Below are 144,179 nucleotides of genomic sequence, written 5' to 3'. Positions count from 1 at the left end.
TGTAATGTAATGTAATGCTGTAATGTTCCAGAAAAAACTCCGATGGTGAAGTCACCTGAACAAGGGTGAAGGCTGGAGAAAGGCTGATCTTTGACTCTCGGTCGTGAAAGCATCAAGAAGGCCAGTGTAACTCAAACATAATTAAAACTTTAATGCAAAATAAACATCCAAATGCACAAAGCATCACAAAATACTGATCACAAATACCCAAAAGTGTTGAAGAAGTTAGTAAAATCCCTTATGAAGCACCATGTGTTATGTGCATCCATCGATCATCCCTGTTACACACAACTGCAATATTTGCTTTTCCAGTGACAGAACTCCTCAAAGCAGAAACTAAGGAAACAAGGGAATATAGACAAAGCAAGTATATTCAGTGTGGGAGTTTTCAAGGGGACATGAACCAAAAAGAGGAACAGTGGAATCTGAGTGTACCTGAAATCTGGTGATCTCAAAAGGTCTAAGCTGTGACGGCAAATGGCCAAAGCGAACTACTCTGGTAAAAATAATCCATCTAGGAAGGATGGATACTGACAAATCAGATTAGATGAAGAATGATATTAACTGTGCACTTTTAGTACACCCCAGGGCAGAAACAAATTGTGCTGCCTACCTTCTGGAATAAGGTCAGCTGGTGAAGTGTTTCAGCAAAAGAACGATACCTTACAGGCATCCAGAAAATAACCGTTGGCATAGTACTAATGGCATCAATTCCAGTGAAGGACTTACTGGTGCTGAAGAAAGCGATGACAAGGGACCATGCAGAAAATACTGTGCTCCATCCAGATGTGATCGAGTTCAGGAGAATGCAAGTCAATGACTTTGGACATACATATTTTCATTAAGAAAACAAACAAAAGGTCAGTAAAGCTTAAACCACAGCACACATGAAAGCTTTGCAGGACAAAACAGAGAACAAAATACTGCAGAGTCCTTCTGGAGTATTTCTGGGTGATTTCTCCTTCCAGATGATACACCTCTGCTTGCTGCCCTGCAGTTGGAAATAGTAAGTGGTCATTGCCAAAGGAAATAACCAGATGCTGCAATAAATATCAGTTCGCTCTACTATCCTGGGTCAAATTACCACGTCCTAGCAAGTAAGACGTGATTAAACACATACATTCAAAGACAGTCACAGATTTTCGCCACTAAAAAAATGTCACATGCTGCATTGAGCAGCTACCATGCAGTGTAACACAGAAGCTGATGATCAGTGCAAAGCCTAACTTTAAGTGGTAACTTGCTAAACATACTGAAAGAAAAATGTTCTTTTATATAGGCATTACACAAGCTGTTGGTAGGAGCCAACCAGGAAGAAGAAAAGAAATGAATTTCAGGCTGAAAAAAACCAAATTATGTCTATGACACTTTAAGTTTTCCCTCTGCATTGGGTGGTTTGCATTTATTATTGTATTTTTAAGAAAGTACCAGGGCTCTCTAATGCCTCCTTTTCTTAGAATTCTTCCAAGATATTTTTACCTAACGATTTTTCAATCCTATTGATGTCTGACTTTGAGACTTGTATCAGAATTTAATACAGAAATGGATGAGTCCAGTATTTAGGATTAATCAGAGTTTCTGGAATAGTCTGCTCAGGCTGCAGGCCTGATGGGAAGATGCTTTTGAGATGTTGGCTAGTTGCAGAAAAGTGAAAGAATGGGCATTTGTGATGCATATCGTTATGAAGGCAGTGAGGGACTTCTTCAAAATAAGCAGCATCTGTCTCAGGCGCTGTAAGGCACTCTCAAAAGCTTTTGCTCTTCTCTATTTCTAATGAAGAGATGGAGTATAAACTTTATATTCTTGCTCATTCCAGGTTCCTGATGAACAGAGTACGAAGCACTTAGAAAGCACAGCAGAAATGTAGCAAATTTTAACAACTCTCCACGTCTTTAAGTTGTTCACCAAAGGAAGTTGCCTGGAGAAATGACAAAAATGTTGTGTGACAGTTCAGGCAGAAGAAAGACACGAGTCCCAGCTTCTGAGGCAGATGTCACAAACATTTAAACAGCTGTCAGAACCAGTTCAGGTTGTCATCAGCCTTGACCTTAAACCCAGTTTAGTTTTTAAATGTGAGGGGGGGGGGGAAAGTGAAAAAAAAAAAGAAATCCAATACAGTAAAGTTACACAGCTGCCTTGAAATATTAAATAAAAAGACTGAACATCTGTTCACTTGCTTTTCAAACTTTAATGGCTTGGAGAGATATTCTGTTGTCTTAGATCTTTAAGAACATCTGAGACCCATGCAGCTTCTGCACCTGTGAAAAATCCCCTCTCAAAACACACATACACTTCAAAGCTTATTACTCCTGTTCTTTGCCAAACATATGTTGCCAAACACCACAACAAATTATTAATAATATTTAGGTTGTATTTGACTTTTGTGGAGTGGTTTTCCTGAGTGAGCATCAAAATATTACTTAAACATCAACAAACTTGCAATGCAAGAAGTCAGAAAGGACAACGCACAGAGAAATAACTGGAGAATGGTTTAGGAGGAAGTAAGCAAAGCACAAGGCTAATTCTTTTTGGTTTGCATTTGTTTTGGGGTTTGTAGTTACTCTTTCTTTTTCTTTTCAATTTTTAAACTAATTATACGATTACCAGAATCAAGCACAGTGAGTAACGAACTTATAAACTCCCTGACTCAAGATACTATTGACACAGTTAAAGTATTACGAGTTGGTACAGGAGGGAAGTATTAGGCATTCATAGGAATAAGAATAGCTTCTGCAGTTAAACTACATGGTTTATATTGACCATCAATCATTGTGCTGCAGGACATAGGATGTAAAATGCAGAGTAAAAATCTGTAGTATAAACATCATTGTAATTTCAAAACTAGATGCTTTCAGTGTGCTTCTGGGACTCACTCTGTAGTGCAAAATTGTACTTTGCATATTTTTGCAATACCAGATTTTTAGAGGAGGCAGAAGGTGAACAGAAAAAGCTGATCAGCAAGATTTCTGTTTACATTTCTGTTTTCATTTCTAATGGGTTTCCACTGGAGGCATTTATTATTGCTCTGCAGGGTATCTTTTGGTCACCCCAACTTATAGGCTCAAACGAGTGAAATTTCAGCATGCAATATAAGATTACAAACTTTAACTCACTCCATTTTCCATATTTGGAATATTAGTTTCCATGTAAATAAGATCTAAATTTAGGTGACGTATCTTTCCATATGTAACTTCAAAAACAGAAAGGAGAAGGCCCTAGAGATACGCCAGCTATAAGTGAAGCTATGTAGCTTTCTGGCCTTTCATGCATTGCATGTATTTTTAATGTTTTATAAGTTTATGATTCAAATGAAAGAATATATAGCAGCAGAAATAAACAGGCGGAATTAATAATAACGACAATGATAGCATCATTAATAATGCACATCCCATATAAGTTTCTTCAAATTCTATGAAAGATAAAATGCAATTTCTAAAAAAAACCCTAAAATTATTAATAAATCTTCATTAAAAATTAAAACATCGGAATCTAAGCATGCAGGAGGGAAAAAGGTATTGGGCAAAAAGTAATTAATCAGATGAAGGGGGAGTTATTTTCAAAATAAACACAGACTGAGAAGAAGGTTTGAGGGCCCAGGGAATTTAAGATGAAAGAGTTGATATGACTAAAACCTGTGGAGGAATGTTATACGTCACTAGGAATCCAGTATTTTTACTGACTGAAGGAAAAGAATTCTTGGGTATTTCTATAAAGGAAGTATCATCATCAGGTGCCATTATTTACAAAATGAAAACTGAAAACTGCATAGTGAATAGAAGGCTAACTATTTCCGCTAGCTAACTTTTTTTTTTTTTTTTGAATTGCAGCACTCCGCATGCAGTCATACAGTCATATATACTCTTCGCATTACAGAGTACTCACACAGACTGAAAATTGTAAAGAGTTATAATTTCCTACATGAGGCTAATTTACAAACAAAAATCAGAAAGCATGTTTTAATAATAAGGTGCTAGATACGCGGTGTGAAAATAATCCAGCAAAGGTGCAAATTGAATTAGAGGAAATACATTTTGAAAGTAATCCAAAGAGCTCAGACTTAGGGGCAGTGAACTTAAAATGTTAGAAATATTTTGCCCTCCTACAGGTACACAGCTATGAAACTGTGGATAGCATGCCCTGATTACAAATATAGGCTCTATAATGGCCATTTATTGAGCTGTGCAGTTTTAGATGCCACTCTGCATTTAACAGGAGTGATGGAAGACCTCTATGATATTCATTCCAACACTGACACCCTCAAGTCGTCTTTCTTCTCTTGTCATAAAGCATTTATTCTTATCAGCAGGTTGTCATTCAAGTGTATTAAAAAAACTGGGGAAATGGACAGTTGTGGAGCCCCTATGTCAACCATGAAGATAATGTCTCTCAATTTAGTGCCGCTATTTGGTTATTATATATTCGTAAATAATCAAATATCAATTCAAAGACTCCGGGCTTCAGAACTGAGATGAGGGACTGAAAGCATAGGTGGTATTGAATTTTTCACTTACTCTCACAAAACAAGTCATCCTGTTAATAATCTGGCTCTCATCCCAGCCAGATATAACACATTTTGAAGTCATCTTTCTCCCTGGCTGTGTCAGAATTGGCAGCTATATTCACAACTAAAAAGTTTCCAAGTAGTCAGACAGGTTTCTTTTGTTTTTTGTTTTTTCCCCCACCACTCTAAAAATGTTTTTTCAGTGCTGGATGGAAGAACAGAACAAAAGCAACAGGCCTATCTGCAATCGCAAATTGTCTTGGTATCGCTTGAACGTGAACATATAAGGAAGTAAGTTGAAAAGAGGTGGACAATTTTAATGATGTAGGAGATCTGTAAGTATGAATCAGTGATTCCTAAAATAATAAAGGCTTGTCTGATTTGTATAAACAGTTTGAAGCAGGAAACAGTTAGAAGCTGCTAGCTGTTAGTAAGACAGGAAAAAAAAACACTCTTGTCATTCCACATTATATTAAGAGAAGTAAAAATAAAAATAGGAAGGGCAGTTAAGGTCCACCTCTTTTCAAGGACAGAGCCATGATTCGTCGCAGCACCGACTCAGCACCTCATCAGCCACATAACAAATTGATACCTCTTTATACCTCTTTAGCAAGACAGTTGTGCTGGAGCTCCTTATCTAGGAGGGCATTTACCGGTGTCGTCAGGCCGCAGCCGTCAGGGGCCGTGGTGGGGGATAGTCCATAGCTCTGCCTTCTGAACCAAGGCTCCCGTGCCTCAGCCCCGTGTGCACATCTCCGTGCGCACACCTTCACCGCCTCGCGCATCAGCCTCCGCCAGCTAGTCAGGCACGCCTGAAAGCAGAGTCACTGATGTCAGTCAGCACCCCACCTTCCGCACTACCGCAAATCTGCTTTCAAACCCGCAGCCGGTTCACCAGGCTTCACCCAGTTTTATTGACAGCTGAAGCCAAAATTTAGCCTTAGCGGTATCATACATATGCCTGGAAGGCTGAAGATAAGGGCTTTATCTGAAGAGGAATGCACCCTCTACATATAATAAATGCACCATAAATGTGGCAAATCGGTAGGTACCTCCCAAAACATGGTATATGGATTTATGATGCACTGTAACTCCTGTCCCATTCTATGAAGAATACCTAATTTTATCTGCTTCAGTAGACTTTCTGCATAATGTGCCTTTGCTTGGCAGATTGATTATATGAGCACTTTTCATATCTTGGAAGTTACAATCTATTCACTTTTAAGCTTTAATCTTTCCTCATAAAATGTGTGACAATATATGCTGGATAGTTGGAGGATGCTTGATGTGACAGATCACATAGTCTCATTAAAATCAGACACAGTCACTGAAAACTCTGAGTGTATAAAACATGCACAGTATAGTCCCGTGCTTACATAAAGGCTCAGATGCTGAAAGAGCTTTCAGACTGTGGTTTCTATGGCAAAACTAGCTGTTGTTAAGCCTTCTAATGAACTGCTTTCTCATCCTGAGAGCTGAGGTTTGAAAATGCCATATAATGCCATGGAGGGCCCATGAGTTTCTGCTTCTGTGGTGCCTGGGCCTTGCTCGCAGCTCATCTTCAGGTCTGCAAACCAGGCCCTACTCTGCCTTGTTTCACCCCAAAGTCTCTAATCAACAGTGAGTGAACAAACCTGTGGAGTAGCCCATGGTGGCCACCAATGGCCTTCATAAGGCCACTGAGAAGAGATCCATGGACAGGTCTCCTTCTTCCAGGCTGGGGGCTGCTTCAGGCGGGAGCACCAACCTCCCTCCATTGACACTCTCCCAAATCATAGGAAGAAAAGTTAAAGAGGGAAAGTAGGAGAGTGGTAAAATAGTCTTTCCCCTTGGATAACTTCTGTGGCTCCCAGTCTGCCATGCAAAATTTTGAAAATACTATCTCAGGACACTTATCTTTTTCCAGGCCCTGTTTAGGAGCTGTAAGTATTTTATTCACAGAGAATTGGTGCTTTGATGATGAAAGCCATAGTACTTCAATTTTTTTCAGACTACTTGCCTTCAAAGTAGCAACGTGCAAGAACCTCCTAATTAAAAAATTTCTGTCAGCCTCCCTTTAAAATCCCTCCCCCCGCCCCCCCCAGATGGCTTCTTCTTTGTCACACCCCAAATATACTGTGCCTACAGTTTTCTTTCCATAGAAAATCCTGAAGTATCCCATAATATACATACATACACCAAGACTCTAGTATTTGTTTAGCACAGCTCTCAACTATGCAGTACAACAGACATTTACAGTGCTGTAAAATTAAGCTAATGTGTTTGGTAAATCTGTTTCTGGAAAGGTTGCAGAATGTGCTGCTTTTATCAGTACAGGTGAAGCATGTCTTCTATGCATTTGACATTTTCGAGTGTTTTTTCATAGATCCTAAAAGGTCTTTTTATCATATAATTGCCTAAAACTTGTTCCCTTAGGAGACCTGAAAATGAGGAGCTTCTCTGTTCACATGCATCATTTTGCTTGCATACAATATTGATCCTCACGGGGCTTTTCTTGCTCTGCAGCCCACTAGAAGAACTCATTAGGTTTCTGTAGTTTTTATGTATTTATGGAGGTGTGAACATGATCTTTTCCTGCCTTGTAAAGGTGATGAGGAGGATTGCAAATTACTGTATTTCAATTTACTTTGAAATGTAAACTTTTGTGAATGCATTTGTATTTCTTTCCCAATGTATCGTAATGCTATAAGAGTTTCAAAGATACCATTCATATTTTACTTCTGTCTTTCTGGAAATGTCAGGGGCAAGTAATATCATGCACTGCAGTCTGAATATGTATTTATATGGGTAATTTTACATTCCGGTACAAATAAACTGGTATGCATCACTTCTTTGAGAAACAAGCTTTGATCATTACTGTTGCTAACAATATTAATACTAATGCTCAATATTCTTAACAAAGCAAATCATGGGCATTTTGCAATTCAAATACAATTAGAAAGCAACATCAAATAAATATTTGATTTTGATTTAAAATGTAAGAGAGATTCAGCTCTCTAAATATGAACCAAATTAAGAATATCAGGAAATAAATACCTAGGGCTTTATTGTCCTGTGTGAGATGACTCAGAAGAGAGCAGGGCTTTCTACAAACTGCAGGATACTGAGGTTCTTCCTGACCTGCAAAATAAGGTTGGAGCCAACACATTAACTCAATGCATCTTGGTGCCCCTTAATGCTTGCATTGCTACCTGTTCTGCTTCATAATACCCAGAAGTTTGTTTCCACTGGTGCTTCTGAATCACAACACAGTTTTCTGAGTCCACCAGCTCCATCCTGAAGAAAATGGCTGTTGGCGATGAGATTTCACTAACAGTAAAGGCTTTTTCTGATGACAGAATTTTTCAAGTGCATCTGAAGATCACAAAACATCTTCAAAAATCTTAGTGCTACTGTAGGAGAAAGCATGAACCCAGCCTGAATATCATGATCCAGCGCGAGCATGAGAAGCTCTTACAAAGGAATGAGAAGCTCTTACAAAGGACCGCTAACATTTATTTACAAACTGAGCAAATTTATGCAGAAACTCACTGCAAGGCACCGAAACACATAACACCATTGTTTTCTGAGTATCACTACAATTTGAAATCTCATATTGGTTTGCCAATGTTACAAATATTTTTCCTGCTTCCTTAATACACACATACATGCAGAAATACAGTTTTCTTGATTTTATTATTTGACTCTCCTTTTCCAGAGGGTCAGCCTGAAGTGTCTCCACTTAGGACATCTATTTTCTTTTTTAAAATCAACACTGCTCTTTCAAAGTGAAATGAAGGCTTCAGAATGTAATATATTTCAGATGAAAAATTTACAGCTGACTGTACAGCTTCATCTTAGCTGATAAATTACACATTATGACACGCTATAACCCCTCCTGGTAGTACTCCAAATATTGTATATTAGTTTTGCATATCATCTTCTCTTGGGAAGAATGCTTTTTCGCTTGTGAGCTTAGTCACTGCCTCCAGCAGAAGTAATACAACAGTAGAAGAATACTAGAAAAGGAAAAAATCTAAAGAAATCATTGTATGCTGGAAGAAATGAACACAGCGAACTTACCCACGAGCCCAGATTTGCCCGGCAGCCTCACACAAAGCTCTTCACTAATTCTGTGCCCAGGGCGCTGTTGAACCCACGGTGCGATATTGGCGAGCGGGAGGGATAATGTCACTTCTGGGAGCTGCCGAGCTCCCCGGCGCTCTGCAAACCCCACTCCCAGCTTCCTGGCGACCCGTCTGCCAAGAAACAGACGAAATACATTACACAGAAACAGAATAAATCCGTTACAGAAAACGTCTAGTTATGAGGAAGCCTCTTTAGTTAAATGAAGAGACACTGAATGCATTAAAACATATCCTATGTCTTGGGCGAAGCATTTCTGGGATCTCTGTGTCCAAATACTGGCACCACTTTGTTAGCGTCGTTCTGATCTCGTGTTTTCAATTTCTCATTCCACCCGGGACGGGTGCCCTTATGTTTAGTTTGTGCAGGCTGGGTGCTTGTTCAGGACTGGTGAAATTCCCACAGCAATAAGTAAAACGTCCAAGGAAGCCATGCATGCTTCTTTAACAGAGCTTGTCATACTGCATAAAAATATGCAATAATACAAAGGAAGGTTTGGGATTGTTTTATTCAATTATCTCCTTGCCTTTTTCAGGCGGGACTTACACTTCCAAACACAGATAAAACGTGCCTGATGGAAGGGAGAGGACTCTGTTAGCTCATCAGGGGTACAAGGGAGATGTAACTTCTCTAGCACCTGAAAACTATTCTTCCAAAGTTGTTGCTTTGCCCTAATCTCATCACAATTACACATATTTATTCATGTTTCCAGAATGACGTGTTTCCAAGCCACTACTAGGAGAAAGACACTACTATTTGGTAAACTATTAGTATTTGGGAATTAATACTTTAATATTTGGCATTTAACCAGCTCCAATGCCTAGAAATGTTAATGGCTTGATGACCTGCTCTGCTGTATTTGGAGGTCCAGCATTGTTGAGTGGCTCTGCTATTCTGTATTTTATTGCTTAAGGAAAGCATCCCTCTTTTAGGAGTAGGTTAAAAATAGTTTCCACCTTACTCACATAGAAATATTTATTCTAAAACAATATCAATGATTGTTTTGGTTTTGTTTTGTTTCATATATTATATCTGAGCACTAGGTAAACCTATTAGCTGAAGCAAGTGAAACCCCATATCCCAGCCTCTCAAAAGCTGGCATCTGCTCAGGAAAATCTTAACAGGTTTGGCAAAAGATTCAATACTGTTTTATCTGGGCAGTCTTTACAGCACAAACCTGATACATTTAGCAAAAATAGAAACCAAAACACTACAAGCAAAGGGAAGAAAATTAATTTTAAAAACATACGTAAAATATAACTGGCATGATATAAATTTTCTCAGAAAAAAAATTTGTGAGTATCTATGCTTACTGACACTCTTCTGATCTGTATCTAATTAGTCTAGCCAAGGAAAATAGTGAATTAATGCTATCCCTAGTTCAACACTGCAACAACATAAAAATACAGTTGCAGTTCAATAAGTGAGAGGGGGAACTTCTAGCTGCTCCTCTCAGTAAGTACAGTAGTCATAGGCCCAACAGAAGGCTTCTGGCAACAGCAGAAGTGCAGTCTGCGGAATCCTATTTTTGGCAAACTGTTGGCAAGCTTCATCAAGAACCCATCGTTATCACCAGTAGTACCACACTTTTCACCCTGATTTTTTGTAGTGCTTCTACAAACTCAGAGTTGGCCACTGTTTCCATCTGTTTTAAGAAAAAGGGGGTGCAAAAATTATTAGACAAGAATGATTTTATACTAGGTAACATGTTAGACTTGCCTTCTTTCTCTCTCCCCAGGACCAGTGCGAATGATATCAGCAAACACAAACTTTCCTCTCTGCCACTGGTTTTGTGAACCAAGGGTCATAGCTTGTCTCAAAATATTAAGTCATTGGACATGACATAGGCCATGTGATTTTTTTATTTCTTTTTTTTAAACTAAATAATGACCCTGAGGTTGGTTTGTTTTCTTTACAGGAGACAGTCCCTTGGTGAATCTTTGATACAACAATATTGGTGAGCAGGTGTATTAATGATACAAAGCCTTAACAGGATGCATTAAGTCACAGCTCATGGGGATGAAGAAGAGAAGATCTGCTTACAAGTCCATCTAAAAATGCCACATTAAAGTACTAGGGATATTCTTTTTTCACCTTGAAGAGGGAGGAGAAATCCAAAATTTCTGTGAAAAGACTAGTAAGTATTGCAGCTTTTGAAACACCCACTGCTACATGGAAGCTACTGCAAATCAGTCAGTCATGCTTCTCCTGCAATAAGGTCACTAAATTGTAATCTGTGGAGATCGTAGTTGGTGCTACCACGCCACACAGCATGTGCAGGTACGCTGAAAGATTCTCCATTCCATTTCACTGATTTTGGAAAACATGCTATTTCTAACCACTTTGGAACAATTTTGGAATTCGGAATTTTTTGGAACTAAAAATACTGTAAGTCTTCTCCTCCATCAAGCAAGCAAAACAAAGTTCTGCGGCTTTTTCTCAAGACTATTTCACCAACCTAATGGTGCACTTTCTTCCCACTCTACCTATTACTTCAAACAACCAAAGAGTAGAAAAAATGTCTATTCCTTCCTTTATACAGGGATATTTTTTCCCCTTATGACGAACATGGACTGGCACTGAACAACGCTCAGTAAAATTTTTTCTTTCAGAATACCTTTTTTTGGTCTTTAGCACACTGCATGCCTGGTAGTGGACAAGGTAGTCAAAACCAGAAAGAGATACATTTTTCATAATACATCACTACATTTCCAGGGGGTCGATACATCTTGAGCCTTGCAGATACAAATAATACCAATTGCTGTTTTAGACAATATTAACCTATATTCTACTGAAACTGATTCTAGCATCAGTGAAATTAGTATGCTGGAAAGAAATGGCGGAGAAGCAAATCGGGCATAATTTGAGCAAAACCAGCTGTAGGGATATTAACTTCAAAAAGCATCTCTGGAGAGCCACAAAATGCACAGAGATAACTTGATTAAGATCACAACAGATAGGAAATGCTGCCTGCCACTTCTATGTGCTTCCGACCTACTACCAATATATAACCGAAACCATTACTTACTGACAAGATCTTGTACTGTTCCAAAAGTCGTTAGAAGATACATTTTTACAACCACCACATCTATATTAAATCATCAGTGACAATCTATTTCAATTTCTTTTTCACCTTCAGCTGTTTGACCACAGACCATACAGCCATGATTTAGACATCTATCGGCTACTCCTCAGATCACAAGAGCCGGACTAGTCCCCAGCTAGCATAAATAATAGAGACTTCAAGAACAGCCTAATTTTGCTCATTAACACATTAGGCTCTCCCTGCTGTATTTTCTCTTCCATTTTACATAAATAAAAATGTTACAAATACAAAATTTGGACAAATTTTCTTTGCATCATAAAGGGACTTTTCCGCTCTTCCAAACTCGGTTTATTCATTGAAAGAGATGAAAAACTGTATTAAAAAAACGTCATCTCCCCCACCCCAGGCCACCAAACAAAAATAAAGCATTCGCTTCTAGCAGTGTTAAATGGTGTTTGATGCTCCAGAGAGCCTTCAACATTCATTACAGAGTCAAACAGAGCTTCATTAAATGCCAGTCTAGCATTTGTATACGTGGTACTGCGCGCTGGCCTCGGGAGCTCCCTCAGGTGATGTTCTATACGTTCCTTTCATCTGTCATTTTGCTTTGACTTGAAGCGATTATCACTTTTATCACTGACAATAGAAAACTCATTCCTGTGTGCATTTCATTTTCATTATTCCTTGCCCCGTGAGGATGACTGACACACACAGATTCTTTTTCATCTTTTAAAGTATTGTAATTAATCATTTTGAATTCTCGCCTTGGAGTGTTCTTTTATTAGCATTGTTGAACGAAATCAAATTAAAAATGTGTATTTGTATGAAGAAAACTTGTTGGGTTATTCTGGCCTAGTAGGAAAAGACTAGCTCTCATATATTTTACACTGGTTTAAGTTAGCTGCCATGGATATAGTCTATACTGATTTTCATTAACGTGAGCAGGGTGGGAATATGGGCTAGGAAGCGCCTAATGTTTTGAATCATCAAATACAAAAATCTGAAACAACAGCCTTTTTTCTCTGTGGGAACATCGCTCTGTATGTTAGTGCAGGCAGTTACGAAACAATTTTGAAAATGAGGAAGAAAGATCTCATGCTTGCAGTGCTGGTCAGAGACCTGGGTTACTCCTGCTGCCTGGGACTTCACGAGCTATCTTGAACAAACGACAAACCCTATTCTTGTTTTCCACCTGCAAAATTAAGATACGAGCGCTTCTCTTCCCTCTTTGCTTCATTTATTTAGGTTGTGAGTTCTTTGGTACAGAAGCAGCCTCTTATAATTGGCAAGAACTGTGTCTACCCCAATCTCACTTAAACACTAATGTCATACGCATAATAATTGTGTGCTACTGCTATAATAGTTACTATGTGAATATTATATTATCTGAGAGCGGCAGCACTGACAAAAACACAGAAGTCTTACTCCTGCAGGAGTGGTGCTGTTCCTACCTTCTCCACATACAAGAGCAAATTACCATAGTAACGAACACAAGATCCCAAGCGGTACTAGAACCTCACTGGAATTTAGGGGTAAAAGCAATTTGAACATAATAATAGCAATACTGTAATGCTGTTGTTTTTTTTTTCCCTGCAATCTGTGTTTACTTCAGAAAGTGTAAAACTGACCTGAAAAAGTAAAATACAGAAAGAGACTATTAGATCTAAGTTTCAGAAGTAATATTTGGTATTCTGCTAAAATGTTTTGAAACTTTTTAAGCTTTTGGTTTTTATTTACATTTTTTTTTAACCAGTGCCCATGCCAGATTGCATTGGTTTATTCTAGCACCAATTTTTTAAGAATATGTATAACACACAAATCATTTATGTTCTTCTAAGAGAATCTGCAACACAATGGCAGAGAAGAGACATTTTAGTATTAAGACAACCTTCTTCTCTTTGTAATTTCTGTGGTAATGCTGAGACACTAAGGTTGCTAGTATATCACAGCCTTTCTTGCATTTTGGGGGAAGCCTTATCCTTTACACCTTTCCCATAACATATTTACCTTGGCTGTCTTCTGCACGTCAAGGATTGCCAAGAACTCCTTAGCACGTCGTCTGCAGCCCTCTCCATCGGAGGCTGATGTGGGGAGATATCCCTTGAGGGGCCTTCATGGGTTCTCTCAAATGTGCAACAGGGAAGAATGACGGCCAGCCCTTCCTGTGGCTCCAGCAACAGCATTTCTAGGCAAAGTGCTATTTCTTTGCAACAGCATTTCTAGGTAAAGTGCTATTTCTTTGCAACAGTTTCAACAGGAAGTGAATGCCCTGCTGTAGGTAAAAAATTAAATAAATTCCAAAGAGTTTTCCTTCACACTATTTACATGATCAAAATATATATGTTATTGTTATTGCTGACATTTCTGCATCAGAATGTACAAGTTACTATATATAATGGGAAGATATCATCCCGTCCACTGTCCCTTTTTGCTTTAAAGAGCAAAACCTTCATCCTTAAAAAGACCCAATGACAGCTATCCAGGCATCACTCTTGAAATACCAAACTACATTAATGTCTACAGTTATATGTCTGAGAATATGGAACCTTGGACCTCTACTAAGACTGATTTGGGATCTTTATTTGAAATTATTCTTGATTGTACTCAGAATATAATTGGTCAAAATTATTATGCCACCCATTTTTAAGTAGCTTATGTTACATCTCCATTGTCCTTATTATAAATTAACACAGATAACTCAGGGCCATAGATCAAACTACAAAGATCGCCATTTAGGGCCTACTTCATGTCACTTACTCATGTTCAGTAGAGATGCGTTACATTGTAGAATGCTTGACAAAAAAAAATAAAATTTGAATTCTTAAATTTCTGTAATAACTAGAAGGGCAGTAGAATTCAGAAGAAATCCAGCAAGAAAGGTAAAATATTTTAAAAAGTCATTTGTCATTTAAGAAATTGTTTCCTTGACAAGAAGAGAGACCGTTTGTAAAGCACTTTGCTTCACCAAGTGTTACATTAAGTACAATACTTTTCTAGTATGAAAATATTTCTGGTTTTGGTACCCCAGCTCACTTGGACTATCAAGTAATATTGAATGAATGAGCTATTGAAAGATTTTCACTGTCTATAGTTTTCAGAGAGGTGATTGGACAAATTTTATTCAAGGAAAGTCTCACTTTTGGAGATCTGTGAAGCCAGATGGTGCCCCATGAAGCTGCCTTAGAGTAAAATATTTCTCTATAATTTGAGAAATGCCCAATTTTTGTAGTTACATACGGAATTCTCCTTGCTTTAAGGTTAGCACTTGGCACACATAGTGCTCAGTGTCTATTCAATAATCCCCTTTGCTGAAATTATTTCTACAAGTCATCAAAACTAGAATCAGTAAGGAAAGTGCCAAAGAACCATTATTTCCATTAGCTAAGAAAAGACTCTGTTAAATAAATTGGCCACTAAAAATCAGATTTTATTTTAAATTTTAGATAATATAACCTGTACAATGGCCCATAGCACATTTCAGTGGCCGTAAGCAAGTTTTTGAATAAACCAAGGAAACTACAAGTCTTTATTCCATTTGTTTGCACTACGTACGAGCAGGTTCAGGTGCGTACACAACGAAGGACCCTTTCCCTGGAGCCCTCGCACCATCCGTACTTCTGTGGATACACGAACCTTGGGGAGAAGAGACCAGGGAAACTTCTGATGGCTTGTGATCTTGGCCTGGTGCCTTGAAAACACCTCCTGTTGTATTTAAACAGGTCAGCACTGACAGACTTATTATGTAATTAATGTTGATTAAATACACGCACGCAGGACTAGGAGAACAGGAAATAACAATAGCTTTGAAAGTATTTTGTATATGACATAGGTAATCAAGACATACAGAACTGTAAATGTCTTACAGACAGCCAGATCATGACTCAACCCTGACTGAATTTCACTGTGCTGTTTCAGGAGTTAAACACTTTCACTATAAAGGTTTTTTTTCCTAATTAAGTGTGGCTGATACTGGTAACAGTCATTAACTGAAAATTAACTGTTTTATAAATAAGACCTGTTAAATGAATACAAGAAAAGTTCCTAATTTGAAAGACTATGTATAATCAACTTAGTATGGAGTAAGAAAAATAAGCCCTCATCTCAGCCCAAGCACGAAATTAAATACAGATCGATATATAGGATAAATGTACTTTGAAACATATTCTGAAAGCAAATCTAGTCAAATGCAAGATTAATGCTACTGAAACAGATTTCTTTTAGGTAGTTCTACAGCGCAAAAACCCACGTAGTAGACTAATTTCCAGCAGGGCTGGGATTTGTGCAATACGGGAACCTCAAACAGAGGAAGCTCAGAGGGCACGCTGTATAACCCTATCTTCCTGGAAAAAAAAGCTCATAAATCGGTACAGTTTTGCTCTCATGCACATCCTGTTGCGCTAGCACCCAAAGTCCACAGCACTGCGAGTCCACCGGGCTCACGCTCCCCTGCTGCCGCACCTCGCTCGTATTCTGCATCTCCCGCAAAGCGGGATGAAGATTTACGAAGGTGCGGAGAGAACTGCCAACTGAGACGACCCAGGCAGAGCAACGTTCACTGAAATCAGAATCACAATTAAACACACCGACTTCAAATCCGCGAAGGGTGCTTGGCGGGCTTACCAGGTGCTCGCAGCTTTGCTAGCTCAGGTTTAAAAAACCTCTGTGTTAAGTCAGTTGTGGCTGAATCCCATGGACTGATCTGGAGGTGAGCTCGTTTCATTTGCAGCCCAAAGAGCAGACACTTATTGGATTTATTTTCCATTATTTACAATGGAAATGAGCTCATCACTATTCTATTTAACATTTCTTATTAATCAATTCATTTTTCTAGCTTGCAATCAGTTTATTAGTTTCAATAAGTGCTTCATGAATTGTTAATGATAACACAAAACAACAAAATCCAGAATCTGGTTTAAAATGATACCCTTTGAACACTTTGGCCTGGTGCAAAGCAGGACGCCCAGCACATTCAGCGCACTTATTTGTGGGGGTCAGCTTGGCAACTCGTATTCTAGCTTCAGGATATGTAAAATACGTATACATTCAATATACGAGAAAATATCTATAACCTCCTGAAGGATACCAGTGCTTTAATAATCTAGAAATGCTTGGCAAAGTCTATATTTTCTTCCATTTATCTATCAGAGGTGTTAAAGGGAGCTACTGTAAGTTCTTGTGACCTTAATTGAGGCCTCAAACTGAAAAGAATATGATATTTCAACTATAAGCACATCCAAAGTGGCATGAATATATATTTTAAATAGTGTGAGAACAGAATAATATAGCTATATGACTTTCTATACAATCTATATGTATTTCAGTAATTATTTAAATTATAATTCAAATTTTAAAATATTAATTATTTGCAATGTTTAGGACATATTAACATCCTCCAAGGTCCCATTTGCATGCAAACATAAAATATTGTTCAGCAATCAAAATGCTTATTTTAGAATGACTTCTGGAGTTGTTCTCTATACAGTTGTGATATTATTATATTTATGTGATAAATTTATGACAATATCCCAACAGTACTGTGGATTTTAATACACATTTAGACAAGAAATACATTTTAAAGAGGATGCTCTCCAGATTGAGGGCCAAAGTTAGCACAGATGTGCAAATATTTTGTGAAACTTCCCAGCTGGAAAAAAAAAAACTTGAAAGTTTATCCCAAAACCTCTGTTCCAACTGCTACTTCTCCATTCAAAAGAGCATATTTTCAAGTCATCACACTGGGAACAGCCTCCAAAAAACAAACAAATACTTGGACACCATGACTTTAAGAGAAATGGCTAAGAAAATTAGAAAATATTCAAATGATATATTTTATATCTCTTTTGTTGTGGCTGTTGTTAAACAAAAGCAGAAGAGTATAGTTTTAATAAAGTCCACTGGGGTCATCCAAACACATTTAGTTCTTAGTTAATAAGTCATTAACAAAGGGATGAACTCAAGCAAGATATTAGTTAGTTAAACTGACTAACATCCAGGCAAATAATAACATGCAGTAACGTAATTAATGTGCACATGACAAGACAAAACGACCACAAATTTGTCATGACAGCTAATAAATCTCACTTATTATCTCTCACTCAGTCAAGAGGGAGTACAACTATTTTAAAAATCTTAATTTATAAGCAAGCTATTTGCTGTATGTTCTTTCTTCCACACTTTCATACACGTCTATAGGCACTGCCATTTTTTCTGAGATGTTAGTTAAAATGACTAGGAAAACCATAAAGGCATGTGACTGAGCTGACCAGTCAAGAGAAACACATGGTATCTCCTGTGAGCAACATGCAAAAATATCTTAGGGAAGACACATCACCTCTAATAAGTTGAGGAAAACTCTCTGCAATAATTAACAACAGATAAGTAGATAGGAAAAGAGCAATTTGATTATAGTTTACAATGAAACAAAGAAAAAGCCAAATCTATAGCGACAGCAGCAGGATAAGTTAGTAGTTCTTTATTTTTGGCAACTATTGCGTCTCTATAAGCTATTTTTCTTCCCAATTACAAAAAGAGAATGAAATCTATGTTTCCTAATTGATTGTACTGGGGGCAGGGTTTCATTCAAACTCTTCAGACCTGGTAGTTACCATGAAAACTATCAATTTACAGGGCCCAAACCAACCTTATTTTGAAGAGAAACAGAATCAATGAGCTGCAAAGGAAGCACTCGTGTTTCCCGGGGTGAGTATTATGTCGTGAATCACCCTAAGACGCCATCCGCCATCGCTAACGATTGCAACGCACAGCCAAAACACAGGCTGACTGCTAATGGGTAAGAGCAGGACTTCAGTTTCTGCGCGAGATCTTCTCAGTATGAATCACTTGCACCTAGCAGTCATAATTCCATGTTTTTCTAAATAATTGAGGCGGTATGGCAAGACAAAGGAGGCAACGGAAATAAACAGCAAAGAAAGAAATGATTTTACGCTCCTGAATTTAGAGTACATTTTAGGGTTGACAGGCTGAAATTAGAAATGATAATGGTAGAGACCACAAGCAAGTATTTTATATTACCAAGTAAAGATGAAGGGGCAAGGTTCTTCTTCTGCCTGTCACCTGGAAAGAAAAGTGTTATGCATTTCTATATTGTAGCCAAAATTAACCTTTACTTTTCCAATTAAGAGGATTGTGTGAGAGGTTCAGACTCTCCTTGTGAAAAATGCTGAACTTAATTTCACAGAGGGATACTACATTCACTTTTTATCTGAATTATTTAATATTTATAATAGTATAACTAAAGAATTTGCACCTACTTTTATTATACCAGTTTATCTCACATGTTGTTGGTTGTAAAGGGTATTTTGTGCAATAGGCGCACTTCATAGTGCATGGGTACAACATTTCTGGCATTCAAAATGCCACAAAAACAATCTTTCAGAAGGAGGACTTTTTGTTAATATTTTCCTTAAAGATAACTTAAAACCCTTTTGCACAAAAAAAGTAGTCTTTACACCATATGGCTTTTTTTCCCCTTTTTTCTGGAAGCTTCAGCCTCCTAATTTTGACAGCAAAAACTGTTATGGTTAAAAAAAAAAAAAAAAGCTTTTTCTGAACAGTCTTGTTAAATTTTCTAGCCTTCATTCTTTATTGGTTATGATGACACTCAGACTCTGAAGCACATTAGGCTTATTTGGCTAGCATCAGAGTAATAAATTCTGCTTGAAAAAGCCTTAAGTGTTTCACTAATTTTGTGCTTGCTTAGAAAGGCTTTAAAAGTACAAAATCGACTTTAAAATGTCAGCGCGGTTTCAGATCAAATACTCTGATGTAATTACCATGCATTGTTGAAGTAAAACCTTCCCAACAAAACTGTGTATTTAATGCTAAAAATCAGGTTTGCTCCTCCTTTTTGATCTGAAATTAGTGCAAACGCAGCAGTTAACTGACTATACCCATGCAGAGGTATCCAGCTTAAGGCATAAGAGAAATAGATCCTTATTTAGGGTAGGAGATTGGATAGAGTGGCAGGTTTTCTACATGGACCGTGCCAAAGAGGTGCCAACAGGCTGAAGGAATGAGATATTTTCCACCCGAGGCTGACAGCACCAGCCCTGGCTCCTTGGTCTGTCTCTCTTCCCTAGCAAAAGTGAGACCAGTAAACCAGAATAACCCAGATGCTCTCATCCTTCCCAGTGGGTGCCAGCCGCACCTAGGAGTGACCCGCTGGTCCCTTCCTGGTGCTGCGAGCAGCCCCAAAACACCTTCCCAACTCTTTGATATTGTTTGACAAACTTAAACAAATGATAAAGAGAATGGTGGTCTTGATCTCAAATATTAGTGGTGCTTTACATTTGCATTAGCCTGGAAAGTAACAGTAACCTAACCAAGGCAGCATGAACATTCACATGAAGTGTGTAACTTTTCAAACATAAAATAGTTCTTTTCCGAACAGTCTCAGTCCACAGCGCAAATGAACATTGCATGCATAAATTCTAGTCATTGAGCACAAAAATGATATGGCACAAAAACTATGTTTACAACGGCTGTCAGACATATAGCTGCGTACGAGGCCAAAGCTAGTCTGAAGTCACTCATAAAATTTGGCAGTTAAAATACATACTTTAGGCTGCATTCATTACCATATGTTGAGAGCTGTCCCTCTCTATTTATCTGCGGCTATTGTGTGTTTGGAACTGTCCGCCCCTATTTATTTGCAACCCTTAATTAGGCATAATGGCTCAGCTACTAAAAGATATTAACATATTCTTGCAGATTGAAAGGGGAACAACAGCATATGTAATTAGAGGTTGAGGGGAGACTGAACCGAGTCAAAAGATCAAGTTTACATCAAGTCACACAGCGTCGAAGAGGATGATAACCACCACCAGCCCCTGTTCTGGGAAGAGACGTGCTCTATGCCAAGACTGTTTCAGCCTTTACCCTAAATTTGTTCTCAAAAGTAAGCGTACATTGAAATAATAGTTATAAAATGATTACCGAAACAAACTGCAAAAGTTTAATTTAAAAAAGACTAGTTCGGACCCCCTTGAAGCGTTCCTGAGCGGACTGTGGATCTGACTTCTGTCTAGCACGCGTCGGGTTTAGCCAGCCAGGACAAACCCACCTTTTTTGCAGCACAGCCCTGAGCCTGCAACCTGAAAGCAGCGCTTTAAGCGACATACGGCTGCTAAAAGTTTGCTGAGCTTCCAAGTGACTGCTAAGACTCTGTGCTGTGCCTATAATTTCCCAGCAGCAAGGCTGCAGGGGAAGGAAATTCAAGAGACAAAAGCTGACAGGCACATGCAACATTCACATTTCTTTTTTCTTTTCGTTTGTTCTCCTACTGTGCAAGTTTGTTTTGTTTTAAAACAAATAGGACCGAACATCAGTAGTAAAAACAACACTTCAAAAAAAAATCTATATAGACTGTATCTCTTTCTTTTCTGCAAAGAACTGTTAATGCTTACTACAAAGTCTGTTCAAACTATAGTTTCACCTTATAATATACTTGAAAGCTTAAGGAAAAAGGATGATAGAAACCATCCAAAAAAAAAAAAAAAAAAAAAAAGAAAAGAAAATCTTTTTAAATTAAGTGTAAGTTATTTGATTGCTTTCTGTCTTGCTTTAAAGACAGACTAGGTTGACATTACTAGGTTAGAGTGCTTCTAACAGTGGTTGTTATCAGGAGAGAAAGCCAGCCATAGCTACATACCAAGCTCTTTTGAACTACACCATTGATTTAACAGCCAAAACATCTCTCTTCAGTTAGCTAGCTGGTCCCTACTATCATAATTTCTTAACAGCTTGTGCTCTTTCTTGATGGATTTATTCTCATGAAGCTCCTGAGCAAGGGGAGAGCTTTATATGTCATCAGTTAGCTGAACGATTTAGGCACCCTACAGGCAAAGAGAAAGAAGAACTCAAGTGCCAGAGTCTACAGACTTGATTCCCAAATATCCCTGTGTGGGCACTTAGCTAGCGATAGGCTCTCCCTTCTTTCTGCTTCCATACAAGCCTTTATTTTCACCAGTTCAGCATCTCGTATTTTTAACTGGGATCTTGAAACCAAGCTCCTAACAGGACTAATGCTGCAGGTGAGACGGGAGCACATCTAATGAAAATCTGGGAGCATCACATACGCTGGATGGAGGAGCTAGTGCCAGTTATCATAGCGGTAAGCCAAAGAGCAAGTCAGGTTTTGCTCTGTATCCTTCATACCCATTCACAGAGCAGCCATCAGTCAATGCATCGAGGGATGCATGCTTTTGCTGGAAATGTGTGCCTGGCTCTGATTCGATATTTATAGCAGGTCTGAACTTCCCTCCATCTACTCCTCTGAACCTGTGAGGAAAGAAGCAAGCCCTTTTTTTCCTCTCAGTTTTGTATTACTCTGTTAGCTCTTTTTCCCCCTTCCATCATACCTTCTCCACGTCATCCAAGATTATTTCACGTATTGCCCTGTAAATACCCATTCTGCTGGGGGAAAAAGTTTAAACGTTTGCAGCAAAATGAATTAGAGATGTGCAGATAGGCCTGTCTTTTTTGAAGTTTCCGTAGTAGAGTCTGTCTGTCTTTTATTCTCAAATAAGAGTCTTTTCTAAACCTTTTCAAACACATTTCATAACAAGTCCTTCTGCCAGAAGTACTCATTTACCCAGCTCTGATCAGCAGGATTGTGAAATGAGTGTCTTCCACGCAGCCTCTGGCAAGGATTAGGAAGAAATCAAATCTGAGGTTTGCTGTTAATTATGAATATCTAAAAGGAAATGTGGAAACTGCAGAGAAGGTAGGGGATCATTCTACGGTTTTTAAATAGGATCGTTGTAACCACATGTCTAGAGGCTCAGACTGAGGTATCCTGTAAGCAGTCACGGAAAAATTTCCTGTGAGGTAATATATTTTATATCTTACATTTTCATTTTCTTGAAGAGATGAGCAGAGGAAATAGCACATTGATGTATCTCAGGAGAAAACCTTTAAAAGAAATGTTAAAATTCAGCACTAAGCTGTATAACCTAAAAAATTCCATTTGAGTAGGTTATTTTATTGTCCCGTTAGAAAAATAAAGTTTCTTCTCCCCTCACAGAAGAATTCAAAGATTCCAAAGTCAAATATATGAATGATGTTAACTATGAAATATATTATTCTTCTGTAATGTTGAAATATAAATTATTAAGGAACTCCATAAACTTTGCATGGCATTAATGACTTGGCTATTGCCCTGGGAATGTGCAAATATGTATACTGAATAGAGAAGACATTGCAGAAAACATGTTTTTAGCATTTGGTGTGGTACATGGTGCAAAGGAAAATGCTTGCTATGGACTAGGAATGGTGAGATCCAAATGATGGGAATCTCTTGGCCAAATTTGTTAATCTGTGAATTCTCAAAAGCTTTCTCTCTGTAAGTTTATGTTTTAAAATAGCTTTGCTGTGTCAATGGCCTGAACTTCCAGGGTTGGTGACATGTTAGAGACAAGTAAATAGAGACTTATGTGGATCAGTGTTAATCATCTGCTCCCAGAAAGATTTTAAACATCCTACAACAAGGACACAACTGAAACCAATGCAGAAAGAGTGCTGTCTGGGACCGGGACTGTGGCTGGCTCACTGATGTCTACTAATAAAGGCTATAGGACAGGAGCAATCTGAACATATAAATCAATTCCTAAATCATTTTAAATAACCTTGTACTTTCTTCCAGTGGAAGTGCCTTTTCAAAACCAAGAGAAGTGTACACAATCTGGTGCAACTGTAGGCTTATTTTTTACAAGTGCTTACCACAGAAGCATGTTCTGCAGTTAAGTTTTCACATGCAGATGCCTGAGGACATTTATTGTTAAAATAATTATGCAATTACATGCATTTGTTCATTTACAAAATAGGCATAGCTACTCCTCAGTCTAACTACAGACCACGGTAATTGTTCTGCCCTGAGCTCTAGATACTTTGCAAAGCAGGTTCTCAAGGTCTAATTTCAATATACCCAGAGTGTGTCACCTCCTGTATATGAAATTTACACTTGACACTGACTTTTAAGTGAGTCCACTTGGCAGCTTTTTCTAATACAGCTCTATGTTTTTCAACTAAAGAGATACTTTTTCTTTCCAGAGTAGATCTGATGCAAAGGTCTGCAGGGAAACCCGTAGTTTCTGTCAAAACAGAAGCCGGGGAATTATTTGACTCTTGATTTCATCTGACACTGCTGGCCTCAATCTGAGGCTTGAAATATATTGATTTACAATAAACAAATAGAGTTATAGAACTGAGACAATGAATATACACTACACTGCATCTCGTTGTGGAATACTAAAGATAGCCCAGGGTAATGAATGCATCCAGAATGAATGTGTTCAGATTAGCAATTCAATGAAAACGGCATGCAGATCTTGCTCAAGTATATGAATCAAAGCTAGAATAGGAGAGAATATGGATAAGAGCAACTGTTCTATGGATTGGACATGTAGGTTGGAAGTATAACATTCTTATAAGAAAACGTAAAAAATAGATACACTGTGACACATTAGCATTTAAAGTAAATGTATAGTAATGTTATAAATTAAGTCTTGTTTTCACAATGATTGCAGTTTATAAGATGTGTGTCAGGTGTGAATGGTTTGTTAGTACAGTTTGGTAGCAGTATGCTGGAAATGTTTTAAATTGAATTAAATTAAAAGAGGTTTTCTTAGTTAACATCTAGTTGTAGGGACTAGCAATCAAGATCATTTTTTAATATGGCACAGATAAGAGATATTTCTCTACCGTGCATATTGGAAGAATTACTTTTATTATGAGTATTCAGGAAGCTTAATATATTAATGACTCGAAAATTTAAAAAGTGCCTTAGGTTTAGGAACTACACCATTCCACCTCTCTCTTTTTCCTATTCAAGAAAAAAGAATGTACAGTTGAAACTTCTGACCTTTAGAATTACAACTTACTCTTCCTATTTGCTTTACATCTTTTCTTCTTATTTCCTATATAGGATAAAACAGCTGGAATAAACATTCTGATTGTTGTTGCATCTAGTAACATTCACTCTTGTCATATTTTGCACACTACATTAAACAAAAAATATAACAGGCGGTTATTACTGAGCCTGCTTTCTATTACTGTGAATCTTTGTTAGGCAGGGGCAGAGGAGCAAGAAAAACGAGCAAGGGGTGGAAAAAAACAACCAAACAAACAAAACCCCCAAACAAAACAGAGCAATTATATTGCACCACGTTAGGAATGGTGATGAGGCTGCCAGAACCACAATGTACTCGTTATAAAAGGTACATTAAATGTAACAGTACAGCAAAACAAAAGAAAAAAAAAACTCTAAAGAAAGTAAACACAAAGTGTTGCTATCAAACCAGCAATCTAATCATGGGAATAGAACAGCAGAGGGTAGAGATTTCGCGTGCCAAGACACACGGTAACACTGTATTGCTGCAGTGGGGGCACTACGAAGTATAACGAGGAGTAAGGTGAAGCACTTACGTCTCCCAAAGCATTTTACATATATTCCTATAGTCATCTGTAATATCCTCGGTCTTTTTTTTTTTTTTTTTTTTTTTTTTTTTCTCTTTTGCTCAGTACGTACTGAACCACCGTGGCTCGCGGGCGGTAAAGGCTGCCCCCGGTCAGCAACCCCAGCGTCATTCAACTCCTGTCGCAAAACTCGGCGCCACATCCGCAGGAGGAGCGGACAGCACGCTCTGCAAAAGAGGTAACTGCGATTTCTGCCAAGCATACCACTTCCTGCTCCTTCCCCCTTCTTTTTCGGCTTCCTTTTTCCCCTCTAGGTCCCCTTCCCCAGTCTATGAATAGGGTTTGGCAAAATCCGGCTATATTTGTGACTGGTTTGGGGATGATGGAACCTTCATTTTTGTAAATGCGTTGGCTGGGAAATTAAAATTCACTCTGGTCTCACCTTACCTCCAGTTATCCAAATGTCTCTCATGGAATTTAGCATTTTGCTCTTTTGAGTTGGTGCCAGTCTGGAAAGTCAATGCATGGGCTGGTATCAAGGGTTATTATGGCAATGTGAGTTGGCAGAGAGACTGCAAATCCAATGAAATGTTTTTGAAAAGATAGGAGTAAACTAATATATCATCCTCTCATGCAAGAAATAAGCGATACTGTTACAGGGCTACTCCCATTTAAGCAGATGGGCAATCTACAGCAAATCTACAGCTGAGAAGCTCTTACTGCTCATCAGAACATATACATATTTTCTTTGAGAATCATATATTCCAAATTATAGAGTTATTATTCATTTATACATATTTAAATCTTGTTGCAGATCTTTTGAAAGTTACGCCTTAACCGAGGAAAATGCGCATTCAGTTGATATAAAAAAATAAATCTAAGTCTAAAGCACAGTGAATATACTGGGAATATTTCCAGCGACTTAATTTTGATTTTATACTGTGCCTTTGAAAGACAAATACCTTAAGAAACAGTAGTGAAAGATTAAAAATACATGCACGTACATATATTTATATATATGTTGACTTGCCCTATTCATATTCCAGTGGAAGAAAATGTTAAAAGCTAGAAATCACGATTGCCTTCAAAGTATACAAGAGATAACAAATTAAATCAATGGACCTTATCTCTGTAGACTATTGAAATTTCCAGGAATACAAAGAATTTCTCGGCATCTGTTTGCACAAGAATCTAATACGAATGTTATTTATATTCCCACAAAGGTAGACAGTTATAGCACTTTCTTTAATCATATCTTTCTTGCTGATAAGAGTGTGTTTGGGGAGCCAGAGAAACCTAATTTTTTTCTAGGTATAAAACAAAATGTCTGAAAAAGACTGTCCCGCTTCATTACAGAAAATGCTAGCAAATATCAGCAGTGTCACCTGTTCTCGTTAGCAAAAAAATCATACAGGTACATGCATAAACAAAAATTGTTTCTGAGCATTTCTGTTATGAATAGTTTACTGCTAGCCAAATTATAGGTTAATATTTAATCTGCAGAGAGCAAGGTACAAAAATTATATGTATAAACGGAAACATTGGACCATACCCATCTAAATCAGCTTTGCTGGAGAGAGCTCTAAGAAAGAGAACACCTACCTAGTGCTATTGTTTCTTTTTTCTTGCCTGGAACTAGAACTCATGTAGGAATTTATTCTGTCATGGGTATTTTTAAAAATATTTATTTGGCTTTCTCCTGCCATTTAATTAATTTCATGGTGCTTCTTAACTAAGCTTATTTTAGTCATTATTTTCTTTTTGAAAGAGAGCTTGTCTTTAGCCAAACCCCAGGCAAAATTATAACGTTTCAATACTAGAATCATTTTTTGCCTTAAATCATTTTTTTTCCTCTAACTATAATGATAAATTAAAAATAAGACTTATACCAGTAATTGACTTATCATAGCTCTAAATCCATATACTCTGAATTCTGTAAGAAAATAGGGTACTTCCAGGTTCCTTGAATTCAGTGCTTAGACAGTATCATGCAAATCTGATGCTGACCATTGCAATAACTTAATGGAGTCCAAAGAGCTTCTGTAGCTAAGACCAAAACCACCCAGGACTTCAGATACAAGTACTTGAAACTCTCCCATTAGCTGACATCCAGAGCAAATTTTAGAGTATAAATAATTTAGAGATATGTTAATTTCTGGTAAAGGAATCAAAAAAATATATTTCTTTGGAGTCTATTACATAATAGTCTTCAGTACTACAGATTCATTATTTAGAAGTCAGTGTAGTTTTTGTTCCCAAGAAGAAGCGTTTAGATTTGCTTTAATTTTATTATTGAGGGAAGTGTAAATTCAAAACATCAAGAAGTACAGTTTCAATATGTAACAGATCATAAAATTCAGCTATATCAGAAACATGGAGTTAATTTCTTGTGTATATTTTCTTTTTTCTTGGAAAAACATTCTGAATTAATAACCTTCCTATGCTATCACTTCCCACAGGTGAAGAAACTTACGCACATTTAAGTAAAGGTACTACAGAACAGAAATGAAAAGCCTTTTCTTACTTTTTGCATAGCATTTTGCTAAGGGGGGAAACTGCGAGGGAAGATGAACTGTGGAAGCACTGACGGGGTAAGAGGGAAAAACTGTTATTCCTTCTGTCATCTTAGAGTTCCCCACAAGAAGACTTTTAAAGCACAGAGTTCTCTTTCCGTGAGGATGCTCAACCTTTAAGCAAAGAGTGTGGGTGATAATGTATGGAGGAGGCGTATAGAGGGAAGAGCCCTGGAGAAAAGATGGGCGATGTGGGAAGACAGAACAGATACAGAAAGGAAGCATGCATAAAATTAAGTTAAAGAAGACAGAGTGAAAAAAGTGAGTCATGGGCTTAAAAAAGATACAGGAAATAAAAGACACAAAATTCTCATATAGCTATTCATGCATGCTGTCTATGGGTAGTTCTCCAGCATTTATATTAAGTTATGGACGGAAATTCTTGTTTCCTGTTCATTAGATTAAGAGAGATTTTCATTTCATTTTTTTTTAATGTACCAAAAAAGAATACAGCAATTTTTCTTTCAGAAAAGAGATACAAACTTCAAGATGAAAGGAAAGAGTATTTAGTTAATTTAAATCACTATCATGAGAAGTTTGCAGACCCTACATCTCTGTCAGGTTCAGTCATCACTATTATGATTAAGATAGTCACTAAAAAGGCACTTAAGAAATTTTAAGACAATGTTTGAGGAAAACTATCACGGAGATTAATCCGGATTCCTCATGAACAAATCTACCGAATCTTCCCAAGTATTCGATCTGCGAAACATCTCTCTGAACTCTGGATAGGATCTAGCACATTAGGCTAATTTTGTGTGACGACAGCAAAGCTTTCCTCACCGACAGAGGTTGACGTACAGTAGGACGATCACAGAAAAAACACTAAGTTTCTTATCAGGAACAAAGTGTTTCTGCATGAAGCCAGTACCTGCTGTCGTTGCAGGGAGCAAGCAGTCAGCTCTGAGCACATTTGCGGCAGATTCTTTTTGAGCGTGTCACATCATTAAATCAAAATTGCCTAGTGGTTGCCAAATGGAAGCTTATTAAACCGAAGAAATTACTAAGTAACTCAGAAAAGAAAATAAGCTCAGAAAAGCATATATGAATACGACAACATCTACAGTCCTAGTTAAATGTAGGACGGTACAGCAGCAGTAGTTCTGTTTGTTCTGCCTTGGACAACGTTTTCAGTATGAGAGTATTCAAGGAAGCCCGGGATGCTGTTTTCTTACCTACTGCAGATGTTTCTACAAGCAAAGGCTTGCGACACTGGCAACAAGGTAAGATTTTGCCTAGAACCAATTAATGAAGCCTGGCTAACTGTACATACTAAGGGGAACATGTATCCACATGTGAAAATTGAGTTTTCAGTAATCAGTGTGCCTAGGGAAGCCTTTCGAGGTGCTCTGACCAAACATAAGCAATTTCAAGTGCAGTATGTATCTGGAACTGCCACATTAATATTATCCCTCGGGGGTGTCTGATTACCTTCACTTCTTGATTTAATTCAACAAGAACAATGCAGTTTATTTTGGGAAATCAAAAAACTTGGACAAAATATTGCTCCAGATTAGGAACCAGGAAGGTAAAAGACACAACAGGCAGGGAGAAGGAGAGAGAGAAAGTGACTCCATGAAGTGCACAACACACGTCTGCTCCCTTGTTTTTCTTTCTTTTTCTTAAACAACCTTCTGGAAAAAAGCGGTTTATCTGCTAATACTGTACCAAAAAATATGCTATAACATCACTTTATTTTATTGAGTGAACAAGTAGTAACCATCAAGCAGATTTACAGTTTGGGGAATCATTTTATTGCATGTCTCTGTGGAAATTTCTGTCTTCTAGCTAAAGCTGCACTCCAGCTACACAAGGAATATAGAAGGAAATTGTTATAAAGGAGGCATTTAGTACATGCTCTGTGTTTAGATTTGCACAAGTGAAATCATCTGAGATAGCACTACAGCTATTACTGAAATCAGCTTTTGACCGAACTCCTGGTGTTCTGGAAACAGCTGCGGTTTCCTGTAGTGATGAGGAACCACCACCTGACGTTTCGGACAGTAGGATATGAATTTTGGGCATTAATTTAGTGCACTTCTCTGGATTCAGCCAAAAGCGACTGGGGCACAATCACTAGACTGGCACAGCTTTTAGAAAGCCTAGGGTAGAGACAGAAGTGGTGAGTACAAGGAAAGAGGAGAGTATGGGAATTTGTTTTTTGAGAGCTTGTTTATAGATCATGAGAGCAGTTAAAAAGCTAATTTGTCTTCAGTGCAACTAATATTCAGTGCAGCAAGAAGGAACTGTGTGTTCTTGGCTCTCATATAACTGGCTTGATAATCAGTGAATTTGGACTAAGGCAGTAATTGACCAAATTTAATCACAATACTTAAAAAAAAGTCACCCTTGTAAGGCAAGGTCTTGTCTTCAAAGTTCATCTTCGAACACTTCTTAAGGAATACCAGATGTAATTTTTCCAGCTAGGTGAGCGTAAATCCAAAGAAATCTACAGAGAGCTTGACCGCTGGAGCAGCCTCTTTCTGTCTTTGTTAGTTATAAAGCAACTAGGATTCAGCAGTTTTGCAGGAAGGTGGCTCCAGCTACGGATACAGGCAAATCCAGGGTTTTGTAGGCTGGAAGGCTTAAATCAGGCTCTAGCAGAGGAAAGAGCTTGGTCACGAGCTCATGTCCTACCAAGCACAAGTTCAAGCGCCCGGAGAGCCAGCTCCGGCCGCCAGTCGGTGCAGAGCCCAAGCTCGCTTAGGAGTTTTAGGCTCACATCATGAGATGACGTGTCAATATATCTGCTTCCTTCTAGCTTGCCCCTAGTTGCAGCCTCAGAAAGTAGAGCAAGGTAAATAAGGTCCTGGCTGTATGCAGAGCCAAAAGATTACTCAAATCTTGTAAACATGCACGTTCTTCCCAGATGTGGTATAAATCAAAGGTTTTAAACATATCCACGATCATTTTTTCCCTCTTTTCCTCCCTGAATGCATTTCTTTCCCGTCTGGAGTACTTCAGAAATGGCCAGTTATACTGAATTTTTTGAGCCGCCAGACAAACCAAACTGTCATAGCAGCACAGGCAGAATGGCTAACTGGGAAAAAAAACAAGGTAGTTTAAGGCATATGACACCTCCTTTTAGCCCAGGATGCACCATGTCATCATCTCGGCAAGTAATCTGCCGCATGCCAATCTGAGGAGTTCAATTCCTATTTAAGCACATGAAAAGTCCTTCCTAAGCGTCTTGGTCATCGGCAGAGCTGCTTTACATGTGACTGCCCAGATGTCTAAGTCTTTGCCTGCCCTGTGATTGCTGTCTGTCCAAATAATCCCTGATAACTGACTCTGGCAACCCCTTCCTTTCTGTGAGTTTAGATACCGTCAGCTACATCTAAATGTGCATGTACATTACATGCACATTTGCTAAGTGTTTACAATGCTAAATTAACATATACTTTTGATTCATTTCTAAATTAATATATATTTTTGATTAATTCAGATTCACTTTGATCAATTTAGTTATCATACTGTATCCAGATACAGTGAAATACCATCAGTGGTGGCTGTTGAACAAAGGACTCAAGTATTTCCAAATCTATTCTGGGATTTTTCGTGGAAATAAAACATTTCTACTAGTGATATTATTTAAAAGATTCTACTATCTTGTGTAGAATCAATATATCTACTACCTTTGCCAAGATAGTAGAAAATTGATAATAGTTACTTTTAATATGTTCATGCCACCTATGTATTTGCATTCTGGCAAATTAGCTTAGTAGCAGAAATATTTGCTGAAATGAATGAATTTAATGTGGAGAGTTATTTACAAGGTGACAAGTTAAATTCATAGTTATGAATGTTAACACAGGAAAAATTATTTTAAAAGTAATTCTCATCCAATCACGAACAGAATACTTACATAAGTAGTCAAAACACCTAGAACATAAACCTGTTCAGTGAATGCCTTGCAAGTTTGCTACTAATCAGTACATTTTTGCAATACTTGAATTTTAAAAGGAGAAAATCACAATCAGAGCACAAGTAGCTTTGAACACAGAAAAGACAACATGCACAGAATAATGAATCACTCACCATTTTCTGGGAAATAATGTTTTTCTGGTATTCCTGTCCCTCAAGTTTTAGATCAAGCGTTCTGGATACACAAATGAACACAACTTGTGTCCTCCCTGATGAATGCCACAGTATTATATGCTAGAGCTTCCTTGCAGCACACAGGTGGTTGTGTACTTACGAAGAAGGGCAGCTGAGATGCTCTCTCCAGCTGATAACGGTAAGGCATTCTGGCAATCGGATGAAATGTTGTAGGACCAATGGAAGTGGCTGGCGATAACTTTCTTTTCAGAGATTGATGCTTTTTCATTATATTTCTGGCTGAGTGCAGGTGTACAAAATAATAGCCCATGGCAGTGAACAGGAAGAAGAAACTCAATAAAAACTGGAGAAAGAAAATTCATTTTCAGTTTGTGTTAGTTGTTGCTACTGCAAACACAATGACACGCTTTTATCACACAGAAGCAAAGAAAGTCAACATGTAACATTTGTTCATTAATCCTCTCTCTGCTGTATGCAATATGGGAAGTATAAAGTTTCCTCATGTACGTACATGTGTGCATGTACACATACGTGTGTGCGTGAAGGAACAACCGCTCCAGGCACCCTCGCACACTCTGCTAGTCGGCCTCATGTGAAGTGAAGAGACAGAAATTTAAGTTTGCTTGGTTTAGGCTCAATACTTGGGCCATATTTATATTGCTGAACCTAATAAAGCTCTTATCTCCTTAAGAACCAATAGTTTCAATACAAAAAAAAGAAAAAAAAAAAAGAAAAGGAGAAAATTCTGCAGTAGAAAGGAGTCCTTGATGTTTGAAAGCCAAAATTTCCCCATCGTGGTTCACTGTGAAAGAACCTGAACACAAGATTGCAACGCAAGATTGTTTGATCCGACAGAAGCTCACCTTTTCATGTCTCTCCAGACTGTATTTTCTTTTATTAGAAGCATGTATTATTCCAAAAAGAATGAAGTTGTCTGTCCCAAAAGCAACTCTGGAACATTCTTTTGCACTACTAAGTACAGATAACTTTGTCAGAGCAGATTTTCCGTAGGCCTGGATGTGGATTTGATTTATATTTAAACACAATGACCTTCCTGGTCACAGATTTTATGATCCGTATCCATGTGGGAGGGAAGACAAAAACTGATATGCAAATTTAAAGTCTTCCTAGAATCTACACTTTCTTTCTCCCAGTTTATGGAATCAAAAGATAACATTGCTTTTAAAAAAAGAAAAATATCTCTCCCTCCCTGTATATTAATAAAGTACCTGAAATTCTTCTGTCTTATTATCATGGCAATAGATAATTAATATAATCTTTTTAAAAATTGAGATAGCTGTTGATTTTATCTCTTGAATGTAATTATGCAGAATAACAATTTCCACGAGGAATGCATAACAAGTTTTTTTTTTAAATACCCCCTTATTTTAGTGTATTGCTCTAGCTATAACACATCAATACCATACTTCGTACATGTTAACTTACAAGCAGAATAAAAGACAGTTGTGTATTGCAGACTGAATAATTACATGCCTACCCTCATTTTTTTCTCATTCTGCAAGCAGTGCAATGTGCAAAGGTAGAAGAGATTTGTGATTTTTCAACCATACAAAGAAATTTGTTTAGTTACTAATTTTTCATTATTTCATCTTGTCTGTTCCTTTTCCATGTATTTAAGAAGTAAGAAGTCCTAAGAACAAGGCCTTATTATTACCCACAGAAAGGAATAGTGCTGTGTCCAACAAGAAATAAAAGCAGATTTATATAATATTGTTGAAAGATATTCTTCTGAGTAAGAACTTTTGCAGTATTTTACTAAGAGATTAGCAGGCAGAAAAATTAGATTTTTAATACAAATAACAACATAAAATTATAAGAATTGGTAGACATGGCAACATTTTTGTGATTTTAGCTTTAAACTCAATAATCATAATTTCTGAGGATATATTTTGTCACTCAAAGTGTTCTGTGAAGCATTAGAAAGTTGCTGCCTAATATCGCTATGGTAGGGTTTGAGAATCAGCAAGCCACCGTTACCAGCTACTGTAAACAAATAATACAGAGAGGGTAAATAAATAACATGCATTATGAAAAATACATTTTAATTTGCTTTTAGTTTCAGAATCAAGAGACTGTATAATATTGTACAGCTATTGGGTGCAAGTGTACATTTACAGGCACACATGCACATACCCTCAGCTGTATAAACAGTGTATTTTTTTGACAGTCTTTTAAATGTGTTTTTCTACCTTAACTCACATTTAGACACTTTTGACTGTGCAACCAGGCTGAATAATGGCTCAGAACTATCTAAACATGCTGGGAGCAATATGCTTCATTTTGAGCCTCTATTTGCACCTGAATCATATCATTATATTCAACAATATCACACAGTGTACAAAATTTTCTATGTTTAAAAATGTGGATGTCATTTGGAAATAACGGGTAAGCAGGAAGAGTTCAATAAAAGGTGAAGGAATGGAACAACAATAAAGACACCAACATTTTTTTTAGAAAAAACTGCTCTCACATATTAAAGGCATAGCATATTATTATATTTAAAGCTGACATAGAGGTTTGGAATAAAAAAGGGGAACAGGCATTAATTCATGTAGCAGATAGTGATAATAGAAGCTTAAATCATGAAAACTAGCCATTGTCTATGTAGACCATCTGGTGGGTGCATAGATCTCCTCCAGGCCTCAGTGAAGCCAAAGGGGAGCTGGTGGTGTGGAAGGGAGATGCAGAATTAAGTAGCGAAGGAACTGAATGAAAAGAAATAGGCCCTGTAACACATCGGCAGGATTTCAGTCCTGTAGAGGATCTCCTATCAGGTTGCTTCTGGAGGGATTCAGACACTTGCCTGGCCCTAGCTGCCGCTTCGATGGGGTGAGGATCTGCACTAGGTCCCATGGAGATATCTCACATAAGCCATAGTATCTAAAATGGTACCAGGCACCTGTTTTTTTGGCGTGTGAAATCCTGTGATGCACTTTCTGCACCAGTATTATCCTAAATATTTATTAGTCATCTAGAAGACAGCATTAAAATGTTACTGAAGAAGATAGTAGCTGACATAAAGCTGGAGAGACGTATCATTAAGAGACTGGTGAGCAATGGAAAGAAAGACGAAGATGCAGATCAGCTACCTCAACTTTGGGCACAATAATTTAGTTCAAATAAAACAAAGATCATCAGCCATATGTACTAGACAAGTGACTCTATTTTGGAAAACTAGTAAAAAAGAATCTGGGAATCATGAGAAATAATAAGCATAAGGTATTGGTTTTGCAGCCAACACTACTATACTTGGATTATAAACTAGGCACCTGTACAGTAAATAGAGGGGTTATGTTACCTCTCTCGAGATCACCCTTGTGTATGCTTTTCTCCTGTTGCATTTACTAGACCTTCTTTCTAGGGGAGGCTGAAAAGCCACCCTACCTCTTACTAGCAAGGGCCTCTGCAGCCCCCGATGTCATCACGACTCTAATCTGTGAGTAACAAAACACACCAAGTATTTCTGGGTTGTTGCAGATATGTTCATAGTGATAAGACTGTTTCTCATTTGCCAAGAAAATTCTACTCTTTGCCCTCGGAATATTTATTAAGAAATAGGACAGAAATAAGGTCAGCCAAGGCTTGGGGCTGATAGTGGGTAGAACGTAGCCCCTGACTAGATTCTTTTTTTATGTCTGCTTCCATTTTTTCGGAATAGCTCAAACGAAATCTCAAGATCCAAATACATCAGTGTATGTAGGTTTCAAGATCAACGTCAGAATCTGAGCTGTTCCTAAAACTCTATGCAGATTCTTCCCTCATTTCTATTAAATCACCTCTGTGAATATGAACAGGCTGTAGGATTAGAAAAAGTCAATTCATCAGACATCTCAGGCTGGAACAGAGACTCCACTTGTCTGAAAGGTGCAAGGAAAGCTCAGTAATGAACTAAACCAATATTTTGTTTGTTATTAGAACCAAATATTGCTCATCTGTATCTCTATCGAAATATTCAACATAATGTTATCAAATCTAAAATTTTCAAGGCAAAAAATTTTGCTGAGCATGATTAACTGATCTCAGAACTTAAGAAATCCTTGTAGCACAAAACCTATGTAGAAGACTCTGAGAAATGTTATGACTTCCTACTGTTAATATCAATAACCCAAGGCTCTTCTCAGGACACAGCTGAATGAGCTCCATGTTCAGCTGTTTCCCAAGACTGCAGACATGAAAGATTTCCTTCTCTGCAATGGCAATGTTCAGATGAGCACAGCTCCAATGCATATCCATTTTGGGGGCATGATTAGAGCCACTTTCTCATTGCCAATTAAGCAATACAACCATTCTAATTCTGAAACAAATCCATTGAAACACATCTAAGCCTTCTTCTCTCATTGATGACCGTTTTTTCAGTAGTGCGCAGACTCAGAGGACTGCTCTGCCCAAAAATGCAGCAAGCATTTTCCTGCCTTAAAGCTGCTACTGAAATGAGTTGCCATCGACATCTTTTGAGAAGGTGTCAGAAATGACGACACTGGCAGGCAGTCACTGGACAGCCACTGAACACTCCTTCTGGGGCATCGTTTGGGCAGCTGGGCTGGAAAGACCGTCAAGCAGCTGGTGGGGGACAGTGACAACCCCAGCTGAGGGGATATCCAATGGCTCTGGGGCAGCAAAACCAGGAGGCTGACAAAATCACTAAGGTCTTACCATCGCGTTGCTGTTCATTTATGCAAAGAGCTTGTGATTGTCTTTATCGTACCAGAGCTACCAACTGCTCTCCCGCTTGGCTGCCCAGGATTGCTGCACAAGGTGCTGCCAGAGAAGAGAAGTGTGGGATGGATGCAGTCCTGGATGGTTTTTCCACTACCCATCCCTTCCCATGCAGTTACATGCCCTTGCTCCTGGCACTGGAGGATGTGCCACAGCTACGCAGGAATCATCTCCAGAGCAACTCATATTCATCTGTTTTCTCTTGTAGGCTACGTTGCAGGGAATGCATACCATCAATAAAAGGGACTTAAAAGCAAGCAATTCATAATATAGCTCCTAGTCAGATTAAATAATGTAAATATAGAAAGTAAAACATGATAGATAAAAGAGTATTTAAATGTCTCTGTGTGCATATGTGTGTGTGCACACGTGTGTATGTGCACGGATGTACTCGAACACTGATCCAGAGAATTTGCAGGAGAGAATCTGAAAAGAAACAAGGAATCAGTGATGTGGAAGTGCAGGTTAAAAATGAAAAGCTTTAAAACAAACTTAGTAAAGAAAACTCTCTTTCTTAGGGAAAGACTTGACAGACTCAAGAATAGATCACAGGACAACAGAACATACTAGAAAACCCTTATATGGTAGATGGGCTCCCACACTGAAGAATTATTGGAAAAAAATGATAACAAAACTGAAGTCCTCAGGACAAAACTTAGATGATTATTTCTTCACTACACCCCACAGACCTCTAAGGCATATTACGCAGGCAGATGCCGGAACGAGCAGAACACCCCAGTCTCCTGCAGTCCTCCTTTAGCTACCATGTTCCCTACACTTTGGGAAGCTGCTTCTGTGCAGGATGCTTCAGGAGGGCAATACAGCGATACTGAAGAACACTTCCCTTCACCACCTGAACCACAGAACCAATTCTGGATACAAATTCTTTGACTAGCCTGTGATTATATTTAGATCTCTTAGTAGAGATTATGATGTATTTTCAGTTTGGAGACTGGAATTTTTGCCCGAGTGCTCTGCGCTCTTAAGAGAACAGGTTAATAATTCCCAGAAAAAGTTGGGTCAGTCTTTCCTTTGAATAAGTACAAGTAATGTTTAACAAGTTTTTGACAGCAGTGAGAAATGCTTAGCTTTCCTAATAATTTTAAGAACCATTTTTTTTTTTTAAGTATTCCTTTAAAGAAAAGAGTCAATCCAAGATTGTTTCCCTTGGTGTTTTCTCCCAGAAGTGGGAGCTATCAAAAGGAACTTCAGGTTAAAGATTTTTTTTATCAGTGCTTTGATAGCTGCATGTTTCATTTAAAATAAGAATACTTTTTTTTATTTTTCAAGGACAGGAAGAAGAAAAGGTCTCAAGAGGCTGTAAGAAGGTGGAATAGCTTACCTTTCACACCTTCAGCAGTTTGGATGCTACAATCATTGTCATGATTTTCAGGCATGTAAACAAATAGGTTTTACAAAGGAATCAGGGAAGAGCTCTTCCCTTCTCTCTACTCCCTGCAGCTCTGTAATATAAAACCAGTATGGCTGAATACTTACAGCATTATTTAGCTGTATTTGTACCACAGTAGTAGTATGTGTATAATGTGAGTATAATAACAACAGGGAAACATACCTTTTTACAGGAAAATACCATACATGCTTTTGTAAAAGTATTTTCTGGAATGTTTTTTCCTGACTATCAGCAGTGCTGTTTTTCTCAGCTATCTGCATAAGTTTTGTTTCCTGTAACTTTTCACTAAATTTGTATGTTTGCTACACAGGTAAGTGGGAAAATTTCATTGTCCTTTTTAAACTAAACGAAGATGAGCAAATCTAATCATTAAAGTGAACTGAGTCCATTTCAATACACAGTATCTATCCTAGAAAATTGGGGAATACTGTGAAAAAACCCTTAACACTTGATATACTTGCCATCATGCAACAGAGACCGTGGCTCTAATTACAAACATTCCCTATTGGGTATTACAGGAATAAAGTTTACAGAACTAATGGATCTAGGTGGAACAAGATCTTAGGCAAGTATAATACCTTTTTACAGATGCTGTGTTTGTTTAATTCAGTAGATGCTCAAAGCCTTGCTCATAACACAGACTGCATTTGGCCCATCGAACGACACGGGCAGAAACTGCCATGATGGGCGTTCATGGGGTACATTCACGATGTATCCATGACCTTTGTGGGAAATACAGGTCTCTAAAGGTAGAAACTAGAAATAGAGAGAAGTAAATAATTTTTTTAATACATTTGAAAGATGTTTCAATTTTCTTCCACACGTGATTTTTGAAACCTGCCATTGTCAAACTGCAGACTGAAAGGATTCCTCGTCTTTAGTGCAGTTCTCAGAGTATGTCAGCTGTCAGCCTTATAGTCTGGTGGAAACACACAGAACTAGACTCTGGGTTTTCCTTTTACTAACGGCCTCCAAAAAAATCACTCACGCTCCTAACGAGTAACTAGATCCTCATTTTTCTGAAGCTCCTAGGAATTTGCATGCCATTTTCCTGCTTCCTGAAAATGAAAGCTATAATCAGAGCACTTAAACAACTTGACTGCCAGGGTCTTCCTTGGACATAAAGTCTAAAACATACTGCAGCAACAGCCTGCTAATCCACCTGCAAGTTCACATTAGCTTCTTACCGCTACTTTCAATAAGCAAAAGTCACGGCGCAGGCACCATAAAAATCAGATTTATGCAAGTTTAATAAGCCTCATTGCAAGTTATTTCTCAGATTTTCATGGTCTGCTTATCTTGGAAAGCATGTAAAAAAGAAAACAAAAACCCTCCCAAACCCAGCATTCTTCCAGCAGCACAGAAAACAAAGGCAAAACAGTAATTTCCTCTTCTGTGCCGTAGAGAGGAGTCAACATTTTGATCAGCGCAATGCTGTGAAAGCTCTCATAGTGGGAAACACTTCTTTGTCATAGAGAAGCTCGAAGTTATATTAAGAGATAAGCTTTTAATTAAATTGGACTTCCTGAGAAGCTGCTAAAGACTATCTCACCGCTATCCTGCTGCACAGACCATCAACCGTGGCACTGACAGCAAGTGGCTATAGCTCAGAGCCATGAAGTATTTTCCATCTTCCTAGCATTCATTTCACAATCAAAACATGAACTCAGTTGTATTATATTTAAGCTTATTGCTCAATGACTAAAATATGTTTGATCCATTCCCTGAACGAGGCCACACAATTCATGTTAAAATCAGCGGAACGATACAGCTAAAACCAACACTCATAACGTCCTAGCCCAGAAGGGCGGAATTAGACGTTATAACTGTTTAATATGATCAACTTTTTCCTTCCTTCTCCATCTAGTTAGTAAGTGGAAACTGTCGATGCAGAGGCTGCTATCAAGTGTCTAGAAGTTGTAATAGCCTTGACTAGCAAGCGTAACTGATAAAGAGCTGGAAAGATCATGGAGAGGTGGTAGAAAAGCTGTAGCTTGATCCTGCTTGGGAAGCTGCACTGCTGTAAATATTGAGATGTCTTGAGATTGGAAATCAATGACCAGTGTGGTACAGGTCTAAACCTGCAAGAAAACAGATACCAGACATCCAAACAGAAAACAGTTCCAATGAGCCGTTCAGACTGGATTTGCAATTGTTCTGTGTTTCTTGTTGTATTTGCATTCCATCCAGAATTTATTTAGTAATTACCCTGCAGCATCCAAGCATCTCAAGTTTAAATGTATTATTTAAAATATTTTGTCAATGGGCAAATTATTATATGAAACTATGGGGAATTACATTAAAATGTTCACCGAATGCACAATATAAGTTGTTTTTCTTCTCAGAGCCTACACAATTCTTTTGTTTCCCTTTGTTTACCACTCCTATTTGCTGCTTCTGGTTTTGTTTTGGATTAAAATTTCTTTAAAGAACAGATAGCATTGCTGTCTATATTTCTTTTTTACTCTAACAATACCAATAGAATAAAATAAAAAGTTATCCCATGTTAATATAAAAAGATTTTTGATGCTTATTTATTTTTCCTTTAAACGAAATTCGTGACTTTTCAATACTTGAAAATAAGTAATTTGGGATTTTTCATTTCCTGATGCTTGTTTTAATACACTTTCTCCTCCAGTCCTAGGCAGACAGATGTCTGGACTTCTCTCTCTGTTGACAGCAGTCAGAAGTGTGTGATCCAAGGTGCAAACAGCCCCCACTTGACGAGGCAGCCTGCAGCTCCCTGCTGTGCTGTACCTAAGTGACCACTTCCAGCACAGATTCATATTTTTTTCTGCCCTCATAGGAACTAGATGGAGAAGTGCCTACCTTATTTACAACATGCTTTTCTAGTGAAACACCTCAGGAGATGATGAAGCGAGTATCTCCATTTTTCTTGCTGCAAACAAACCTTTGGCTGTTAAAAGCCTCAGTAAGTTCGAAGTATACATTCTACATTATTTTGTTTCTCTGGATTCATTTTATTATATTTATTCTTTCTGTACTGCCTCTTTCCATGACTAGTGCACAGGAAATATATTGCCTCCATTTTTACTCATAATGTTCTAATACCGCTATGGCCTTATTCAATTTTCTCCTTAAATAACCTTCAGAAGACCTGACTGTTGCTCCTTCTGTAGAAAAATGGATATTGTTGTACAAAACAGTGTATGACTCACCACGCACGATGACAGTCTGTTGACCGCGTAGGTTGTCAGGCATTCTTAGATAACAGATGGTTTAAATCGCTTCTTGCTCCTTTGACTTCAGAGAGCATGGCTGTCATGACACAAGCCGACTCCATAGCAAATGTTCTGAAAAAAAAGCCAAAGAAAAGAAGTAATATTTCCGATGTCATACAGGAAGCATCCACAAGGTAGTTCTCAGGTCTCCCAAGTCCAGGCCAATTTCTGAATCACTGACTCATTCCTCACACCACTAGCAGGTAGCTCAGAAAAAAAATACAGTAAAGAAAATGTAGAAGTCTTTTGAAATGTAAACAACTGGAGCCACAGTCAGTAAGTAGAAGCTGACATTCAAGCTTTTGCAAAGGGTCTTACCAAAAATATATTCTTCTTTTGAAGATATTTCGATCAGTGAAATTAGAATGTTTGGTGTTTTTCTTGCCTGAAATATTTAAATGCTGCATGTGCTGCATATATGAAGCATGCAAATAACGCTTGCACATACCGCATCCTTGTTAGTTTTGTTGTTGTTGCTGTTTCACAAATCAGGTGCAGTTATTCTCACTCATTTACTCTATTGAAATCAAGACTGAACAGTCATTTGGGGGAAGAACAATAGAGCAACAACAAATTCTATGGAAAATGCAGTGGTGGCATCACTGCACGGTCTCCAGCTAACTCCCATATGAGACAGTCCAGCTGCTTAGGGCATCTTTATAAGCACTGTCATATTCCAACGAACATATGTCATTACTGACCCCCTTCATTATAACCACCACCATCAGCACCAGAACAGCGCTGTTCAGAGTTGCTCTGAAGTCAGGAAGAATCTCATGTTTTTAGTACTTTCTTTCTTAAGATTCTACTCAATCACTAAGATGAATGTGAGAAAATTATTTTGAAAAAAATGCAGTTTAAAGTACTCAAAAGTGTTTAGATTTGAGCATGGAATCCAAAGATTGACACTAGAGAAGTATACTTTCAAAAATACAGTCTTCGACTTAATGCTGTGTATAGCTTTAAAAGGAAATAACATTAATGTGAGTTTTTGAAAAGTAATGAACAAATACTTCAGGCTTAGTAGCAGGTGTTTATTTGATTTTCAAAAGAGACAAATAATCAGTTTTTAGTGACACATAAGTGTTCAAGTGCTCAGTATTTTGAGAATCAGAAAGAAGTGCTTTTAAGAGCCTGTTTTACAATCTCGTGAGCCCAGGCAGGCAATCTCAGCAGTATGAAAAGGAGCATAAATAGGTTCTGCTAATAATTATAGACTTGGCAATAGTTTACAAGAAAACATGGCATATTCAATAGTGCAGTCAACAATGCAGTTTTAATTTATCTACCACTCACTATCAGTTTCCACTCACTTGGGTACATTTCTTTCCTCATTTTTAGGATGAATTTTGTCAAAATATCAAATGGCAAAAAAGAAAGCATGTTTTTATAGTACTATCAACAAATAACCACCAGTTGTCTTATAATCAGCCAAAAATTTAGTATTTTTACACATTCATTAATTTTAAGGTTTTTCTTAAACTTCATTTGCTTGTTTCTCCTATTTGAAAGGGACCAAATGATAAGATTACTTGTGCTTCTAGATTTTTCACACAGACGTAACTTCATATTTACACTCATTTCAGAATTAGGTAGTCTGTGAGTATTCTCATACTGCAATTGTACCCGTCGCAGATATTTCTGGTGTTTCAATCCCCTGCTCCAACTTGACCAAACAATCTGTGGTAAGGGTTTCCTAAAACATGGCACATAGAAATTGCTTAAACGAAAAAATACACCTGAGGCAATAGGTATTAACATGTGGTCATTTCCATCCCTTTTCTCTAGTCCCAGGATTGCAAGAAACAAACTTAGGATGATATTTTATTTTTCATAAAGTAATTTAATTTCATTTTACTCATATGTCTATAATAAATTCCTATAATTTTTCATTGTCGGTGTATTGCAACCATTCTGCCGTTGAAACAGTACCAAGTGGTTTCCAAATGTTTTATACCGCATTAATTTACAGATTTTTACTTTTACTGTACTCTTCTTGATTTCCAAACATAATTTTATTTCACAGTACATTAATTTCTATTATACACTTTCATACTTTATCATTAACACCCTTTCATTATTTCAATAAATGAAACTAAATGTAGTGTTGGCTGTTTGGCTCCATGCTTCAGTAATCTCACCATGCTTCAAACAGCTGTAGGACAATCAAATAAATGACTGCAACACACCATTGTTTTAATTATATTTATTGATTCAAGGGTGCTTAAATCCTTGCTTTTTTTTCTTGAACAATAGCGTATTTATGTCTATAAATTGATTAATGGATTGCCATCTTTATCATGCAATAACCAAATCTACAGCTGATTAAGTAATGTGTTTCTTGTACAAATTAGCTAAATTATACATGCCAAACACATCACATTCCCCATTTAACAGAAGAATTTGCTTGCCAGGAAATCTTTTTATCATTAGCTCTTCTCAAGTGTGATACAGCTGTTAATGAAAGAACAGGACACTTCAAACAAGCAACATTGCAAAATGCAGCTGCACATGCTGCATGGGTATCTTGTTCTGATGTACGCAGTGCCCTTTAAGGTACTGTACCATGTGCATTACTCCAGTTAGTGGAGAAATTCACAGTTTCTTTATTTTTCCTCAATACATAACCTATCAATGTAATTTGAAATAATGGAAATGTGATTTACAATGTATTAAAAGTGTATATATGCTTAGAGCCAAATTGTAACTCCATCGCTTGCTCTCACTAATTTCAGCTCCCAAGTGACTGCTCACCAGCGTTGGTGGATGCAAGAAATTTATCTTCTCCCCAACAGTGCAGCTCATAATGAGCTGCAGAAAACTTGCTCTGCCCACAGGAAAGAGGAGCATATTGAGCTCCCAAGCATGCAGAGGACACCCCTCTGCTTTGTAAATGAATCGTGCTCTTCAGTGGTCTCAGCTTCAACTCATCCACCTTTGCAGAGAGCAGCCCATCTGCCCTTACCATGCCTCAGGTATCTCCTGCAGAAGCAGAAGCAGACAAAAGAGCTTCTTCTTGAGTATGAGGAAATTAAAGTCATTATGGAGGCCACCTTATGACAGACAGCCTGGGTCGTGGGGTCCATGAGGTAATCTTTTTGTTAAAGGCAGCATTTTATACCTCAGATTCAGAGATCTTGCTGACACTCTAGCAACTTCTTGGCAGTCTTGAGCAAGCTGCAGGGGGACACTGATGGAGGCTCTGAGAATTTCTTTTCAAAAATAATGCATTTATGTCTATAAATCCATGGATTAACGTTTTTTATCATGCAATTACTGCATGCATAGCTGGTTAAGGAATGTATTTCTTGTACCAGTTAGTCAGTTGCTCATGCCTCAAACACAGGTTTGGTGACCAACACTCCAAAGCACAACACAGACTGAAATGTCTAATATATGTCCTATAGGGCAGTACAAATTGGTCCATAGTACCACATCTCTGAAGTTAACTCAAAATTGACATGCTATATTACGGTAGTAATTATATTACTGCATATACCACTATACTACATATACTGTTTCAGATTAGCACAAGTTCATACTATGGACAGAAAAGGTGTTATCTGAGGGAAAACTGTGAGAGAACAGCATTTTCATAAGACTAGTAATGAGACTACGTCTTTCACTGATATATTTACCGTGAAGTGTGAGGAACTATACTGAGCAAGGCAGCAGGTTAAAATAAACCATACCTTCAGGAAACACTTTCACCTCAGTCACCATCACCATCCACGTCAATATTTCATCAAGTTAGAATTTATAGTTGGTGTGGGGTTTTGTGTTTGTCTGTTTAACATGAGGGCTTCCTTAAAAAGATCTTCATTTGCATATATTTGGATAAGAAAATGCAACGCAACTCTCAGTTAGTTAGTTCTGACTCTATCAGTATGTAAGGAGGAATTCAGTTCTTAGTCTTATATCTGTATAGTTTGTTAGATGCACTACGATTGATTTCTACAAGTTGTGAGGTTTCATTGCTTTAGAAAGTTAAAGGGTAGCAAAGTCAACCTAAATAACTGCAAAATATTTTAAGCATTATATAGACCTAACACAAGACAAGTCAGACAAAGTCATGGGATGCTAGCTTGAGGATTTTGCTCATTCACAAAATGCCATTCTTTGAGCAACTCTCTTCTGCAATAAAAAAGCTGAGGAACAATCACCAATACTTAAACTGTGGGAGAGCATTTAGGAGAGTATAGACATTTCTTTGAAAAATAAGTGTTCCAGTTTCAATGTTTCAAAATAGTTCCTGCATACCCTCAAACAATAATTACTGAAATTCAGAAAAAGGAGCAACTCTGTTTTCCAAGGTCAATTGAAGAAAAAATTTAATTCTTATGACTCTTGGTTCTGACTTCTCAAAGTTCTCTTTAAAATCTTTCACCATGATTCTTTCTGAGCCAAATGATGCTGACCTGGGAGCACTAAGCAATATTTAAGCAATTAGGGAATGCAGTTATCGCAATGGTAGGCAATATTCAGTGAATGATGGGGGAAGAGATAAGCACAGAATCAGCCTCTCTGTGTCTCAGGTCATTGCTTTCCTCCTATCCTTAAGACATCTTATAATACTGCATGAGGATGGAAGAATAGCCACTAATGGTATTTAACTGGCTGTTCAGAACACACATCAGTGCCTTTTCTCCTTTTCTAGCTAAATTTCCACTAGATTTTTGAATGGCCAGATCACTTAGAAAACTCTTTTGTTTTCATTCATACAATTAAACTTTCAGGCTTTGATTTATTTTATCTTAGAAACCTCTTTCTTACTTTTTGTTTTAAAGTTAAAACACTTCACAGTCAAATCCATATTTGTCAGAGTAACTACATAAAATGCACAACTCTAATTTCAATATAATCTTTGTGAAAACAGCAACTTCAATAAACTTACCAGTGACTGAAATTATTGATTTTAGGGCATGTATATTTAACACCCGATCATGGCAACAAGCTCATGGAAGACTCCCAGTTAGTTTCTTCCATAATAATTCTTCTTAAGGGACTATGTACCATTACTATAAATGTGAAAAGAAAAATGAAAAAGGAAGAAAATCTGCTGATCCTTACAGATAAACAGCAAAAAGTAGCACAATACATGGCTGATATGTTTTCACCTATGTTTGGTGCATATGCACCTGCTATAAAAGTTTGTCTCAGTGGCTTGTAATGCTTCCAAATTCTTCTATCTTTTCTCAGTACATTATTCACATATAAACTAATTCTCCGCACACAGCCAGCAAGGTCTTGTAGCGTATTTCCTTCATAGATATTTTTAAACATGATGTTTAATATATGTTTTTAAAGATGAGTCACATGTATTCAAGTATTACCTGCCATTCTCTTCAAAAATAAAAATGTTAAGTACATCCCTTATGATAGCATTTCTGTCTGCCTTTGTAGCACACAAGAAAGTGTTTTGGCAATGCATCGGAAGAACCACACATGGCCTGTTGTATTTTTTGTTTCCCCCCTGAAACTATTATATCTACTTTATGTTCTTTTTTAAATACAGCAATGTATTCTGAAAAGTTTTTTTTCCCCCTACAGGCTCACTATAAATGCAAAAGTATGAATTGTATTTATACATCAACACTATGTGAAAAAGGCTCTTAAAAAGTTACAAGTTAATGTTCAGTTGCTGAAGTATAGGCTTTATGCTGAACTACAAAGTGCAATAACTAGATTGCTCCCACCTAGTCTAGAAACCAAACTTTTGAGAGCTGCTTCCAACAGCAAGAACAGCAGATTCGAACAAAGGTAGTAGTGTATTTTCGCATTATACAGTACAACATACCCAATTTAATATATTGTCTGCCTCTGAACCAGCTGAAGCTCACACTTTGTTTTTAATTAGACTTCCATAATATCCTACTTGTGGTAGTGTTAAATAATCTTTACCGTATCCTATTCTGACTGTAAACTGAACACAAATATGTTCCCTGCTAGGCATTAACCAGCATGGATTTTTCATAACACTTTTCTAAAGGGATATGGAAGGTCCATTATACAAGGATAGACAGACAAAAGCAGGAACAAACCAGGCTTTTTCAGATGTTGCAGAATACTGAATTTCAGTTTCCCAAAGCAACATGTACCCAGCCAGGACAACGGCAACCTGAGGTTCCCCCATGACAGCACCTGTGGGTCCAAGCTCCTTGATGTATGTGGATCCTGAAACGGCATGAGGGAATGATCTTTTCTGACGTGTGAGGAATAGGGGTGGTCTGACAGACCTGCAAACCCTGGTCAGACCCCTGCGAATATTCACAGCATCTCTACTTTTGATATAAGCATTATTATCAATATTTTCCTTTTACATTTCAATTGTCAGATTAAGCCTCAGGTTTGCAAGACAGATGGTGTTTTCTACCAACCTTTTTGCAGAAAGCCTCATGTTCAGACTGTATCTTTCACTTTACCAGTTTGAAAAGCAGATGCCAGATCAAGAGGAATATCCTCTTTAGGCTTTCAACTGATCACTACTGTCATACAGAAACATTTAAATTAAATCTCTTGGCACACATAGGCAGCATTTACCTATTTTACTCAGCCAGTTTAAAACCTACAGAAGTAGTAGCATCCAGTATTTCTGTCATGTCATATTTGTAGTAGAAAAGAGGGCAAGTGATGAGAGCAGGCTAATATGATATCCCCAGTGTGCTCTTCTTATTTCTTCTGATTCTTTCTTTGAATGGGATCTCTTTTTTCTGACTGGTTCTTCTGCAGATTTTAGTGTTCCTACATCCACTTTGAAACAAGAGCGATTTCAGCCCAACAATGAAACAGACACAGAAAAGAAAAGGTTGAATCACAAGGCACATAGATTTAATTTAGATTTTAATTTAGATAAGAGACTGATTATTTTCTCAGACACTGGGCTTCGTGATCCTCAGTCTGGGAGCAAAATACATGAACATTTACGGAGGTCCTAAACAAACAAATTCTGCAGATTTCCAGAGAGGTCTTACAAAGCCTCTCAGTGCTGTTATTCTCTCTTTCATGGCAATGTTGTTAAAAACAATCCTATTGACACAAAAATGTGCTAGGATTGAACAAAAAGATCTCTGCTTTCGTTGTCAGATAGAAGAGATGCCCTCCAGGCACTCCTTGTTTCGGAGGGGTGTACTGCAAGAACCACATGCTTTCCTCAGTAATAACAACAATATAAATATGAAATACTTACCATATCTTGTACATCCTTATTTTACAAGAATTTTTGCTTGGAACATGGTGGCAGTTAGTTCAACTCTTGGGACAGATTACAGATAACTCACTGTCAATTGCCCCATTTATCAGATCCCATCTTATCAGTTTTGTGGTGAGCTAGAAAATGGCTCTCCTTCTGCCACCATGAAAAGGGCTGCTGAAAGTAAAGTTCTCCAAAGCTCCTGAGGCCCTCAGAAGAGTGAGTTCCTAGTGTGGAGCCAGAGGATACAGTGAATGGACGAGGTCTCCTCCCCCCCAGATGCTTCAGGGATCTCAGAGCATCTTTGCAAGGAGCTATTCGTTTGAAAGGTCACAGAGACAGAGTAAAGTGACTACTTCAATATAGAGCGAGGTACGCCACGTCCTGCCCCTCCACAAGGTGAGTAGCTTAAGGAGTCGTGTTAATACAGAAAGCTCAATGGTGAGTTGAGCCACTGTGCCGCTAACTTGGGCATCTTTTCCCAATCCATCCCCAAACACTGGAGAGGGTATTTATGTGCCCAGAAGGGTGGTTATTATTTCAGTAACTTCCAGCAGCTATGGATAGGCTTTGGGTTGCCCAGTACATTAACATCTCAGTATTCTCTCCCTTGCTCTCCGTGCCCTAAACGACAGGCTTAAAATCTTCCTCCATCGGATCTGAGAATCTTATATTCCTTTTAAACCACTCCACTCCTTCAGGAGAAGAAGAAACCTGACAGGAATAACTGGAAACAGATACTTATTATTATTCAGAATAGTGCATCAAAGTATACCTGAATAACACCAATAACAGGAATAACAGAAACAGAAGAAACCATTAAGACTTGGACTCCACTGTAAACAATGTACCAAAGTGATAGGGAAGAAGCAGAAAAAAAAAACAAGAATATACTCTGCATCCATAACTCTTCCTATCTGATGATTCCATAAAGTCATATTGTATTGCATCAAGGCTGAATGTACCCTTTATACTACAAAATAGAGATCCTTTTGTGCCTTCAAAGCTGTTACACTCTGCTTCAGATGGGACAATGACCTAAAATCCATTCCCAATAGCTGAGCATGGTAAATATTTTTATAAATTGTTTACAGAGATTTCAAGAACATTCTTTGGGTTTCTGGGATGGATTTTTTTTTCAGGCAAAATCACCCTGTACAAGATTTAGTCATTTTTATATGAATGACTGCAAACAAGATATTGCTATGTCAACAGCATCATTCCAATCACAGATGAACGATCTATAATATATTTTTCTAAATGCTGGGTTTGATTTCTTCATTAATCACTACAGTATCATCTTTTTTTAAAGAGCTAAATCCCATTACCACAAACTTGCAATAGTTTATTAATGGATTCCAGTAATCTTAGCCTCATTATGTAGTGCTCTGCTTCTAAGCTATTCCATGAGGCCCTTAGGAGAACAGGAGGTCACAAAAAGCAGAGCATACTGAATACTGCCTTTGAGTTCAGTATAAACTGAACTGCCACACTAGCGACAAAATGCAAGACTGAGCCAAAGGAATATGAATTTGTGGTTTGGAATAATTTAACGGAATATTTTGCGATAATGATATTGTTAATGCAGTCATGAACACCTGAAGATACTAGCAAGACTACATGAGATAAAATCTTCCGTTGAAACAATTGGTGGAGGTGGAAAAGATGGAATTTCTAGTACTTAACTTTCTTATACCTGAAATGGAAGCCATAAATAAATACAAGATTGAGAATAAAACTAAGTTAATTATGTTAAACAACTAAGTGAGCAGCTTTTTGACATCTCACACACTTATCTGTTATTGTTGGCAAGTGTGATACAAATGCTGTAGATTAGACATCTAGAATTAACATTCTGAACTCATTTATACTTAATTTTCTAATTTTAATTGTTTTTTAAATAAAAATCCTCTTTCCAAATTGTTTTTATGACAATCACTATAGAAAATTAGTAAAACCATAACTTATTTTATAATAATCTGTGTGACAAAAATTACTAAAACTGTGGAGATACAAGTGTACAGTCATTCAGCTGCACAATCTTTTAGTGCACATATAATTTTTGGCAAGCCATCAGGTTATTGGTTTTTCTCTTTTGCAGGATAGGCTTATGATTTTTCCTAATGCCAAAAAGAAAGACAGTAAGAATAATTTTCTTGTGATGCCACAACTCTGTAAAACATAAAGAGAAAGAGAAAGTCACCTGAAACGACATCTGCCTATACAGTGTCTGCACTGTCTGCACTGTTTTAGCTGTCGGTACCTGGTGCTTCAAGTTAAGCAGCCAATATCCAAGATTTTCCTCTGCTCTTTGGGAAAATAGCATAACTTTCACACTTACAAAAACACAAAGGCTTTTATATGTCATTTCAAATTTCACAGGTATGAGCAGTGGCCTACGTGTAAATAGGGTGGGTGGGCAAAGTGTGGGGGGTTCCCGTCTCTCCCTCACCCTTTCCCAAATGTGGGGAAAGTAGTACAAAGAATGCCAAAAAGCAAGTGGTTTTAAAGTTAAACCTTGGAAGAAAAAAAGAAAAAAATCAAGACTATTATTTTTTTTGAAATAGGCATTAAAAATAGGCAGTCACATATAAAATATAGAAGCCTTGTCAATACTTATGTAAACTTGGGCTTCATTCAATAACCTCTATTATTTGCAGAACACAAATGTACATAAAAAGTGTGTTGTGGTGATAATGAATTGGAAGTGTTTGGTATTAGAACTTGAAAAAAAGGAAAAGCAAATATACATGTATATACTGAAATACTATATACATAGAAATGCTACATGTATATAGTGAAAAACCATCAAAACAGACAAGGCAGACAGGATTATCAGAAGAGAGAGATGCTGCTCCTTTATATTTGTCTTTTATGGTACTTTATCTCACTAGTGGTTGATTTCTGGATCAACAGCTACAGAAGAACCGCAAGCACACTTTGGCATGGTTCTTATAGTTTTCTATTAAGTAGATAACAAATTGATCCTATTTCAATTAACAGTGTTAAATCACACTTAGAGGTTTTCTCTTCTGGAATAAGCAGTAAGTCACCTTATAAATGTTTGAAGCAATGGGAAAGAAATACTGACGCAAACGGTTGCCGTAGCATTCCCTTGTGGGATGAAGGCATATTGTTCATTGCAAGGTCAACGCGGTGCGGTTCTGAGCACTTTCAGTTCCTGTTAAAGTCAGCGAGAACTGAAGTAGCTCACAGGATTAAAGATCAAGTACCGTATCACAGTTCTCAGTGGACCTGAGATGTAAAGATGAGATTGTCTGTTTTTTGCCTGGATTGTAACTTTTTTCAGTTTACAGTATTTGATTCTTGGGCTTCATATTGTGGCTATCACAGAGACAGGCTGAACCATGACAGATAGATCAGATTGGAAACTGCCTCAAAAGTGGGCAGCAGTTCAGAGGTGATATTCCAGTGTGAGGCCACCTCTAATTTCAGTTAATTTAGGAATTTAAAACAATTCCTGTTGAGGAGAGTAAAAAAAGAGCAAGACAGAGATGTACAGAATAGCTGACCCACAAAAATCATGCTTGAGTAATACCAGAAAAATGAATCGATGTTGGGGCTCGTGGTACCAAACTGAAAATACCGTTTGAATTGCTGATACAGCCCAGTGTGCTGCTTCCAGAGGTGACTTCAAAGCCAGACCAAAGCCAGAGGGACTTCAGCCATCTGAAAAGGGAGCGGGAAGCAGTAGTGGTACAAGCGTCAGTCCCAGTAACGACACTGCAATAGCACCAGTTCCCTGGGAACCAGGCTTGGAGGCCCGTTTCCACAGAGGCCTTGGATCTCCATCATGCCACAGAAACTCACAGACTATCAATTCCAGAAGCAGAATTAAAAAAAAAAAAAAAAAATGAATTCCACTCATTAAGTTCCTGACATCTCTCAAAAAGCAGACTAGGTTTCTTACTTGGGGATCAACCTAAAGCCCTTGCACCATCTTAAAAGAAAAGGAGTACTAGGCTTGCCCCTCCCCCCCAAGGCCAAATGAGCAATTTAGTAAATTAGCATGCACTAAATATTTTCAATATGCAAATTCAAATATAACACAGACACCTATCTCAGACCCATAGCATATGTCTGTGAGAGAAATAAATTCCAGCAAACATCTCTTCTGGAAATTCACCTTAGGCTTCCTCCAGTAAATGTTGTGGGAGTTACAAGTCTCATCTTGGGTTCTGCAAATTCCAGCTCACTATAGGGCAGCTCGGCCTTGTGGCCAAGTTTCTGAATGTGACTCCCGAAGCTGAACACTAGGTATCATTACGCTTACCATCATTCACCCACGGCCTGCTGTAGATAAAAGCGGTTTGTTCAAATATTGTTGCTTATCTCAGATATTCTCTATGTTCACACGGTGTTCTATGTAGGGAACATCTTCACAAGCATAACTTAACGGAAAAGAAGATCTCAAGAACAAAATCTGGAGAGATTTTTGGAGCCTTTCTGTTAAGGACTCCTCTCAGTTTTTGTTCTCTCTTTTTGATAGAACAATTAATATTAGAATATACAGGGGAAATTTTCTTTCCTTGTTTTTTTTTCCTCCTCTTTTATCCTCAAGAAGTAGTTTGGAGTTTACAAATCTTTGTTCTTTTCCTATCTTAAGGATTTAATTGCATATATGTTCAGAAAAGGTGACTGAGGAACAAAAATGAAAGATCAGCAATCCTATTCACTGTTCACTTTACACCATTCTCAGCTGAAGAAAGTTATTATCACCCCGGTAATATCTAAGATTAGTGTTAGGAAACATTTTAGGGTTGTAACCTCAATTCAGCTGTACCAAAGTTTTTAAAGCAAAAAGTGTATTTTCAAATAATTTGTGGGAAGCAAGTTCACTGTATAAAATGGAAACAAATCCTCACATTTCCATTAAGTTAGAGGTAATATACATCACATTTCTATCAAGATTTAACTTTCTTTTGTAAGTAAGTAAATACCTTCTGCCTATGGGTTTATATGAAGCAATGTTTGCTCATAAAGGGTAGGTGTTTACCTTATCCTACTTATGAAGTGAAGTAGAAAAAAATTGCCCTGAAGATCTCTCTGAAGCTCCTCATGATGTCTAGCCTGGGGTTTTGCAATCTGTTCTCCTGTTTAATATTTCAGTAAATATCACTTTGTTTCACCTAAAGCAAGACAAATTCCAGTCTCCACTGCAATTGATGGTTGCCAGGAGGCGTGTACAAAGCATCAGGTGTGAGAGAGTGTTAAATCATGAGCCTATGGAATTAGTGTCAACATCCAACTTTTCAGCAGATGGAAAATGTTGCGGTAAGGTTCCATATACTGTTTCTTTTCTTAAAGGTTCAGTCTGTTAATGGAATGACACGCTACTATAGTACTTCTAGATCAAGCAGGTAATGCCGTAATTGTGTAATCTTCACGATTAGTCTACTGCGTTTCACATCTAATGTTTCTTATTGCACTTCCATGATAAAGATACAGCTACTGACAATCTACATCAATATCTTACAGAAAGGACATTGGAAAATACTGTCATAAATATTGCCCTAATTTAACACCACCAAGAGCAATGACAAACTCTTAGAGCTTTATTGATTTCAGTGTTAATTTAAACCAAAACAGGATCTGGCATATTGACTTCAGTGGTGACCAGGTATTTCTAATTTCTCCCAAGAGCATCCTGATCCTTAGGACCTCCTCTGCTGGAACTGTAATTCTTAATTCCAGTCAATGCTGTGATATATCTAGTTGCTGACTCACTTTAATATTCCTGCTAAATGCATGTGAATGATAATTTAAGACTGATTCCTAAGAATGCTTGGACATATATCTTTGTTACATATTTTTTTAACAACATTTCCACCAGTGCAATGCCATCAGTGGATGTTCTTCAAAATTTATGTAACTGGGACAAACTCATATATGAGATAAAATACTCATATTTTTAATTTATGTGGGAAAAGCTTTTTTGAATCTTTCCAGGATTCAGAGCAGATGATCTAAGGCATTTTTTTTTCATTTTACTATTAAAAAGACTATGGCCAACCACAGACTTCTGGTCAGAGTTGCATCAAATTTTGTCCAAACCTTGAAGAAAGCACTTGGAACCAGAGTCTTCTTCCAGAGAAAACTTTAGTTGGACTCTCACTCTTTAGCAAGTTTATAATTTGCCTTTGTAAAGAAGCATGGTTAAGTGGGCAGCCTCAGCTTACTTCTGGAGGAGTCACTAATATTCACAGGACCGCTCTCCTCAGTCTGCTGGTAGCCTGGGATCTTTCTATCCAGCTGTTTCTACACCAAGTTGTTCAAAATCAGTCAAAGCTTTCATTCTCCCATGGAATTAACTCGCAACAAAGCAGTAAGTTCTTTGAGTTGTTACACTCAACATGTTATTATGGAAAAAAGGAAACTCACCACACATACAAAGCCAAGAATTTGCTGTTTGCCCAATTCATGTTTTAGCAGGCTAATCAAAATACAAAAGTTATTGTTAGTCCAGGCACAACAACATTGACATTCCGAGACCAAACTAATAAAGAAAAGCATTATTAATATTAGAATTAAAATTGGGATATGAGAAAACTTCCTGGCACCTAGTGGCCTTTTACTAGAAATGGTAACAAGTCTTATTTACTGGGCTGCACTCTTTGCCATAGAAGTCTCCTTTATTCACTTGATTGTCCTTATTTTGATTAATTTCTACTTGTTTAATTTGGCTTACTTGATGCTCTACTCTTTTGCAAACCAGTCGTGTCACATCTGCTCTGTATGTCTTTTTATCAGTATGAGTCACATTACCACCTTGCATACCAACACCTATTTAGGTCCTCCAGGGCTACTGAAAATGTTCAAGCCAAGTTTTCATGGATCTGTACACCTCCTCAGGTAACTGGGTAATGATAACTTTCCTTTATGTGCCAAAGCATTAGAAGAGGTAGGAAGGCATGTTCATTCAAAGCGACAGTACGGGTGAGCTACTGGGGACCTGAGTGGACAGGACAAGAGACAGCTGAACTATTTATTCCTGTGCCAGTCTTAGTTTTCTTCATTTTCCACAGTAGTGCAAATGTATACGTTTACCCTGGGATGAATAAATTATCTGACTCACAGTATATTACAATTGAAAGGGGAGTATCTAATTGCTGGAAAGCAGATGGCCTTTCCCTTTTGAGTATGCCTGACAAGAACAAAAAAAAATTACTGGCCTGCAGCCATATTCCCATAGGCTGCGATCTTGTCAGATTCCATCAGCTGGGGAAATTTGGAGCTGGTGACTGGTCAGTAATGGAATTTTTCAAGGCCAAAAAAAAAATCCTTTTTATTTTTTTATACCAGTCTAGCCACATCCGCACACCATGAAAGGAGAAAAAAATCTCATGCTGCCAGTCTGTCTTGCTTATGATACTACTTTATCTGCCACTGTGTTATTATCACTATTATTTCAACCTTCCTTCTTACATTTTTATTGCTAATGCTTTAATTGTATTATTTTTATGGATAAATAATTCATTGGTAATATAAGAAACCAACAGAGTCTGTTAATGAGAAGCTGGGCTATCCTACTTAATGAAAGCTAAAACATCAAAATATGCAAAGTCTTCTAGTATGTTTCTAAGGGTTATAATGATATATTATCTCCTTTGAAAAGCAACATCTCCAAACAAATAGCTTCAGAAAATGTTGTCCTTTTTATAGTTACGTTAAATCTTGGCATTGACATTGCATGGTATATCAACTGGTCAAATATTACAGAGGTGAATGATGGCAAATCAAATAATTGAATTTGTAATGTGGAACATAAACGGCTTAAAGTTTTAACCACAAAAAATTGTTGAAACAGAAAAAGCTGACATCATCTTTTTACAAGAAATTCACTTAAGAGAACACGATGCTATCAGCATAGGAACACCTTGGATAGGAGGCAGTCAGCAAAATAGCTTTACACAAAACAGGAAAGTTCTTTCCAAAAGACTTGGTAATTTATATAATATCTGACATAAAGGAGATTTTCTGTCTGTTTAGTATATATAGAAAGAATGATCCTGTTTTAGTTAACATGTATGGATCTAATTCAGATAAAGCAATCTTTTGCAGTAGAGGTTATTATTTAACAGCATGTCAAATGTTCTAGTAGATACATACTGCCTATGTCTGACCCTTCTGATAAGTCTACATACAAGTCTAAAGAAAAACATGAAAGATTATAAAACAATGGAAAACGATATATGCTTTAGATGAGTTTCTGGCAGAGTTCTCATCTCCAGGAAAATAGGTGATCATATTGCAATCAACACTTTTTTGTTGGCATTAAATCTTAAGCATAGGAATCAATCCCTTCCTGAGAGCTTCATGCCCCACTCAGCATGCTCATGCAAATAGTGGACTATAAAATGGGAATTTGTGACTCAGAATCTAATCTTGCTTTGCCCTTCCCTGCCTACCTCAAGGAAGTGCCTTCCCTATTGAAACTCTCCCTTTCCTCCAGATGGTACAGGAGATGTTACCGCAGCTGAATGCTCTGTTATCCAGTACACTGCGTCCCCTCATCTCTGTTTCATAGGTAACTCAAATGCAAATTTGCCTCCTGGAGGAATCTGATGGGAGAAAGTTGAAGACATTAGATGGAATATTACCTATCTGGGGTGTTAGTGGAGCACTAATGGCCTACAATCATCTCTAGGGGCTTAATATATGCTTAAAGGTATGCTTAAATGTATGGAAGAGAAAGAGAGACAAAAATGCTGGCCAGTGCTCTGCCAGCAAACGAACTGTTAATGGTCCTGATTCCTTGAAATTAATTTGATGGGAAGAACTGGAAACAACCCTGACAGATCTATCCTTCTGCAGTCTCAGGAAATATAGGAGTATGCTGTAGTAGTTTTTGCTGTCAAATATAGCTTATTTAAACAGGATCACTTCTGTATCCCTCACCTGTGTTATGCTGTACTCACTCAAATGCACAATCCTGCTCAAATCAAACATTCCCCTCCTGCAAAAAAAATCTTAAAACATTAATAGCAGTGGCAAAATGAAGGCCAATGTCAGACCAGAAGGTGTGTTATCTCCGGCATAATCTCTGCCATTTCAGGCCTGAGGAGGAAGTCCCTAGAGAAGCGTTTAGAGATTCACCCAAGCGAGTGGAGCAGGGGTGTCACTCTGCGCGAGCCAAATCCAGCCTCAGTGCCAAATCCTCCCGCGCTGGAGCGAGCCCGTTCCCGCGCGTCTCTCACCCTGCGCTGAGTTGCTCTGGTGCCCTTATTCAGCAGAATGCTGCCCAAACACAAAATTAACAAGAAGCAACTCAATTTTCTGCTGATTTAGTATTCCGAAATGGCACGTCACCGGGGAGCACAGACGACAGAGCCCGAACAAGACAAGGAGCACGAACCTGAGAGCAGAGCCAGGAGGGAGCGGATCGGGGCAGCCAGGAGCTCGAGCAGTTCAGGCAGTCACGCAGCCGCAGCTTCTGAAGATGTGCCAGGAAATCACAGACTGAGGGAGAAAAAAGCACAGCTTTCTGGTTCAGCATCTGCTTGCCCATAGCACAACTATATTTTTCTATTTGTATTATTTTTCTAAAGTGTTATCACAAACTACACAAAGAAATTACATACAAAATCTGCATGGTGAATAATTTATTATACTATAGTGAGCATAATACCATGAAATTTTGGGAAGCTAAAGTACAATAAATATCCATAAATTTCCATTTAATATTTTTAAAATGTCCTTGGTCATCAGTCCAATACAATTAATGTTCTTATATGCGCCTCCTTGTTGCATTTATTTTAATAGATTTTTTCTCTCCTTATTCAGAACAAGTAAGTATATACAGAGAATAAAGAAAATTACATATTTCTAAAGTAACCCAACCTTTTCTTATTCTCTGAATTACAAGTTAATTTACCTAAATAACTTTGCACAAATAATGCTAAGAGGAAGATCTCTAATTATGGCATTAGCTGATAGTAGGATTAGATTGCTGTACAGTGTCCTGGTAATATATCAGGAGTGATGACATTAATGGGCCATGATGCCCTTCAAATTCATTGTATAAATATTTCTAATGGCAGTGAGGCAATTGTACTGAGCCTTGGCTAATAAAATATTTCATTACTTCAAACTGTTACTGGTATTTTATTAGTTGGTCCAGTGAACAACTTCAGTTTTAAAAAATGTTGATCAGGAGCACTTTCAGCTAGTATCATCTTTTTCATGCCCATATAAGAGAGCAACTTCATTTTAAAGGGCGAAGGATCTGCCACAACTTTGTTAGACACTATACCTCCAATTCCAACACATCTTGCTTTTAAGCATCCTTAGTTTAAGCTCTCCGGGGTTGAGTCAGCAGACCAGTAAGTACAGAATCCATCTCCCTTGCTTTTCTCTCTCCTTGTATGTCGAGAGTGGGGCCAGGTGCTCCTCCGAACAGCTGAATTAGGGGATCTGAGCTCCTCTGCAACTGGTGATCCGTTCCGAGGCAAAATACCAAAACCAAGGCAGAAAATGATGATATCTGAAGGAAGAAACAAAGTTTAAGAGCTTGTTTTCTTAGCTTTAAGCTTGTCATGGGTTTTAGCTCAATGTGAAAGGCAAAGAAAATTTTAAAAGACTACATTCAAAATGGAGATGGCTGTCTGACATGGACACCTAGTGCCATTTTCACTCTGCAAGTCAGCTGTACAACCAGACACAGCCCCTAGTTCACACTTGACAACCGTTTATATCCTTTACGTGCAAGCATATCAGCCATCCAAACCCTGTTTTATTCATTTTCTATAAGCAGTCAGGTTAGCGAAATGTGGCTTGTAAGAAACTTAAGAGGAAGAAATAGCATGTAAATGCCCACAGAAACAAATACTAGCTGTAAAGGTACTCAATCTTTAAAGTCCTTTGTGCATTTAAGAGTCATCCTACTTGGGAAAGGTAGTAGTACCATAGCTGTTTTCAAAAGTGAGTACACAGTAACAGTTCCTGAGAAGCTAATTGCAAAACTTTCACTTAAGAATTTGTAATTACAAAGTGGTAATTATTTTTTTATCTATTTTATCCAGGAATGATTATCTGAACATCAATACATCCTTACCAAAAGTTTTTTAAATGTACTGACTGATAGGGCAATAATTTTAAAACAACTGTGTTCCTTAAGAACACACAAGGCAGCAAGAGAAAGTAAGAGTTACTTCTGCTGTGGGTCCAAATATATACTGCAAAATTAGCTTCCAGGGGGCACGTTTGCCATTTGAGAACGAGCATTGCGGCACATACTCACATGCCAGCCCACGCTAATGCACTGGCATTTGCCTGGTGTGCGTGGAGTGGGCAGCTAAAGCTGTGCCAGTTGGCACAGATCTGCTCTCGGTTAAGGTCTTCCTGAGCTAGGGACACGAGGGGCCTTTTTGCTTGGATGAGTCACGGTCATGGCTCTACTGTGCTCCTGAACCAACATAACTTTCCACATATTGTGTATCACTTTGCCAGTATAAGTCTCATACTTAAGCAGCATAATAAATCTTTATCTGATATTCTTGCAATTACAGAAGGGAAAAATGTTCTTCTAATGCTGAAATGTTATCTTCACGGTCTCATAGGCCTATTACATAAGCTCTACTCACTACTGAAATTCAGTACCTGCTAGCACTGGATGAAGAACTGCTCCATGCATACCATCCCTTTAAAAAAACAAACTGAAGGATAGCATACACAGGTATGACTACTAAGATAAGTTTAAGTAGAAGACTGGACTTATCCAGGACATGGGAACATATACTTCCAATGCTTTAGTGCAGAAAATTGAGTCTGTCTACATGTGCTTGCAGAAGTCTGTCATAAGCAACACTTAGTAGCACAGACTTCAGCATCAAAGGCTCAAACTGCAGAACACAAACATATTGTTGCCCCAAAAATCTTAATGTGCCTAATTTGTGTAAGAAAATAATACTTTAAATTTGAATTTAGAAGCCTGTTAGAAAGACTGAGTTCCGCAGCTTTAAAGACAGAAGCACAATAATAAGACATATTTCTGCAGTAAAATCTTAGAAACAAAGAGGAAAGGTACCTCCATTAAAAGTTGTCATGAAAATGAACAATTCAGTGAAATATAACCAGGCCAAGACCTTACAGAACCTTCTGAGGACAAAGCGCGGTGCTGAAATCCTGTGAGTCAGTTGATCATCCAAAGTAAAGGATTTAATAGTTGAACTCTGATCCAATGTTACACCTTTCAAAAGAAGACTATCAACCTTGTTTCATTACAATTTCGTTTTATCACCAGAGCTAGTCATGCCATTTAGTAAGCCTCAAAATAACATAAAAACTTACGATGATATACCATTTTAAGCACACATTATTAGCAGAGACCTAATGAGCACATTTGTTTAGCAAACAAAGTAATGCATTCACAGGAAAAAATGTTAACTCCATTGCTGAAGTACAACATTCAGCCAAATTGTTAAGTTAGTGTTACAATGGGAAATTGGTTAACTAAATCCATTTATAGGTTATGAAAAGTTAGTGGTCTTTGTTTTCACTGACATTAAGCTCACTGGGCTCTTAGTGCACTCATCACCTCTGAAAATCATATCACAATTCTGTGCTTAATTGCCATGAATATCTTTATAAAAGTAAGACCAAAATAATGTTGAAAATTGTAAGATATGGGACAGAATAACAAGAAACAGTACCTAGTTAAATAGATACTTACAGAATATATTTTTTAATATTCACAGACGCTGCAGAAACTAAGCAAAAAGGACCAAGTCTCTAAAATGAATTTATTAACTTGCAACATTAAGAATAAATCAGGGTGATTTTACAGATAAAGTGATAAAAAATGGAAAAGCAGTAAAGCCCTTGTAAGTCTGTTAAACTGATTTAACAGAGCAGAGTTTAAATCAAGGAGTGAAGAGCAGAAGAAACTTCTTTAAAATAACTTAGGGCGTCAAATCAGAACAAAACATTAGCTTTACAAAACAGCTCCAGGAGATGTAGGTAAGCGCCCACGGTGGCCACGGGGGCATCTCCCCGGGCAAAGCCCAGGTCCAAGCTGCCACCACGAGTGGGAAGAGTGAGGGGAGCCTATAATGGAGAGGGGACCCCAAACCCCTGCCCCTCTTTTGGCTCCAGCAAACTGGACTGGATCACTTCTGGCATGGGCCTGTTAGGGAGATGTTTGGCAAGTAGTAATAATGTCTGCAAGGAAACAACTTTTCAGATTTGACATGAAGTCTAATTCTTTTTTTTTCTTTCTTTTTAAGATGCTGCAAATAAACACTTAATGAGATTTAGTTTTGAAAAGCACTTAACTCCCATTGAAATCAGTGAGTGTAAGTACCTGACTGACTTACTCTGCCATTTTGTTTGAGCTCCAGGTGCCAAATTGCCTTTAAAAATGTGGTCCTAAATGCATAAGTATAACCTTGTCCTGTTTTAAATATAAATATTGCTTGAAACCCACTCTTACTCGGGACCTTTTGCGCAGAGCTAGCTCTCTTTCTTTTCCTTAAGAAGCTCGTGCCATCCGGCCTCCCCGGATAGGGAGAGCGCAAGAAGCCTCCTAAGCTCGGTGCAGCTTAAATTCATACTCAAACCCTCCGTATGACCCTAGACACTGAACATAACAATAAAGCAAAAAGAAGGAAGAGTGGTTCTCTTCTGTTAAGACATTTGGGAAGAAAAATAAACAAGAAAAACTCTCAAGATACACATTTATATCCTTACTTGCATTTATATTCTCACTTTGCTGGTGATATGCTGGATAGCTTGGGCAGTTATTTTCTCAGTGACTATCCAAAAGTGGAAAAAAAATGCAGCTGATTAAATGATAAGCCTTCTAGAGAAGAGCATTTGTACAATGCTCCACAAAAATGGTGTTCGAATCTCACTGGAAGCTGCTAGCACTACCACAAAATAACACGGAAAATCTGCATGATTTGTATGATTCATTGATTATGCCAGAAACATTTTTGCTGTCACCAACTTATTCAATGACGCAGAACTCATTTTGCAATTATTTAGGAGCCAGTGGAATACATTGCCTCAGGAGCAGAAAATTATTCTGGAGACAGAAGCAATCAATTTTCATCTTATTCTAGAGCAAATTACTTTATGCTCTGTCAGAACTGGCGCGTTGTGGAGACAGGGCCGAGATTTGCTGCAGAGCTGTCCACTGCTTCCCTCTCCTTCTTCATGCAGCAGACCCACAGGAGCTGGTTTCTTTCCCAACCCCATCAAATTCTACTGCTTATTATATCCCTTTGCCCCTGTTATCCCCATACTAGTGAAAAATGATAATCTGACGCTTCTTGTAAGGTTATTAGTGTTATGGATAAGAGCTAGCTGTACCATTTAATAATATCTAGGAAGGTACTTGATTCAGACTCTGTTAACAAATCATGCTTAAGGTTATTTGGAATGAAAGTCTTGTTTCAAGTTCATTTTACTTTCAGTTAAGCAAAGCCATATGTAATGAGTTAGAGGTAAAATATCTTCCAGTTCAGTCAACAATAAATTGCAAAATATAAAATTCTCAAACCCAAGCACCTTAACAAAACTAGACAATTGAAAACAAAGTATTAGGAGCTTAGTAACCCCTTAAATACTAGAATATAAATTTAAAAACCACGATAAGGTTTTGACTTTCTTTTAAATGCATTAAAACAGAATATGGCTAAATACATGTTCTGGAGTCTTGAGTATTTCTTGAGTATTTGTTTTCAGATTACTTTCTGATCAACTTGGTATTTTTGATGCAAATGAGTTTGCACCAACATTTACCCTTTCCAGCCTTAAACAAAACAGCAAGACTCATGAGGCCAGAAACAAAAACTTTGCAAATGTTAAAGGAATAAAGCATCTGGCAGAGACTTTTAACATACTTGAGTAGGACATATCCCACTGGCCATGACCATTTTTTTGGCAGATAAAGATTTTTATTATTATTATTTATTCTAAGACATATCATAGATTGTAAACATGCTCACTGTTTAATAGGGAAGACCTATGGACTATTTCAAAATCTAGTTAAATAGCATATCATTTAATCAGCGATGAAGACATGCCAACCCGCATTATATTACCTGTATCAATGTACAGACAGCTTCCTCTAGGTGGGGGTTTTCCTCATTCATATGAAAGCAGAAATCAAATTCCTCTTATATGCTACTTCCTATCACACTCCTCAAAAACTTTATTTGTGATGTCTGTGATCCATGCCGACGAGCAGCAGAGACGCTAGAGAAGGAGGGAAGAATTCAACAGTATACATGTTTTAGAATTTACAGACCATTCCATAAAAAGGCAACGTTGTGAAGATTTACATGTTGCTGGACCTGGCCTTTCTTCTCTTGGGTCAAATTCCTGGACTAGAGTAACTTCACCTCAAAAATATATTTTTTATTTTTTCAAAAAGTTTTTTTTTTAACTGAAATATTTCAAACACAATACTTATGAGACAATAAAAATTTTAAAAGCTGTGAAATTGTATGCCATTCATTATCAGGAATAAACTCTCTACTAGGTAGAAAAAAAGCCTTTAATTTCCACAGAAATTCCTCTTGGATGGATATTAAAAATTATACTTTTACCAAGAAAGAAGTGTGAGATTAAATCATAAAAAGTGAAATGAAATGAAAAGGAGGTTATCAGCAGTCAAAATACATACAATGGTAGAGAGGACTTTGTGCCATAAAACATCTTGTATGGTTGGATGAACATAAGGTGACCAAGCCTAAGACACTAGCAAAGATAAATGACTTTTTATTTTAACTGACTTCACTATTTTAAAGACAGGCATTGTGCTTCTAATTAAGTCATAGACAGAAGAACTGCAGGTGAACAGAAGAGGAATTTTAACTGTTAAAATAGCCAGATTAAAACCCAGATTTCCAACTCTACATTTGTTAAACCATCATGCATGTGACTCTAGCCCTGATGAAGCCCCAGTAAGCTACTGCCTAGAATGAGAAATGATGGAGGAAACTGGGGCTGTGCATTAGTGCAGAAGGAAGAAGGGGGGATGTGTGATGGGCGCGAAGGCGAGAATCAAGTATCTACTTATGACAGAGAGAGTCAACATAGCAAGCACAGGGGCATTGCAAACTATAAAAGTGAATTATGCTGACATCTTCAAGAATCCTCCAGTCTCTATAGACGGGATTTGAAGTTTCCTGAAATACTAAAAGGAAAGTAGTAGGAATGAAATGAGAAGCAAGCGAGAATATATTTTTATGGGCTATCGCTATTAATCATCAATGGAGAGGCTGATCATTTTCTGCCTATTTCAAAAATACTATGAACGTCATTGACAGATGAAAAAAAGCAAAGAAAAAAATGAAAACCAGAAAAAACAACTCTAGCTTGTTTCTGTCTACAGTGCACATTATACAATTTTCTTATTTATGCCCAGGCTTGGCAAGCTATGAAATCTGACTGCAGGTTTCCTTTTCCTTGTGATGGCCAAGGGACTTCTGAATACCATCACTCGAAAACGGAAGGAACCTCTGTATTTAGTGTGAGTGTATCTGGAAACGAATTATAAATGCCGTAGCTATTGTCAGACGGTCCACAGAGCGACCTAAAGTTTTCCTTTTGAAACATTGCAAATTGTCTTTCTGGAGCCTGGAAACTGAAAATGTTGTGTCATTTGGAGGTGTAGATTAATACTGTAAAAGATGGGGGGGGGGTGTCAGGTTTTTTATAGAACAGGCCAACTCCATGCGCATCTACATGTTTACCGGAAATCAGTTACGGACTGCAGAGGAAACGAACGGGATATTTAGCACTCTACTGGGAGCACATACCTAAAGTGATGGTGAAGTGCGGAGCACTCGCCTGCGCGGGCTGGCTTCGAGTCCGCTTGCAGCACCGCGGCGCTGACACCCTCCACAGGGCGCAGCCCTGCAGCGCTAAATTCCGTCAAGTCCTTAGTATTCCCTTGATGAGAGATTTATTTGAGGATGATAAATCTAAAACGAGCAGCATTATACTTTCATTAGTAGGCAAGTTCCTGACTTTTCCTGAAATGCAAAGGACAAAACGTGGGGTGAATTTACTGGATAATAGGAAATATGCAGCCTGACGCTGGGATGAATTGTTAGCCAGCAATATATCCTTTATATTTTGCTTTGCTAAGATAAAGAAATGCTATTAATCAAGCCACCACAAAAACTTTAAATTTGGTTTTCATCTGCAGATCTCAGAGAACTGTCATTATTATTACCACAGTAATAAATTACCACAGTAATAAAGACTCTAGTGAGAACTGGGGCTTGATTTTGCCTACAGTGTCGCAGACTGTAAAAGAAATGGCCAGAATCGTGCAAAATACTTCATGTAGGATTGTACATATTGCCAACAGTGGCATATTTACAGAGTAAGGTGAAAAGAAAGGCAACTTTAAGTGACACAAAACAATATACATAACGCTTTCCACTGTAACACTGGACAGAACTGGTAGTTAACAGCCATCCAGGAACAGGAGTCATTGAGCAAGGGCTCAGCCATGACTCATCAGCGTGCAACGAGGGGGTTCAAACTTCATTGCCTTTTAATTAGTGAGAGAAGAGGTTTGTGAATAGGTATTCCTGGGAAGTAGGAGAAACGGCAAGTTCCACAGGGAGTAGTGCGAGTAACTAACATGCTTGCAATTTAGAAGTTTTGCAAGATAAGCACGAAAAATTGAAAGCAAAGGAAGAAAGCCCATTACAATAAAGTAGAAAGATACAAAAGTTAAAAGTTCTTTCTTCAAATTTGCAAAGGAATCCTTTTTTTATGCCTCTCATCACCAGTAACATTTTCATTCTTGGTTCTGACATGATATCTTGCATTTTGTAAAAAAACATGGCCAATGTGGATTGACAAAAGAACTTGTGATTGTGATTGTATTAAATGTGCTGCAACGTTAAAATGTTGAATTAATTTATTGAATTATCCCTGGTTCTGCTAGAACATCTATGGATAACAATAATATCTGATTTCAGGTGAAAACCAGCAGAACCTTTTAGACAATTGTGTTTTAAGAGCTCCTGTGTCTGAAGTTGCAAGAGTAAAGAGCTCAGTTCACTTTTGCAAATGATGACATTTTAATGTTCAGATGCAATTCCCCTAATGAGCAAAGAAGAAGGATGGTTTCACACCAGGTCTCTGGTGATAACTCAGTGGAAACTGCCAGCACTGACTCTTACGACTTGAGAAAATCAGGATCATTCCCAGAGGTCAAATCTGCCCAGAACTAGCAAGGAGGGTTGGCATTTGGCACCTGCGTTTATTGTGGAGTGTCAGAATAGTACAACACATGCTGATAGTGGCCATCTGTTATGTATATTGATATCCCAGTGAAGGTCGGTGTGTGCAACGGTGCTGCTGTTCGACCCTGTGATTTGAGTGACAGACCTAGATTCATCTTCCATGCCGCTCCAGGTCATGAACAAATTTTATTCTGTGAAATAGGATGCAATTTCTGTTCACTTTCTCTTCTCTTATATATGTGGAGATACTTTGGTACGTGCTGGTCTGCGTGGCTTGAACAATAAAAACTGTGCCTACTCTATACACTGAGACTATAAATTCTCTGTACTGTTAAAGTCTTATTTAGTGCTATGCTCGGTATCAGTCACAACTCTATAGCATAAATGCTCCTAATATAAGTGTTATATCATATGTTTTTCTAACTATGCAGGGATATTTTGAATCTTTATAATTATGTCTTCTCCTTCAGGCCTCTGGTGTATCTTTACGCTTAACAGCACTGAATATTGTGATGAAGAGGAACCATTTTTACATTTGATTTCTTCTTTACAATTTCTACCTTTCCACTTTCCGAGTCAAAATATTGATTGCTTCAATCTTTTCCTTAAAAAAAGAAGGGGGTATCAAGGAAAAAATATTTCCTTTTAGTATTTACAAGCACTATTTTTACTTCATCCTACTTTTATAATTTCATTAAAATATAAAATATAAACAAAATAGAAAGAAATAAAGGAAGAGTGAAGTAACAGGTAGCTGTAATCCTAGATCCAGTGCAGGCAACACTGTATGACTTTGGACACCATTCTACCATCTCAGTATTTCCATCTGTGAAACAGGATCGATATTCACTACTTAATGCTGGACTTTTGACATTCAAAATCGTGTAATGAGCAAAAGAGACTCCACTATATGGAGCCAAGAATTCGTTACTTGGATGATGGGTGTTTATAGCAGCTAACAGTCTGAATTATCTAATTAGAAAGGAAAGCCTCATTAATACTAGGTTTGAAATCGTGATAGGAAGGGAAAACTGCCTAGCACCTCATACCTCTGCCTGGTGCTGGGCTCTGCCGCCCAGCACCCTCCGGGTCGCTTCGGCCTCTCTCGAGGAGCCGCGGGCGGGAGGTTCACAGCGAGCTGTCCCCATCCTGAAGGTCCCACGCTGAAGGCTTCTCCTGGCATGCACAGTGCTCCCGGCGGGGCCCTCGCTCGTGGGTTTGCAGGGTTTACCTGCGTGTGTCTGCTCACCGCAGCCGGCCCCATCCTCCCCGGTGCCCACCGGGTCTGCACTGGAGCCTCTCGGCCCCGCGCGCCCGCGGGGCACCTGCTGGTGGCACGTACCTGAGGCTTTTGGCGAGGAACGGCAACAATCTTATATCCCGGGCTGCAGGCTGCTTGGAAAGCTCCTCCCGGGTTATGTTGCGGATTAAGTTTATGTAGCACCTAGAGGGAGAGCTGAGGGGCTGTTTTCAATCTTCATGCAAATCTGGCAGCGTACAGACGTCAGAAGCATTGCCAGGCATCTGTGAATTACAGAGACAAAAGAAAAATTCCTATTTGATGAAGCAGAACACCTGCTGAGTACCGGAGCAGAAAGATATTTCTATAAAATGAAATTTAAAAGACCCCCAACATCTCCAAGAAAACTAGAGGTTTTTGGAAGCAATGTGGTGGAGCTACCCCAACGAGACACAGGTTTATCCTGATGTCTCCATTAAAATTAAAAGTGAGTAAATTTTCAACCTTTGACTTTCTATTTACTCTTCTGACTGTTTCATTTTCCTAACATTCCTAATAATGCTTAGTAACTGTGGCTAAGATTCAAATCAAAGGATAACTATCTACAGACTTACTATTCATGGAAGCAGAAAGAAAGTTTTCAGCAATTTTCAGTAATTTTGGAGGGGGCTCATATGTCATGTCCTCTCCAGAACTGAGGATCTTTATGTGCCTTTACCTTCAATAACAAAAGTCATGTCTTCTTTAATTGAAGATTTTCCCTGTGAGTTTTCTCCTTGCAAAATAAAAGAAAATATATCTTACACTTCATAAGTCTTAAAAAGTGATGATAACCCCTTGGCATGTTACCAAATAGTTATCAGAAGAGCTCCCACAGTGTCAGCACTGGATTAAAATGGATTTCTAACAGATTCTTCAAATTAACAGGTCAGATTAATTTAGCAGAATGAGTGTTTTGTGGCTTCCAGTATCCTTGTACAAATTTTCTGCTTTCATTAATTATTGCAAAGACTCATTCTTAAATAGGCTCTTTTGCATTAGCAAAAATTTTCATTAGCATTAATTTTTATAGCAAGCGATTTTTGAATTCCTGTGCCTGTTTGATGCTGATGTTCTTGGGGGCATTGATCCAGGGGAGAATTTAAAAAAATGGTATCACTGACTTAATCTAACTATATAACATAGAAGACATACTGAATTTTAAACATTACATACCTTTTAATCTGAAAATAAAATTATTTAATACACTGAAGTAATTTTAGAAGTGATTCTAGAGAATAATTTTCAGTTTCTGGATGTTTACTTATTCATCACTCACTCATTTACAAATCATTGCTTTTCTCTAGTGCATCAATGTGACTTATACCTCCCTATTCAAATCATTTTTCTAGAACTGTAGAATATGTTTTCATTAATTTTAGCAGAAATATTGTTTTAATTTTCTTATGAGCTAACAATTTACTATTCCTAAGCAAATAAGAGGAAAAGCGCTGTGTCAGATCAAAAGTTCATCTACTTGGTTATTTGTCTTTGACAGTTGTTACTTATGGCTACCTAGGGAAGACAAGACACGGACAACACAAAGACAACACAGCCACAAATTATTTTCCTATCCCCGAAAAGGCTGCGGCTCAAAGGACTTCTGTGAAACACTTGAAAGTACTGTTTTGGTGTTTAGTGACCTTCAGTTGGGCTCTTCCTGTCATGACTTTGTAGGGTTGGGTTTCAACCCACTTTGGCTTGTAGCACCCACAACCTTTCAAGTAAAATCTTCTACAGACTAATTGCTCATTGCATGAAGAATTAGTTCCTCGTATTGAACACGAACTCTGCTAACTTCTTTTGATGAATGCTAGTCATATCCCCTAAAGCTATGCAAAACACTCGCATAAATTAAAACTTTAGAAGTTGTTATTTGCCTCTAATATTTTAGTGTAGGTAGCTTGCTGCTGCCTTCTCAGCTAGAAAAACAGAAAAGTGTCTTTTTTTTTACTTAAAAGAGGAAAAACTTGTGGAGATTAAGTGAAAAGAAGAATGATGTGTCTCCAGATTTTCAAGTTCTCAGATACTTTTACAGAAATTTATAAATAATATGTGTATACATATAAAATATAAATAAAAGTTACCACCATTTGTTTATAACTATAACAATGTCTTTAGGCAAAAAACTGTTTCATAATATTATGCAGGGTCTCACTAGTTTATCCTGTGTGCCTCTGAGTTGACATGGAGACTCATGAACTTTTGATTTCATAAAAGCTATATGTTAAATCACGGCCTTAAAAATAATGTCATACTTGGAAAGATGACATGTCACAAAAATTAAGAGGAAAATGGTGACAAAATCCCCACAGGAAACTTGCAATGCATTTTTATTTTGCTGTAAAGGAGTTATACTCTTCTTTTAATGAAATATTCAAGATGAAATGTCAAAATAAATGCCTGTAAAAATCAGACTACTGTGGGTAGTTATAAAAGGCACATTGAATATGTCCTAATGTTTTATTTTCCAAATAGAATCATGGCTTTCATAGCAATTGCTCCTTGTGCACTGATTTTGATAATCACTGGCAAAGTAAATGTAATTTTGTCTAGTTTTGAACCTACTCCTCACCTACCACACTGTACGCATTGCCCAGTGCCGTTCCTGTTGGGAATGGTCTCTAGTCGTCTGTCCATTAATTACAAGCAGACATAAGTTTTCCAATTGTATGATTTCTCTCATATAAAGGCTCTGAGATTTTTTTTTTTTTACAATAGCTCTGTCCCAAGCATCAAGTGCATCTTTCTCACTTAACTGCTTCTGTAAAAGGCAGTAATTAAGATCTGACACATCACAAAGGAAATTGCAGGATTTTTGCCAAAAAAATTTGTCTGGTCAAGCAGGAAGGGTTTTTAACATTTTCTTTAAAAATATCCCATCTTGTAGGTTCTATTACTTTTTAACTAATTCTAATATAATCTTTTTTTTAACTACATTCAATGTAATTTTGATCCAAATACAGCCATTTCAAATTTGGGTGACAAAGTTCAGATTTGTCCTTGGATCCAAAAGGCAAATGATAGATCCAAAGATCTTTTGGCTTTTTATCAAAACAGCCATCAGGCACTTTCCCTTTGCAGGCTCCTTTTCCACGGTGGTGATTCCCTGTCACAACTTCACGACAGAGTACTCACCATCTTGTAACAGTGTGCACTAGAAATCCGACAACTTTATTCAACTTCACACCACAAAAGGACACAGATTACCGCAAATACGTTCACTACCTCTAGCTCCACCAACTCGCTATTTTTCAGTTTTGTTTGCAGAGATTCTATTAAAAGAAGAGATTCTATAAAAAGGCATTACAGAAAAAAAGCCTGAAATCTTTCCCAAAAATAGTTATAACGGGAAAGTTTGAAAGGAAATATTACCTGTATACTAATACATAGATGGACATAGGTGGAAGATTTTTTTTCACTTTCCTCTCTACTTCCTAATCTACTTCAAGTATCATTTTAATAAAATTCCCTTCTCATTTTCCTTTCCTTTCTTTTCCTTTATTTTTTTTTACTTTCAGTTTCAGCAGGATGAAAATAAGTTAATATTGATAAACACTTAATTTTCACTTTTCTTTCAATCTTCTCTAGCACAATGCTTTCAAGCAAACACACATACCTTGTGTTGGTCCTTCACTCACCAAGGAAAAGATTGCATGTTTTGTTGCATGTTTTTAGCAGGGAGGTTGGACTAGGTGATCTCCAGAGGTCCCTTCCAACCTTACTGATTCTGTGATTCTATGATTCTCAGTATAGTTTCAAATCTTAGTGAAACAGATTGCAGTCAATTGGATAGAATTAAACAGATGCTTAAATTTACACCTATGCCTAAAGTGGTTAAGGTTTATCTGTTGAAAGTTATACATATGCCTAAGGGACTTCATGGACCATAGTTTAATGACAGTTTCTCTCACTCTCAACAAAGTCGGTAACAACGTAATGACTAGACCAACACGCAGTGCTGACAGCCACTGCCCCGCTTTACTTTTTCCTCGTTTCCTTTTTTTGAAATGACCCACTGTACGGGTCTCCATTTCATTCTGTCCGAGAGTGCAGATGGAATTACACATGCGTACAAATAATTGCAAATCCACGCCTAGCCCTCTGCTTCGTTAGTCAGAAATCTGATGGGGAAACGCCACCACTAACAAGGCTTGAAACTCACATGGTGTGATTTCTTTCAAGTTTTAATCCTATTACTTCAAGTGATTATTAATTAGTGTTGTATGTAGCAAGAACTGTCGCATAAATAAATAAAATGCATCTGTGTCTGACCCTCTGAAAAGCATCTACTCTCCTAAATTATGTTCTCTGTTACGTACATTATTAACTTTTATTTCTGTAGTTAAACCACTCAGAATAACTTATTTTATACTCTTATACTTCCATAGTGCTGATGATGATCAAAAAATGAGCACTTTCCATATAAGGCACTTGTAGCAATGTTTCCTTTGAATGTTGTTTATTATTTGCGTAATATTTATTCCTCCAGATTGTTACTATAGTCACTATCCTAGGCTGTACATGTCCATATATAAAACCCTTCATCCTAAACAGCTTACAGCACGAGCAGATAAAACAGTTAACTGTAGGCAAAAACTATCACTATTAACCTTTTCTTAACAAACTGGCCTGCAGTTGCAAGAGCGCAAGCTAAATTAATGAGGGACTGAGATTTCAGTCCTATTGAGGACTTCAGCATCATCCAGATGTTTAATCATATATATATATTTTTAATCATGGCATCCTAAAAAATTGTTGACCTGCTTCAGACCTACTGTCCTCTCAAAGCAATGATCGTCTCTGGGGCAGCTCATGGCCCAGACGGAGTTAGGCAGCAGCTAAACAAAGAAAAAGAAAGATCATCCCGGAAACCACAAGGAAAGAAGTACACAGTACTAATCACATTTTTCTTGTGCACTTTTTTTCTACAGTGCAAGTCCAGCTGGTTTGACAAATATTGCTGTAATTGACTTTGCAAGCATTGCCTTCACCTTCATTTTCACTCTGCCACTGTTCAAAATGTTGCACACTCATCCCATTTGCAAAATTAGAGGAATGCGCTATCAGGTTCCTTCCTGAATGCACGTTGGCAACTGGTAATGACAACCCGTGGTTTGGATCACCAGATCACAGAACAAATAATGACAAATAACTGTAGAAATTATGAAAAAAATCTCTTTCTCATGCACACATGCAAATATGTGGACAGTTGAACGTATTTTTATAGCATTTTTCCTATTATAGTTTCGTAATGCTGAGTCTGAGCTAAAACACAAGACAACATAATTGCAGGACTGCATTGCAAAAAGATGTCTCGATAAGAGATTGTGATCAGCATATTCAGGGTCAGTTTTCTGCGGGGCCCTACTGTATTTTACCACATTGCTGTCTGCACGTCACTGTCCTGCCTGCGAGGTAAATAGGGAAAGTGGCTAGCAGAGCTCCAGGCACGCCGAGGTGAACCACGAGGAAACCCAGATGCAGTCAGCGATCTTAAAAGGTGTTTGCATTAACAGTTGTTATATTGACTATTAACCTTAACCTTTGTGGGTGACGCAAACAGTTAAACAGTCGGTAAAAGATTAGTTAACCACGGTTAGTTAAAGATTGCTTTAAAAGTTGATGTAAATGACCGTGAAATAAATAACTGATTTTTTTCTTGAATATCGCCCATATCTCTTGAAATTTCAAACATCAACACTAGCATACAGTGCTTGAAACTCAGCACATAGCGTAAATGCAGAATGTTTTTCATCTGTATTCTGACTACATCTTTTTTACACTATGCATCGTAGAGAGCGAGAAAACACAGGCTCACGAGCAGGCCGAGAAGGGCAAATCCTCTACTGCAGTAACGCTGCAGGAGAATGCCGTTGTAATTTTGTTCGCTGAGCAGAAAATGACTGAATAAAGGGAAATCCAAACAAGAGCGATGTGTTTTTCTTTCCTCAGTGGCATCAGAGAGAAATAAAATAAATAGGGTAAAGCTGGGCCGCCAGTGAGAGGCACCGGTGACAGGACGGCTCTCCAGGCTGGCGTTTCCCACGCCGTTGCCGAAGCCCCCCATAAATGCCCCCCGATGATCTTCTAAAACTTTCTCACTGTGCTAATTTGTTTTGGTGAAAGAAGGGTGTCGTGGGCAAATGACTGCCTGCTGCTTGTTCTCGCTCCGTCTAAATAACGGCTTCAACGTTAAAGCGTTGCTAAATTGTGTTACTGCTCTGGATTTTCAATGCGACTTGGATAACGGTATAAATCTAAAGTTATATGAACCACCATCTTTACATGCAAGCTATTATTAGGGGCTTTAAGTGTATCACATTTTCCATTAGGGCCAAAATTTATTTTGCGTTATGTGACTGTACCGTGTGGATTTAAACTGGGAAAAGGCATAGTCGGACACATTACTGCGCTTAGAGTCCGACCCACAGCATTCGTACACGACAGTTGTCACTGACTGATGCTATTAATTAGGAATCTTGATTTTTTGGAGTGGTTCCAGTTTGCAAATCATTCTCCTAAGGAGTATTAATGAGGTCCCAATTATCCTGCTGTGGGGCATGCGTAAGTAACGGCGGCACACGCAGTCCCCAGCTTCAAGTCTGCAGGACGTGGGCTCGTCCCTGTAAATTGCTTAATGGACTGTTCGACTTCAACTAAATCTTCTTTTTTACACTGCAAAGGGGCAGACAGGGAGGTTCAGATAGTTTTGGACAACTAAGTTCATTCTTTTACAGATTTCTTCTGGCAAACATATCTTGCAGATAGATAACAGTTTCTTTTGTGTCAGCAGTACACACAATTCTCAGAATAACAAAAACTAAAAAACAGAAGACACAGATTAATACTTCAGTGAATTAAATAATTTATGCAAAGACTCATGCACACTATTGTTTCTTTGCCATACACTTGTAAAGTCCTCACAAATATCCCTTACATCCCTCATTTCCTACGATGATTTAAACTTCTGCATGTTTCATTAAAGAAATGAAGAGGCAAGAAAGGTAGCAAACACATTTTGAGATTTGTTTATGCTTAGATAATCCCCCAAATTTACCTAAATTATAACCAATGTCAAGATATCCATATTGTCAGTGTGTCTTTAATGGGTCATTCATTCCTTCATTTTTATCTTAAATTCGGTGAAAAACTGTTAACTTTCCTATATCTGGTATTTAATCTGCTTAGCTGTGAAACACATGATAGTAAGTAATGATCCATAGAGATGGCTCTTGTTCTGAATCTGCCTCTCTAAAGTTTTGCATGGTTATTCAAGTTTTGAGCTTTCTCACACTTACACATTATCCCTTTGTCTTCTAGACCCTGAAATGTTATATTTGGTTTTTAGAGAAGATTATCTTCAGTAAATGATGACATTTTCAAAACTTCAAGATGGAAATCTGAAAATGCAATAGGTCAACCATAAATTGTATTGTATTACCCACGATACAATAAAATTAAAACTGTACTTTTACTAATGCTTTTTCTTATTTTTTCCCTAAACTAAAGATGCTCAGATCTTAAAAAGTTCATCCTACATCCCTTCCCAACTATCTTTATTTACTCTTGCAAAATTAAGCAACCCTTGATTTGGGATAACTTTACAGATGATCACAGTCAGACTGAGAAAGGCTTATTTATGCTGTTGAAAATGACTTTGGTAAAAGCCCATTAGAGAATCTTTTAAGAGAGAAAAAAAAAAACGGGGGGAGGGCTTTGTCTTGAAGCTGTACTTCCGCAACTTCAAAACATGTTCACTGAAGTGTTTTCACCTGTGTATTTCCCATTTTTATTCTGATGCTGATACTGAGTATAATAATTGTTTCATGTATTTCATTGTTCTCCAAATGCATCTCAAGCATAATAGGAATGCTCAAAATAGTAAAAATTGATGTGCAAAATCTTGTTAAACACCTACCTTGAGATTTTTAAGCGGGTTGGTACAAAAAACAATATTAAAAATAGCATTTTTAATTCCTTTACACCTTGGAATGAGAAATAATGAAGCCACTGTAAAGAAGCTACTATGATAAATTTAATATATTAGTCAAAAGTTAGTAATTGCAAAATAAACAAGATAACTTCACAAACAATAAAAGATAATGATCTATTTTATTAGTCTTGTGCACCGGGTGGGTAATGGCACTGGGGACAAGGGAGATCTCAAAATCCCAGGGCCAATTTATCTGAGCTCCTAATCTGTCATTATCTGCTGCGCAGCCTTTCAGATCTGCCTCTCCCGCTGCCATCACCAGCGCTTTGAAAGGCCCTCAGGCGGGCGGGAGAACAGGCCTGGGAAGATAATCTGTTGATAGGCTCCAGACTCAGATATAGATTTTTTGTATCATTTGGCAAGTCAAGAGAGAAAGCACTCCTTAAGGCTTGCAACTGGAGCTTTGAAAGAGGAAAACACTCTTCCCATTGCAGAAAAATTATTTCCTACAGTAGTTTTTAATTTTGCCCAGAGTTTTTCTGCAACATATGTAAGTCCGAGTCATTAAAAAATAAATTGTTTAGATTTTGTCTGATATTGAAGTAACACACCATTATTACAAAATCACCTAATGAACCAAATCATTGCACAGCATTTAAATACGACAGGTAGATATCTAAGTATCAGCTAAGTAACAAAACCTGGAGGTTGGGGTAACAAACCCAACTTTGTCCAACAGCTCTGACGGGTGCTAGAGAGTTCAGTGGAAATACTGATAACACCGATCCCAGCGTACTGGTGTTTTGTAGGGGTATATTGTGATAAGCATAGAGCATAGCAACAGGTTTTGTAATCCAGAGTGGTCTTTTTGGCTGATGATTCAATTATCACCATTTTGATAGAAAGCCATAGAGAAGATGCCTTTCTTAAAGGCATCTGATATTCAAAGTGTTTTAATACTTCTTAAAATCCACATCTTGCAGTACTCTGATGAGGAGGATAATGAATACAAAACACAGCACTTTTAGTCCCATGTAGAAAGATCAGGGGAAAAAAAATGTCAGTTTTAGTTTTCTAAATAACAGAACCAAACTTATAACAGAACGTTAAGCAGGAGTGATTTCTTTATAGCTGTATAGTCTTCAGGAGTGTGCATTTACAAAAAACCAAAAAGGTAAAGAAGTTTTCCCCACATATTTATTATAAGCTAGAAGATTTGAGTCAGAAACGTGGGACAACCTGCCACCTGTTGCTTCCTTTTCCTCTCTCCTATCCTGGCAGCTATATCTAACACTTTATAGGTTTTGTCAGCAAAAGTAGGAGAGGTCAAAAGAAACTGTTAGGTGGTAGAAAAGGTATTCTTGAAAGTAGCAGGGCTCAGCAATACTGACCGAAAGAGTGATGGGCTATGCGAAGAGAGAGAGGGAGCAGGAGAAGGTAGATGCTGGGTCAGTGACACCTCTTACATTTTATATTTTTAAATTAGTCATCGTAGTCATGCCTAGTTACATTTCTTTTCAAAATACTGCAAATATATGTGAGAATTCTAAAACATTGTTTACTCTGGAAAAAAGCTAAATTATTATTTTTTTTCCTAGCAGAACTGTCACAGTATTTTATTGAATTTGTTTAGACTTATACTGCATATTCATACCTAATGGAACTTCAGATCCACACATAGAGACCTCTTATATCTCTCATCCGTGAGACCTCCCAGACCAGGGGAACAGAGTGATTCTTCTCCAGGACATCATCGGTGTCCCAGATTATCCACTTTCACGAACAGGAGTGACTAGCACAAGAAGAAATATATCCATGGAGTCCTAATGCATGTGAAGTTGACCTAGAAGGAGAGAGTCTTTGGTCATTTTTCCTGCTTCCAATAAGAAAATTTATCATTTCATTAAAAATTAGGAAAAACATGTTCTGGAATATGGTTTCTGTTTTTCTCTGCAGCAGCTCTCTTACAGGCATCTCCACCCAGTTGAGATCTCCACATTGCGCAAAACTGACTGTACGCATGGAGTGAGGACTTCAAAGACCACGAAGGTTGAGTCACAAGGGAAGGGTCATTCATTTTCGGGTTCAAAACAAATGGCAGGTTAGGCATTTTCATTCAATATCAAGACAAAAAAATACCCCTTCAGTTGCCCTCACCAGTCAACAGAGATTCATTAGGTACATCAGTCTGACTAGCATTTCAGTGTGTTCACAAAAGATTACATATTCTTCTTGATACCGTTAATCAGCTAAATGAGGCACTCGAGCTGTTGATGCCATCTACTTTGAGCGTTGTATGTTAAGCAAAGCTGAAGTTGCCTCATAATTTCATTACCAGGTATGTTCAGTTAGTGGTTTGACCAGCTGATGAGGTAGCTCAATACAATTATTCATCCATACCGAAATATCAATTTATTTTAACTTGTAAGCTTGATTTTACAGTCATATTGCTTAATTTCTATTAGATTAGCATAATTTAGCCCTACCAATATCATTGTCATACCTTTGTTTATTAATAGTAAAATAGCTCATAGTAACTGGGCTCCACCACATTTTTAAGTTAACAATGTAATCAGGAGGAGCTTGAAAAAGCTGGTAAATGAGATGATTTACTTGAGGCCCTACACAGCTCTTCTAAAATTAGGTCTTAGTTTCTCAAGTGAGAAATTTTCTGGCTCAAATGCAGTACCTCGTAGAAGTGATCACTGAAACCTTAACCTCTCTTTATCATCGCACAGTGAGGAAAACAGACTCTGCTCTCTCACGCTCTGCTGCAGACTTAAAATGAACATGTCTCAGGTCTTATAAGTGTCCTGAAAGTGGTATTTACATTATCAAATTGTAATTTGTCTTTTATCTTAAGCAGCAATGAAGAAATCTACAAACAGTTCAGTACACATTATTCAAAATAAAATGCAGAGGGGACAACTCATTAGTTCTAGGTTTCCATTTAGAAAATGGTTCACAATAGTATATATGTATTACTGAAAGTTTAATAATCACTTTGTGTATTTGTGTACTTTTCGCTCTCTCAATAACAAAACCAATTTTCTCTGTGGAATTTGCCTCTTAATATTTACAGGACATGTCCACCAAAATTATGAATTACCCGGCCAGAATGTATTTAGGTTTTGATTGAACACAGCATTTGTTTATGCCTCTGCATGCATCTTGCTCTATTTATACTACTTCATTTAAAAGGGCTAGCGCTCTGTAGATGCATCCCTTGGTATTTGTATGGCAGAGCGCGGCTTCTCTTTGCACCTGAATAAATGTGAGACAGTGAGCTGATTATTTCTGACAGTCACTAAAGTGAGAAGCAAACACACTGACAGAATTTCCTGCGCAGCGCTGAAAGCAAGTGAAGAGGAGCAAAAGGTAACTGGCCTGACTCAGCGATGAAGAGATCTCCAGTCAAGACACTTTGTTACCAAACGATGGGCAAAAGGTACTCAAATTAAAAAGTTAGCATCAAATAGGAGTGTGGTCAAGTATGTCAAATAAATCTAATGCTAGTGTTTGAACAAAAATTGCCTTGGGAACCAGTACTTTTAAAGTATACGTGTAACTGCTTCTGAAAGTGACAGTGAAAGATCGAGTTTACTTACTTACTTATGAGTTTTTTTTTTCAGGTGATAAAAATTAAGTATTTCCTTCTGCATTTGCATGTGCATTGCTCTATTTACAGTACCTTATTTAAAAGGACTTTCACTCTAAGAAAAGCAAAGTTACCCTTTCATCAAAGTTGCATGCTTTGAGCTTATGAAAAAATGCTTCTTCTCACTGTGATATTACCAGTCTGGCTGTTTTGAAACACTGGGGAAACATAGCTAAAAAGCAGAATCTTTCCTTGGACTTATAAAAACCAAACAGCAAGCAAAAAACGTTAAACCCATGCTGCGTTTGTTTCCAGCTCTGATAGTTTATAATGCATTTTAGCCACAGGAATCTTCCCATCATGTATTAATTACGGTCTACAGATAAAATCATTATCATTGTGTAATGAAAAATGTGAGTAAATTACTTTTAATATCATGTGCAGTAGAAATTCAACAAAAGCCATGCAATTTTTATATCAGCATTTCTCTATCAGATTTGCTCCTACCTGCTGTGGACATTATTTTGGCATTTCTTTTTCCCTTATGACAAACAAACAAGGATTTGAGGAAAGATCTCTCAGAAATAGTCATGCATCACTTTTGCATAAATTAACAAATACCACACCAGCTCTCCGCATATGATCTCTTACTGCCTTTGCTGCCGTTTCACTCATAAGAGCTTTGGAATTTCTCTTCGTGGTCAAGTGCTCTCCTTGAGCGAATAAAACCACTTGGCAAGCAGGGCTCACTTAAGCATTTCTGGAGGTTTTCCTAAATAAAACTCCTTTTCTTCAGGGCGGCTGCAAAAATATAGTAGAGTCCAATTCTTCCAGCATGTATATTCCAAGTGCATATTGGCACACCTGTGTAAAAATCTTTTGCTTAGAAATTTAAATCGATTTTATAGCATAAAATCACCAAAGAGTTCGTGATTGGAAAGGGCTGGATGCATTTAAGAAAGGACTGCAAATTTAGCTTCGAGGTTACTGAAGAGCTCCCAGCAGATGCAGGAATAAAGCAGATTCCAGAACAAACATTGATCAAATATCACCATGAAGTGACACCTTCTGTGAAATACACTTTAACTGATTAGCATCACAAAAGGGACTGCGTAGAGCTGGCAGTGCAAAAGACACTAGGCAGAGGGACTAATCCAAATGGTAAGGTCAAGAGAGGCAACTGTGGCACTTCTCTTGATCTATAAACTCCTGGAAAAAAACATCTGATACTAAAAATTTACCAGGAGCGTAGACTGAGCCATAAACATATGCCATATTTTACAAAAGTAGGTGGGGATGGACAGCAAAAGAAGAAAATGGGTAGGTTTGGAAGGAATGGGACGAGGGGGTTCGAGGCATCCCGCATCGCCGCGCTCCTCCAGCCGCGCGGGGCAGGAGGCATTTGCTGTGGCCGACGGGCAGTGCCGTCACGTCTCAGCGACCGGCGCACGCTACCTGAGCAAGCAAGCTGCTCTTCAAACATCGGCTTAGGTTACATGCCTCTGTAAGCAGATGATCTACTGAATTAGGCAGTTTGCTTTCTTCAACCGGACTAAAGGAAGAAGCGTTATTCCAAAGGCCTGATATAGTCGTTGGTGCGTGTGCGTGGGTACGTTATAGGATGTGCTCGGGCCTCTATGTGAAACGGGCATTCCTCAACAACCTCAAGTGCAAAGCCAAGGCTTTACGTGACCTGAACAGCAAAATTTAGAACAAACATGATTGAACTAAAAAAGCCTTGTGAAAGAATATTTAGCAGTATTTTACTGCTAAAGAATTCCTACACACCTATCTAGTTCCCTCTAATACAAAAGGTTAAAGAAGGTATTAACTAATAAAATATGTTTTTTTCCTAAAAAAACCTGAACGTGTAACTGCATTAATACAAATGTGGGGCCAGACTCGCTGCCAAGATGGAATTCATTTTCCATCCGTCACTGGTTATTTGAAAGATTTCAGACTGACGGAAAAAATCGCTAAGTTGTTTTTTGGCCCTGTAGAAATCCGGGAGGGGGAGGGAGGAGGGGGGATTTGCCATTACCTTGCTTGGGCCGGGATGCCCTTTCAATGATTTTAAAGATCTTCTGTCACGCAGCAAGCCTGCGGCGACACGACACAGCGCAATCCAGCACCAGCGCCTCTGCGCTCGGGCGCCCAGAACCGGAGGTACTGGGAAAAGCCTGGCAGGAATAAATACATAGCGGAAAGTCTGACTCAAACTCACGGAAAACAAACCAACCAGTCAAAGAGCTCCTCCTCCTCGTAACTTTTCGGAATAAAAACGAAGATGAAACACTTGTCGTGCTGTACTGCAGGCATCTTGATAACACATTATTTTAAGAGATCCCAACCACATGACTATAACCATTATAACGTAAATTGATTCTGAAGGGATTTAATTAATTTAATGCGTCTGGCAGTAATTATTATTCTGCATTTATTATGTAGGATTTTTATTAGCTTAATGGTTTTATACATTTATCAGATAGTCACTGAAGAAAATTTCACTACTCAAAGCAGCTGAATAAATCATCTCTTTTTTTACAGTTTTATTATAATCATTTGCTATTTGACTCTTACCAGTCATGACAATTTTCCACTCCTTTCTTGAGAAAAAGCTCCATCCGATATCCACTAAAGTCAATAAACAGTCCATCGATTGCATTGTACTGCACATTCTCTTCGGAATATCTTTGTAATATAGTGATTCATCCAATGCTCAGACGTTAGTGTCAAGGATCATTTTCTTCCATTTTATTTGATCTTTTAATAATTAAGTCTTTTCAACACTTAGTTTTAGAATAACCACACATATCTTTGATAAACTCTTTTAATAATCTAAACTACATTCTAAACTACTCTATCTCTCTCCATTACTAGAAAGAGAAATCTAAAATTTTCCCTCTTGTGAGGGATACCAACATTTTTAGATTAAGTTTAGTTTCAAATCAGAACAAAAATATCTAAAGTAAACTTCCTCTGTTAAGGGAATGCACACGTTTCGATGTTTTGGATTAAAAAATTCCAAGTGAACTTTAAAGCAAAATACTAATTTTAAATCTATTTTATTTCAGTAGTAGTATTCATATTGTAACAGTTGAATATATTTTGATCTAGTCCTACTGAAAAAGAAACATCGTGAAAGGTGCCATTTACTGCTCTTAGACGTATCTCATCTTATTCTCTAAGTAAGAAAGTGTTTCAGTTTTATGCTGTACTTAAACAGTTTGTGATTCAGCTGTTTGACAACACATCAGCCTCAGACTTTTTCATTTAATTTTAAAATCTAGTATATTATGTTTTGAGATGACACAATATGACATACTACGAAATATTTGACTAGAATCAGCCTGCAAACGAAGCTATTATGAAAGCAATCCAACGTCTTTGAAACAACGTTTCCCTTCTTTTTAAGTGAGACATTATGAAATGGAGAAATCTGTGTGGCGAGACAGCTGGTTTTCAGGGGTAATTTTGGTTAGTGTGGATAAGAAGTTGTAGATTAGTAAAAATTACATTTTTAACTAAATTTATCAGAGAACGCTCCTAGGTATGGTCAAGTTAGAAGCTGCACAAAAGGGATGGCGTATTCCCAAAAGAAGAGACAGACCTGTTGGACGGATGCCCTCGCGCTTGGGCTTGTTCCTGGGCCACGCTGGCTCCCGACGTGACAAGGGCAGCTGGGGAGGGTCAAGCGAGATCAGCCGGCCCCAGCCTTCGCACGGGGTCGGGGGCGAGCGCTGTCAAACCGCTCCTCATGGAGAGAGGCACTCACTCAAAATTTGCGCTAGTATCCATCAAACTTACTCTGCTGGAGAAAAGACTTGGGTTAAAAAGCTTTTCCTCCCTATACAAAAATGTAAGGATGCTTGGAGAATATCAGACAACAGCCTTATGGAAACCAAGGCACGTGCAAGCTCTTGAAGCTTTGAGAGGAAGCACTGATGAGTTCTCCCAGTTTAATTTTTCTTTTTTCAGTTACTGCCTACAGGAAAGGAAGCTGTCGTTCTACAGATTAGCCTTGCAAGCTCATCACGAGCTTAGCTTTACTGCTGTGGCACAAATAATTTGAAAGTTTTCAGAGTTAGCACAGCTCCATTGCATTTTGCATCCAGGATACACTCTCTTTTGAACAAAACTTCTATTAAATTTACCACCTAAATATTGCTTAAAATATCCTTCTGTAAAATAGTAAATGTTCAGGTTATTTTTGCTCTTAAACATTGTTTCAGTTCTATTAAGTTCATTTTAGAAAATTAAATGGTTCTTTTAGAATGATTTCTATTTAAACACAATTTAAAGCATTAGTAACTTTTAGACACCAGTTTTAGAGTTATTTTTAATGTAAAAATGGATTTATTTTACAGGCAGATGAACTCCACAGTAATCTCATCCTTTACAGTTTACAACTGCCATAGCCAAAATTAATTAATTAGAAATATTAAAGTTAGGATGAACTCTTGAACTTGATTCACAGATCATTTTTCTGTCGGATACACCAGCTTGCCAGTGAGTTTGGTTTTTAAAAGTTAGAATTATACCAATGATAACTACTTTCAAAACTCCATGTAACTTGGAAGGTGAAAGGAAAATTATTATAAAACTTATACGAAAAGAATGCTCTTGTAGGCCCAGTTTCAGGTGGAAGGTCAGTTTTTGTTTGTATATTTATGTTTCCTCTATTGCAGAGGTAAATTAATCAGAGGCATTATTTTTGTTACCTTTCCCCTTCAGTTGTATTAAAAAGTCTTTTTTATCAATTAGTTTCATAGTTAAATGTTTAGGGAAAAAAACCTCCACCACAACATAAATATGGCATAAAATTACTAGAATTTGCTTCTAAAATGGTGGAATGCTAGCAGTCAGTTAGAAATGATAAAATCTGGAGCAATAGGTTTTTCCAAAAGATATTTTAGTGGGATTCTCCAAAAACAACTGAACTCTCACTGTGCAAGTTTGCGTAACTCCACCATTACCTTTCTCAAGTATATAACAAGCAAAATTTGAGAAGAATGTAAAGGCTTCTGGGATCAAGCTCCAACCTGGAATTGAGTTGCTTGACAAAATCATGGCCTCATAATTACGGCTAATGAAATGCAAAGAAAATAGCATTTTTCAGAAAGAAACAAAGGCAGAGTGGGAAAATTTGCATACTGCAAAGATGAACTGACTGCATGGTAAGCTTAGTAACTGAAATAAATGTAAGAACTAGTCAGACAATATATTCAAGTAGCTATCTGTGCATAATACACAAATATCGCATTAAAAGTTAAATATATGCTTTTCAGCTCTATGATGTAGGTTACAAATACAAGTATCCAGGAAAACTGCAAAAGGTATTGGAGCTGAGAGAAGAATAAATTGCTGAAGTAATTAAAGCAGTCTTAGCGAAAGTTTTCTTTGAGAATTAAATCCTGAAAATATCATATTAGCCTACCACAGGTTTTCAGAATCTGTACCACATTTGTGACAGCACGAATAAAACCTGGAGAAAGACAGTTTACTTTTTACAGACTATATTGATCTAGATAGACACAGAAGCACCTAAAAGTCCAAAGATTATTCCAAGTATACCATAGAGATATCTCTGATATCTATATATGCAGTTACAGATCTCTACATAATACTTTTTATTCTGTTTTGGACATATTAAACCTCTAAAAGTCACACTATAGTTTAGAAGCAGTATTTAATTTCTTGGTGCTACAGATAAAGCAATCTAGACAATTAATCTCTATTCAGTATATCCTTTGTGTAGAGCAATGTTACATAGCTTGGCTATGTGAATTAAAGCTTGTGAGTCCATACTGAGAGCCCAAAATAACCTGAAATTTATTTGAAAAACACGATTGATTTAGATATATAAGTATGGATTTGAATTTTGGTTTTACATCCCTTTTCCTCTGTCTTAATAATTACTACAGTGTTATATATGTACTCAAATAAAATGCTAAATGTTAAAATTTGAATTGTACTCCAATAACGTAAAAAGATTAGAAATTTCCAACATGAAAATGTTTATAGTGATAGTCGGTATGTGTATGCCTTTTGAGAAGCAGTAGGGGAGTTTTATGGTTCTTGTATTCATTTCTTTGGGAATGACATGCAAACGATCCTATAGGAATTCTGTATGTGATGCTTTGCTTATTTTCCAAAGTAGTAGTAATACATGACCTAAAAGCAAACCCGGCAACAACCTACTGGAAAAACATTGCAAGGATACAGAAAGCCTGGAGACTCCAATGCACGCGGGGGGGATGGCCACCCCCCTACGCACCCCGAATGCAACGTCTGAAGCGCCCACGGTCTACAGCAGGGCTGTCCGCACCCACGCGCAGAGAGCGCGAGGGTAATAAAATCCACTGCCCTGCAGCTGCGCAGCGGTGAACCTCTGGCCTGAAAAAGTGCTTGTTGTCTTTGGATCAAAGATTTATTCTTAAAACAGAGCAAAGCAAAACAACACTTTCCTCCTCCCAGTATTTTCCCCCAGAAATCAAACGAGGACTAATATATCTTTTGCTGTGATGATTGCATTTACGCTTTTGTTCCTCCCTCACAACCGGAAGAAGGCATGTTTTAATTAAACTTGTCTGTCTATTCAGAATTAAGTGGATAGTATGGAAAATGCAGATGCATGAAAACTGGAAGGCAACAGAAATGACATATGTATTCTGAACATAATTAAAAGTGGCCAGCGATGAGGGAAGGCACTTTATTTTTCAAATTTGCCTTTCAGGAAACCATCCAGACAATGAAGAAATACCTTAAAGAAAACAATGAATTCTAAGAAGACCTGTGATAGACACTGATTTTGAGGAGTTAAGAGTTATTTTAAAACCTAGCCCTTTATATAGATTGCAATTAGATAAGGTTTAATTAAGACTTCTCACTTGTGCCCTAATAGATCTTACTACAATTACTATGGAAAGTGAAAGTTTGCACTAAGACGCAAAGTTAATATTCTGTGTCTTTAGAATGAAAATAATTTTAGAAAAAAAAAACTCTTTAAGCACTTGTTACCTCTTTCAGTCTTACAGTCTCTTCAGACAAGCAGAAGATAGCCAACAGATGGAGTGCACGGAAGGAGGAGTCAGCAAACACATATTTCATAAATCAGATGTTCTAATTTACATTTTCATGGACATGTGTATGTTAAAATTTACAGAACATTATTACGTTGATTAAATACCAATTGTTTGATATTTTTTTCCTCACTTCCTAAATCAGGATACCTAACAAATATTTTATCAAAGTCCTTCAGAGTTGCAATGACTTTACAAATAGCCTGTTAAAATCCTTCTGTCAAAACAGCCAACTCCATGGATGTCTCAGTAGAATATCCTCCCTCCTGGGTCTAAACAAATTTCAATACAACAACTTAACGCATCATGGTAATATTTGCCTTTCACACATTAGTAAAAAAGAAATACAAAAAGAAAATGATTCACACTTTTGTTATGCTGATCAACAAACTCTTTAGAGGTTCTAGGTCTTTAGGAATTTCACAAGGTCAGCAGAATGGGAGAAAACTAAAAATGAACACCAAAACATGATTTAATACCAAACCTGAGTTGTCCGAAATACCGACAGCGCTCAGGATCTGCTTGGCAAATATCTGGAGCAAGAGGAGTCAGATGCTGCCCCTATATTCTTGTTAGTTCTGTTAACTTGTGTTGAACTGTATTTTTAAAAAGTTAATATGGTGAAATCGGAATCTGCGTTTGGTAGTTATTCCGAACTGAATCTGCTGTACATAATTAACCTGAATCGTACATTTCAGCTGCAACTTGAGAAATATTAAAAAAAAAAAAACACACATAAAATTTTAAAAACATCACTAAAAGCTCTAAAAATGTGATTTTCCACAACAGTAAACAAACGTTAACATTTCTATGAGCCTGCCAAAAAAATTGTGACCTCATTTATTTTAATTTGAGAAAAAACTGACCCCCTGGCTCATTGTAACTAAGCAGTTATACACCCCTTGACCAAACACTGAGGGGCTGGATAGCTAATGCAATACCTAAACTTACTCCATTGCCCTCTTCACCTCTGTGAAGATTACAGCTCCCACTGCTTCAGAAACCACGTGGAGATGAAGGGCCAGAGGAACAGTTTATTTTTCAGGAAAGTGCAGTGTTTTCCGGAGCGAGGTGAGTTCAGCGAGGGCTGCGTCGGTAGCGGCGAGCAGGACGTGCACCTTCTCGGTCACGTCTTGCACCTCCTGCTAAGAAAAGACAGAGATCTTTTTATACCAAATTTGGTTTTATTTCCACCAAGGGTCTTGCACCTCCGTTTTTAGCAGCACTGGCTCTGAAATCCGTGGCTGTGGCCCCCTTGTGCTCTCCCACCTCCTGCATTGCCTTCTCCTCTCTCCTTCCCCGCACGCCCGTGTCCGGCCAGAGGCAGCCGGGCACCAGTGGAGAACCTCACCTGAAGTCAGAGAATATGTTCTCACTGACCTCAAAAGGATTAGGGCCTTTAATCCTTAAATAGTTACAGTAAAACCATCCACACTGGAATCATGCTATGCAGAAGTCTCTTGCTGGCTTCTTCATTCTGAATGTTTATTCCTAGCACGTCCTTACACATTTCTTCCATTGTAACGCTAGCCCACACACACTAACATAGCACTAATTTCTTTCTACAGTTTTATTACTGCACAATATTTCAGTTAAAAAGATTTGGCTTGTATCCTCTGGCAAGGAGAACTGCTGATTTTATGAAATATTATCCATCAACTCAGATAAATTTGTTCATTTTGCAAAGTTCGTTTTGCAAAAGACTTAAAATAGAGCCATTTGCGGTCTGTCCTAAATCATTTTTCAGCAAGTTAATACATGACTTACTATTTTTGAGCAGTCTCATGGAAACTATTATTAACTGTGTTTTAGTTTACTTTTTGTATTTGTTGATGCTCAGATCCCAAAGCTGGTAAAAATCCCAGGAAACTAGTCACTCACTCATTCCTGCAAATACATTAGCATGAATTATAATTGTACACTAACTCATAAAGTCAGGAATTGCCAATGATAAAAATAATATTCACTGTTAAAAGGAAGAATTCAATTATGCTAAAGAGAAAGAGGCCTTGCTTGTGCAGCCCCCCCTCCCTCGGGATCTCTAGGCACGGTATTCAAACGTGACCCTATCTACCAGCTTTTATGTCTTAACATATATGACTTTTTTCAAAATGCTGGATTTGAAAGGTACTTGAAACTGCCTCAGCTATTCAGTCTGGGCATTTGCTGGTGAAAAAGATCCTCTGCTGGCTCTCTCATCCCTCCCTTTGCCCTATGGAGTAGGGAATGGAAACCGGGAAGATAGGGAGTAAGAGGGCTCCAGCCCCTCTCCCAGTGCCCACGAGGGGACAAGAGGAAGTTTGTATTTTCTTTTGTTTAGTCTGCTCTAACTAATGTGAAATAAATTTTACTAGCTGCTTCAATAAAAAATGTGACTAGCCCTCCTATTTCTACCCATAATTAGTGCTCTTCTTTTTTTTTCTTCACACCTAATTTTTTTAAGTAATCAATTAACAGTTTCATTACCACCTGAAGTACTTGGAACTGCATTGCCTGTTAATACCATACTTACGTAAAATGAAGGAAAGCTCTCCATCCTCCAGAGGAATCCTTGAGGGCAGCAGGTTATGCCTATATTCATCCAGATTTGTGATTAGGGCCTAAACCTATGCAAGCGAAGAAAAAATGGACACGATATCTTTATGTGAATATGGTATGAAGTGCTCTGTACAATAATGAGCGAAGACTGCTCTTTCATGTGCAGCCCACGTTATATCCAGACTTATACTGACTAATAAATTTTGGTCTGATAGGCACTTACCGTTATTCTTCAGACTCAACAATAAGGCTAAGGGAGCCGGTAAGATTGAGCAATGACTGCTGTCATCTAGCTGGGCTGCAGAATCAGTTTTAAAATGAAAAAGAATTACTGTGTGAATTACTACTTTAAAAGAAGCACTTCTAGGTTCTCTTACACTAATCCTTTAGTCATCACCCATACTATAAACAGTATCTTTTACACTTGCAAATGTAACATCTGACAGATCTTAATATATCTTGCCAAGAGGTATCCTTAGAAAAATTTTAAATTTTGAATAAAATAGCACATATCAATTGTCTCCAGTTTCTAAACTCCTGATAGCTTCTGGATAACAATTCAAGGCACTCTTAAGAATATTACTTTTTCAGTTGATCTTAAGCATTTCTTTAAAACAATAGTCTAAAACTACAATAGATTACTACTTCGTAAACTGAATCACAGAACTTATCTAGCTGGATTTTTCCGTGGCCTTCTTAAAATCTCAACTGCTACATGTAACAAATATAGGAAAAAGAAATGCTTTTCCAATGCAGTTTTGAAAGCAGTAAATACAACAAAAAATGAACACTTTAGAAACATGCTGAATACACCCACTACGAGGTCCAAAAAAACAAGAATTAGCAACTACACGGAAGTAACTAAGTAACCTGTTAAGGAACTCACCTCCAGATTGTCAGACCTATTAAACCTGATGGATATTGGCCTCTCAGCATCCTTTTCACCCATCTATCTTCAGTTAATGTTTCATGGTGCCCTACAATCTTCATTAAGCTACCAGACCTCCGTATGACTTGTTGTGGATGTTTAATGCACAAGTATAAATTGTAACAAATATGTGGGCAGAATTGTGCTGTGCCATCCAAAGACAAGAGGCATAAATAAGCTATCCCATACTTTAATTTCATAGTATATAGATAAAGACCACAAGCACATAATATAGTTATTGTCAGTCCTCTATGGCTAAATGCAGCATGAAAATGAAGAGAAAACGTATTTATTTTTACTGATGTCTTACTACATAATTTATTAGGCTGATGCTGCTCGTTATATTTCGCATTCCATCATTTCCCTCCGTGAAGTCTCTTACAATATCAAATGAAGAAAATGTATATTTAAATTAATAATTTCAGAGTGAAACATATTAACATTCAAATCAAATATGGTGCTATTGTGGGGCTTCAGTGGGGAAAAACTGCTTTTATGCAGAACACAATGCAGAAGTGACAGGCGGTTCTGTTATCTCATTCATTAGTCATTCTGGACAGTTCAGACAAGCTGTTACATACAATAATAGAGAGTATTTTACTTTGTAAAGATTAATTTAAACTATATCATAAACTGAGTTGCGACAAACTATTTATTTATTTATTTAATGGCTTTGACAAAACAGGTATTTGCATTCTTTCTAAAGGAACAGAAAGTATTCACAGAGCAATAGCCAGGAATCTGACATAAGGCACGATAAGTAACATTTTCCTCCTCTGTGGGAGGATGACCTACCAGGTCAAAATGTGCACTTGTCTAATAAATTTGTAATATGTTTCAGAAATTTATAAAGCAGACAGGAAAGAGAACGGCTCTTACGATCAGCTTTGCAAATCTTAATTCCTTGCTCGTTTTCAGCCCCTAAGTCACACTCTTCTCTGCATAACTCCCTTTCTGAATTTAAACTCACAACCTCTTTGCCCGTTCAGAGATGTCGTTCAATTTCCTTCATCGATAGTATCAGTGCATAGAGTCAAGGATGGGTATTATATCAATCCTACGTATAATTTTGGAAGCCCTGAGCTGCCACATCCAAACTGTCATGCTTAGATAGTGGAGAGTAACGATTAAAAAAAAAAGCAAAAAAAGTCTAACATCAATGTGCTTACCCCATTGATTCTATGCTTTCACTTTTACTTCTTCCATCACAAAATAACAACAACAAAAGTATTTTCAGCAAATTTGTCCATTAACATTTTTCTATTTTCAGCAATTTTTCTGTGCTGCCAAGACAGACATAAATACATTTATTCAACAAATTTATGTTTTAATCCAAAACAACCATTTGAAGAGGAAAGAATTGTGACTGAGAAGGTTAAGTATTTGTTTCAGATATGCTTTAAAAAGTAGTTTCATAGGCCAAAGCAAAAGTGTGAGGATCAACACTCAAAATTCATGTCCATCTTGATTACTCTGATACCACTAAAATGTTAGTGCTCTTAATAACTTCCTACTCATAAAGTAGCACCCAAATCACTTGGGCTCATGTGAGTGAAAGATGGTTTTAAGCCGCTGCCATATAAGAATCTAATAGGAATGAACCGATCTTGTAAATATTGTCTGTATTTAACTCCTTTCCCTTCACTTCTCCTCCACCTCCATTCACTGTCCTTTCCATGCCAGATCCCATCCAAGCCGCACCTCACACCAAACCTGTCTGTCTGAAACAGGTCTGAAACACCTTCCTGGCTCACTGGACAAGTCAGAGGAGCTTTGTTTCAGGTTTCGGTCTTTGAAGAACCAAACACACTTGTGCAAACAGTTCTTCGCACCGGTGGACATTAACTGCTAAGATGAGTCATCAGATACTCTGTGAAAAGGTGGTGGCATGAAGGTCTCAATTATTTTATTTGGAACAGTATCACATGTCACTGCTGACTCTGATCATTAAAAGCTGGACTGAAGTGCAGTACCAGATCATGAGATGTGCCACCCATGACTCGTCTGGGTCCCAGTTTCTACCTAACCATTCCTGACCTCCAGTATTCTCCCGCAATGCTAAGAAGATTTAACCTGATCCCAGGCTTGTGGGCACTGGACTTTTTTCATAATAAAAATTGCATCACTGCTTGGGTATTGAATTACAACTGCTTTATATTGAAGGATGCCAGTATAGCTTGTTGGACCGAAAGATCCTTTTAAGGTCCTCAAGTGGCTTTGGTTAAATTGCTGAATGGGGAGAAAATATCTGGTACATCTATGACACACTTGATCTTTTTTCTAAAATGAAAGAGGAGAGGTTAGTTTCTGCTGAGAGCCCCTTGAAGCAGATTTTATATGTAGACTGGATATGACATTTGCAGAACTCCTCAGATCACAAGGCAACAGTCTGTTGGATGAAATCCTCAAAGGTATGGCATTCCTAGAGATAAGGGTGCTTTTCCCAATTTATACATATTTCTAGCAGAACCTGAAGCCTGCTATTCTAACCTTCTCCACTTTCTGCACTTTTCTCCACTTCTCATTTTTTAGATTTCAGTTTCCCCATTTTCAGTGCTTCTTCCCAGATCCTAAGTTTGACGATGAAAGCATAAGCACACTGCTAATAATAAATATTTCTGGCATTTATGTTTTACGAGTAGCATCTGTAATTATATTACTCTCACTGTAAATAACATAAGCACTGATGCTTTTATGATGGAAATGAATTCAGAAGTCTGAATATTTATGAATTAGTACCTTTCCTCTAAGAGGATATGACAGCATTGAAAACATGCAATTACCAGAAATACCTATAGTGATTAAAACAGCAATTAATGACAGCCACTCTTATTTGCATAAAATAAAGCAAATTACAGACAAAACTATATATATTTTTTAATGTAGGCAGCATTTCATGCATTCTACAGTTCGAAGGCAGGAACTGCTTATAGACTGCTAGTCTGTTTGTAAACAACGGGTGGTGCATAGTACCTAGAACCACATAGGAGCATCTAGGTATTTTCACGGGGAAAAAAGCTTTGAGAGCACATTAAAGTCACAAGTATAAATTTATTCTAAGCATAAAGTTGTTTTGCCCTCTTCAAAGGAATAGTGTGAGGTTTATGGCCTAATTCTACTGTCACTGGCATCTGGAGACAGAACTAATGCCTTACTGCATACTGAAGCAGTACGTTAATTTATAAGGAAAATGACATGTTTTCATTTTAACTCATACTTTTGAGTGACTTACAGCTTCCTGAAAACAGAGACACATATAACACACATCTAGACATCTGTTGCAAGTGTCCTGACTTTGTTTTAAATATTCAGTAGTATGACCAAAAAAAGTCTTTCTTAAAAGGACAGAGACTTATTTCTAAAATGGATAACTCAGAAACACTTTTCCCTGAATGAACTATGACAGACTATTACAGTTTTTTAATTCAGATGTTCAAAAAATTGTCTGAAATGTTTTTGCTCAAGTTTTAAATATAATGGCTTCCAGGCTGATAAAAAATCCTAGAATTTTCAACCTGACACAAAAAGTTTCAAAAAACTGTGAGACTGAAGTTAGTTGCAACAAAAATATCCACGCAGGCTTCATTACAGATTTCCTTATAGTAAAGAAAGTTCCAGTTTTACCTGGAGTAAGCAGGGCTGCCCTGTTCAATTATTGCAGTTCCTCTAGAGCTGTCAGGCAAAAGAACTGTTGACTTGTGGATCATTTTGGCATGCAATTCTTAAAGTTAGAAAATATTTAATACCTTGGCTGTAACTTGGAATTCTCTTCCAGTCTCTTCAGTCTCCTCCACCAAAAGTGTTGGTGAGCAGTGCTACGCATGAGTTTTAGAAGACCACTGCAAATTTTTGCAAAGAAAGTAGCACTAGTTAGACTAGCTGGTAGTTATCCATTTTTGCTGAATTTTCCTTGGAGATATCAAAAATGTACTGTGGGATTTGCATACCACAGAAAGATTTTTCTATGCAACAATGCATTTAGATTCAGTCCAAACTAAGGAGTTTCTCCTCAAGCTCTTACGTAACATGTGGATGTTGTCCTCTGTCCAAGATCACACCTCCCATCAGACACGCTGAACACTAGAGCCTGTTTCTGTTGCCTAATGTCGTAGTTGGAGATAACGGAAAGGTATGGAGAGTTGAAGACTTAAATATATTGCAAAGCTCAAATACCAATCTCATTCACTTTTTGAGAAAATAAAGGATTTTGATGCCTTTCAAATTGTGCTAGTTAGTGTAATACCCCATCTTTTCACAAAATCTCAGTGAATAATTAAATACGGTTTGGTTTGGCAAAGATTCTTGGGCAACAAGAAGCCGAGTCCTAGGAAACCGATAAAGTGGGAACCTGGCCTCCCAAAGCAGGATGCACTGCCTTGAATAAAATACCTAGTCCATGTCCACAATGCTGGGCAAGATTTAGACACATCAAAATAGAGTTTAAGAAAAGCAACATGCTGAGTGGAGTAATCATTGGTAAGGAAAACTTATGTCAAGTCTGAGTCTAAACTCCTATATCACTGTTTTACCTGCAAAGCAGCCCTGGAATCAGGATAGGATCTCCAGATTTCCTAACTTCCTCCTCTTTTCTCCTCATGTGAGTGCCCTAACCAGAGGGCTTATCAATGGATAAATATGGTGACAACCCCACCCTACAGAAAACCAGCTTTGTATCTGCGGGTCATACCACAAATGAAACTAACCTGGAAGAAGCAGCAGCCTTCCTTATACAAACCCTAAAGAATAAATTCAAGATATTTATAGAAAACCAGAACAATATCTCTCTTTCCTGACCACTTTCCCTCCTGGTTTTAAGTAAACTTCAAATAAACGCACCTTCCTTAAGATGTGCTACATGATAAAGTCAAGTTCATCTAATGTAACTCCTGGCAATGCCAAGCATCTGCACAACTCTCAGATGAGAGTAGCCTGTCAGGTATGTCAGATGCCATGCAATGCATTAAGTGCACAGGCGAAAATAACTCAAAGCTCTATTAAAAATGCACAAGCAAAAAATCCAGTGACTCTTTATGTCCTTCAGTGTTCTATGTCCATATGCAGCCATTACGTGCTGCTATAGTAGCTGAAAAACATTTTACAGAGCTTTGCTGCCTTCATCCAGCAAGTTTTTCTCTGCCCCCAAAGGATACAAGCAAATAAAATGGTTAACAAAATGATAGAAATATCATTTAATAAGCCAAATCAGGAAACCAACCAAAATTATATGTTATAACAGGTTCTAAAATCCTAGTTTAAGATATCAATTCAGATAAAAATGCTTAAAATTTTTGGACAAAATTGATAAGGGAGATCACTGTCTAAAAACTTGTTCTTGTTGCAACTAGTATTAAATCACAGGTGTATAATAAATTTTCTATAAGCAAGTTAAAAAGTTATGCAGTATTTTCATATAATCTTAACAGAAGGCATTTGGGGGATTATGCTACAAGGAATTATTACGTACCTGAAATTTTGTGATAGTCAATCTCTCAAATACCTTGGTAATTTACTTTAGTCTGGACTTTTGTTTATATAAAAATGTAATCTGCTTTCTCTTGGAAGACATTTTTCTTTATAAACTGGGATAAAATTAATGTTATATTTCATTTTTGCTAGCTTTTCAATATGATTGATGCAGACCTTTAATGTATTTATTTTACAACACGAATTCGTATTCAAGTAGATCGTCTTGTTAAGAAAGAAGAACAGCACCAAAAATGCAACAGTGAAGATCTGAGCCTCCCCCTCCTCCCCACCCCGAGCAGAAGCGGTCTTTGAGAATTATTAATTCACGCCAGTTCTGCATGGCCAGTCTAAGGAAGCAGGGACAAGGTAAACTTCAAATAGAACTGGGAAAAGTGCTCTGAGGAGAAGGAAAAAAAATAGTTTTAAACTTGTGAATTTTCTATGTGACAAATTTGCCTTCCCTTTCAAGAAATTAATGTCAACTCACCCTACATGTTCACAACACTATAAAACTCGGTACACGTGCTCTCCTTACGCAGGTAACACCGTATTATACAGGTCTCCGTCTAATGCTGGAATTTCTGGTGTACAGGCACGAGGCGCACACGCAACATCGCGGGTCCCAGAGCAGCACCAGCCAGGCAGAGACGCACGTCTAGGACATGCTCGCTCGAACAGAGCGCGTACCGCGGAGAAGACCCAGCTCCCCCACCAAAACCAGTCTGGAAGCGTGCAGCAGAGCTGCTGTATCCAGCCTCAGCTGAAGTCCAGCTGTAAGCTTGATGGTCATCCAGGAATCCCAAAGAACCGTGAGCTGGAGTGACCAGACAACAGGCTTGTCTCAGCAACTCCCTCTGTGCAGAGTCCAGCACAGATAGAACAACTTTCACCATGCTCCCTTCCCTCCCCGCACTGCTTTTGTGCCAAACATCGCATTATCCCACCCAAGAGATCCACTTCTTGCCAAAAGCAGAAAATAGTTCACATGCAAAGATGTGGCAGCAGGACCTCCAAAGTCTGTAGCTGAAGGTCTCACTTAAGAGGAAGCTCTTAAGAGTATGCCAGGATCAATATAACTGAACTGAGTACTGTAAGGGCTACTCTGATGATTACAGCACCAGGTCCTAACATGATATAATCGAAAATACACTTCTGAAACTTTTTCCAGCTTCAGCTTAGTGCTCAGGTTATTTAAAGTTGAAAAGCAATGTGAATTTCTTTCTCAGCGGAAACCTTCAGCTGCAAAACAATTGGTTTTTTTCAACTTTTTCATTCCTGTTCTCCTGCCTCTTCTCCTTTTTCCACCTCAACCCCCCTCAACATTTACATATATAGTTACCCACTCAAATACAGTTGAGTGCAGCTTCTTCCTTACTGCTTGCCTTCTCTGAAAATTTACTCTTAGCAAGAAGGATGTAGTGACCATCCAACCAAAATATAGCATATTAAAAAGGTCAAAGTACTACGGCAAAATACCATAAATCATAAAATATAATGGGCATTAAAAATCTGACACCTCATTGCCATGACCAAAATTGTAACTAGAGTGAGAAATTATATGGAATTAGCTTCTTATTGATATGCTCTGAAAGCCTGCAATTTCATGGTGCCTGGATGTCATTTGCAGACCCTCCTGCCTTTTTGCAGTTCTGTAAGCAGGCATTCACCTACCATCAAGAGAGCTTGAAATACGAGAAAGGGAGAGACACATAAATGTTTTACTTGGAGCAAGAAGTCACGCCAATTTTCAAAATTACAGTAATCTTTTAGTATTGTTTCCGCTGAAGTCAGATATCTTCAGGAGCTATCTGATCTCCTCCTGCGGTATATACGTGGTGTTGAGTCTCCCGGTAAGGAGAGAAAATAGATCTCATAACACCGTGAGCTGATTTGGCTCACGTTGCTTCCTTCCTGTTGAGCCCAACAGAGCAAACAGGACAGAACAGGGTCAGTCCAGCTCATCAAATCCAAAGGTATCATGAGAAGGGCAACGTACTCCTAAATCACTTAACTGATAATACGACAGTTGCAGGATTAAATGTGCAGCACTAAGCCTCACTTTCTGTTAAGGTGATGTCACTTTCGAGGATCATTTGATTTAATTAAAGCACACAAGAGGGATTGCTCTGCTGACACCTCGGCGATTTAGGGGACTGCTACTTCATGCATTCCAGATTTTTTTTTCCTTCCTGTACTCTCTGCTTTCTGACTATCTTTCATTCCACTTGCCTCACGCTCCCTGTGCTAAAGAGGCCGGCAGGCATCACCACGTCTACCCCTGGAGGAACGGGTTGTTAAAGACTCTCAGCACTTCCACATGCCTTCACCCGGCAAGAACGCAAGCCGGGAGCTGAGATCCGCCCCGCTTCCTCCAGCCTCCCGGGACGCGGCCGGCACGCGAGGACGTGCAGTTTTCCCCAGCGGCACCACGAAGAGGTGGGTGCTCCTGGAGAAAGGTCTTAGCACCTACGAACGACTTACCAATGCGAAGCCAGGCGGAAAAGGGGAAGGAAGCAGCAGCCAGGCGGAGCGGACCCGAGCCGGGGAGCGCGGGCCGCCCGGGACGGTCGCTGCCTCTTCGCTCGCAGATGTAGTCGCGGCTCGCGCTGCAGCGGCGAGAGGCTCCGGCGGTGGGAGAGGGAAGGCGCTTTGCCAGCGCGGAGAGCAGGGAGGGAGAGGAAAGCCAGCGGACCGGGCGGGCAGGAAGGGAACAACACTACAGATGTTCTCTTGAGGTCAGGAGAGGGGAATTGAGACGTCTGAGCCGCCGTGCGCATGGAGAAGAGCCTTGCCAGGGAAAGGCAAGGCAGAAGGTTTTGGATTAGAAAGTATAGAGACCATTTCAGCTGCGGGTGAAGGCTGAATGCCGCAGGAGAGAAATGTCCTGTATTCTCAGAAGAGTTTTTTTTTTTTTCTTAATTTGTATTTACTTAATTTCAGCGAGTACTAAGTATTTAAATACTGAACGGAAAATTTTACTTTAGTTCACATAAACTATTCAATCTATAAAGGAAATAACCTTCACTTAAGCAAAAACCAAAGCAAGTCAGAACTGGTCAATTCTGAACTTACTCAGTTATATTACTTGACTTGTGCACGTTAAGCGCCTGGTTACCTTCAGGATTTTTCAAGAGAGGGATTTTCTTCCTACATTACGATCTCCTTTGCTTTGGTAGTTGCTGAGTGCTTAATCTGCAGTATTAAATCTCTCGTGGGGAAATAAGACCATACAGTTTTAAAAGTGCTGGAGAGCCATTCCCTGCCCATTCCAACAGATCAGTGTAGAGTCCAGTTTTTCAGACCTAGGGCACGTCCAGGTGATCTAGAGGTTATCGCCACGGGCTTTGGCTCGGCCACTTAGATTCTGGACAGGCCTCCAGATGTTAAGATGTGGGAGTCTGGCTGCAGCCCGTTTCTAGCACAGAAACGTATGAACCAAGTAGAACTGACAGGGACTTCCACGGCTTTTCAAACTCCAAAGAAATGTGGTCGTCTAATTGAATGGCTGTTGAAAGCCATATTTACTTAAATTATTAATTTGAAGTCTTTCGCTTCACATTTTGCCATTAGAAGTAATGTGTTATAGGAAAAATGCCAAAACAGAGGGATAATTTCTCAGTATTTTTTTCCAGTATCCATCTGGGAGTATTCTCTAGCAGTGCAGCTTACAGAAGGTCGTGTTACACTATATGATTTCCCCCAATTATTATGCTTGAACTGACTACAAGTCACATTTTATTTCTGATTATAATTGCTTTGTTCTAAAGGAAATTTTATGAGTGAGCCCACTACCAAATGTAATACTATTCAATAGAATCCATAGGTCACTTATTAAAACCACATAAAAGTGGTAAACCACAACCATGAAAAGATGAAGCAAAGCTGGTCTTTGCAATTCACTATCCCAAAGGTATGATTATCTCCTGATAACCATATCTCCCTCTTCTGCCTTATTGCTAATTAAATTAATTAATTAAGGAAGTCTTTCCCAAGTGGACTTGATTTAATATGCTGTATATAATTAGTAGCTCTTGGAAGTGGAGATGAGATGATTTCTCCTTTTTTGTGGCACAAAGAGATCTTAGAAAACTTTGCAGAGGCAGCAAGCTCTCTGGTTTGCAGCTCTGTAAGCGAGGCGAGCAGCACCCTCCTGATGATGGGCTGTGGTTACACACGTAGGGCAGAGGGTCGGTGGCCACAAAATACATCCGTACTTTTGCCTATAGCGATACCTGCTCAACAACGATAGAAAGTGATTACGTATTTCGGGGAGAGGCAAAATTTCATTTAAAAAGCAAAAATGGCCTGACAGAAAAGAGCTAAATCATTTTTGCTAGAAAGCAAGTAGTGTTCATATTAAAACGTACTTCCTCCTCCTTGCAAACACGTAGGATATAGACATATTTAAAAATACACAAACATATTCCTTTCATGTGACTGTCTGAGATTATCCGTGTAAAAATGGAAAAATGGTAATGTTGACTTAACTGAGTAAAGAAAATCTATATATTCACAATTATGTAAAAAAAAAAAACTTGCTTATGAAACACTTTTGTTCACTTTTTATTTACAAACACTAAAGAGCATAGACTATTAGCACAAGTATCCAGTGCATATTATTCCCTAGGAACCTGTTTGAACTGATTTTCATTATTAAATCTGTAGTTCATGTTTCATTATTTATGCAGTATTGCTTCTATTCTTTGATTGGATGACTTATGTGTTTTAAAAACACAAAGTTGAAGGTGTGCTGATTCATTGTATAAGTCACAAGGAAATAGTACTTCTTTAATTGTGCAACTTGCACATCAGACATTTAAACACAGTATTTAGTTTTCATACAATGAGATCAAGATTCATTGAAAAAGTAATGAATTTCAAAGAGCAAAACATATTATACCTGTTTATAAAATAAAATGTTATGAATCATTAACTTTCTGTAAAGGCCACCAAAAATGCTACAAATAAGTACTGAATATTCAAGAGAAATAGAGATTATATTAAAAATTCTTGAATTGTTTAAAAATTCGCACAAAGGCCTTGTATTAGAACATATTCCACAGGGAATCTTTTTCTGAACCACATTGGATAACAAGACAAATGATGAAATGTGATATAATTAAAAGACAACTGCTAGAATTATGGGAAGGAACAGGGAAGCAAGGTACATATGTTATAACATCAGTGTCCAGTAGTATTTCTACAGAGGAAAAAGAAAAAAAACACACTAAGAAATAGTGTGTGGGGAGGGGGAAGGAGAGAGAGAGAGAGAGAGAGAGAGAGTGTCAATATGATTAAGGACAATGACATTTTTAGTGATCCAGGAATATTTGTGTGAGGTGACCTGAACAGTCTTTCGAATTTAAATGAATGACAAAAGAAATTCCTATTAAGAGCAAATGCAATTGCTATAGGGATAATACTGCGGAAATGGGGATCTGTGCAGGGATTAAACACAGGGGAATTGCTCACTGAGTTAAGTGATCTGACAAATTTTGTGAAAATAACTTTTAGTATAAATGACAAGCAAGGAAATTAAAGAAATACATTTCATTACTTCTAAAGATGTACTAGATGATAGACTCATCTGCTAAGATCACAGAAAAATATAAATGTTATCCTAATATAATCAGAATAGCATTTGAATTTGTTATTGTATCAGCAGATCAACCTATCACTCCTTTTACAAAATGGTTTTTGTTTTCTAGGCACACGCATACCACATATATTCAAGTAGTGTACGCAGGGGGAGGCAATGGCCATCTAGTTGGCACAGCATGTTTTCCGTCGCCCAGCATGCCACAATTGCTGGATCATCTCCCTCTGACCTCTTCTGCCTGCTAACGTGTTCCTCAGTTTTATTCTAGCATTTCTAACACCCTAATATCTTCCAGCAGCTGCCAGTTTTAAAAACTTCAAGTGCCAGTGGAACCATTTCTTCCTTTATTCCAACCTGTTTCATTTGGCCTCCGAAACTGCTGTTGCTCTAAAGACCAGAATGGGGAAGTTTCAAAGTGCAGACAGATTATCCATGCCTAAAAATGGAACTTTAAAAGCCTAACATTTTAGAGGAACTATCAAGATGAAAAGGTGTATTTTTAATGCCATTTTCAAACTGTAATTTCATGCTTTTGATAGGCTACTGAATGCCCAAAGATATAAAATCCGCCACTCTGCAGCACAAATGTAGTGTCAATTAGAGCTGGAACTGCAGTTACCAAAAAATATAACAATAAAAAAACCTTTCCTGTATTTGGGTGAAGCTAATCCCTTTGAAAGTTTTCAGGGAAAATACATATGGGAAGGCATACCTTTCTCTCTCAAAAGTGGTCGTGCAGGGCAATCTGCTGGAGTGGCCAAGATCTGAACTTCAATACCTGCTCTGTTTCCTTCAGTGTGCGCACCTCGACTGTGGTTTCTAAAGGACTTTCTAAACACACCATATTTAAGTGTTCAGAGGCCTTTCCCAACATCCTATTTTGCAGCAGTCTTTCCCAGTGAAATTTTTATTGATATTACCTATTATCATTACAAAATCATCAGTACTGTCAAGTCAATATTTCCATCTATGTTTTATAAATCAGAACAATTTTCTCTAACTGAAAATAAATTTGGAAAACCATCAGTGCACATTGCCTTGTAAGTATGTTTCCTGGTAAATATTTAACTTCTTGATGAAATATTTGGGGGAAAAATGGAAAAAAAAAAAAAAAGTCACTCCTTAAAGCAATAAGGAATATTCCTGTCCAAGAACCTCAGGTTTGGGGAAGGCACACATACTTGGGAGTAACTGAAGTATCATTGGGCTGTGCAACACAGAACATCCTCAAAAAATGTTCTTTGGGAATTTTCCTCTTATAGTATAATGTGGTATAAATGTAGGAAAATAAAACAAAATCCTGACCTTTAATAATTTAAAACAGAATAGGAACAAGCAGTCAGGTAGGAGTGAGAGGGAGGGATGTGCAATGGCTGCTTGTGACAGTCATCTAATTACCGAGAAAGCAGAATTCCACTTTAAGAGGAATAATCTTTAAGGTAATTCTGTGCAGCTCAGTACTTATATATTATGCCTTGGTTAATATAATACTTTACTTTTTCTCGTGAAGAAGCCCAGATGACTATAATTAAGATGCATTGTTATGCATCTGCTGTGACTGAAAAGCAATCACTTTTGGGTGTAATTTATGGAAGCCATTAAAATAACACAACAATACACAACAATAATTAAAAAGGACGATAGCATGAAAAGACTACCCCAACATAAGTCCCTAATGTTCTTTCTTCCAAGGGATGCCATCACTTTAATCACCATTTTTCATACTCGGGTCTCAGAGAGAAATCAGCTTTCTATTCCTACGTGTTTTTATTTGACTTCTCTTGGACTCCAGGGAGCCAACAGGTCCTCAGCAGCCACCAGTCTGGTGACCCCCACTGTGGTGCCCACACCAGGCAGGCGAGGGGCTGTCCCCTAGCTTCACTACCCAGCCGCAGCTGCCACCAGCAAGTACTACAAGTTGAGGCAATAGTGCATTAAACTGAGAAAGAAAACCACAAAGCTAATCTCTGTCCAGACTGAAGATCAGGATTTTCAAAGCCAGTCATGAAAGGCAGTTGGTAAATAGCTCAGACATTTCTCAAGCCCTTGAAAACACTTGCCAGGGATTGAATTAATTTTTTAAAAACATACTAAATACAAAAATGGAGCTGGAGAAACTAACGTTTCAGCAATAGGATTCAGATCATCTTGCCATGAGATCAGCAGTGTGGGTCTGATCAGGGTCAAGCTAATCACAAGTTATCAGTGTCTGCCGCCTGACCAGAAATCCATGGGGAAGTCTGTGGTCTCAGTGCAGTAAATTGACAGATGCCAGCAACACTGGAATAATTTGGCAATATCAACAACGACAGCAAGAACTAAGTTAATAAGGATCAGAAATCAAAACACTGTCAATCAAGACTCAAAAATTCATCTGGGGGCTGCTGAAGTCTTCTCACAGTACCCAGACGAGAGAGAATGGAAATTTTCTCACCCTTTTAGTGCCTGTCCTCAACTCCTTGGGAGAAGTCTCCCATCAACCATACCCATTTTAGCACCTTCTACAGACGTGAAATTCAGAAGAAACACATGAACTGTCAGCACACCAGGGATCAAAACAGTGTATCAAATAATTAAAACATCAGGGTTTTTTTTTTCTGTAATGTGTGGCCTCAGGGAACTATAACAGTCAGCGGCAAGAAAACTGCTCTGAACTTTCTTAGATACTACTAATAATTTTATTTATAAATTATATGTGTATATATTAAATACATATATATATATATGCACATGCATACTTAGGGGAAAAAATGTCCTTTAATTAACAAGAAGTTCAAAGGTTAGCCACCACTGGTCGGTAATTCTGCATACACCGTCCTGTACACTAATTAGAATCGAGTCTCATGAAGAACTAGCACGTTGGAGTTTTTCAGCATCACTAATACTCCTTACGATCAAGGGGAGTGAGAAGCAGTGAATTAACATCACATTAGTGACATTACATTTCTACATCCCTATTTGTTTCCTTTCGCTCCCAGTTTCTAGTAAGAGCCAAGCTGTTGATGCCGAGTCGAGCTCGGCAGAGGCAAAGCACCTATGTGGAACGGTGCTGAAATCACAGAAATCGCCTTTTGGAAACCTCTCTGTCTGAGGCCATAGGAGATCCACATTAGACTCTTTGCAGAATCAGATTTTAATTAGTTAGGTAGTTTTAAAGCCAGTTACATTTGCTCCCCTCCCCACCCCCCGAGGTGGCACTTGATTGAAAACAAGTATACAACTAAGAATAAGGGTGGATTAGTACTGTAAGTGATACAGCAAAAACGATTAAATGAACAACTTCTTTGCTTACCTCTGATATTACTGAAGAAAGAGTAAGGGAATAAAAGGTGTGGTGTTCTTGTCTCTTTTCTCTGTGGTTACCTTTTTAAACTAAACAAGTAAAAATGAAACTAGTTAATTCGTATTTATGTTTGTGCACACAGTTACCTCCCCAGAAGGATTTTGTTTATAGTTCAATTGCAAAAAAAGTATCCCCATCAAGAGGGCAAGCATTACATCGTTAAAAGAAATAAAATGACATTTGAGGAAACTCTTTCGTGGGGAAAAAAAGGTACTTTTTACAGATGCCAAACACAGTTGAGTCTCTAGTGAAGTCCATCGCCAAGATGGTTAAGAAAAAAAAAAAAAAAAAAAGAAAGGCTCTTGCAGAGAACAGAAAGCCCTGGTAAAGGAAAAAATGCAAGGAGCAAACAGAATGCTACAGGTTATTTAGCAATTACTTGTGCATAGCTCTGTGCAGGCATATGTTTTAAATCCCTTAACAACTATTTCTTAGCGTTATTAAGCATGTGAACCATAAATACACCTGAAGAAGCTATTACAATTATACAATCTTTCCCCCTCAATTCAAGAAGATTTTTATAAAAATCCAACTTCTCTTTGACACATTGATTATTCTTCATGAATAAAATAATGATTCTGACTCTCCAGCTTTTTCAGAACAACAATCTTTGGAGGAACTAATAACTAAATACAGTTGGTGTCTTTTGTGTTCTCTCAAAAAATTCAGAAGCACAGTTTGTAAACAAACAGAAAGACTAATTCACTTACCTATCAGAGATACTTCTAACTGACCTGTCTCCGTGTTGTCACTGCATACATAGAGGTCAGCAATTCATATCCTAAAACATAAAACATAAACAAAATAAAACGTAAGTCTTATTTGTTTTAACTGTAGCTCTTCACAGTTTTTTAATTCACCAATTAAAGCTAAGTATCTCTTGGTAATGCTTGGCAAGGCTCTATGTTCTGTTTTAAGTGTCAACAATCTCTATGTAAACTGAAATCCCAGTTCTCTCAGAAAGATTGGAGGACAACTCAATTTAAAATTTAAGAAGATTTTTAAGTGACCTTATTTTATATCATCAGCCTAGTGAAAATGCAAATAATAAAATAAAGAAATATTAGGAAACTAAGTTTTTGAAATATAATACAGGGAAATACACTGCATGAAACCACTTTTTCATGCAGTGGTTTGCAACACAATATTAGATAAAAAGTATGTTTATCTACCATAATTTATATTCAAATAAGTTCCACATTTCAAGTGTAGGACTACAGCTTCTCCAATGATCATCAACAGAAAGATATCTGATCTTGCCTTGCTTTCAAGCAGGCAGGTGATTTAGAAAAGCAGAGAAGTCACCACACAGCTGGAAAATTGCAAACTCTCTGTGATGGTGGAAAATGGTAAATCTTCCCTATAACAGCAAGCTTTATATCTATGTCATGGAGCATTATTGATTGCCGTTCTGTGCATTACAAGACAAAACACTCAGCAATAACTCACCAAGACCATTGCCCAATAAAGTCAATGGGAAGAGTCATGCTGATTTCCTATAGTGCTGGACCGAGTCCACCAAGCGTTGCACTGCAGAACCTGTGCTTTTAAGAAACAGCCAAATTATCAGCCGGTGTAAATCAGCTTGACTTCGCTGGAGTCAAGAAGTTGTGTTGATTTAAAGTGAGTCAGTGACATCTACATTATGTCCTTCAAGGGGTTCTTTGGGGAATGAAATTCAGTAATAACTTTCAGCCTTTTGCTCAGAGCTCCAGATGACAGCAGAGACACCACAAATTCTTCTTTTCTTCCAGCCACCAAAAAAGGCACGAGTACGTCAGACCTGCTCTTCAAAGTTTCACCTCATCAGCATGATTGAGTTTCTGGCATTTCATTATGCCAGTGTTTGGAGCCGCATTACTATGAATGCAGAAGGAAGAGAAATTGGGAATCTCTCTTACCTCTTTGGCATGCTGCCTGGACCAGGGGACAAAATCCTTTCATCCTGCAGGAGGTTTTTATGCGAGCACACTCCAGCAAACACTCTTGACTCACCCCTTATGGTTGAGTAAGGTAGGAAATGCTTTCCAGAGGGAAATTAAGTTTTGGGTTGAATTATCTCTGGCACTTTGGAATTGGAGAATCATCTGATCTCCAAAATCTGCAAGCTGATAGCTGGTCCAAGTCTTTATTCAAGGCAAAACATATCCATTCAAGTCAAATCACACCAAATGATCAAACTGACTAACAGAACATCATGTCCAAGTTCTCACAACATTTTTTTAAAATAGTTTCACCTATAAACAACTGGTATGTTAAATCACCATTTATCCAGCAAAACAAGTCTGGCTTCTGTACTCAGTTGTTTGTATCATGTAAAATAAAAAAGTTGCAGTTCATACAAAATAGCAGCTCATACCATCAGCAGCTCATACTGTTATGTTCTAGATCAAGACTATTTTCTAAAAGCAATATATATTAATAAAATCACTCTGTAAAAACAGTCAATGAAATAAAAAGCCTTATGTGCTCAGTTCCAACTGGTAAGTCCAACCTCTGTTCATCATGTTCAACTTTTACCTGCCTTCGTACCCAATCTTTGCTTTTCATGTGAAAATTTCAGCCATCCTCTCCCCTGCCATGTGAGTAACAAACTTTATTTGATCAGCTGTGGACATACGAGTTTATAAGACTGTCTGCTTCATCTTTCCTGAAATAATAGCTGCAAACCAGCTCTTCCTTGAAAGCCTGTACTCCCTGCATTCTTTAATTATCAGCCACATGGGAAATTCTGCAGGAATTCTGAACACTGCTACAGGTTTTATAGAAAGATGTTCGCGCTTCCTGTTTAGAGCATTTGAAATTAGTCCAGTGCATGCTATTTAGCCTTCAGGCAATATTATCTGGACACAGAGAAATATTTTTGCATTGATTCACTTTTCACTCAAAAACTATAATGACACTGACATAAAATTTAATTTGTTTAATAATGCTTATATCATTAGTATCAGTGCATAGGACAAGGCTGTTCCAATTCTGCATGGAGCTATCATTTAAAGATAAAAGCCATTTAAAATAATTTAAGTGTAGTGCCAGAGAGGAAAAACAGGCTGAGACTGAATATTAATTGTACATCCCTGACTTCCTACTGTCAGATGGATGCAATTTGCTATCGCTTCTTTACTACACCAACTACATGCCCTTATTAAATCTTATTCACATCCAGTTATAAGAAAAAAGGAATGGAAACAGTCACCCTTCTTCTTTGCACCTCTCCTCCTGGCTATAATCATTGTCCTAAATTAAGAGAAATCCTATGCTCATCTAAATTAATTATATGTGATACATTGCATATGTTTCTTTTAAACCAATATAATAACCAATAAAATACAATAGACTACTTAAAGAATCCATAGCAATTTGTACAGAGATCTGCTATTTTCTAAAACTCTTTGACACAGTCTGCTTTTACTACATGGACATATACACACATGTGATGAGACAGACAGCAAACAAGGGAAAGGAACAGAGAGCAAGAGCAGGCGCACACATGCAAACGCGTGACAGAGAGGAGCAACCATGGGCCCACTGGCACCGGCTCCCCATCTACTTGCTTTCTTGTTGTTCCTGTTTCTAGATTTTTCCTCAGTTTAATCTGTTTTTATCTGACACATCTGTCTCTAACATTAGACAAATAAGCTATTGATTTAAGGGATTTCCCATCATAGAACATGCAACAGAGAGAATAGGCTAAAACTGTGCAATTTTTTTTGTTTTAATTTCAGAGTTAAGAGAATATGGCACCTTCAAATGGTATGCGATAGACTAAAATGTAGCTCAGGCAGACGGTGCATTTGAGAGCTATTTGATTCTCCTGTTACACGAGTTTGGGATCTCAGTCCAAAAGCACAGTTCAGACAGAGGCGTTTGCACCACAGCAGATGTTTTACTGAGGACTTCACCCAACAGCGAGAGGACATTCCCCTCTACCCCGGGATCAGTCCTCCAGGCGGTTGCATGGCTTTGGAACGGAGGGGAAACAGATACGTAATAAGTACGTTTCTGACAAATAATAATAAATAATCACGGCTGCTGCCTGCACCATTCCTATGCTGAAGATAGACGGGGGCCTTCCACCATCCGTCCCCGTAACTTCACGGCTGCAGTCGCAGGGGCTGCGCAGGAGACACCTCGCAGCACTGCCGCAGCGACGGAGGAGCCGCCCCGGGTCCCGCTTTGAGCACGGCGCTCCCGAGCCCTCGCCGAAATTCAGCGGAGCGAGTAGGTAACAGGCCACCATCTCAGAGGAGCAACTGGTCCGAGCGTAAATCTTATCATCTGCAATCTCGTTTTGACAGAAGTGTCCTTCCAATTTGGGAGGTAGGTTGTAATAAAGCTCCAAAATGGCATATGTCACCTCTGATACATGTTACATTTCGCATATTAGAGAAATATCTTATGAATCCACTGAGCAACAGAGGACCCAGCAGGAGAACTGCGTGGATGAAACCACTGAGAGGGATGTCTGCCTGCTCTTGTGTTACGAAACCCTCCGCCGCTTACCTGCTTTTCAAATACAGCAGAGAAAAATGTCAGACTCCATGAGGAAACACTAGCAGTTTTATATTGTACACAGCTGGATACTAAAATTAAAACAAAGCCAATGAATCCTCACTCTGGGTGCATATTTTTTACCTTTTTTTCCACCTTTTTTTCCCCATCTTTTCTGATTTTCTTTTGTCTGTGCTGTATCAAGTTTTCCCTGAAACAAGGATATTTTTCATATAACTACTGAAAATCATCAGCAAAAGTATTCATATCAAAGTCACAGGTGGGATATACACAAGCAGAATTATGCACAAGCGTATTTTTTTTTCCTCTTTTTTCCTTTATCTCACTACATAACTACTTTTTGAAAGTTTATATCTAACTATGAAAAAGATCATGTTTTCCAAATCTGTTATATCTGCTTTTATTTGTTGCCATTAAAGTTATAACATATCCATGTGTCATTTTACTTGGGGAAAAACTATTAAAAAATCAGACTATTTCATGTTCATGAATGTCTGAGCAGATGGTACGAATTGCAAGAGATTAGTACTGAATGCAAAAATAGTAGCACCACCTATTGGCAAAATACATAAACTGATCCATCAAATTTCATACTGTCATTCATATTATTACTAGATTTTAAAGTTGTAACTTATTATTTTTAGCTTTATTTTAGCTATTCAAAATTAACATATTTATTAATATGGCCTTTTGATTTTCCTTTAGAGCACATCTGAAATAGATGGGAAAAGGCCCCGATTATAAATTTGAAAAACAACCCAAATGTAATCTAGAAATTCTTAATTCTGTTCCGAATACATTTGAAAGACCTGAAATCTTTTTAAGTTATGGATTTTTAGTATTGACAAAAATCCTGATACAGGAATTTCATGCTTTGAATTCTCCTAACGGAATCTTGACGGGTCCCCTTAAGTGAACTATATCTAGAAGCAAAAAATAATGTGGACCTATTCTAGTATTGGGGTGGAAGAGAGAACTTTTCAAGTATTTATGCATATCAACAGCTGTATGTAGATGACTCATGAACTGCCCTTGCCTCATGGTTACCTTGATTCTGCTTGATAGCAAGAAAGGAAATTCACTGAAGGAAAGAGATGAAGCGGGAAACAACGAAGCTTTGGCTTAGCCGAATATGAGAGGCTAGGAGCTGGGTGCACAACTTTAATTTTTAACTGACATCTGGGTGGATTGCAAAAGTGAATCTGTCATTTTTTTGAGTATGCATTTGCTCTATTTTGGTTACTCAGATTGGGTCACTCAGAATAAACCTAAATTAATTTTGACTTTATGGGACATCTTTATGAACATTTTTATTTCTATGGGATTGAGTCTTATGGAATCTGTACCGCATTTGTTTTTGCAAATTACCATTATTTTATTTTACTTTTTAAATATCAATAGTGTTTATCAGAAAATTGGTTTCACTTGAATATCAACACTGCTATTTTCTTAAGCATTCTCTTGTTTTCCTCCTGTTCATCTTCATTGCTTCATTACTTCTTCACAGGAAAAAAAAATGATGCTAGCCATGGTGGGCCAGAATCCTCTAGCAAAAAAGTTGCTTTGTGTGCTGAATTGGAATATTGACCTTCACTTCTACATTCCTATTTGTTTCACTGCTTTCACCTTCAGTACTCAAGGTATTTGCAAAATTGCTATTTTCTGAAAAGCAATTTTCAGAAAATTGCTGTGCCCAGGGGGGCATTTTCATTTTGTTTCAAGGTGCTTCTGGAATATACTAGCAGTCCTGGCAAACACAACCTATTGCCAGCAGGATGCATCTGATACATGAAATCATGCCAAACTCTGTACCACCGCCAGAGCTTTGAGGAGGAACCATCCTTGACCAACAAAAGGACGTTTTGTTTTCCATGTTCACCATGCCCCTGTAAAGTAAGAAGTTATGCTTTCATGGCCTCACTTTGATGCAAAGTGATTTTGTCAGCCATCAACACAGGGATCCCCAGTCTTTGTCTGTGATAAGTTTGCTAGAAGTAATGTCAGCAAGAAATGACGGTCATACTAGTCTTCTTTGTGAAATCACTTCTCTAATCTGAACTGGACCAAAACCAGCAATTAAGGTTGCATTTACCAAGCTCTTATAGCTAAGTTTTTACAACAGCATATATTTCTTCATTGTACTTTCTATATGAAAGAGCTTTTATTCTGCAGAAGGAACAATTCATTTTTAATCTACAAGAATGCCTTGGCCAAAGTAATTTATGTAGACTTCCTCAGCTTCATTACACTGTTTCAGCAATGCAAACAGAGCCAGACACAACTGCAGTTGTAGGCTTGTAAAAGTTGTAGGCCTAGCAAAACAGTCCTACTCCAGCTAATGAACTTTGGTGAAGCTAACACCTCTTTCCTAGTTAGAGCTAGGAAAGTGCTACTTTTGTTGGATAAAATGAAAACTATCCAAACAGACTGCCAATGTTGCATCACTGTCTCAGGTCCCCTGAAGACATGTCACATACAATACATCGCCCTGGATGGAATCAGAGGATTGCGTTCTTCTGTCATATTATATGCACTTGGTGGTATTTCACCACAGGTACCTCCATGCAACGTGAAAATAGCACGCTGCAAATTTAGAGCTTCCAGAGGAGCAAGTATAACCCTGATACATTGTGGCAGTGAGTTGCAGAGTTACGGGGCTGCTGCCAGGGTTTGGGACAGTGGAGTCCTTCCTCCTCACCAGGGGAGGAATGAAGGGATGGGAGACGACATGAGTCCTGCTGGCCTTCTCTCGCCAAGAGGCCCATCCCTCCTAGGTGGGTTGAAGATACTATGGCTAGATAAACAGAAGAGAAAAAGTCTTGCTCAAGTTCACTGAAATGACTTGGTGCAAGAGCCAAGAACAGAGTCAAGCAGTCTTGACTCCTAATGATTTATTTTAATCACTAACCACAATATTTCATGTACATATGATTATTACACCTATTTCTGTAGCTCCTGAATGCTTGATGTCTCTGAAATATATTACAGGCTTAATTCCTCCAGCAATTACGTCAGTTTTAAATGTGTCACCACTGTCGTCACTGGAATTGCTCTTAACTTGCTCTTTTTCAACTAGGAAGAAAGACTGAGATTTATCTCTCTTATAGGGAGCTATGTATTTTTGGTACGAGTTTATCTAATCCTGATTAACAAAAAAAACACGGTATTTTGAATCCAAAAGAATTATACCATGGGAGAAACGTTTCATCAGAAAAGAAGGCATTTATCATGATGTGATGTACCATATAGATCATTTTTGTGTATTTTTTATACTGTGTGACTTATCAGAATATCACAGTAGACAATATACTCCAAGTATACAAATACAAAATATACTCCAAAATGATGTGAAAGTATCCAATACCAATAGATTACGCCCCTGTACTCATATTTGATTATTGAAAGCAATAGGAATCTTTCTTTTGCCAAAAGATGGGATCTGGCCGTTTCTGAGATCTAGATGAAGAAGCCTTTGACCTGTGACTCTTAGGAGCTATATAGATTTTATATTTAAATGATAACTAGAGAGATAAATTACCATAATTATCTCAGCTTTGTCATTTCATTGTTTCACTTGGCAGCTAAATGAATTGGGTGGATAATTCTTTTTCAGGAATGGAGGCAGTGATTTTTACTAATCTTTTTTCGTAGTTCTTTCAGCTTTAAGGCTACACAATTTTGTTTGTTTGTGAGGTACTACTCATAGGTATCTTCCTATTAATTTGTCATAAGCAATTGCTACTTCCAAAACTGCTTCTAAATAAACACAAACTAGTAGCAACAAAACATTAATCATGCATAAAGAACTAAACTGATACATATAAACATATATATATATATACACTAACATATATATACCTAACTAATCCTTCCCCAGAATACAAACACCTGCATACAGAAAGGACTATGAAGACATGTGGGCTGCTAAACCCGTATATATATTTCTGTGTGAAAACCATCACTGACTGAGAAAGAAAGAAAACACAAGATCACTTGTAACAGATAAATCTAGCACATTTCTCCTTAGGACAAATAATGTTTTGAACAGAGACGGCGTTTGAAAAGACTAGGAAGCTTGTCCTGTGTCTGAGGAAGGCACTGATAACCTTGATAAGCACCGGAGCCGCTTTTGGCTCGTTTGCATTCTCTGAGCCAGGCAGGGCACGGAACCAAAGCACAGAAAGGGGCAAAAAACATAAATCAAGTAATTAAGCAACACGTAACTTGGACGACATCAGAACTTTCCACTCTAGACACGAGGAGCGGAGGATTCACACGGAAAGAGAATACAAAACAAAGCAAGCCTCATCTGACATAACCCACTCCCGGGCACGTTAGCACTAAAATGAGGCACTTCGAGAGCCAGGCTACCGACGGAGACCAGCCTGCTGTCCTCTGCCTTGGAAAACCCTCACGAATTACAATCACTTGCTTTATTATAAATGTTGCGATGCTTTTCCCGGCATCACATTGCTGTGACGGAGGAAGAAAGTGAATATCCTTCAAAGATTTTAATAGAAGATTGTTAAATTCTTTCTGATCAGCTGTAATGACTCTGCTCACCAGGCCATGGAGTATCAAGTTAGATTTTTCTTCTTTTCAGATTATTAAACATGAAAAATAAAGATTTTGAAAATGAATTCCTATAATGAAATAGACTGGATGGCTGAGAGACCAGGAGGCCCAGGTGAAAGATGATGTAAAATACAGGTTAGGAGGGGTTCTTTTTCTTTTTCCTAGAGCAAACAGCATTCAATTCAAATTAAAAAAATCAAAGCCCTAAATCAAAATAATCTGACATTTAGTCAAAGGATTAAGATTTTATTAGGATTGCTATTGTTTCTAATACAATTCTACCCTAGTGCCTGCACACTCTCCTGAGAGCAGTTTGGCTTTTGGGGCCTAGTTCTTTGCGGTCAGAGTGGTGGTTTTTTTTTTCAGGACTTTCTCTCTTGCTCCATCTCTTACATCGCATTGTAGGAGATGCCCTATGTTCTGCTGTCATTTTACAAGAATTCTGTACAAATTGGTACAACTGGAAGCCATTACCCATATATTCCCTTTAATTGACAATCATACAGAGCTCACAGGAATGTAATAATACCCACTTTCCGCTCATCTAGTTAAGGTCTTTGCTTCAGAACTTGAAAAGCAGCGCTGTGAGGCAGGTAAGGTCACCAACGGAACTGATACAATTATCCCATCATCCTTCAAAAACCAGGTACTCTAAGGCACTGCCTATGTAATGCAGGACTGACCAAAAGGCGTTCAACATGATGGGATCTTGCATGGCGTATGACTGCAAAAGACTATGTCTAGCATTCATTTTTTTAGAACAAAGTCACAAAACACATCCAACGCTTTGTTATGTAAGTCTCCATACTGGGAAAATCTAGCGTGTTTATACTACTGCTCTTGACTGGGTATGTATTACCACCTGCACCTTACCCTCTGTTGCATTTATTATACCTAGCCAAACAAACTTTTCAGGCTGAAACTTTGAGGGTTTTTCAAGGTGAGGGGTGGGGAGAATCAAGTTAAATTAAAAGCAACTCAGATATTCTGAGAATGAGATTGAGGTGATAACACCAAAATCAGCATAGTGTGGATGATATTTAACAGGTTGATTTAGTTTAGATATCACACTTTTTTTGACTTTAAGGGAAATTCAGCAAAGGTATGCAGGGTGAGGGAACTTCTCTCATGTCAGGAAGGCCTTCTGCTTCAAATATCAACAAATTATTAACCTTTTAAAAATCTCAGTTCAGCTATAGTAGGCTGAAATACAACAGCCAAATTCTTTGACATATCCATCTTTTTTGACGAACACGTGCACAGCCCCTATGTGCAAACAGGGCATCATCCACTATGACTGACAGTGCTTTAGCCCAATTTGCAGGGGGTGATTTTCCTTGCAAGCTCTCCTCTGAAAGCACCAGGCACCTCTATCTATTGACTGCCTTTCTGAGCTTTGAATTATCCCCAGTATTCAGGAGGAAAAGGAATTGCCCTGCTGGCTTCTACTGAAACGTAGCTGGTTGTGAGTAAGCAGGGGAAACGGATGTAGGATGGTAGCGTACTTGAGGGCAGCAGGAGGAAAGGAAAAACATTCAAGCGGCAGAAACAGCGAGAAGGTAGAGATGGGCAAGACGTGCAGAAGGATGGGCTAACGGATACAACGATTCTTCTTACAGCCCCAAAACTGGTGATCCAAACTGCCCAACCTGCTCTGTCTAGTTTTTCCTTGATCAACCATCTGAATAAGGTGAGGCAGGCAGGAAACCATGGGACACTGCTTAGCACAAGATTTGCTAACCCAAAGAAAGTTCAGGGTTAAAATGCACTGAAGGCTACAGATCTTCAAGGAGAAAAGGCAGGGAGAGTTTGCAATAGCGCAGTCCTGTCTCGCCAGTCTGTTCTTGCCTTAGCTCTAAGGCTTAGGTTGATCAGGGTAGGACAGTAGTCTTTTAAAAAAAATTGGATGCGTTCTCTTCCTTAAAAATTAGGTTTCCTTTAAGGTAGTTTTTGTCCCATTTTAGCTCAAGTGCACATTTGGGGAATTTTTTTCTTGCTGTGTTCCTTCAGCACCAATGCAAGGAACCATTCACATCAATGAACCTACTAATAGAAGAAAAGTGCCTCTGTGGGGGTGAATAGCTTAACATTTGTGACCCTTTATCGCTTTACCTTGCTTTCTCAGACATTTTCCACTAAGCATCAAGCACCTGCTATTAAATGGTATACAGTTTAATCTACAAATGAAGTTATGATATCAAGGCAACACTAAAAATCAAAATTAAGATACAAAACAGAAAACCTGGAAAAAACAAAACAAGACTCACCAGGCATCATGGAGTTCAGGATTTGTTCACAGTCATATCTCCAATCTGCCACTTCATGTATCACAGCTCCCACCATGCTCTATTTTGAGAACTGAGGTGGGATTAAATGAGCACACAGATCTTGATCGGTTTTCTGCATGAGGATAATTTTAACCTGCAGTGCCTCATATTTTGCTGTGTATGTTCACATAAGCAGAAGATGCTGATGCCTCTGGATTTTTCATCTCCTTTACAACTTCCTCACATTAAAAGTTTAACACAAATCTTAGTGTAAAAGAAATAAAAATAATACAAGTACTTCCATTAGAGTAAACAAAGAGCTAGTAGAAATACAATTATGCGATCTGTACTGGAAGTTAGCAAGGATGTGTTCAAATTAAGTTTGACTGCAAAGAGTATGCATGTTTTAAGTGATAATCTCTCTTTTTTATAGCTTAGAGTATAGTAATGACAGAGGTTTCTGTGAACTGCATTTGCTTAGCTGCATAAAATGCAACTACATTAATAAGACATATTCGAATTCAGTTGGACTGTACTATGAGAAAAATATCTGTTGCTATCCATCACTTCAACTGCACATGAAACAAGTTCTGAGAGTTAAAACAGCTGAGAGTAACTCCCTCCCCCCCCCAACACTTGCAGCGTGCTGCTTATCACACACAGTGACAGTGATAAATTCCCTCAGTGACTCTCAGGTGCCCTGTTGTTATCTTTAACCACCTTCCAGCTTGTCAGTCTTCTGCTTCCAGATGGTATCGGTCATTCACACAGGCAAAACCTTGCTTAGAGGGACTTACACTTTGCGCTGGTAATAGGTGCTTTATCTTCTAGTGGATTATTTGTCCACTGTTCTTTCAGATTTTTACAAAAGAAGCATCTTTGATTATCTGACAATTCATCTTTTGCACGAATCTTGTTGGCGATTGAGTTAACTAGGAGAAGGTGGTTCTTTCAAAACAGAATCTCTCCCTTAGGCTCTTAGTGCAGGATAATAAGACTTCAACTTCTGCATCACAGAGGGTAGGGGACAGAAAAATATCTACAACTCCAAGGTGCCTGATGAGGAACACCAACAGTTCTGCAGATTGCACTTTTTTTGAAGCATCTAATTTTTACAGGTGGCCCATACAAAAATAACTTATAGATAGGCAGAAGTCTGCATCCAGTCTCTATTATGTTGTATTTTTCTATACAACTATCACTTATTGTTTAGAATATTTGGGGGTAGGACTTTTTTTCTTGTATTAAAAGATAAGGTTGTATTAATTTACCATTGTCTAGCTGCATTATGCATCTATTACTGGGAGCACATTACTATGTCTAGAATCTCCACTAATTTCTCTTGGTGTTGCTGCCATGTGATTATTTTCCTGCCTTGAAGATATATCAAGGTTACATACAGGTAAAAGCATATGAACATATCAAAATTGGTAACTGTTCTATTAACCTGATTTTATTTAATGGAGACAACAAAATGTCCGGTAATTTTATCTGCACATACTTTAGAAAAATATAATAGAAAGGAAATAGTCTCTTTTTACTTAGAAAATTAGATATCAGAAAAATTTTACATAAATATTGTGTTGTATCATAACATAACATACATTCTTCCTTAAAAAGCTAAATTTTGAATGGAGAAGTTGAAATCTTATAATCGATAGTAGGCTTAATAGTTGACTCATTGAAAGGAAAATCACATGCTTCATAGACCATGGAGAAGAACTGTCCATAGTCATTCTACATTGAAAGAAGTGAGAATTTTTTATTTTTAGTTATGGCTAAATAAAAAACTTTCCAGAATTCCTAGACAAACATAGGAGAGGAAAAAAAGAGAACTATTTTCATAGTACAGCTAAAACTGTGGTGTTCCTTAATTCCTACAATCCATGGTATGATTTTTTTTTGGGGGGGGGGGCGGGGGGAATTGGTTTGTTAATTTTTTAATTTTTTATAGCACCTAAATCAGGAAGAAATAAATCAACAGTAGAAAAATGAATGGATTGCAGGTACTGAGAAGAGGAGAAAGCTTGGTTTTAAGAATAAAGAACATAAGAGTATTGATACTGCTGATGTGGCAATGCCAAAGCACTCTGAAATCCAGGTGATATTTACAAACTCAAGTCATTTAAAAGTCCTGTTTATACGAGTGAATTTTTTGCCTGAGAGTTGTGTAAGAGCTGTGTCCCCAGGTCCTAACTAGGCACTTTTCCATAGAGGTAGTAGTCAACTCCACAACTCTTCCAACAAATTACGCAGGATTTCAGAGCTTGGTAGAGCGAGTAAACAAATAGCATGTCCAGAAAAGATATTTCTCGTTTCTGCTGGCCAGAATCAGTTCTCTTACTAGAACTGAATGAATTGCGGTAATGCAATAGCTTTCACTAAACCAGGTATAACTCACATCTCCTCTACTCAACACCTTTCAGCACAGAATAAAAGATAGGGAAACAGTAAGGTCTACTAAGTGCAATAACTTTTACAGGTGAAAATCAAGTTGTCTAACATACTGCAGGTGGTTTGAGGTAGTCTTTCCAGGTCAAATCGATAAAAAATAGCAATTGCTCTTGATCTCTGTCAACCAAACACAAATTTGAAATGCTGACTGGGAGATAAGGGCAGTAGCGTGCTGACTCTGTCTTTGAGACATTCTCATTTTCGGGCTCATGCTTGAAAAGATCTGTTAGCACGGCACGTTTGGCTCTTTATCTGAAAGAGAGCACCTTTCCCTCCAAACAGGTGTGTTTAAGGTCCTCAGCACTGATACCGAATGCCCATTTTTCATTTGTTGCAAGAGGAAGACACTTCTGCAGTATTTCAAAAGGCAAAATATACATAGCAGCAGAGAATAGGAAGGAAGATAGCGTTAAAAATAATAAGTAACATTAGCAACAATACTGGGAGTTGCTTTCACCTCCAAACTTCCTTTGTTTTGTACAAATAGAAACATTATTTTAAAAATATCAGTTGAAGATAAGATTGTACCCCTCCATCAAGGGAAACACGGGTTATATTCATAAAAGGTGACATTATTACTTATACTCACATAATCTAAACGTGTCAAAACAGTTTGCAAAGATTAATGAACTTGTTAATTGAGATTCATAACTTCCTATGAGATATACTAATATATTTGCTCAAAAAAATGAGATCTGAGGTATATGTAGCAACTCTGAGTCTGTGGTCTCTCAGCGCCATCACTGCACAGGGGTTAAAAAAAAAAAAAAAAAGAATTCAAATCAATTCTCTACAAGTCTTTAAATCCAATAGTCACCCAGCCAAACCAAACCAGTAAGAGCAATGCAATGCTCATCTTTTGTAGTGTGACTACAAGGGTTTCCATAAGAAAGAAAAAAAAAAGAAGAAAAAAAGAAACAAGATAAATTATTGGTTAGGTTATTTTCATTCCCATCCTTTTCGTTGTTTGCCTGTTTGTTAGTGGAAAAGCGCCCATATGCTCTGGGAGCTTTTTTAAATTTTATGTTTTTCGACTCTAAATCTGAAGTTATTCATCTCTGATGTCTTACATGGACTGAGGATGCTGACTTCAGTGATCCAGCTTGCTGACTCCTCTTCACTGATAAATGATTTTATTATGAACACTGAATCTAATAACCTGACCTCTGAAAGTATAAGTCTTTTTTTATCAAAACAGAGTTAGTATTAAGTTTATTAAATCACTATCAAATGTAGAAATACAACCTTTTCTATCCCTACTCTTCTTGTTGAACTAGTCACTAAAAATAAAGAGTATTTTCCTAAATAAGATCCCACAGATCTTCAGTTAGAGAGACATTCTTTGCCATTTGACGCTATCAGAAATACAGTAAATATAACAGATGAGAATAAAAAGGAAAAAAGAAACAAAATCAACTGCAAAACAAGTAAAACAAAGCTACTGGAAAACCTGAACGTCAGGTTTTGATAAAATCCTCAAATGTCCCTCAAGAACACACTAACCTGTAAAGTAAACAGATGAGGCTAGCTACTACTCTAAGAGGTTTGACTGACTTTGAAAAAAGAAGTGACAATAACAAACAACTGTATGGCACGAATCAGATTGCCTGTTGAATTTCTGCAAATCCATTAACAAAGAAAATAACATGTTTTATGCTAAGAACTTGACCTTCCTTCCATTAGCAAAGTTTCAATTATTATAGTGAGACCAAAATCACATCGTAAGTATTCATCACTTTTAGCTTAGGTATTATACCACATCCTGTAAACACTGAGATTATGTATGTGTGCATACGATACATATATATATACACACATATGTGTTTCTGTGTGTGTGTGTTTATATATATATATATATATATATGCACACATACATACAGTATATATGCACAAATATAGAGAGAGACCTTTTTGTTTCTTGCTTTTCTAGAAAGCTCTTGATATATTAAAATATTCAGATTTCTCTGGTTTAAATTGTCTGCCCCATAGATAAAATCCAAATGATAACATGCTGTAATAATACCAGCTTTCTTCAATCTTAAATTCCCATGATAGACCAGTCTTAGACTTTGTTGGTCATTGATGTCAGGTCTTCAGACAAGCAACAGAAGAAACAGAAAATTAAAATAGATATGAATGATTAAGTGAATTCTAAGTATGTTCCAAATTTTGGAGCTAAGGACAAAACTCTTTAGGGTTTGGGTTACAGCAAACCATGTATACATTTGCACTAATATTAGAGGGGTTTTACACTTTTTTTAAAGCAGAAAATACTCATATACAAATACCTCTCTGCAACAGTTTAAAATTTGTAATTTTGTGCCTTTGCCATCACGCTGAAGCTTTGTGGGTTTTTTCCTTGACTAGTTCTTTACCATTCCATTTATTTCACTAAAACTCTTAGAAGAGGCTGCAGAAGTAATTTGTAGCCTCATAACAGCTGTTTTAGATTTTTGTTAGGATTTCTGTTACACTTTAGTGTGCTTTTGGATTATGTTGTCTTGTGCTTAATGTGTGTAATCCATGTCTGTATTAAAGGGATATTTGACCGCATTTGGTGTAAATAGCGGTGCCATCTAGTTGCATGAAGACAACCAGTAAATCAGCTTACAATTAGTATGCTTCATTTTATCCGAGAGACCGGCTCTAATCCATACTGCTAAGGATCACCATAGCAGTGTCTTTAATTAAATATAACATTGTGGCTATACCAAATGCGGGCCTTGAATTCTGACACAGTTAGTTAAATCAAAAGATGTATAATCTCAGCAGTCTTAGCGTTGTCGTTACTAATAAGAGATTGAAAAGGCAATTTTTTCACCAAAAAAAAGAAGAAGAGCCTGAATTGGTACATTAACACGTTAGCAGCTACTAACAGTAAAAAAAAAAAAAAAAAAAAAAAAAAAAAAAAAGCTAAAAATAGGAATTCTGCTTGGAATTTCTGTCACTAGCAGCATTTTCGTCAGAAAAGCAGCTACAAAGCGCCACGCGTGGTGCAGCGCCATTTCCAAGCGCCTCCTGCCTCTTTCCAACGCGAAGAATAGGAGCGAGGGGGTGGGCACAGGCGACGTTAGCTACCTCGGCGTTTCCAAAACTGCCCAGAGACGCCAGTGGCTCTCGGGTGCGCCCCGGCACCGCAGCGCGCCTGCGCTAGCGGACGCAACGAGGCCCATCGACGACGGGTCTGGTGCTCCTTCCTCCCTTACGAGCATCCGATGAGCTGTTGCTCGCTTGCTAATGGTTATTTATTGACTTTCGCCGTTCAAACACAACACGGACAAAATAGCTGCTTTTCTATCTCGCACAGATTTTTTTTTTTTTTTTAAGCCTGCTTTGAAAAACCTCTTCCAAGCCGTAGACCTGGCTGTACCCAAGACACCCCTGAGGAGTTTAGGGGAGCTCCATGGCACCCTTATAGGAAGAAAAAGTTTATCAGGATGACTTGAATGCAACGCTTCAGGCTCAGGGAGGTACCATTTTCCGACTAATAAGTTTTAAAGCTTTTTCACCTCCTCTCTATCCAAGAAAGCTGGCTTATACCAGCTATACGTTAAATTATATTGACTATTCCTTCAAAACATTATTATACAAAGGGCTGTGAAGGAACCGCACAGACATCCCTCTAACTGGTGTTACACAGAAGACACAAGCAGCTTTTTAGGGAGTTTTCCAGCTCCGGCAGCCCGATGCAGCGGTTGGGAAGAGGGCCGGGTGCCAGCTGGCCCTCTGCGCCGGGGCACCCCTCTGCCCCCCGCCGCAGCCTGCTCCCGGGGCCGCCCCACACTTCGTCATATTTAAACCACCGCTCTGCAGCTTGACAGCCCCTAATGAACGTGAACACACATACCTGACCTTAGCTCGCGGTCAGTGAGCTCCTTCGTCCTTTCAAACCAGCTATTAAAAAGTTTTGCTCCGCTCCAAAAGTTTATTGTGTAGAGCACAGAAATCGCTTTTTCACCTAAGCAGTAAAAACACAGAACAGTAAACAATACTTGACTGATACTTTACATAATGCCCCAAAAAATTACCATTAGGTGTCATTTATTATTATATTATTTGTTCTTTGTTTCAGATGCTTACATTTGTAAACACGTTATTTACTATTTTTAATATGCATCTCTGACATTTCAGTAGAACACACTGACAGACTACTGATGTCTCTGGAAAATTAAACACTACACAAATCAAGTCAGTTTTACAGGAATTTTGTTTTATAAGCGTAAGCAATTTCTATAAACGTCAAAATATCTCATTTCATCATACTGACAACCAAAAACTTTTTTATCTTAGTTTTATTTTTTTGAGTTTTTAAAAGTGCAGTATAATTTTTCAGTAAAAGATTTGAAACCCTAAGAATTGCAATATTTGAGGCAGCCAATAATCACTTATTATTTTGTCTTACGTAGGCGTACATTGTTAGTTTTTGCTCATGTTCAGAAGGAAACCGAGCTCCAAGAGACTTTCATGCCTTCATAGTCATGATTGTTGTATTTGCTTTAAAATCAACCACCATAACGTGGAAGATACCTAAGGGAGGAAAGCTGGGAAGGAGAGGTTACACGTTACAAACAGGATAATCTTTAACACATGGCAGATTCCCATGCTGGCTTTATGCCTAATGCTCCTGAGCATCTTACAGCTAAAATATAGAGTATTCTGTGGTGTTGTTAGGCCTTAATACTTTTAAAGACACATTGAGCGCTAATGGGGTCCTCTGGATTTAAGGCTTTGCTGCTTATTACACCCAGACTGCCCGGGTTTTCTTTAGCGACGTTCTCCAGCCCCTTGGCCAGCTCCCAACCCGCTGCAGACGGGGTGGGGGGATGCCGGGTCAGTGCCCCCTCCTCCCCGCCCTGGGCAGGCTCAGCTCCACTTCAAAGCACAGCTCAGCACGTAAGAAATAGCAGATGCAGCCAAACAGCCTAGAAATCCTCCCCAGCCTGTTCCTACGGAATATTTTCTGAACGAAGGTTCAGGTTCCTCCATCACTTAAATCAGTGAAACACGGCTGCCTTTGCTTTCTGCAGCACCTCACTGGGCCATGATGCCACCGCCACGGGGAAGCTATTCACAGTTGCACACTCAGGTGCTCACACCATTATTGAGAAATAAAATGGTATATTTCTAATTATGCATAGATTTGTCTCAGCTACCCTAGGAAAAATATATTCACTTTAGTCTTGGCCAGTCCTACCTATCCAACCTATCAGGCTTTACTCCCAGCTGTTGTATTCTGTTTTTAAGATTTTGAGACGGGGATTTCAAAGAAACCAATGGGTGTCACCTAGCTGTCCAAATCTCACCAAAATTCAGTCGCAGGTAAGTGCCTAATTCCCTCAGAGTACTTTGGATATCATGACCTAAACTCTCACAGGCACAGGCAAGATATTTTGCTCTGTGCTTTCTCAATTCATGAAACAACATTTGGTACCCAGAAGTGCTATGTGTATTTTGGTAATACCCACAAGGTCTTGCCCACCTAGAGCTGGCTAGTCTCAAGGTATCAGAGGAAGGTCACCAGAGAGCTGTATAGGGACAAGCAGAGGAAGATGCTGGGGTTACAGCATTAGCCTCAGGAGATTTCAATTTAACTTCCTGATGAACAGAGGGCTTTCTGTATCATCTTAAAATGAGTCATTTAGGCTCCGGTCTTTAAAGGTACTTCAGTACCTAACTCTCATTGGAACAGGAGGATTCAGATGCCTAAACGACTTTGAAGATCTGGAATATAATCTCTTAGATTCCTAAACAAATTAAGATCTCTAACAAGCATCTTAGGTAGAACTGGGGAAAACTAACTTCAGAGGTCCAATTCTCAAAATCCTTAAAAACATTTAAGCTGGTTTCTATGGATGCCTATGCATTCACTCAGACTTTTTTCTGGAGCATCAAGTGTTGTTCCCCACCTGGGTTGAGCACTATCTCCATGTTGTAAGGGAGTGAATCACAGCAGAAACAGCAGCCCTGGGCTATTTGCATTTGGCAGTTCAAGGAAGAACCTGTAGAAATGCCCTGCTTTTTAAATGGGAGCTCAGGCGAGGAATCACTAACCCTTCATGCAAAGGACATATTCAATGGCTTTTTCAGCCTGAAAGAATTCAAATTTAAATCTCAGGAGCATGCTACAGCTCCCTCACTACAATGAAGGGCAGGATGCAGGATGTTTTTCCACTTTCTATGTAAGAAGGGCTTTTTGTTTGGTTGGTTTTTTTTAATTGAGGATTTATTTGGCCACAGAGACAGAGCAAGATTCTCATGTTGATAAAAGCACGTGGCACAAGACACGCTTCTAATCCTGGCTCCAAAGACTGTTCATATATTTTACATCCAGTCTTCATTTAATACAATGCTTTAGCAATCCTTTAAAGCTTTTGTTTCTTGCAAAGGAGCAACTCCCTACTTTATTTTCTGACAAAACAATTGTAAACTAACTGTAGATGTTGATTAATGGAATTTCCTCTTCTAGCTATCTTCCATTTTTCTCCCTCTCTTTTCTCTATCGGGGCTACAGGTTCTAATGAATCGGATTTGTTTGTCCAGAAGATTAATCTGCAGCTCTCTATACGAATAACACTACTCGCTTACAAAATTCTCCAGATATTCTTTCTGGAACATAACTCTTGATACACTAACAAGATATGACATATACCCACATGTTACATATGACAGCATATACTGATGAGTTTTTTTCTTTTTTTTCTTTTTTTTTTTTACTGTACTGAAACTCCTAAAAATCCTGTCCAGCTTAAAAACGACTCACACGGATTAAGCAAGAATATAAGAGAATTGTTTGAGTTGAAATGCTGATTTTTCATTTAACCTATACCTAGCATACCTTGTACAAAAAGTTATTCTTAATTGAAACATTTGCTAAAGTACAGAGTACAGGGACACAATTTGTTTAAATCCTCCAGTCAACTAACCATTTGTCTCAAGAATTAATTAGAGCAAATAAAGATGGAAGACATTCTTTACTCATTACTTATTTAATTTGTTCGGAGTTTATGCAGCCGTAGTTCCCATTTTCCTCTTTAGCCTGAATTGTTTCACATTTTTCCTTAGTATTTCTATTTTAAGTGCAGAGACCTCCCATTTCAAGTGAATGAACATCTCTGTTCTGTAAGCTTTGATAAATGAGAATATTAGATACACCCAACAGCCTAATGAAATTCCACACCTTTGTTTGGATGCTATCAAATGGGCTGCAGATTGTTTATTTCCCAGAGTGTGATTACTCGGAGAAAAATCTCATCTTTGATAATGATGCTAAACAATGCGTAGCTTCATTGATATTTAATAGATAACATACTTAAAACAACACTGTTGGAGTATATCTTTTGTACCCAACAGCTGTTCTGTTTAAAATGACAGAAGTACAATACTGTATTGTATACTTGAATTACACATTCAGTTTAAGGGATAAGAATCCCAGTAGCAGATGGCATCCCAGGCTGTCTAACATAACAGGGAGGAAAAAATAAATAAATAAATAAAGCAGGCCAATAGTCTGCCTTGATATTACAGATCAGACTGGTTACTGCAAACACAGAGATTAATACATCAAAATCTGTAGGTTATTTCTGACAAAAAAGTAGAAAGTGTCTCATCGCGTGGCTGGTGTCATGATAAAGCTGCTCAAGACTTTCTGAAACACTTAAACAGAGAAGCCCTCGCTAGCTGTAGTTTCTCTAGTATTTCTCATTAAGTGTAATCAGTGATCTCAGACTGAATTTGGGGGAAAAGCAGCCTCCAGAGGACAGGCCCTCCACTCACAGGCAAGTCCAGGTGTTGCAGTATGACAAGGCACGGGAATCGAGATTCCCAGGCGAACCGTCCTGCGGCTGGCTCGGACTTCACAGAGCAGACGTGACACTGCTACAGAGCGGATCGGGAAACCATCGAGCTGAAATACCTGGTGCAACACCCCTCCCAGCCTGGACTGGCCCGTACAACGGCCTCAGCTTAGCCGAGGGATTTAAAACCCCCGCACACACACAAAAAAAAAAAAAAAAAAAAAAAAAAAAGGCATATGGCATGCCTTTGTGGGACATCTTCCTTAGAGCTGCAAGGACTAGATCACTTTCCTCGTCTGAAACAGGCACCTTCTACAGCCCAGGGCCAGGTACAGGTTTGTTTTCTTCAAAAGAGCTGCTCTGTTAGTCGGGACGGTGATTTCTGAACCGCCGCGCGCGCGCCGCGCCGCTCGGGGAGCACGGCCGTCCCTGCGGGTACTAACCCCCAGGGCCACCGAGACGAAACGAGAATCCCTGCAGAAGGGCGCAAACGCGCAAGTCGCTCTAAGCGAGCCCCTCGGGCCCGGGCAGGCAGCTCGTGCCTCGCACCGAGGCTCGGCGGCCTCCTCCACACCACCTTCCCTGGCCCGTGCCTCCGTGGCCTGCAGGCCGCGGATTGTCATGAATAGGCTTCGGTAAACCCTGCCTTGGCAAGCAGGACGGGGAGCGCAGCGCTTCGAAGTTAAGATTAAGGGTTCGCCTTTCAATCGTCGACTGCATAACGAGCCTGAAGAATTTATAGGTAGCTTAGACAGGATAACAGAAAATATTATCACCGTGTTAGAAGACGCAATAAACTTTTAGAGAGAATAGGCAACTTTGAAAAAAAATAAAATAAAAACACACCAGGATGTATGGAAGAAATGAGCCCTCGCTGATTGCCTGAATTCATCTTGTGCCTCACACAGTGGGGTTTTTTTTTTCCTTTTTTTTTTTTTTTTTTTGGGGGGGGGGGTTATTTTTTAAAGGGCACCTGTTTAAGTATCTATCAGATTTCAGGTCCATTCCTGGTCACTTTTGGAAGATTTTGTTTATTACTGGAGACTGCTCAATACTGAAAGACTTCTTTGTTAGCTTGAAAAACCAGTATCACTACAGTTTCAATGGTGGCATAAAGTGACCGCCCTTCCTTCTTTTATTTGTTTTCAGCTGCATAAATAGAGTTCCCCTAAACTGCTTCCACACTGCCATTACTGTCTTCATTACATTAATTCTAATGTAATTACAACTGTAATTCACAATTTGTAACCATATTTTTTTAATAAAAGTATTACAAAGGAACATTTATAATCTATCTATTTTGAATAAATCACAGAAGAAAAAATAAGATATATATTCATGTATTAGTATAGGTATAAAGAGATAGGAAAGACTGGCTCTTGTTATTGGAAGCCAAGATGATCAAACGATGATTTCTAAGTACTCAATGACTATGGCTCACCATTTCTATTTTTATGTTTGTTGTGGTGGGTTTCTTCATCACTGGAAATGAATGATTTTTAAGGAAGAAGAGCAAGGAAACAAGTCAAACAAAACTTTTGTTTTGTTTTAACTAGCAGGTTGGAGCTTTTCCTTAGTAAAAAAAAAAAAAAAAAAAAAAAAAAATCAAATGAGTAAGGAACATAAGGTAGAGCTCGCTACCTAACATACCTACATCTCTTGAGCTGCCCTCTGGAAAACAGCTGCTTTGACTTCATTTGTCAAGAGAATATGATCCAGTGAGGCTTTTCTTTTGTTTGCAGAACTGCATTGCACCATAACACTCAAAAAACGGTCAGTGGTTTTCTCATAACACTATTGGCTAAGGAAAGCAAAGTTATTCTCCTTGCATCTTGTCTAGTGTTTTGGATCTATGACTAGAAAATTTGGGATAAGTACAGCAATTCTTACGCTGAAGGGAGTGGGAAGTTTCCACAGATTAGGAAAATTATCAGTTCGTGCAGCTATCAGGTCTCACCCAGCAAAACATCTCTGCGTGTGATTCAGGAGGCTATTTTAGGTAATTGCCAACCTAAAAAAAAAAAAAAAAAAAAAAGCTCTGCTATTAAAGCAGCTGTAAATTTGTGACGCAGAGCGATGGCAGGGCTGCCTTGCTGGGTCCCACGCACTAACCATGCCCGTGGCACTCCAGAGGAACGGGAAACGCCGAGGGGTGCAAGGTAGGGACCCGCCACCACACCCGTTCGGAGAGGCGCTCAGCGCTCGCTGCACCCCGCTGGGTTTCACTGTGTAAGATAGCCCGCATCCACGTTGCCAGACACTTGGCAAAATTTGTACCCCCAGCAATGGTCTGTGCCATCTATTGTAGCAAGCTGGCATACAGCAATATTTCTGCATACATTTCCCAGGAAAATATTATACATACATACATACATACATACAAGTTCACCTGATTCAACTTCAGACATACTTGGTTTTACTACGTGATGTACAAACATTCTGTACTGCTAAAGTCTCAAATATTTTAAATAATTGAAAAAATATTTTCACAGGCGTCTGTACAGTATTCACCGCCTAGGGAAAAAAAAAGTTATCTTCTTGTTTGGAGAAAAGCAGTGCTGATCAAGCAAATAATAGACAATTAACCTTCATGCATGCAGAAGGGTATATTTTAATACTAATTTACTTAGAACCCCGAAGACTTTTGCATCATATTTAGCTTTTTCTACACATTTATGAAATGATTTTACTCAATTTTCTGTTCAAGGTTAAACTGCGCAATGCTTATTTACAAAATTACTCAGACTGTTGCAGTGACAGCATCTGTGATAATTCAGTGACATGTAAAAAAAATACACATATCCCAGGGGATAGACTTAGATATAACTTTACCCTTATCATTAATGTATATTAGTTATATAAATCATTCACAGATTCAGTAGGTAGCTATTAGGTGCCTTTATTAATTTTCAGGATTCTTAAACAAGTGTTCAGTCCAGCATTATTGATGTCAGCACAACTTTTCCTAATTTTTCAAGAGGGTATTTCCTGTGAAACGTGTACTTGATGCCTTTTGGTAAATCTACTCTACCATTCAGAAAAGAAGAAACCCTGAATCGGAAAAGATGAGTAAATAGGTTCTTAATGGGAAAGAAGAAAAACAGGTATGCTATGCTACTCTTTGGAGCTTCGTAATTTTAAAAGCTCAGCACAGCTCTGGGCCTGCTGCAGCTTTGTGACCACACAGCTTCTGATATTTTTAATACTTTCTTTTTTGAAGTACTTAAGAGTGGTGAAAGATTAAAAGATGGTTATTTTATTTAATAACATATAGCACATATATAATTTGTACGAGCTATTGATGCACATATTTGTGTTTCTCCATTTCATAAACTGCATATGCAGAATAATGCAAGAGTGCCTTGAGACTATTGCATTCATGCGACTATTACAAGAGCACAGAGGGCACAGGACACAGATGATTTTTCGAACGCTACATGAGCTGCAGCAGGACCATAGGGGAGACCACATCTCACTCCGTGGAGTAAAACATGTGATGAAGTTGGAGTTGTTTGAACCTCCTTTGATTTAATATGGAAATAACTGTTGGCAAGATAGGTAAGAATTGTTCAAGGAAACAGAGGAATTACTCTAACTAGACATGAGCACATGAATAAGCCATGTTAAGAACTAAGGTTGAAAGAATCTATGCTTAATGGTAGTGAAAGATAATACAGAAATTTGTGACTATCACAAATCAAATAACTCACAAAATTCAGAGTTAGTGCTACATTAAATATTTGCAGACATTTCAGTAAGAAACGCACAATTATGATTGAGCTTCCACTTTGATCCAAGTGATACCAGAAAACAGTAAATACGTGAAATGAATTTTACTGTACTACATAAATTTCCTTCTCTATTTTTCTAAATTAATTTTAATACAACATATTAAAAAGCAGCCATAGAAGCAGTCTTCTAAATTAATCACCCTGTAGTATCAAAATATATTAAGCATATACTTTATAAAATGATGCTCTGATGAATAGATAGAGAATATTGGGCAAGAATATATGTTGACAAAGCTCCATTCTGTTAATTATTTCATTATAATATTCACTCTCAGTATTCATCTTTCAAAGTAAGATAATAAATTATAAAGAACTGAAATATTAACAATCATGGTTTGTCTAGGAAATTTGTTTTACAATGAGAAAGTTAAGTAAATGCACCTATGTCTGTTTTAAAGTGATTCTAAGTATATACAAGAAAATAGATCTTTAATAAAGGAACCTCAATTCAGACACTTGTGCAGTATGATACTAATGTACTGACAGTAGATGTATTCAAACGAGAAGTTAGGTACAAGTGTTTAACAGTAATAATATTGGAACAACTTAACCAATTAAGGCAGTCAATTCTCTGTTACCTGAAGTCTTTTGAAAAAGATTGGATATCTTTTGAAACAATATTCTCCAGCTCAGCCGGAAATTGTGGACTCAATTCATAAATCAGCTAGAAAAATTCTATGTTATCAGTTATGCTGTGAGCCATGAAAATCATCATATTTGTTCCTTCTGCTCTTCAAACTTTCTAGGGGGAAAAATTGCATGCACTCCTGCTGAAACTTCTATAAAACCTAAGGAACTCATTTTCATCAGTCCCTGGCTGTTCCAATTATATCAGGTTTCAATGGACTGTTCTGTAAGTTTTACATTTCTCGTATTTATTTTAGGAGTCATCCCTTACAGTAGTTATTGAGTGCACATACAGAATTCTGTTGATTTCGGGGAGTTATGGGCTGAAATCTGCTACACTTTTCATCTTGAGTGGTGCCTAAGTACGTAAGTCATCACTTTTAAATCAATGGGATGAATTACAATATAAGATACTGATCAATACGAGCTGGAACGGAAGAATAAGACATTACCCCGTTTATGATATTCTTTCTCAGATTGCCCTTGAATTCCTTTATTCCTCCTACATACGCAAGCATTTACCAAAAATGAAACAGAATATTCTTTGAAATTTAAATGCAACATGCCAGTATCAAAACGCCTATATTCTGAAGTTTGAGAGGCACATTAAAGTTTAGATTTACAATGTTGTTTGCAACCACTTTGTAACTAAAGAGACGATCTATTTGTATAATTAATCAACTGAAATATCCCTAAGGATTTTTTTTCCCCCAGAAAGATACCTTTTGTTGTTTAGAAATAATGAAAACATTTCATCAAGGCTTTCTGGTGTGATTGATAGTCTTTGTTGAATTCTATTGAAGGCTTTTTGTCTGAGTGGTGCCTTGAGCTCTTTATTCACTTTCATGGGATCTGGAACACTGCTTTAATTCTCTACTAGTAACAGGTGTTTCCTCTATAGGAAACCATTAGCTCCACATTTTTAAACAATGCAAACCTGATTTTGATGTCAGGTTTGAAAGCCCTGGGAGTTTTTTTTTTTTTTCCTTTTTTTTCTTTTTTTTTTTTTTTTAAGTTAGATAAAGCCTTTAACAATTAACAAATAAAATTTAGATCATAAGACAGACAATTAATGAAACACTGAAGGATTCATTTAATAAATAATTTCTATTCTAAGGATACTCCTAAACCAAGGAGCTTTCTCTAAGTAATTTGCATGTTTTTATTTTTTAAAAAAAAATTCTTTTCCTCTGAAAATTAAAGTGGAAAAGGGTTTTTTTTATCTATGCATTAATTCCAAAAACAGTGCTCAAACTGAAGGGAACACAGGTTAAAAAAAAAAAAAAAAAAAAAAAAAAAAAAAAAAAAGAAGAAGAAGAAAAGAAAAGAAACAGCTACACTGGTTAAAATGACCAATCTGAGAACACAGGAAGGAACTAAATGAAACAAAAGGTGCCATTACTACACAGCTACTCTTTGAAGTTACCGCAATTACCAGCTAATCCTTACCTAGAGTATACAGAATCAAAAAAAAAAAAAAAAAAAAAAAAAAAAGAGAGAGAGAGAGAGAGAGAGAAGAAACAGCTATCCAACATGTGATGTTAAACCAGCAATCCAGCACTGACTAGTTAGCAGTGATTCTAATACTGCTCTGAAGACACAGATTTACTCTACCTTCATAACGCACAGAACACACACAGCTAATAACAGCATCTATTGAAAAGGTTCAACAAAAGTCACTTTTTGAAGCTGAAAAAGGCAAATCAAATAGACATTAGCAAAACTCAGAAGAAGAAAAATAACCAAAACATGCATGGGAGACTGAAGTTTCTAAAAGACATCAACATGTGTGTGCATGTGCATAGATATATACATATGTGTGTATGTATACATATACACACAAGTGTGTTATTCACCTGTGTGTATGTGTGTATATATAGTTATAAAACACACGCAATTATGGTACAAAAAACTAACATAAAATGAGAAGGGAAATAGCTGCTTCACGAAAGAGAACAGGATTAATCATGCGAGACTATGATTATTTTCATAACTATTACACGCATTTCTATTAATTGAAATATGCATAGCACAGTCAATTAAGAAATTCCAATTAACTGCTGATATTGCTAAGCATTTTGTGTCAGCTTTGATTTTCTATTATACTTATTGGTGTATATCAAAGACTGATTTGGCCAGTGTAGCTCCCTCATTCACCCTATGCTAGCGATGAGCATGCATTACCCAAATGCAGCTACTTAACGAGTAGTGGAAAGGAAACGCGCAACATAGTCGTGAAGTCGTGAGCAGACACCTGCCATGCATCCCATGCATTAGGGCCTAGTGATGCTTAAAAGCCACAAGTATTGCTGTAGGTTGAAAATACTTCCTCAAAAAAGCACAAATATCCATTTGAACTGTAAGAAGGTAATTCAGGAACGTAGAAATCTATTTAACACAGAGCCGACTGACTCGACTTCAAGACGAATGGCTTCCTTACTGTGTCACAAGTGGAAGCGGGGGAAGGAACAAACCTTTAATCAATCTTTAATAGCTATTGCTTTGTAAAGCAAAGAAAAGGAGGGCTGAAGAGGTAAGAACAGAATTCTAAACACTCAATTAATACAAATGACACTTTTAAATCTAAACAGCTTTAAACCAACTAATTATTCCCCAAGGAGTGGATACTCTCTCATGCAATGTTGATATTAGATAAAAGCCTAACGCTTTTCTTTCTACCTACCAAACTGCCCATTTAAAAACTGTACTTATAATCATGTAGTGCTTTCAACATAATACACAAACTGAGTTACAAGTGGCATAGTAAGAATATCTGTGTATATGAAACATGATACTTCTTGTAGACAAAGCTTCAGAGCGTTGATGCTTTGGTTCTGCAGAGCGATAATTAGTCCTGGCAATAGTGGCATCATTAGCTGAAATTTTCTCTGTGTTTCATCAGAGATGCAAAACATGGTCAAATAATTATTAAGCTGCTGAGGTCTTACTCATACGATTAGAAAGTAAATAGGCTGTCACTAAAATTGCGCGAGCAGGGAGCTGTGGGAAAACAAATTATGCACATAACCAATTTATCGAGTCTTTGTATCCTAAGAAGTGTTATCTAAACCCTTTATTGATTAGTCTGTAACTAGAAATAATTTTATTTTATATAAATGATTAAACTACTGATTAAAAAAAGAGTAAAAATGTGACCTAGTCTGAAAATTCTGATCAACTTTGTTCCAGCTATTTTAGTAAATTTCACAGCATCATAGAATCAGCAAGGTTGGAAGGGACCTCTGGAGATCATCTAGTCCAACCTCCCTGCTCAGCAGGGTCACCTAGAGCATGTTAGACAGGGTTGTATCCAGGTGGCCTTGAAGATCTCCAGAGAAAGAGACTCCACAACCTCTCTGGGCAACCTGTGCCAGTGCTCCGTCACTCTCGCAGGGAAGAAATTCCCCCTCACGGTCAGGCAGAACTTCCTGTGCTTCAATTTCTGCCCTTTGCCTCTTGTCTTGTCACATGGGACAACTGAAAAGAGTTTTCTTCCTGGATGCAACCCTGTGTAACATGCTCTAGGCGACCCTGTTGAGCAGGGAGGTTGGACTAGGTGATCTCCAGAGGTCCCTTCCAACCTCACTGATTCTGTGAAATTTACTAAAATAGCTGGAACAAAATTTGGTAAAGAAATTACGTTTTGTGTACTTTCACTTAAGTAAATGTTTATCAGAACTCTTGCCTGAAATGTCTCTGCCATCTCTTCTCTTTCCAAAGCAATTTTTTCCTCCTTCCTTTTGTTTTATGTTACCACTTATTGTTAAAAGGAATATAAAATGAAACAGGAGAAGAAAGTTTGGTAAACCTCAATAACACTAAAATAAACATTTAAATCTGGTTTTCCCTATTTTGCTTTTTGAAGAGTACAGTTCTGAGTCCAAGAGTAGAGCACCTTTTACAGAAGTCCTAGGACACGAGACAACACAGGACTTTGCAGAAGCTTCTCTGAAAAACTAGGCTGACTGGAAAAAGAACTGGGACTAGTTCCAGGGTCTGAGCTTGCCGAGTGGCAAGCAGAAACCCCCCTTAACTGGAAGGGGTCTAGGATCCAGGCAGCCCTTTCATAGTCAAGTATCAGAATCACATAACACAGAGACCACCTCTCTCTGAGCCCGATAATCCTGACGCTATATTTTAATCATTGAACTAGTAGAGGAAAGGAAACCTTCTCTTCCTCTGGCTATATTTAGCTTCTTTCCAAATTTTGCATGATAACCAACTCTGAAAATACCTGATGACTGAATCAACTCTTTAAGGAGATAGATCTACAAATCCTGTCAACTTCAACTTGTGCAGCAAGATAATCACCCATGCTACAGAGGAGGAACTTTGTCATGCACGCAAACAGAAATGAAAGGAACTTGGGAAAAAATTTCTTTAAGATGTCAATGAAGTTCTGATGCCTACAGAGATGCTATGGAACGAAGGAAGATCTTTGTGGTCACTGTTTGTGGACATAAAGTGCCAACATTCAGACCTTGGCTTCGCATTCAGTTTCATCATTGCTGTAAAGGATGCTATTTAGCTGTTCGGATCACATGCCTTATTTGTGGACTTTCAGCAGCTGAAGAGCAGCTGCATCAGATCAATCCAAAATCCTCCTGTTTGAAGGATTTTTGTTTGTTTTTTCTAAGTATTAAACATAGCAGAACTTTAGTGACAGAAGACAACCCTAAAGATCACGAGGTAGAAGTAAACTTTTCAACAAAAAGAGCATTTGCTACTGTTATTAGGACTGTTCCAAAGTTCATAAGACCTTCACTTTGATTTAAATTGGTCTGAACGCAGTATATTTTCCCATGTTAAACATGGTGTATTCAGTCAAACAAACGAGACTTTATAAAGTATATAACTAAAAAAGCTCTGTGGAAGACAATTTTTTAAACACGCATTTTGACTTTTTGATTTTTTGTCCGAATTATTTTTTCTGGTTTCCTCGGTAGTAAAGACAAGCAAAAAAAATCTTACTTAAATTATTCTTCACGTTAAAGATTAAGTAATAATAACCACGTAGCTTAGGAATGATTACCTACATCCCCAGTTAAGCTATTCAAGCGCTGTTAACGTCACTGTTGCAAAGTAACGTGATTACCTCCTTTTCACTTGTTCCGCAACTCCTTATTTCGGTCGAGCCTATTTGACTGGCTCGCGTTGCTGTTTAGGTGGACGGCTTCACAGCGAGCCTACGCCGCGGGGGGCCGGAGCGCGCCCGCGGCGCTGGAAGCGGCACTAAGTCCTGCCTTGATACAGGCGTCAGCGCCAGGGAAGCGGCGGCGCTGGAGGCGTCCCCGCCGCCGAGAGGCCGAGAGCGGCGCGCTCGCGCCACGCGGCCGAGCTCGCCACCTCGGCGAGCTGGCCGAAAACCCGCGCAGTGGGCGCGCAGCCCCCTGCCCACACGCAGCGCACAGGCAAAAACGCACGTCTTTGAGTAGTTAAACTGCTTGTGCCAACACTGGTTTTGGCTCGATTAACGAGCGCACGCGTGAAACGCTCTGCTGTCGCGCTGTTAGGGTCGCCCCTTCCGCTGGCACAGGGCTTGGTGATGGCGATGTCGTCCGCAGACACGGCATTTACAGAGAGTCTGCTCGGCCTGACCATCTCTGCTCGCAGTATAAACCTGCCCCTTCCTCTCCACCTCCCCCTAAAAAAGATCAAATCTGGTCTTAAAGAACAAATCTTGAGGGGAAAAAAAAAATCATTTCTGTGAGGGAATAATCTGGAATATCCTCATTTTCCTGTATATAAAAGTAATCTTTTTAAACTTTAATACTGTGTCCACACACATACATCCTCAGTATATGGTATTAATATCATTTTAATAAAACTAGTTGTTCCCTGATGCAATCTTATGGAAACCAATGGAGTTACATTAGGGACAGATTTGGCCTCTTATGCCTAATCAAGCCAAGGAGTTAGGCAAATTCTGGTATGGCAAAAGGAACTTAATGTCCAATTAAGAGCGCAGTAAGAAGAGTGAACCATAATGTATTAGGTCTTTTACGGCTGGCAGCACCAGCAGCCTTTTAACATCGCAGCTACCTGTAGGCAACTCTCAAAGACACATCTGCGTCATGTTCTCCCTTTCCCGTTCACACTGTAGCCACTGCAAAACGCAACACCTGGATAACAGTTTGACAGGGACTTCTTGCTCCTCCTGCTTTCATCTGTTTCCAGTTCCTTTTGAACCTAAAGCACTCCCAGGTAGTTGTACATGCACGAAAGTTAAAGTCATATTACTCTTTCTGCACATTATATTTCATTGTAATACTGAAAAGGTGACACAAGCTAAAATGGTTCTCAGACTACTTTAAAGAGAGCAAACATTTCCTGAATTACAGCTAGCAGCGCTATGCAAATATGCACGTATTTTATATCATTCATCCAATACAGCGTCACAGGATATTCTTTAAAAGGAGAGACCGTAACAAGTAAAAGAGAATTTAAAAAATTTTTTGAAGCTGCATAATCATGAAAATGATTTAAGTGATACATTTTTATATATATATATATTCATAAATGATGTAATGTGAAAGTTGCCACAGATGTATAAAAACTCCAGTAAGAAAAGACGCACAAAAAGTTAAAGAGAAAGAAGCCCAAGATCAAGCTGTCCTCAGAAATGTAATATGCTACAGATATTTTTAAAAAAGAGAAGAGGGTAGCTTTAGATTAAATTAAAAAATAGGCAACGGGTTTTAGATTGTTAAAGTGGCCAGACATGAGGTGGACTGGCTAGCTGATATGTCTGGCAGAAGCATTACAAACCACTAAAGCTCAGAGAAGAAGGATTCGGAGAGATCATAAAAATGGGAATTACATCAGTCAAGATGAGAAATGATTAATTCTTTAATACATTTTTTAAAAAAAGAAATCAGACTCTGGCAAGGATATACTCCTATTATGTGTCAGCCAGTTATCATGATTCATACCTGAGAATCTTAGTGAACTCTTACACAGATATTAAGCCCTTGTAGTTCCAATAGACTTTGCAAAATCGTAATATAGTAGCACAGTATCTGGACTATTGTCAGAGACATCAGAAGCCTTGCTTTATTTTTAAAAGAATTAAACCAAATAACCATACTTCTACTACAATGTACTTTTTCCATGCTTTAAAACATACATTTTATGACGTACATAGGAATGATATATTCCATGCCATATATTTTATCCTAGAATGTTATGTAATATGACCTATATAATTTTAATATATCATTTAAGACATCATGATTTCTTACTTTATATTTTCTACATTTCAAAAGCTTAAATATTATATTTCTTTGCACTTCACATTAAATTTAGTGAGCTTTTTTCCTCTATTAACATTTCACTTGTTTAGTAAGCTAAAGTGAGGAAAAAATTGTCTGTGCTTAATATGACTGCATTTCAGATTTTTCCAATTAACCTAATAGTTACCTGTTACTGAGCTGCATAATGTGAAGAAGTGCCATTTCACCTTTGTTTCTATTTGCACTCCAAAAAAAGATTTTCATCTTCTAGACAAGATTAAAAGTGGCGATGAGTACTTACTGAAAAACAGGAGTCCTCTGAGGTTCAGTGCTGAACATTGCTTCTGGTTTGACATACAGTACTTCAGATAATGCTCAATACAAAGTTTTGAATTAGTCTGATAAATTGTGCAAATTCTAAATGAAACCAACAGTCCCCCATAGGGAAGCAAATCCCCAGAAGGTATGCTGCTTCTGAGTTTGGAGGGGAAAAAAAATAAAATGAAATCCCCAGTCTAGCAAAACAACCATGAACTGGAATCTACCTCTTTGCTTTACTTAAATCATCTAGGAATTAGTTAACACTGCTAGTTGTCTTCTATCAGCATCTCCAGAGGACAATTCATTGCACCAAACAGATTCATATCACCTAAGACACGTGAAGCAAATCACTCGCTGGAAGTCTCAAAGTACCCTTCTTTGCTAAGGTCAGCACTCTAGATAACAACCAGGGAAAAAAACACGATAAGAGAAAATACTACCAGTCAGCAAAGAAGTACAAATATTCTTGCAGTAAAATGGCCCCACTGGAGAGCACAGATCATCTGCAGATGTATGAAAAGAGATCGTATCAAGGAAACGCAGGGTCTGCCCTTCAGGAGTTGGCCACCAGGCATTACATACTCAAGCATCACCATGAGAATTTGCAAAAGCACTATTCGTTATAACTCCCTGAAACGAGTGATTTTACTTACCACTCTCCCGAGTGGTAAGGTTCCCATGGAAAAACTAAAATATAGAACAACAAACAAGTAATGCTAAAGCTCACACTTTGAAAACTAGAGATGTCTGTTATGTTTGCAAAAATATGTGCTATTAAATTAAAAGATTAACTTTTGCCTCATAATCCTGGGCTGCTACCCCAGATGTTGACAAAACTCAAAACATTTACACATGCTAGCACTGACATTAATCAGCAACATTAGCTGGTTAAGAAGAGTATGAAAGCACTGGGTACTATAATTGTAAAAATACCAAGACAGTTAGGCTCTAGTGATTCAAATAACCTTGTTATGTTAAAAAAAAAAATGTTTTTAAAGAAAGCAAGAAGCAATATAACAGATGTTATTACTCTATAAGTAGTTCCCCTGAATCTATTACAGCCTTCCTGCTCAACGCTTTTAGTCCATCTGCTTGCTCAAATACCATAGGCCACATTTTTAGAAAGCACTAAAAAGAGCTTCTTCAGAAAAGAAAATGCCTGTTTTTGTAGCACAGTCCTATCAAAATGTCATATGATTTAATCTGTTGTTGCTGGTTGCAGACCAGAGGCAATTTACTGTAAAGTGCTTAAAAACAGTAGCTTGAAGAATTCAAGTGGCCTAAAGACACCAATTTTCAGTGCACAGGGAGCCAAATTAAAACAGTATTGCAGATATTTCTCGAGATGTTTAGCAAGCAGTTTAAAATGGAACAGAAAAGAAAATGAGGAGTAATACTCGGGGATAGCACGAGACAACTACTTATGACTGGTACATCTAGAAATGGGAAAACAGGAGAGTGACTTGTAAATAGCGTCTCATCCGGCTCTCACCGATTACCTTTTTAGTACTATTTTCTCATGACAGGCTGTTTTTAAGTTGCTATATCCCTTCATTTAATTTTCCCAGACTTAGGAAGGGCTATTAAAGCAGAGAAAACTCAAAAAAAATAGAAAAAAGTGAATTATTCTCTTTTACAAAAATATACTATTAGTTTCAAGAATGTCAGCTCTTTGCAATTAACCATATATATGAACTCTCAAACGATGAAAACACGCTCACAAAAACTTATGAGCACATTTTTGAAAATTCCTTGCATATAAAAAAATAAAAATTAATAAATTGAAAAGCATTAGAATAAACGCAAAGTGGAAACCTAGAGATAAAGACATCTTATTCAACCTCACATAACTATTATCTCTCAGATGATGTCATTAGTACGCAAACACTTCTTTGTTTATATTTCCAGCTTTCTGTATGTGCGAAAAATAGCACAAGGTGAAAGGCAGCATCAGGTGGCATGTCTGGACAGCAGGTAATGGAAATAGTCTGAGTGTTATGATCACAGATCCTGTATTATACCTCTCTCATTACATTATTTAAAAGTCATACCTATGTACACATACAGAGTTATGCTTGCGTACAAACATAGGCACACAAGCGCTGAAAACTCATTTACGGACCTAGCCTATACGTGTCTTTTTCTGCCAGCTGCTTCAAAGTGTTTTTCTCATTTGTTTTGCTTTTATAAGGAACAACTTTTAAAAGTGCTTTCAAAATATCAGAAAGTCAAATGACTCTCCAGATAATATCGCCTCCCAGAACAGTGTGATTTGTTGTTATATTTCACCATCAGTTTGGGAGGAAATAAGATTACTGTCTCTGCTTTCAGAAATACATTTCGTTTGAGTTAGGGTTCCCCTTCGCTTTTTAAAAGACTGAACAATAATAATAAAAAAACAGAGTAACAAAAATGCACAGAGAAAAATTTCATTATAAATACTTGTAAGAACAAACAGGAAAAAAAAAAAAGAAAAAAAACATTCAGCATTTCCTGATGGTATAGATCATAAGAATCCCCTGGGTTAAAGGAAAGGCATAATTCCACGTCCACCAAGGGCGATCCCACCGGTTTACACCTTTGTCAAGTAATTCTTCTATCACCACCATGGAAATACTTGAGTCTGGATCAGTCTGCATTATTTAGATTAACTGCAAATATTCACAAGCTCAAGGTTTTCCCTTAAATTATCTGCTGGCCCGTACAGGTATTCATTTTTAAGTACAGCAGCATGCTGGACTTCAAGACAGATCTGTACTTGAGTCTGGGGTGCTCCAGTCACAGCGAGTGCAGGTGCCTTGTTCGTACCTCTTGCACCAAGCAAGTTACTCAAACATTACTTGCTGTAAACATTACTTGCTCCAAACATACTCTGCTTTGCAGAAGAGCTACTCTCTTCTTTACTCCTTGAGTTGCTAAATATGGGAAATACCATAAAAATAGCAAAAATAATTTCCTACAGGAAGAACAGGAAAACATAAAATGCTTCCCAATTCAGTCACTGAAGCAGGAGAAATATAACGCAACCCTTGCAAACTGAAGTAGTAAAAACCAGGAAAGTAGGATTTCTCAGTCTCAACTTCTTTCACACACATGCACGCACATACATACTTCGTTTTGTCACTGCATACATATTCACATAAGTCTGATCCTAGGAGAGATTGTCAAGGAAATATTATAAGCAATGTCAGCCACCCAAATCTAGACAGACATATTTTTCCCCTAAGTTCAACCTCAGCTACAATATTTGCACCTGCCGATTCACAAATTATTCTTTTTTTAGTTACTTTTATATGCAAAACTAATTAGCTCAGTGAATTTTTTATAGCAATAAAAATATTTTAGTTCAAATGTTTGCTAAATCTTCAGAATAAGTTCACCGTGAGGCTGTTACTTATGTACGAGCTCACAAAATGTCATATTTCTAGAAAGCAAACAAGGACCTACTGGAAATGATTCGCATATGTTTTCACTTCAGGTTTGTGTATTAGAAAAAAACTATGACTATGATTTCACTAAAAAAAAAAAAAAAAAAAAAAAAAAAAGTTGTGCATCTTATAGTACACTCAATAACCAAACCAATCTATTCAGATTCCATGTGAGACGAAAGAGAACTTTTTCATCTGTTTTCCGTGAACCAAACAAGCAGCATTTCTAGAGTAGTATTTTATGTTATATTATACTTATTTCCTGTACTACAGTTCATAAAATAAAAAATGAAGGCTTTGAGTAGCAGAGAATATTAATGGCTTTTTTTGCTTTGCATTATTGCTGCCATCAAGTGTATTAACAGCAAGCAAATTACAAAGAAAAAAAAATTTTGAAGTGGAAATGACAGGAAGTATGGCTTTTCTCTTGTGCGGAAGTCTAAAAATAACTTGCAGTGGAGCAACAAGTGTTTCATCTGGACAGCTCTCTTGACTGATAAACAATTTGGAGCAAAATCTATTTTTCAAAGCAGATTACAAATGTGGGGAATAACCAACCAGTAGAGATCCTGTGGCCGAGTGAGAAAATGATGTCTAGAAAGCTTCAAAAGACACTATTTCATTTTTTATTTCTGTAGGACTATATGATACATAAGATTTAAGAAGTAAGATTTATAATTTCCTGGAAACAAGACTATAAGCAATGAGGACAAATGGAGCCATGGAACAAGCTCTGGGTGTGAAGGAGAGCACGAAGGTGGGCCTGGGCACAGGGAGAGATGGATGGACGGACAGACAGACAGATGACTAACTTGGGCGTTATTGAAAGACTTCAAGGGAATATGAAGACTGGAAGAGAAAGGATAGGGAGATCGAAGTTGTGAAAAGTCTGGAAGTATGGTACTCCATAAAGGAAACTGAAGCGACAGGGTGGGAGACTGGAACCCATGGCAAAAGTGGTGGCTTTCAAGCAAGGTAGACTTTGCTCATGAAAATAGTGATTATCGGCAATTACATTTTGAAATGCAGGTAGTTGCTTCAGATCGTTTGCAAAACAGGGCTTGCAGCATAAATAGTTAATATCTTTATAAGGTATCAGCACAGATTGCATAACCTGATACTTACTGATAATTAAAAGACCTAGTTTCTATTATAATTACTATAACCACTTTTTATCATAATGAATGGGTTAAGCATGCAGTTTCCAATACATATAAATGTAATGGCTTTACATGTTGATATATAATAGGGTTAGTTTTCTATACAAAAACCTTGCTATATAGCAGAAGTGACAGGAAGTAAGAGTAATCTTCTCTACAATATGGTGACTTGCATAGGCAAAAGGAGCATTAAGCTGCTTACATGATTCTAGCTCTTAAAAACACACAACAAAAGACTATCTGTAAGACTATTTATGTCATTCAGATAAATGACCCAGCTATGTATGTTGCACACCAGCCTATCTTAAGGGCAAAAGAATGCAAATGAACCTTTAAGTAGAATTGTCATCTTTAAATATAGTTGTTTCTTTGGCTCATCCAGAAGTGTCAACTAATTACGGTCTGGAAAATTTTACCTATCCTCAGCAAACAGATTGCTCTTTGGCAAATGTGATTTCATTAGTCAGCAAATGGGACACAAATTGACTGAATTTTGTCAAGCTAAGAAGCATGGTTGTACTTCTAGTTCTCCTGTTATTCAATTCATCCAGCTCGATTCCATCTATCACGTAAGGAAATTAAAACATCCACTCATACCAGTCTCTAAATCTAGTGTTTCTTAATGAGTGGTTGGTTATGTGAATGGCTAAAGGCAATCAGAAATACTCAGAGAAAGGATTTTGCTGGAATTTAGGCTACCTAAACTGAAGTCTGATGTTTAATCATTCATTCATTTCTTCTGTATATGCTTTTGAATCTTCCCAGATGTAAAGCACTATTTCATATTGAAGTGACATCATTTAAATATTATCTAAATATATAAATTCAAATTGGAATGAAAAAGGTCACAGTAAAGGTGCAAATACTAATTTTACCTGCTTCCAAACTCATGACTCACCGGCATTGTCAACTTTCAGTTCCTGATGGATAGCAGTTATCACAGTGTTTTCCTTTGTCCTTTATGGCTACTTTTTTATATATGGCCAACAATATTTGTGAATGAAACACCTTTCCATATACTGTGTGGGCCATGTTCTTCCTACTGGGAATTTTCACAGTGAGATTACAGATGAGAGTTAGGTTCCTGCGCTCTTCTAACCTGCACACACACATTAAGCCAGACCTGACCTGTATAGCACCACTTGACCTCAGTTTTCAGTTTTGCAGGGCAGAGAAATGCCAAGGGGAAGTATAAGAAACTGACTTTATTGAATAAAATATGAATTCTCAAATAAGTATTATTAGCTTTCTGCTCTAGTCATGGAAAAATAGAATTGTACAGGAGAAAGTAAACCTTCCTTCTCTCCTGCTTCAGCAGCACTCCACCGACATATACGATTTCATTTTCTGCCTTGTTTACTTAAATTGGTGGTTTTGGAGATGATATGTAAATTAAATGTGTGCCCTCATTAGGTCAAAAGAGAGAACATAATATCTTATGCAAATGAGAAACTGGACTCACATTTGAAGTCCTCAAGAGACAAGAAAATGATGAGTCCTTAGCTAATGCAACAAAGCTTATCTTGACTTGCAGTTAGTCTCAGTCTGGAGTTATTCATACCATGCCCGTTCCTAGAATTCCTGCTCACAATACTGAGTTGCACAGACACAGCACTGAAATTTTTCCTGTATTGTTTTCTCTTCCTACTGACTCTAAATGTTCAGACTTTCAGCAACTGATCTGAAACATGTTCAAAAAA

The sequence above is a fragment of the Rhea pennata genome, chromosome 4, assembly GCF_028389875.1.
Source record: "Rhea pennata isolate bPtePen1 chromosome 4, bPtePen1.pri, whole genome shotgun sequence".
NCBI lineage: Eukaryota > Metazoa > Chordata > Aves > Rheiformes > Rheidae > Rhea > Rhea pennata.
The sequence above is the reverse complement of the archived record's forward strand: the minus strand, read 5'-3'. Positions refer to the sequence as shown.